This window comes from Lonchura striata, chromosome 17 (assembly GCF_046129695.1).
Source record: "Lonchura striata isolate bLonStr1 chromosome 17, bLonStr1.mat, whole genome shotgun sequence".
Lineage (NCBI taxonomy): Eukaryota > Metazoa > Chordata > Aves > Passeriformes > Estrildidae > Lonchura > Lonchura striata.
The window spans coordinates 14,338,598-14,475,298 of record NC_134619.1 but is presented as its reverse complement, the minus strand read 5'-3'; the positions used below and the strand labels follow the sequence as shown (position 1 = coordinate 14,475,298).

At 50.4% G+C, this 136,701-nt stretch overlaps 2 protein-coding genes across 13 annotated transcripts in view; both read left to right on the top strand.

Moving 5' to 3' along the window:
- The first annotated feature begins 17,609 nt into the window (after window positions 1-17,609).
- On the top strand, window positions 17,610-118,488 carry CHD6 (chromodomain helicase DNA binding protein 6). Of its 10 annotated transcripts, none has more exons than XM_077787051.1 (38): window positions 17,610-17,886; window positions 60,446-60,501; window positions 73,965-74,458; window positions 77,990-78,128; window positions 78,652-78,801; window positions 81,461-81,526; window positions 81,982-82,040; window positions 82,864-82,981; window positions 84,093-84,179; window positions 84,400-84,549; window positions 84,829-84,950; window positions 85,547-85,790; window positions 86,215-86,391; window positions 87,925-88,068; window positions 88,824-89,079; window positions 89,534-89,744; window positions 90,262-90,457; window positions 90,969-91,133; window positions 91,520-91,699; window positions 92,431-92,541; window positions 93,861-94,063; window positions 94,465-94,664; window positions 97,970-98,129; window positions 98,721-98,810; window positions 99,761-99,864; window positions 100,479-100,608; window positions 100,843-100,903; window positions 101,065-101,122; window positions 101,776-101,995; window positions 103,936-104,144; window positions 105,304-106,857; window positions 107,442-107,590; window positions 107,873-108,079; window positions 108,715-109,161; window positions 109,809-109,997; window positions 111,725-111,844; window positions 112,895-112,999; window positions 114,983-118,488. In XM_077787051.1, the coding sequence occupies exons 2-38, from the start codon at window positions 60,469-60,471 to the stop codon at window positions 115,871-115,873; spliced, it is 8,199 nt and encodes a 2,732-aa protein (XP_077643177.1). In that variant the 5' UTR covers window positions 17,610-17,886; window positions 60,446-60,468; the 3' UTR covers window positions 115,874-118,488. The 10 variants fall into 10 exon arrangements, with proteins under 10 accessions (XP_077643177.1, XP_077643182.1, XP_077643183.1 ...); XM_021536633.3 differs by lacking the exon at window positions 17,610-17,886 and adding an exon at window positions 57,188-57,241 and having other exon boundaries at window positions 84,400-84,534; XM_021536631.3 differs by lacking the exon at window positions 17,610-17,886 and adding an exon at window positions 57,188-57,241.
- A 3,732-nt stretch (window positions 118,489-122,220) lies between these two features.
- Window positions 122,221-136,701, top strand: part of RBL1 (RB transcriptional corepressor like 1) — a 25,695-nt gene continuing 11,214 nt past the window's right edge. For 2 of the 3 annotated variants that reach the window (XM_021536628.2, XM_021536627.2), the window contains exons 1-14: window positions 122,221-122,373; window positions 122,497-122,630; window positions 123,572-123,772; window positions 125,084-125,148; window positions 125,240-125,368; window positions 125,474-125,634; window positions 126,294-126,343; window positions 127,909-128,092; window positions 129,545-129,711; window positions 131,592-131,704; window positions 132,228-132,331; window positions 132,876-133,013; window positions 134,583-134,747; window positions 134,916-135,051. In XM_021536628.2, the coding sequence (XP_021392303.2) occupies window positions 122,242-122,373; window positions 122,497-122,630; window positions 123,572-123,772; window positions 125,084-125,148; window positions 125,240-125,368; window positions 125,474-125,634; window positions 126,294-126,343; window positions 127,909-128,092; window positions 129,545-129,711; window positions 131,592-131,704; window positions 132,228-132,331; window positions 132,876-133,013; window positions 134,583-134,747; window positions 134,916-135,051 (1,879 nt within the window). In that variant the 5' untranslated portion in view covers window positions 122,221-122,241. The other variant, XM_077787050.1, reaches the window with a different exon arrangement.

Sequence of the window (136,701 nt, the reverse complement as noted above, 5' to 3'; positions counted from 1 at the left end):
CAATGATCAGCACTCGATGATCAATACCTGGAGTCCCGATGGTCAGTACCTGGAGTCCAGACATGGCCCATCTCCTGGCTGAGCCACATCCTTTTACTTGTAAATCAGTTTCCAATATACACCCAGTCTCACCTGCAAAGGGGGGGGGGGGGGAACTAATACAAATGGGCATAATCTAACAAGTATCCAATATTACATATTTCATACAAGGAATGGCACTAATTATATTTACTACACATAACAAGGTCCATGATGACCACACAACACAGCACAAGTGCAGAAGTGGAGTCAAGGAGTGGCCAAGATGAATATGTTATGAACAAAACAGCCTGGCTGGGACACTTGGCTTGAACTAAGTACTGACATTGAAATGTTAATTACCTAATTTCTCCTGGGAATCACCTACTGCCCCACCCTCACTACCATTCTAGGACTGGGATGCAAAATAGGGAGACCAGTGGAATCATGGGAAGGGGTTTTGGGGATGAAAACACCCCTAAATGGAAGGCTGGGCACAGTGGAGGGGGCTGGATGGGTGTGCTGGTTGGGGAAAAGGGAACCCCATCCCTAGTCTGTGTTTGACCTGTCACCATGACCTGCAGAGGACCAGATTGGACTGGGCTGTGGGAAGCAGGCACAAGGAAAACAGACACTCTTCCTGGTGTTACCAGGAGGGAAGGAGAGGGATAGCTGCTGCTGGACCTTGGCAGCAGGCTCTGCACATCCCCCCACCCTTTGGATACCAGGACTGCAGATACAGACTGCACACCTCTTCACCTCTGGCTACCACTGTGCCACGGAGACTCCAGGGACAGACTCTGCCACCTTCTCACCCTTCGGCTACTGGGAAAAAGCTACAACAGCGGGGGCAAGTTCCATGTCGAGCCCCCTGCCCAGCTGATCTTTTTAATAAAGAGCTGAACATTAATAAAGGCATAGACCCTGCTCATTTCAAATAGAGAGGGAGCAATACCACCAAGGATCCCCAAGTAGCCCTGGACTCTTTTCAGGAACTCTCCAGGAGAAAGCTCTGTGTGCCCCATACTATTATATTAGACAAAAAAATCCCCTCCTTGGAGAAGGATATAGGCATTCCCATGCCTTGGATGTATATAACCTGACTTTTTGTTTCACAGCCCCCACTCCCAATGGATCTGTGACCATTACTGTGACCACAGACATCAGAATTACAATGATCAAGTCTCCTCACTGGATCCACATGTGGTGATATTTGTCCTCTCCACCATCTACTCTTGTCCTTTCCTTCTCTTTCTTTTGCTCATATATTTTCTTCAGTTTATTTTTATAGTTTTATAGGAATAAAAAACAACAACCCAGCCATCTACCACCTTTCTGCTACAATTAATTTTTTTAAAAACAAATCTACCTCATATACACACTGGTCATTCAGTGTTATTTCACTCCAATTCACTCCAAGGGATTTATTAACAAGGATTTACCCTGCCTTAGAGATGGGTCATAACAAACTCCTGGCCTGCCCTAGAACCCGAGTTTCCTCACTAGGGCTGAGCATGTCCAAACAGGGTCAGCCCAGTCCTACAGGCCCTCACATGCCCCTCCAGCTTAACCAGGACCCCCTGATGACTGTGTTGCCCTTATGGAGATGGACCCTGCATGGTTCCCTGCAAGGGGAACCTTCCTGGGTCAAAGAGAAAAAGGAATAACCTGGAATGATGACAAAGGAGGTTTAAAAAAAATATGCAAAAAAACACAGGGGAAAGCTAAGTGTCATGCTGGGAAGGGAAAAATCAAGGATGTGGAGCAGTTTTCTTTTCAAATCACAGTTTGAAAGTGGCTGTCAGGAACACAGGGCTGCAGGTCCCAGGCAGGAGAAGATGGGTTTCAGCCTTTGGCTTCATGCTTCAAAAGGCACAGAGAGGACATAGCCCAGCCCTGCACAGCCCTGTTCAGCCCTATCCATGGACAGTGTTTATGGAAACAGAATCGCAGACTGGTTTTGTTAGGAAGGGACATTTCAAGGTTATTTAGTACAGACTCTGTGCCCTGGGCAGGGACACCTCACACTGTCCTAGGCTGCTTCAAGCTCCATCCAGCCTTGTCTTGGACAAGGGATCCAGGGATTGAGGGACAGCCACAGCTTCTCTGGGCAACCTGTGCCAGGGCCTCACCACTCTCACAAGGAAATTAATCTCAGTATCCCATCTAACTCTGCCCTCTGGCAGTGGAAAACCATTCCTCCTTATCCTGGTATTCCAGGCCCTTGTCCCAAGTTCCTCTCCAGCTCTTTTGGAGCCAATTTAGGCACTGGAAGGAGCTCTAAGGTCTAACCGGAGCCTTCTCTTCTCCAGATGGACATCCCCAGCTCTCCCAGTCTAGCTCCAGAGCAGAGGGACTCCAGCCCTTGGAGCATCTCTGTGTTATCTGGACTGTCCTGGTTTGAAGGACAGGCGTCTGCCAAGGAAGGCGGGAACCTCCCTTGGAATGGAGAACATGACCCCCTTCCCTCCTAATTATTGTCACTTTGAAATCACAGGGCTTTCAGGCAAAGGTACGGGCAAAGGAATAGCAGTTCGTTCCTAGCGTGTGTGTGCATAGCCAGGCAAACAAACACCAAGCCCGGCAGCGACAGCGAGCAGAGGCAGAGACCCGGCGCCAGCCTTCTCCCGGCTCAGCCCCTTCCCCTGCGGCGCAGTTCCGGGCACAGCCAGCAGGGGCGCCGCTGGCTGCCGGCCGGGCAGGGCGGGGCGATGATTCCCCCGCGGCTGCAGGGGGCGCTGTGGCGCAGCTCGGCCGCCTCTCTGTGCACGGCAATGGCGGCGGGCTGGCGGAAGGGATGGAGAAGGGGCTTCCTTTGGAGCCCTCAGGGACAGCCGCTCCCGCTGCTCCTCCGGCTGCAGCGGGAACCTCGGAAGCAGCTGGAACAGCCGAGGCGAGCAGCCCCAGGGTGACAAATAAAATGTAAGAGAATATTCTGCAGCCTTGGCAGGGGCCGCTGGGGTTGGGTGGACACAGGGTTAGATGCAGTGGCAGGAGGCAGCAGCAAAAAGCAGTGGGGCTCGGCAGTGGCAGCCAAGTTTCTGCAAGCAGTTGCCGCATGCAGCCATGGAGATGCTCCTTCCTGGAAGGGAGAAGGATTTGGACCCCCAGATTTTTCCCCTGAGGCACCAGAGTAGATGGTGAAGGTTCTTTCCAGTCAGATTGGGAGTTCATAAGGTCCCAGTTCACCATCTGCTCTTACGAGCAGAGGCTTACCCATCGTAAGGAAGAAGCAATGCCGGGCTGGACTCCACTGTGGCAGTGACTTCTCCCCATGGTAGCAGTGACTCAACTGTTCCCTTCCAATCCCAAGAGCGAGAGAGAGCAAGTGAGGAGCTGAGCCCAGCCCCTCATTCCCCAGCCAAAAATGTTGTGGTATCTCTGCCCTTCCCAATAGAAAAGCCCCTGGCTAAGAGGCTGCAACCAGCTGCACCCCTTCCCCCCATCTTGGTCACTTTTTTAGTCACTCTTAAGTCCTGGTTATTATCATCTCTTAGGCAACATATGGGAGAGAATTCCCTGAGAGAAAGGAAAAATCCTAACTTCCAGCAGGACTCACTCCAGCAGCTCCATGTGCTCCCTGTGTAGGGGACTCCAAAGCTGGAGGCAGCTCTGCAGGTGGGGTCTCACCTGAGTGTGGCAGAGAGGGAGAATTAATTCCCCACACACACACACACACCTGCTGCCTGTGCTGCTGAGAAAGAAGCCCAGAACATGGTTAGCTTTTTTGGGAGGTCAGCACATTCTGCCAGCAGCTGTTCTCCATTAAAAATACCAGAGTTCTTCTGCCTTAAATCTCACATCCACCACAAGTGTGGCTGGTGCTGCTGTTCTTGATAATTCCAGAATAATTCCAGTATGGGTTACCCTGGGGATGAGATTAGTTATTTGGTCCAGAGCCATCATGCACATCCATCTTATGCAGGTTTCTCACAAGGCTGGGGACAATGGGGACATGGGGACCACCCAGAGTGGCTGTTTGCAATCCACAGGCCTGTCTTCATTCTGCAGAAACTTGTTGCAGCAAAACTCTGCTGAGCTGTGTTCTGGTGCCAGCATAAAGCCAGCACTGAAGTAGCTCCCTTTTCCAGGGAGAATAATACCCCAGTGAGGAGGAATTCACATCAGGCCGCACATGCTATCACTCTGAAAATAAATTTCTTTGTAATTTTATGTAATTAACTATTAATTCCCTCCCTAAGCAGTTGTTGTTTTGGGATACAAAGCAACATTTATACATTTATGGCTGATGACTGCCATGAAAGGGGAACAAGAGCAGAGCCAATGTGGTGGGGATGGGGAGGGGACAACGGGGGGTGGCTGATGCCAGGCTGCCCTGGGCACTGTGGATGTCCCAAGGGGCTGCTCCTTGTTTGCTGAGGTGCCCCAGCACACCACATCCCATGGCTACCAGAACCCCAGCGTACAACCAGGCAGTGGCTGTAAAAGCCACCAGTGTTTGGGGGCAGGGGAGCAGCAGCTGACAAGCTAGTGATTCAGAGGGTGCCACATGCCACTCCCTCCTGCACAGCCACAGGAGCCAGGGCCACCTGGGATTAGGGTGACAAGGAAGATGGGGGCACTTTTGGCAAGTGGTTAGGTGGGGTGACAGCTGGGGACAATTCCAAGAGTCACCTCCCTCACAGTGTTGCATGGTGTTCTCCTGTTCTCCTGCATGTGCTACAACCCTGGGCTGAGGCTGAGGTCATCCTTCAGGGTGTCTCAGCTTGAAAGGGTACTGGAGGCTCCCCAAAGCACACTCACACTCCAAGACCCTCCTTCCCACTCCTCTGAAGTTTGTTCTTGCTGAAACTTGCTGGAAATGGCTGCTTCTCATGCCCTTATTCCTTCCCACCAGCCTGATCGGTCCTGCGGGAAATACACATTTTTGCCCAAAAAATATGTGCCTGAAGTTTTTCTTGCTGCCTTCTGTCTTGCCCTGTCCCTTTTTTTTTCCTCCTCCACAACTTACCTGCTTTGGGCCTGAATAAGTCTTGTCATCTCCTGGCACAGCCAGGGACAAATCAGGATGAGCAGGGCCCTTCCTCAATGCCAGCACCAGCTCAGTGATGAACTGACACCCTGGTGGTTCTTGGGTTTGGGCTGTTTTATTGTCAGTGTTTCAGGAACAGCAGCACCAGCCCTTGACATGGTAGATACAAAATTTAGTGACACCTGGCTTCTGCCTGACTCAGTTTCCCCATCAGTGACACAGCTGATGCCCCAGGGCCATATCACACACTTGCAAGTGCCAGGGAGCCTTGGGGTGCTGTTCCAGGGACTGTCTGTTGTGGGACCCACCCCTCTGCCCACACAGGGAACTAGAAAGAGTCAGTAACATTAGCTCTCACTAAATAACTGTGCTGGTTCAGCAGGGTTTGTAACAAAATAGTAAGGAATGGATATTTTTAGTTCCTCAATTATTGCTGTAATATATCCAAAGGTAAGAAATTATTTTGTTGTATCAAGGTGTCATGGTTTGACACTGGCACAATGCCAGCGCCCCCATGAAAATGAAATCTCTCAATTGAATGCTGTGAAATGCAATCAGGAACAGAGCAAAGCAGGCCCAAGCTTAATAACAAGGGAAAAAGATTTTATTAAGCTACTACTACTATGCTACTATAAAAGGGAAAAAAAAGGAAAACACACACATAAATCCAAAATGAAAACCTTCCAAAACATTCCTCCCCCCACCACCCAACTCCAACAAACCACAGTGAGACACGACTTGGACTTTTAATCAAGTATTCACACTTCAATATAATCAATACTCAGTCCATCAGGGGGAGAGGAGTCTCTCTTGCACCATAGACTGCCAGGAAGCACAGCTGCCACCTCTTGTGTTTCCATGTTACACGTGGCACCGCCCAGAGAAAATCTGCCAATGTGACCCTCTCCTTTCCATGCACAGTGCTCTCACTGCCAGTGCGTGGATGGACAGACTGCTTTTAGGATTTTTCTTTTCCAGGATGCTCTGCCAAGAGGGGAAAAAACCGACAGTTCAGTTTTTAATTTTTGGGACTGCAGTCCCCCCCATTTTCTTCCTCCCCTGGGGCCGAGGGTCCAAGAACAGAGACCTTCTTCTCTTCTAATTCTCTGAAGACGGGGGCACCACCACAAACCTCCCCAACTTTTCTCTGTTTGCTCCATTCCTGTCTTTTCTCAGCTGCTGAAGCAGGTCTCTTGGCTCACCAGCATCCTCCTAAAATACAGTCTCCCTTGGAGGAGAAAATTGGTTCAGTCTATGGCTAACAAGAAAAAGTCCAGCCAAAAGCCACTCCATCATCTTCCCCCCCCAGTCTTCTTTCCCTAACATCCCAGGTCCCAGGCTGTCTCTCTTCCTCTCTTTCAAGCCGAGGAGGAGTAAAATTTCACAAAGCTTTCCTTTCTCAAGGAAGGGTTAAAAGTCCTGACTCCCTGGCTGGCTCTCTGCCTGGATTTCTCCAGCTCCCATGGCTGGCCACCTTGCTCTCCTCCTTCCCCGTGGTGTACTGCTGCCAAACCGTCGCTGTCTCTTTCTGTCTTGAGACTCTGGGGGGGAACGCAGACATCCCAGATTTCTCCACCCTTCCATCTGCAGGGGCCAGCCCTGTTCAGTCCCTTCAGCCTACCTCAAGCTGGGCCGCATGGCTCCCCTCCCCAACCCAGCCACGGCCGGGCAGGGGAGAGTCTGCACTGCACCCTGACCAGAACCAGAGAGAGAAAGTTCTCCTGGGAATTCTGCTTTTAACCCCTCTGTGTTCTCAGAGGCATGTCCAGTCTTCAATTGGTCACCCCAAGTGTCAATATCCAAATTGACCTCTTCCTTCTGAGAAGATTCTTCTTCTGTGTCAAACTATGACACAAGAAAAACGAAACTGAGCCTTGCTTTCAAAATGGAAACTTCCCTATCCCACAGTATTCAGCTCCAGTACAGACATTAAAAAATTCCTTTGTTTCCTTCTCTGTTCATCTTCAGTAGAGATGCTAGCTCAGAGCATGGCAGGATGACTTCTGGGACACTGGAATCTGCCAGCCCCCACCTGAACTTTGCTGTCCCAGTATCTGCCCCTTGTCCCTTATCCCCTCACTGCAGAGCAAAGAACCTTGTTTTGCTTCTGCTCCTGCAGCCCTGGGTGCTCCTGGTTCTCTGTGGCCAAGCCACCCACTCGTCCCAGCTCCCTCCTCCCACCCCTATTAGCTCACATCTTCTGGGGAAAAAAACAACTTCCTGGAAAGCTGTGGAAACAGCCTGGCTGGGGTGATGCTCAGGGAAACTGTGTTCCTCTCCTAGAGGGCCAGTGTTTCCCAAAAGCTTTGTGCTTCTCCTCGAGGTGCTGGTCAAAGAGGGGGCATTGGCAGGCAGGGGGCCTATGGTGGGAAGATGCTGCTTGTGCCTGGGGGTCTGGCAGGGGAAGTGGCAAATCTTCTGCTTGGTGTCCGGCCCTGACCCTTGCCCTGGACTGCTCCAGATGAACAGCTCCCAAAAGCTGCCCCACTCAGCCCCTGCCAGGCCAGGGAAGCCCAGTGCCCACATGAGAGTTGGGAATATTGGGTAGCCCAGCAAGCACATCTCTTCCTGATGCCAGCCTGGCAGCTGGGCTTGGCTCTGGCCAAATCCAGGCAACAGCTCTATGGATGCAGTGAGAAGACAGGAGGATCCTCGCATTGAGCTGATGGCTGTTTAATGAGCTCATTTTCCTTAGCACTATTGATTTCCCTGGGCTCTGCTGTGAGCTGGTTTGCCTTCAGGAAACAAGGACTTGGCACCTCTGAGCAAGGCTGTGCCTTAAATCCACAGGATGCACCGGAGTGGTGTGGGCAGGGAGCATCCTGCTGGTTGAGGCTGTTCCAGGCAGTGCTGAGTGGGCTTGTTTTTCCATCCAGTGTTGATGACAAAGCATAAAGCTCCAGGATAGGGTACGCACCCTTGGAACTTGGATTTACACCAGATACTGACTATGTCCAAGCATAGCCGTGCAGCTGGAATAACTCAAACATGGCTTTTCCTGCCTCTGGTGCTCTGCTGCTGGCTGAACTCACAAGCACATGGACACATGGACCCCTTTCTTGCACCATCATGGACTCTGCAGCCAGCACAGAGGAGCCTGGGAGTCCCATGCCTCCCACTAGCCCCTTGCCTGGAGACAGATGCTGTTCAGAGCCCAGCTTGGGTACTCACTGCTCCCCCATGCCCTGTTTCCTCCATGGCCACCTTCATTCACCTCCTGGCACCTGGGTGGAAGGGGCAGGAGTGCCAGCCTGGCCAGCCCTGGCACCACTGGCTGCCCTAGCACATGGATAAGTGTGAAGCCGCACACCTGCAGCATGTAGAAGCCACAGGAGACCTGGGAGGGATGTGTCATGTCCAGCACAGCCCTTGGGCACAGAGGAGAACAGGGGTCAGTCTACTGCATGCCCACCCTGTTGGGGCACTCCAGAGGGGTAAACAAAAGGAGCTGTAGGTCTAAATGTGCAATCATGATTATGATTGAATTGGCATAACAAAGGCTTGATGGGCTCAGGCTTATGACTAGAATATTAATATAGAAGGATGAAGCTTGCTCTGGAAAGACAGGCAGCAAATTAAGGGGAAATGTATTGTTTTGTATAGGCTGGATATATTTGGCTTGCAATCCAACGGGAACCTGGATGTAGTCCTGCCAAGCTGAGGGGCTTTCCATGAGCAATTGCCAGGCTCATCCAAAACCTGGGACATCAGGATGATGGAGAATGTCCCTCTGCAAAATTCTGGTGTGACAGCTACACAGGCAGGCCAGGTTGGCAGGCCTATGTGGATAGAGGCACAGCAGTTAGCAGAAAAGCTGGGAGCAGGAGGGCAAAATTGGAGAGCTGGGGCAGCAGAAAGATGTGTGGCTTTTTAAAAAGAGGAGAAACCTGAGTGCTCAGTTCTGCTTTGGACCTCTGAGAAACACAAGGTTAAGCAGCAAAGCAGCCTGGAACTCTGCAGGCTGGCACACTGGGGAGCAATTGCCAACTCCAGCTTCTCAGGGTGAATTGTGGCAAACATGATCTTGTTCTCTCCTCTGACAGAAAACAGGAAACACAGTGTGTATGCTTGATGTTCAAAAGACTTTGACACAGGTCCATAAAAACCTCTCAGCAACAAGCAGCAAATCATATCCAGCCTAATGCTCGTGTGAAATGAGCGCTGGTCCCAGCTCAGGCTCCAGACTGTGGCTGTCAGCAGGTGAGATCATGAGATACACAACTGCAGGCACAGTAGGAAGATAGGAAGTGTGGAGATTATATTGGAAGGCAGATTCCTAACCCCAAATTCTCCCTACACACCACCTCACTGAGAAATTAGATAAACAGGCTTGGGGAGCAGGACATCATGGAGCACAACCCCATACCGACAGCATCCCAGCACAGCCAGCACATGGTATAAACAAAGAAATTACTCACTTGCAAGAAGCAATTTTTGGAGGAGGGATTGACATGCTAATTAATTACTGCAGAGTAGGGGGCTAACAGCAAAACAAAAGGGGCAAGCACAATGCTGGGATGCGTAACCATGAAAGGGCTGCAGAATTGCTGGAAGCAGCTCTGTCCTCCACAGCAGGTAGGAGCAGTGGCTGGAGAAGACAGTTACGTGTGGACATTGCCCTTTGGGCTGGTTGGAGAGGATCCAGATAAGGATGTCAGGGACTGGGAAAACATGACTGCAAGAAAACACAGCAAATGTGGGATTGTTTAATTGGTAGGAGGGAGTGAAGGTTGCAGAAGCAGTCTGCTGGAATGTAAATGATTCCTGCAACAAGGAGTGTGCCCATGCCAGATAACACAAATAGAATCAGGCTTAGATTATGACAAGGAAAATCAAGATAGGCAGTGGGAATAATCTTCCCAGTCATAAGAAGGAGGGGCTGGACTCTCCATTGCTAAGGTTTCTGAGAGAGCTGGGTCCACAACAGCATGGTATTACCTAGCATTAGCATTAGCTGGTGCCAAAGGCTGCCTTGTTTCCAGAATTTAACAATTTCTGGGTACAAGCATATGGAAAATGCTTACAGTGGGGGCCTGGCTGTCATTACAGCCTGTGAAGAAGCAAAGGTAGAACTGGACAAGAGATCAAAATGGTTAAATGGGTCTGCATGGGCCATGGGAGCACCATTGTCACCATTCCACAGAGCCACAGAGGTTGGTGCTGGGATATCAAACCAGCTTCCCCCAGGAACAAACAGATAGAGAAGTCATAGGAATGAAATGTTGGGGTAAAACAAAGCAGATGAAGATCATGTCAGCAGCAGACCCCCTACCATACTGGGTGCTCAATGGGAGCCTGGGGAAAGAGAATCCTGGTAAGGAAACCTGTCTGGAAACAAAATCAGTTGCGGACAGTGAGAGGAAAATGTGCCAGGTGACAAACAGTGTTTATAGACACAAGGGCTGTGTAATTTGAATTTGTGAAATAATTTCTGTTGTCTCAGTACAGGGGCAGTGATGGCTGATGGCTCTGCTTTATTGCACGCACTGGATGAGCAGAGCACACACTGAGATGGGTGATGGATGCTCAGGCACCTGGCTAATGAAAAGCAGCATGTTAAGCACCCTTCACTCTCACTAATTGGAGGAATGCTCAGAAGCACCTCCAAGCTGGCAGCTCCAAAGTAATAACGGCCACAAAACTCAAACATAAAGTTAAGTCCAGGGGATGTCACTGGGAAACTGCTGGCGGTGGATCTTTCTCCACCCAGGTAAAGCTGCTGTGCACAAGGTGCCCCTGGACTAGGTCTGACCAGATGAAGGTGATACACAGCTTACCCTGGTAGCACCACGTGGGGTCCACAGGGCTGGTACAGCACAGGGCAGGAGGAGGAAGAGCACCACAGCTGCCTGCTCAGCCCTCTTCCTCAGTCCAGGACTGCAGCTGCAGAGGAGCAACAGTAAAAGAAGATTATGTATCAATTCTTCATAGATTTAAAGTTTTATGTGTAATTTTTGCTCCATACTTGCCTGCAGGATAAGGTAGGCTGTGATACTGTGTTCTGGGGACAGCCCCGTGGCACAGCCTCCCATGGTGGGGGCCCTGTGGGAAAGGAGGCTCCCAAGTCCTCTCTGTGTGAGCCATCACCATCTTACACCCATGCTGTGAGAAGGATGCAGTGTTGGACACGCCCCAGGTTTACAGCACTGACAAAGCACAGAGCTCACGTAGGGACAGGGTGAGCAACACCCTGTGCACAACACCCCACCATCCCTGACATCAATTATCTGTAGCAGCAAAGCCCAGGAGCCCACTTAATAATCCCAAATAATCCCACGGGAGAATTTGCAACAACAATCAGATAATTTATCTGATAGAAGCTCTTGAGGACAAGGGAATTTCCTCAAATAATAACATCCGCAGAAACCTCTGCTGTTGAACAAGGAGTTTCCAGCTGCAGCCTACCTTGCCAATTCCCTAGACCAAGGCCAAGGGCTGTCCTGCATAGGATGGAGGTTGACGGCTTCTGCCGCAAAACCAGGGCCAAGAGTCATCTGGGCTGGAGCACCTCCAATCCTATGCACAATTTGTTCACCCCTTCAGCTGCCCATGGAGGAGCCTCCCAGTTCCTCGCTGTTGGCTCCACTGAAGGGCACCTGATACACAGAACTTTTCACAGGGATGAGGATTCATGACAACCCCTGGAGCTGGGGAGCACTGTGGTGCCCCAAATGTGTCCCAGGCATTTCACCTGGGTTTGGAGTGCTCTTCAGATCTCACACTGGACCTCACTCTGCCCTAATTCACTCTGCCACACCAGTCTGCAACATGTTGAATTCTGTCTTGATGACATGGTTAATTACTGCTGGCTGCTCACAGGCTTCACAGTGGCTTTAAAATCTGACCCCTACCCTCCAGCTTCCTACAGGCTCTATGTTTCACAGGGGCAGAGGTGTGCTCCAATAGCAGAAAAGGGAAGGAGAAGTACTGCAGCATCAGAGGAACTCCCTCTCCTTTCTGCTGTGCTGGATCTGGCTGGAACTGTGGCTGAAGCTGGTGGAAAAAGACTGCAAGGGCAGCTCCATCCTATAGTTTGCATCACCACAAGCATCTGGCTGTTGAGCTCTGCTTCTTACCTGCTTTACAGTGTGGCAGGGGCTGGGCTGGCACCCAGCCAGACCTGGTGGCTGGACCTACCTGTCCCCCTTGACCAAGCAACTTGAGGGTCACTGCCACTGCCCACTATCAAGTGCTCCCAAGCAAATCCTCCCAAAAGCCCTTTGCAAATACAGCTGATGCTTTCACTGCTGGTGTGACTACAGCATCCATCTCCATTTCCTGGCTCCTGTCTCGGAATTGGCCCTGACTCCTCCACTGCTGATGTGGACCTATGACAACAGCCAAGGGCCTTGTGCACAGGGAGAGCCAGCCACCAGTACAAGCAGCAGGGGTGCATCTGCTCTTGGGATGCAACAGCATGAGCAACAAGGGCTGGTAAATCTTCATGAAGCCTGTTTGCAGAGCCATGGCCAAGCCTTGCTGGGTGCTGGGTCACAAGTTCTCCCTTTGTCTGGCACTGGGCCATGGGCCCATAGATGCCTAGCTTTAGAAAATATCCCCTTCAAGGGTATGAGATGGTTTATGCAGGCAGGGGTGGGTTTGGCCAAGGCATTTTCCAAAGGAATTGACCTTCACTTCAATCAGAGCAAATCTTTCCCAAATCAAATGACTTTTGTGGTATTCCTGAACCACTTTAACAGGGTTTGTTTGAGCAGAGTCAGATACATTAGGCTTTGCTCTAAAGGACAAGATTTTATGTGACCACTGGTAATTACTCCTCATCCCCCACTTTGAACCCCAGGCCAGAGACCATGTGCATCTCCAGACCCTGAAATGGTTCTGCACTATGCTTGGTTCCCAGACACAGAACTCCTGTACTGGGGTATGTGCACAAACCCTCTGACCCACATGGAGGTAGATGAGCAGAGGCTGAGCGGCCCAACAGCCCTGTCACACACAAAATCCAGTCTGAAGTGATAGACTGGAACTTTCTGACTGTGCCTGTACTGCGTATGGAGAGAGTATGCTCAAGGATGCTCAAGCTGAGCTGACTGCCAGGTGCAGCTGGCTGTGACCCTGTGCTATGGCCAGGACATGGTCTGTTCATGCTGATGACTCCAGCACAGTCAATCCAGTGGTTTTGCCCATTTTTTTATCAGCATAAGCAATCTCTATTGAAATCTGCATCTAGAGAAGAAGCATGCAGTAAAACCAGCACTGTGTGCTGGTGTACATCTTAACATATTTAGTTTGTGGTCCATTCAGAAACTATTTTGTGTGTCCATTGTAAAGTCTGCAGGACAGCTTCTGGACAAACGTACCCTTCTGCCTTGCTTTACAAACGGATCATCAAAGACACATGGGAGAACTGGAGCTCCTGGTCCTTAGTTCCTTCTCACTTTCACTTGGAAAATGAGGATGGATGTCAGAGCACCTAGATGGCAATGAGAGCCAAGATTCCCCTCCAGCCTGGACCTGGTGCTGTGTGGCCATTCATTGGCATGGGAAGATGCCCAATAGAAAGGAGCTGAGAGATCCTTATGCTGGGACAAACAGCACAGCCTGGCAAGACTACTCTGTGTAAAAGCTCCAGAGCTCCTACAAAGCCACCAGCTTGTGAGGAGACACATCATCCTCTGCAGAACAGGGTAAGTGAAGGATGCTCTGAAATGTGCAAACATATGGAAGGTTCCAACAAGCCAGGGGTTGCTACATCAGCAGCTGAGACTAATTTACTGAGTTGGAAAAAACCCTGCATCCTCCTACCACAAGGCGCCTATGGCTAACAGCAGTTAGCTGCTTCTTTAATGGTGTCTTCGGCCAGCTTCCAAAACCTGTCCTGATCTCAGGTGAGAGCTAGGATCACAGACAACAGAGCACAGAGAAACCGTTATCTCCCTGAGTTTGTCACAGGGAGATCAGTCAGAAGGGACACCACTCATTCTGCCTGCCCTTGCAGAAACCCAGCCTGCCTTGCAGGCATCTCTGGAGCATCCCTCTCTGTAAGGGAATGAGACTAGTCTGAAAACACTTGGCATTTCTTCAGCCTCGAGGGACTCTGTCCTTTCTGCTGCCAAAGCTGTCCCTGCAGCTGCCAGGGCCTGTCCCTGTGGTGGCAGCATACTCAGCACTGTGCTTGTGGATGCCTGAGGGTTGCCCAGACCTGCGTGTGCCAGCTGGGCACATGCACCCGCCTGGCCAGAGTGCTGCAGCCCCAGGGTTTGCCCGGGCAATCCATACTGCCACTGCATCTTAAGCAGGGATTGGAAGTCTCTGGGGCTCCTGGCCAGGACATGCAGCGCCTTTGGCACTGTCCACAGGCATGGCACAGAGCTGCAGTGCCTCTCAACCTAGCACTCCTGGGGGAAGGCTGCACCTTCTGCTGAAAAATATGAGCTTGAAAAAATCAGCGACATTTGTGAGTGGCATGTAGTATTTGAGGTCCCCTGCCCCTGGTGGCAGCTCATCTCTTGCTGCTCCTCACAGAGCTGCATGCAGGGACTACCAGAGCAGAGTCACTGCACCAGTGAAACAAGGAACATGATACAGGTCACAACCACCCACCTGGAAATGGCTGATGATGGCTGTGAGTAACCACCTTTGTTTGCATTTTGCTTTTCCTGATTCCAGGTAACATTGGTTTCAAGGGAAGTACATAACAGTAATGAGTTTCTCTTTCAGGGTGTGGGACACCTGTAAATCAGGGCCACAGTGGATGCTTTGTGTATGTGGTGGGCAGTAGTGTCCACCAGCACATTCCAGGTAAGGATGCAGGAAAGGTTGCAGGTAAGGATGCATGCTGGTGCAGGGCTGGCTGAGTTCCCTGGAAGGCGGCAGGTTCCATCTGGGCAGTGAGGTATGGAAGTATCCTGAGCCCAGAGGAGTTTTCCCAGGGAAGACTGCCACAATTCCTATTTGTAAATGGTAAAATGTCAGATTATTATTATTATTACTACTATTATTTTTATTTCTTCAAATAAGAAGATAGTTATCCCAAAGACTCTCTACAGTGATGGGTGCTGGCAGCAATGCTGTGTTCCAGGTAATGCCTGACCCCACCTCTGCTCAGCTGCACTACAACCTGATGAGCCCAGGGGGATTTGGAAACAGTAGAACTCAGGATTTAATCTTGTTCTCCAGAGAGGCTGAGGGAGGGTCTAGTGCTGGCATGAAAGGATACTGAAGTCATTCAAAAACAAAGCTCATGCTGGCTTTGTGAGGGGATCAGGTGGGAAAAGCCACAGACTGGGCACGCTCCTTAGTCCTGTGTGGGGGTTGCAAGCACAATGAATTACTGACTCTGGAAGAGTTTTCTAAATCACCGTGTCCAAAACACAGCAATCTCACTCTGTAAATAATAAACAGATGAGGCCTGGATTAAGACTGGGCTGGCAGATGAATTTCTGTTATAAAATCATACATTCTTTTTTTTTTTTTTTTTTCCAGTATTGGAACCCACATAATTGAGAAGCCAAGAGAGACATCAGTGATGGACACCAACAAGGTGGGGAATTTGTTTGTGTCTTACTTTATTGGTCCCTAACCTCCAGTCAGCCGATTTGACTTGTACAGCAATGAGCCACTCCTTTTGAGACCAGCTGAGCAAAAAGTGGTTGATCAGTGAATAAGGTGTTTTGGTTCCCTGGTCATAAAGTACCAATTAATTCCACATTAACAGGCATTCCTTCACTCTGAGGCTGAAGTGCTGCTCTGGAGATAGAGTGATACAGCACAAGATGATGTTGATTTGCCAAAGGTTGCCTGGTGCAGGATGAACGTATCAGGTATAGGCAAGACTGATGGCTAGAGAAGGAGCAGGCAGGACTAGGGAAAAGGGAAGGCACTGGAAAGGAATATTTCACATGTGCTGGCCCTCTATAAGCAGAAAGAATTTGAATATGTGAGATCTCAGGAGTGTCCACCAGTACCATCCATGGGCAAGGAGGCAGACTGAGGGAGGAGAAAAGATGGAGGGTGGAGATGTGGGTTGAAGCAAGAAACGACAGAGGAATGCCGTGGAGAAGGAAGACCTGCTTCACTGGGAAGAACACAGTATACTGGTCTGTGCAGGGGACTTGGAGGAACCCAGGAATGGGGTGGGTGTAGCTTTGTGATGGAGCCACGTCCCTTGTCTGTGTTTAATCTACAAGCGTGCAGTGACAGGTGCATGCAGAGGATGCCAGTACTGCCCAGTGGTGTTGCCCAGCAGATCTCCATGACCAGTGGAAGAGCTTTACAGCTCCAGGGAGAGCATCCGGGGAAAGCCAGGAAGCATAAAGGGAACATGCTAGCCAGATGGCGCAGGACATCGGTGCAAGCTGGTGTTGAACATGCTGTCCAGGACTCCAGCATAGGGCTGCGCCAGCTTCCCAAGGGGCCTGGCAAGCAGTATGACTGCATGAGAACTCCTCTGTACTCAGTTCATCAGTCTGAGTCTCAGCAGAGCTAATTATTTTCAGTAGTGTTTCTCTTGGTGCCATAGCACCTCCGCATCAGCAGGGAGGATGGAGGCAGCCCTGCTCCTCTTCCCCAGCTTTCCCACTTTCCCAGACAGAACAGCAGGCATGGCACTGTGGGCCACCAAAGTAAGAGTGCTGCTGGTCCAGCTGCAGGGTGCTGAGGTGGAAGAGGGACTGTGGCTACTGCACAAAGCCCTCAACACTGTGTGACCAGGAGCAGGCATCCCAAGGAAGCCTGGTTGTGAGGAATTCCAGTAGAAAACCCACCTCAGCGGGCTTGGCTCACCATTAACTGTTGCTGGACCCAAACCTTGCCAGTTGCTCCATGCCAAGTTTCTCCCTGGAGAGGTGCGTCACCCAGCCCAAGCCCTGAGCCTGCTCCCAGCCCATTTCTTGGAGCACCCCTCTGGGGAGCTACATTCCCTCCTTCTGGGCCTGCGGCCTCCGAGGCCGCTCCCGCGCTGTCTTTCATGCAGGGCCGCCCGCGGGCGCCTTCGCCCCTCGAGGATTTCGGCGGGCTTGGGCGGCAGCGCCTGCAGGAAGCGCGGAGCGGGGACGGGGCCGACGCGGCTCCACAGCGGGGCCGGGCGAGCCGGGCCGGGCGGGTCGCGGTGTGGCACGGGCGGGTCACGGCACGGGCGGGTCACGGCACGGGCGGGTCACGGCACGGGCGGGTCCCGGGGCGGCACGGGCGGGTCGCGGTGTGGCACGGGCGGGTCGCGGTGAGGCACGGGCGGGTCGCGGTGTGGCACGGGCGGGTCGCGGTGTGGCACGGGCGGGTCCCGGGGCGGCACGGGCGGGTCACGGCACGGGCGGGTCGCGGTGTGGCGCGGGCGGGTCCCGGGGCGGCACGGGCGGGTCGCGGTGTGGCACGGGCGGGTCGCGGTGTGGCACGGGCGGGTCACGGCACGGGCGGGTCACGGCACGGGCGGGTCGCGGTGTGGCACGGGCGGGTCGCGGTGTGGCACGGGCGGGTCACGGCACGGGCGGGTCGCGGTGTGGCACGGGCGGGTCCCGGGGCGGCGCGGGCCGGTCCCGGGGCGGCGCGGGCGGGCCCCGGGGCGGGGCTCGGCTCCCGTTCACATCCGGGCAACGCTCAGCGGGCGCGGACGTGGAGCGCGCGGGCGGGGCGACGGCGCGTGGGGGCGGCGGTGCGGCCAATCAGCGCCGCGCTCTCTTCGGTGCAAACAGGAGCACAATGGAGCGAGCGGCGGGCGCGCTGCAGCCAAGCTTGGCGCGAGCGGCGCGCGGCTGACGGGCCGGCCCGCCAATGGGCGACGGCGCGCGGCTCTGGGCAGCCAATGGGCGCGCTGCGGGGGCGGGCCCGAGCGAGGTTAGGGTGTCCTTGCTGGGTGCTGGGCTAAACTTCACCAAATAAAAGCTGTTTGTGTTGGGGCGGCTGCGGAGCCATTTTGGGTAAGTTCTGCCCCGAACTTTGGGTTTGCCCGCCTGGCGGGGCCGGGTCGGCGGTGGGGCTGCGCCAAGGCGGTGCTATGAATGAACGCGGTGGCGGTGGCCCGGGCCGCGGGGCGGGCGGGGGCCGGGGCGGCCGCCGGCCCTGTCATGGCTCCGGCCGCGGGGAGGGGCGGCGGTGCCCCCGGGTCCCTCCGCGCCACCTTCCCCGCCACCCGGGCCGTGGCATCGCGGGGGGCCCGCGACCCGCCTCGCCGGCCTTGCCGTTCGCCCCCGACCGGGCCTCGCCGGCTCTGGGCCGGCAGCGTGGGGCCGAGCGCCCCCGGCAGCGGCGGCGGGTCCCGGGGAGTGCGGGGCCGGGGGCGGAGGCGGGGCAGGCTCCCCCCGGTGCTGCGCCGAGGCTCCTCCCGGCCGGGGAGGGGGAAGCGCCCCCCAGCCCCCCCTGTGCGGGGTGCCGGAGCCCGCCCGCGGGGCGCAGTTCCCCTCTGGCATCTCCGCTGCGGTGCCCAAGGATATCAATAATTCAGTCTTTAAACTTGGCGGTCGGGGGGAAGCGGGTCCCTTTGCGCGTTGGAGGCCCCAGGCTGCGGGTCGCCCCCTGCCTGGCCCCGCCGAGCCAGGGCGCGGGGGGAATGCGGTGGAAGGGCCTCTCCCACCGCGCCGGGCCACGGGCTCGTCTCTGTCAGCGCGGTTCCGTCCGCTGCGCGCGGAGCAGACGCGGATCAGTTGTGACATCGCAGCCATGTCACAACAGAAGCATCGCAGTCACAGCGGAGCCGCGGCTCGCTGCAGTCATCGCGTCCGCTGCGTGTCGGTGCCGCGCCGTGGGGTTCCCCTGTTCTCATCAGTGGCGTTCACTGGTGATAGAGGTGGATTTTAGCTTTGATCAATGAGATTTGTAGGATGACGGCTGTGAGAGACACGCACGCAAATACAGGAGGAGGAAGCAAAACTGTCAACTCAGGTTGGTGCTGCGGGCATGCACCCGCCTGAGTGGGTCTCCCTCTGGTTATCAATTTGCTTGCTGACAGCTACACTGAACTCGCAGTGAAGTCGGAGACCGTGGGTCCAGGCAGGCTGGTTCTGCCTGGTCTGCTGCTGACCTTTGATATGGTAGAGTATTTTGGTAATTTTACTATGAAACATGCTTCCTTTGTTTCTTCAGGGAGTCAGGATGCTTCTAGCCAAAAGCCCAGTCTTTTTTCTTGTTTACGTCCTGCTTAGGAAATGCAGCAAATTTTATTGGTGTTGGAGAACGAGGGGAGATGGATGGAGATGGTTGGCTGTGCTTCTGCCCGATGGGACTGGGCAGAAGCTTCTAGTACCTCTCAGCTGGCACTGGCCTCCCTAGCATGGGGCTCCTGGGGAGCAGAAAGATGCTGTTGTCTTGTTAGATGTTTGTCCCTGACCCTTTCATTTGCAGAGTATCTGTTTGAGTTCTGTGGAGTTGGTTGGATTGGAATGTTGCCGGAGGAGAAGAAACAGAGTTCTCAGAGAGGGTTTTCTCCGCTGTGAAGTGTTGCTGTTGCTTTGGGCCCTACCCAGGGGATGGTATGGGAAGAGGTGCTGTCTTGCCTCTCTTTGTTTCTTGTTTACCTCCTTCATGCAGGAATTCTGCTCTGCTCCTTTACAGAGAAATTGCAGTTTTGGTCAAACTGTTGAAGTATGAAGCAGTAACAGCAATCTTCTTGAAGTAAATAGGTTGCTTCTCTCCCAAGGCTTTTGGCCTTGAGCTGGGTTGGTTTTGGTTTAGGCCTGCTCCTGGATTTCTCTCCTGAAAATTGCTTTCTCTTCCATTACAAAGTCGAAATTTGTTTTTGAGAATGCTAGTTCAGCCCGTGCCTCTGAATTGATACAGCTACCTGCTATTGCTGGTCCTTCGGGTGTGCTGGACTTACTGCTGCACTGCCTTCACTGCAGAGATGGGCAGCATGACAGCAGTGGGGTGAAGCTCATTGAATGTTGCCCCTCAAGTGCTTCAAGCTGAAAAACACAGTAACTAGGAGAGCTGGATCAAAATGTCAAAATGTATGCGAGCAGCAGAGTTAAAAGTACATGTTTTTTTTGTTCTTCAAACAAAAACTGAAGTTAAGGAGAAGACTTTGAGAATAAGTGATTTGGTTTGGTTGCACTTTGATGAAGTTTGAAGCCCACCCTGCAGCCATGGCTGTTTATTCCTGCCTATTCCTTTATTCTCATTCTTCCCAGCAGAAACACAGGCTGCCCTGTCCCTGAGAAGGCAGTTGCAGCCCCTTGCTGCAGGCCAATATGTGTGTCCTGTGTGAATCTGACACTAAGGCGGCTCTTGCAGTCTTTATCCATGCTGCAGCTGTGAATAATGCACATCTCTAATGGAAGGTGGTGTCAGAGGCCTTTGTACTGTGTTCTGAGTGCTGCTGTCTAGTTTAGTAGTATATGCCTCTTTAATGGCCTGAGTTTACCTCTTCCTCCATTGTCCTGCATGATGGCATTAGGGGACTGTGCTGCTTGTCTTTGAGCAGATGGCCCTGGGTGTTCCAATGTTAGATCCAGGGTTCAGTGCTGTGGGTCTTCTTGGGGTCTGTTGATTTCTTGTGGCTTGCTGGATGAGGCTCTCAGAGGAGTGATGGGTGACAGAGGAGTGTCTAGTTTTCCAGACTGCTTTTTATTGCATTTATTCAGTTGGAAGTAAATCTCTACCCCAAAAATAGTTGTGTAATCACAATAATTTTTAAGATCTAGTCTTCCTTGAGTTATCTTTAATATTTTATCAAGAGTTTCTTCAAACTCATAAACTTCTACAGGTGGTTAATATAAAGAGTTTCACTGCAGTGGTTTGTGTTATTTCAGGAGGGCTTTGTACAAGCACTTGAACTTGTTTTTGTGAGCTGAGTGACTTTGTGAGACTTGTTTTTTGAGAGCCTGCCGGAGTGGGCCTTTGTGTTTTGCTGTGGTGTCCTGCCCTGTCTGGGCTTTGTGCAGATAAGAGCTGATATCATGCTCATTAGTGTGCAGGAGAAGCGTACCCTCACTAAGGGGGAAGAGCTGATCAGCCTTGTGCTGACAGTAGTGCTTGTTGTGGGAATGCAGACTCCCGTGTTTGGTCTGGAAAGCAGGCATGCGTGGGGAGGCTGCACTGAGGGTGTCTTAAAGAGACATTGTCAAGCTCAGTGGTTGGATGTCTCACTGGGCCTTGGGACACTTGAGAGGGCTTTTTTCATTGCTCCTCCAAGTAGCAGTGAATGCATTTCTCCTTGCTCATCCTCACTTTGTTTGGGACAGTGGAGTCAGCCTCTGGTGTTGGTAGTCCTCCCTGGTCTGTGAAAGCAGAGGCAGAGGGGTTGTTGGAGGCCAACAGGTGCTGCCAAGAGGAGAGAAGATGGTCAGGATGAAGGGCCCTGTATGCAGTGGGGCAGCAGTGTTTGCTGTGGCAGAGTGTTAGTGACATGCAGAGTTTGTGTGGTGGGTTCTCAGCACCCTAAAAACCCATGGAAACAGAATTACCCTTGACTGTGGGAGAGTGTCAATGCCTGTGTTTTCAAGTGTGGTGGTGGTGGGACCAAAATCCTCTAAGGAAGTCCCATGCCCTGTGCAGCACCTACTGTGAATACCACACTGGGCAATGCCTGTCCCATCCTCCATGATCATCTGGCACCAGCCCCTGGTGAAATAACAGAGCTGGGATATCTGACCAATCTGGCAGCAAAAAGGGAAAAATGTGCTTCTCTGCGTGTCAGCTTGTGACATGAGGAGACTCTGATTTTGTTCGTAATATCTCAGGCTGGTGTAATATGTTTTCCGTGTGATAGGACAATGCCTTCAACTTTCCCTTATATGGGAAAATCTGGGATGCAGCCTAGCAATCCACCAATATGTGGCTAATAATTTTTAGCATTGTTATGTTGGATGTGTTCAGCCTAAGAATTAGAGTGTACCTAAGACCCTGTAGCTGGGCTTTAATATTTAAGAGCAGTCCCTGGCAGATATCTGGGGAAAGGTTATGACTGTGCTCTAGGGATCGCCTGAGCACAACTGGCTGTTTTGGAAGTCAGCTAAAAGCTGAGAGAGTTTGTGCCTGAGTGTAGAGCTCCTGCTCTGTGCTGCCCTTAGGCCCAGTGCTTAGAGAAGTGCTGGGTTGTGTTAGCACCAGGTGGAGGTCACCGGAGCTTTTGACACATCCTTTGTGTGAGGACCTTGTCTCTATGGAGGGAATACTGCCTTGATGTGAAGGGGTGCATGCTGTTTCAGTACTGCAGCCCGTTGTCTCCAAGGCATTCTCAGCCTGTAGCAGGTATAAATCTTGCTCTAACAGGGGCAAAACACTATTTCAGTCCAGAAAAGAAAATGAGAAACATGGGAACCAAGTCCTAGTCCCCCTTAGCTTTTTGTGTGGGTGCTGGAAGTGTGCAGAGGCATGCTGGGTATGGTTCAGGGGGTGTGGGTATTACTGTGAGGGTAAGATGTTGGTTTGGCTGTGGGGTGCCCATCATATTTTCCAGCCCTGGTTTCCCCTTGAGGGATGCTGTTTCATGTTACTATGAATGTCTGCCCCTCTGAGATACAGTGTGCCTTCTACGAGCTCACCTTTTCCAAACTTTTTGGTTTGTTTTGGGGTGGTTTGTTTAACTGTGGTGTTTGGGGATTTTTGGTGTGTGTTTCTCCTGGTAAGAATTAGTTTAGATCTCTTCTGCTGAAGCTTTTGGGCACTTCTCTAGTTCTCTCTGCCATTTGGTTCAGTTGTGAAGGGAAGTCTGGGTTGAAATGTAGGTAATTCATTGTTTCCTTTTGGGGTGACTGTGCTGAAGACAGGGAAAAGTTACGCTTGGCAGTGTCAATTTTCAGACCATTTTCTAAATGTTTCGATAGAAGTGTGGGATCTATGGAGCCCTGCTTTGCATTAGAGTAGGAGACTGTATCAGGGGTCAGGCTAGTGTTACTCTAGGCCCCTGAGCTGGCTGCATGTCCTGTTAACATGCCTCTTGCAAGGGAGGGATGGGTAGGCATAGGATGGGCAAGGTTGTTTCATTCATTGTCTGATGTGGTCCTAAATTACTTGTTTGAATTACAGTCTGGGAGCTCTGGCACAGGAAAATAGATGGGAAGGGCAGTGGACATGTGTGGAGGCCCCCAGCCAAAAGCCTGGTGAGGAAGGCTGGGGGAAGCTGTGTCCCTGTAGCTGTCAGCAGACCTGTGCTAATTGAGGAACTTTAGCTACCAGGCCCTCCCTGTTAGCAACCACTGCTGGGAGCTATGCTCCCTCTCTAATGCAGTGGAAATAGGTATTTGTTTTGTGGACATATTTTCATTTTGCACCTCAACTTACACTGTATAGCTGCCTTGGAAGGTGAATTCCAGCACTAACAATTAGCTATATGCAGGAATAAGGATGCTGCAAAGTTGCAGGGGAGTTCTACTTCTTTAATGTATAGGCAAGTGAAATATTGGTTCTTTACACAATATTAATGCCTTGTTACATATGTACATTGAGGCAGAATTAAAATTAGTCCTAGATACAAGAATAAACATTAATGCTTTGCTATAGATATACTGTGAAAGCTGCTATTTTTATGTGAGCCACTGCCCTGAGTTCTGTAGGTCTTAGTGCACAGAGCACTTTTAACCCTCAGTCTTTCATATGCTTTGGTTGAACTTAGAATATACTTTAGATAAAATGAAATTTAAGTGTTCGATGTCTGTTAATTGAGGATCTGAAAAGAGCCATTTTTGATTACTTAATTAAATGCCTGGTGCTCCTTGCTGTATACTGTGCTTGCTTAGCCATGGAAGGAGTGCAGTGGGGTGTGTGAATGCACAGCCTATTGCTCCTATTTGTATGCTTCTCTGTTTGTTGCTTTAGGGCAAGCAAAGCCCTGTTTCTCAGTGATCTTTCTCAGTCCCTGCAGGGTGCCCCTCACCAGAATATCTGAGCCTTTCCCAGCATGCACTTTGGTGCATACATAAAAGCAGGTTTCTCTCCTCCACCGCAGACAGCAGAGACTGTGTTCTGTTTGCAGTGCAGTGATGTTGCGGGGAGGCTGCTGAAGCAAGGCTTGTGCTTTCTGTGAAGGTGCTGAGGTTTGCGATTGCAGATTTGTGGGCCAGTCACAGTGACTTCTCCACCTCCTTCCTCAGGGGGCTGGGAATTTCTATCAGGGAATAAAATTGCTGGTTTGGAGTTAGGCCAGTCTCACACTGTTTTGGGTGCAAGGACCAGGGTCCTAAATCCCAAAGGCAAAGAAAGGAGTGTGTCACTGTGGGCAGAGGCTCTTTGAGACTTTGGTAGTTGTAATTTCAATTCAGGTGTATTGAAGTGTGACTGCAGGTTGTAGGACTTGTGTTTGAATAGGTGCAGCTGTGCCCGCATCTGACAGGGCATGCTGTGTGTGGAAATGTGGTTTATCTGCAGATACTGCTCTCTGGTTTCTACACAGGCTCTCCATTGGCTGCTCTGCTGAGTTGAGCATGGCATTAGGGTTGAGGACAATATTCTTAAACCTGTTCCTAGATCCAGCTCTATTTCCTGCTCTTTCTGTCCCCCTTAGCTGGAAGAGGGAGACGGACAGAAAGCAGAAATGGGTTTCTGGACCTTGTTGCATGATTGTTCCTCCAGAGATGCTGGCTGAAGGAAGAGTTCAGAATATGAGTGACTTATCCAAGTACAGAGGGAGAGAAGATATGGAAACCGTCTTAGTTTGGACTTTGGACAGGTACATGCAGTAAGACTGGGCTAGGACATGGGTCTGTGGGAACTGTGTTCTGCTCTGTCCAGGGTTTGCTTACCCGTGTTCCACATTGCTACACGTCAGAGGAGACTGATGTCTACAGACCTGCCAGACAAACAAGGAAAAGAGTTTCTTGGTAGCTTGATGCAGCTGATGCCATGTGCTTGCCCGCTGGCTGGCTGGACCCCATGATGATGGTGCTGGTTGGTCAGGAGTGTCCAGGGCATCTTACGTATCTGTGCCCTGAATTAATGCAGCTTGAGTCCAGGAGAGATCCACAGCAGCTCTGCCTATGTGCTATTGGAAGAAGCTTGCTGTGCCCTGGGGTTCCAGTTCTGTTTGGAAATAGGGGCTCTGCAAAGATGGGACTTTGCAGCCAGTGTTAGTGACAGTGGCTTGGCATCCTCTGGCAGGAACCCCCTCCTGCCCATGTGTTCCCCACTCATGCAGCTGTGGCTCTCCAGCCTGGCAAGGCTGATGCTCTCTTCCCTGAGCTGGTCTCTGACTAATGGGCTATATGAGCTGAGGCAAGAAGGGGCTACCTCTCCATATGCACTTTTGGTAGTGTTTTACTTGTGCTGTGTCTGGGCAGGTCTTTGTGAGCTTACCTTTTAAAAGGGCCAGCCAAGTGCGTTAAAGCATTGTCTATAGCTGAGGAGCTGACATCACTGAACCCCAAGCATTTGCACGAGAAAAACTGAAGAATTTCTCTTTGCCACTGCTCTCAGCTTCCCATACTTTAGTCTTTCTTGGGATGGTGTAAAAGACAAATGCAAGGAAACAGAGATGATTGAGATTAATGTCTCATTACAGATGGCCTCTGAACTCTGGAGACTGTTCTCTCAAAGTACCTTCTCAGGCCTGGACAACAGCAGATTTTGTCTTGCTATTTTGGAATGAGTTTTGCTAGATTTTGTTCGTATGCTATACAGGCAGAACAGATGCCATGAGCTGTGGGACCTCCTTACAGCATACAAAAACTCTCAGACCATGGTTATTTAGGATGTTATCTTTTTGGGTGCTGAGGAACAGCTTAGCTCCCCCAGTACATGGCCTTGCTTCAGGCAGGGGTCTGTCAGCCAACCTTTCTTCCCTGCCCTGGAGTGGGTGGCCTGGGTTTGCAGTGCTAGTGGGACAGGTACAACCTGTGTGGGTGCAGGAGCTCTTCTCCAACAGGGCAGCATCAGTCAGGTGGCCTCTGTAAGCTGGTGTTGGAGCTGTCCTGTGCTTGGAGAGTGAGCAGTGTAACAAAATGTCCTTCTGCTCCTGGAGATCCCTTCTATGCCCCCCCCAGCCTTCACTGTATGTGAGAGTACAGACCAAGCTGAGCTTCCTTTATCACCTGTTTTTTGACATCCCTAGGACCAGGATACAATGCTGCTTGGCCCAAAGCAGAGCTGCTCACTTTTCACACACTAAGATGTACCTTGAGATCAACCTTCAAGGCCTGTGCTCATAAGCTGTGGTCTGAGATGTGGCCATGGTAGGCAAAGCAAGGCTGGCCCTGAGGTCCCTTCAGACACTGTACACCCCTTGCCACTCTGCCACCCGTGCACAGACAAGGCATTAAGCAAAGCAGAGATGTCCATCCTGTTGTGAGTGCCTGGAAATGTTTAAAATGCTAACTCTGTTCCTGTGGCCCAGCTGCTGGTGACTTGTCCATGTTTCATTCAGTTGCTTGGATGTGTTTCCTCGGGCACATTGCTGTGGGCTACTCATTGGATGAAGCAGGAGGCTGGCAGGAGGCACCAACTTTTTCTTTCAGCTTTTTTCACTACTGTGGTTATAGCAGGAGAACAATGGGGAATACCTTAGTCAGCAGATAACAGGAGCAAACAGGGATGTGGGGATATCAGGTGAATGAATGACTGGCAGGGTTAAAACTTATCCACTGTGGAGGTCTGTGACAGGGAGCTTCAATTGGAGCAGACTGATAGAAATTCCTGAATAAATTATTTTCAGCATGATTGGATTCTGCAGTGGTGACTCCATCACTATGTGGAGCTGTGACCAGTGTTGCTGTGCCTTCTTAGCACAAAATCTGCTCAGGGTGTCAGATGTGTCCTTCATATGTGTCTACAGCCAAGTCTTGAGGTGCATTTTGTTTGTTTACCTTCTCAGTAGCCCTGATGTCAATGTTGATTTTTTCTGTCTCTATTCTGGCATTAAAAAATAGAGGCACAAAGGTTTATGATTGCCTCTGAGGAGCTGTTTGCAGTGTGGCAAAGCTGTTTTCTGACAGCTGGAGTTTGCTGTGCAGGATGTTAACAACAGCAAGAAGAGAAGATCTATACTTTCAAGAATGCCATCTCATTTTTTGGCCATCTGCCTTGGGATAGTATGAGTTGGTGTAAAGCTCTCAAACCTTATAAAATGTTATTTGAATTGGCTAGCTGTCAAGGCCTACTGGTTGGGCTGGCTTTTGTACACCTTTCTTACTAATAAATGTTAAATTATGTGCCTGGTGGCTTCTTTGTAGGGACAGTGACTTTGGAGATGGACTTGGATGGCTAAGTGAAGCTTTGAGCACTTGTGTGTGAGACATGAAAGGCAGCAGGAAAATGTGCAGAGTGCACAGGTCACTTTTTTTGCTGAAACCTCTATATCCCTCCTGATAGCTGGAGAGCAGCTGGATATTTTGCCCTAATGCAAGAAGCCTCTGAAGGAGCTGACAGTAAACCCCTGTGCTCCCTTGAGCCGAGTAATTCATCAGAGACTTTCTTACATCACTGGGAAGTCTGGCTCCTCATGACTGCTGGTCCAGGAAGTCAGAAGGAGCTAAGACTACAATTATCTCTACCCAGGGGTAACAGCCAGGCACTTCAGGGAAGAGACTCTGCTTCCAGCACTGAGTGTGTCCTCAGAGCTTCTTTGCCTATTTCCATCTAAAATGTAGCTAGGGTTGTGTTGTCACTCTGACCAGAGGCCTTCCACAGCCTCCTTGGCAGCTGAAGCACACCTGCCTTGGCATGCAAGGTTCTCTGCCTTGGGTGGACTGTCCCAGGCTAAGAGGAGTTACCCACCAGGCTTCTTTCTGGTTGCCAGCGAGCTGGTTATGCCACTGCGTTGAGCTGCTGTGAGCAGCAAGCTTCTGACTCCCACAGGCCAGGAGAGGGGCTGTGAGCTGGCTGCTCTGGCCTGCAGCAGGGTGTCAGAGAGGTGGGAGAGTTGTGCAGGATGCTGTGAAAGTGACATTTGGCAATAGGCTTTATTGGCTTCTGGAGCTCAGGACTCCAGAAGCCTCTGCATGTGGATACAGATATTACATTTTTCTTATTTTAAAGTAGGAAATTAGGTGATGGGATTGTGATGGAAGAAGTGGGAAGGCTTTATGGCCACTGACACTGTCTGTTCTCTGGACATTCCATTCACGTCCTTTTGTGTTGGCTTGCTTGTCGACATGCTGGGACTGGTGAATAAACTAGAAGGAAGATTTGGCACTGGTGATGGAGGAATGGCTTGTTAAGATTTGGCAGACAGGGCAGTTAAATTGAGCTGATGGTGGCCTGGATTGAATGACACACTGGAGCATGTTTGTGTTTAATGGGTAGCAGAGGTCTGGAAAGTGCTACATCAGTGACATGCAGTAGGCTTTGCTGATGTATCTGGAGCTTGAGCTGGGGATGCTCTTTACAAGGCACGTGAATTGTGCTGGTTGGATACTGCTCTGCAGGGAGCCACTGTGGACCCTTGTGTGTGCAGGAGTGCTGCACATGTTCTTGTACACCAGTGCACCCTTGGCCATAAAATCGTGCTTCTTGGCACTGAGGGTGGTCAAGTGCCTGTCCCTATGGGAGTCCAGCCTGCTGGGTGCCAGCTACGAGTCTGGACAAGCTTGGCCTGTCTCGTTTCTCTCTTGACTGCGTAGGTACTGCATTGAAGCAATTTGGTTTGGTTTTCCTCTGTTTTTTTTGCTTTGCTTGATGTTGAGGATTAAAATACGCTGCCTGAGGCTTATGAGAAACTGTTTGGAGTCAGACTCTTGGCCAGCAGACCAGAAGGTAACAGACATATTAAGTTTGAGAAACCATCTCACTCCTGCATACCAGGGAAGCAGGATGATGACGTGAGAAAGAGGACACAGCTGATGCTGGGTGCATCCCCATGAAGGGGAAGGGGGTACAGCTGATACTGGGTGCATCCCAACTCTGCAGACAGCCACTTTGCAAGGTCTGTGCCACTTGGGAGTAGCGTATCCCCTAATTTTGGGTTGTTCATGAAGGTGATGCAGGAAATATGTTTTATGGCGAGCTCAAATGTGGTTTCCCTCTCTCTAGCAGCAAGCTGGAGTGCTTCTCTTTGTGTGCATGTTGAATGGCCAGGCATGGCTTTGTGTTCATGATGTTCCTTCACTGAAAAAAATGAAGGGGTTTTAGCTGTTCTGCTGCTTTCTCTTCCCTTGTGCTGTTTGTCCCTACTCACTACTGTGTTCACTGGACTCTGAGTGGGCCCTCAGTGCTCAGCCCTCTGGCACTATGTCGCTGCTGAAGGTCACCGTGGTTATGGTTAGAAGCTGCATTTGAAAACTCTCCAAAAAGGAGTTATTGCTGGTTCTGCCACATGAGCTTGTCATGGGAGTCACGAAATACAGCTGACTGAAGCTGCATTACCGGGGGCTGTATCCAGCCTGCGTGCGCACTCTTGCTTGTTGGCTGCCAACAGAGCATCCTCTGTGGACAGGCAATGGCACGAGCCCAGATGTCTCCCCGGGTCTCTGACGTGGCTGTCACTGTAGGGCTGAGAGCTTGGGAGCAGAGTGTTGGTGTTGAACAGGCTTTTGGAGTGGAATGCTGTGCAGCATCACCATATTCTTTTTCCAAGGGAGCAAATGGCAAGGAGGTTGTGGTGATTTATTGCCTGCCTGTCAAAGTCTTCTTGCCTGTTCAGCTGTGGGGTGGCAGAGTTGTGTCTTGGGAAGGTGCTGCAGGTTTGCCTTGTGCTTTTGGTGTCCTTATCAACAGATCTCTGGTCCCCCCTGGCTCTACAGAGAACACAGTTTATTGTCCTCAGCCTTCCTTTTTAAAAATTAGAATATATTGAGAACAGAAAATTGCTTGCAGCATGGCTGTGTCCTTTGGGGCTGGCTGTTGGTGTGATGCTCTGCCTGTTCTTGACATGTGTACCTGCCTGATGTGTGTTTGCTCCCTTACTTTGTGTTATTTGGACCTCTATGTTCTCTCCTTTTTCCCCTTTTTTCCTTCATCCTGCTGTGTGTCCTGCTCAGGAGTGTGGGGCCTGTGCCCTCTTCCCCCATGGTGCCATGGAGTGTTACAGCAGCTCTGAAATGAAGACCACTTGGCTGCTTGGCGAAGCCTCTCCTGATGGGTTGCTGAGGTTTTCTGTAGCTGTATGAGCAGAGCTGGGAAGCTGCTTCCCCACAGCCTCTGTTTCAGAAGGAGAATGTATACCATGCTGCCTCGCAGTGAGCTTGCAGACTCCACAGCTCCCTGCATCGCTGCTGCTGCTTCTTTCTTGCTAAACTACTGGGTTATTTTTAACTTGGAAAAATTACAACTCGAGATTGGCATTCTCTACCCCCAGTGGAGGGCTGGAGGCAGGATGTGGGGGAGGCACTGTGGAGGCTGGGAATGCGGCTTGCTGCTCCAGCGGGCCCGTTTCCAGGGGCTTGTGCCCCCCACAGCCCTGTGCCTGCTGGGCTGTGCAGCGAGGCTGCTTCTTGCTCGGCACGGATGGAGCTTCAGCCTGGATTCCCATGGCGAAGGCACAGAGCAGCTGCAGACACATAAACAAATCCTGCTGCCAGCAGGGTGTAGGGAGAGAGCTGTGCTGCCTGCCAGGCTGCTTGTGTGACAGCCTGCAGCAGGTAACTGCTGATGGGGACTGGGTACCTCCTTCAGAGAGTATCCTGCAGAGATGCTCTCAGTTGATGGAGTGTGCTGTGGAGGAGCAGCCAGCCAGGCTCTTGTTTTGCCTCCTGGAGGAGGCTTTGCAGGACCATGTGGCCCTCCCTAATTCAACTTGCGGAGAGCTGTTGGGGAGGAGCCAGGGAGAGAAGTGTCACTCTTGTGCCCCTCCCCTACCTCTGCCTCTAGTATTTTGCAGGCAGTTGCATTGTTAGTGCATGTCTCCCCTGCCTGGAAACTCCCCGAGTGATGGGAACACCTCTCTAAAGCCACTGGCAGGGAGATGTTTCTGCAGAGTCTCTTTTCCATGCAGCCCTCAAGAATGTAGTTCCCTGTGTCCCTCTGGATTGCAGCAGACACTCAAGTTTCAAGCTCCGGCAGTTCTGCTGGCTGAGAATGTGCCTGTGCAACCCTGCTTAGGAACAGGGATTGATAAGGTAGTAAGGCTCAAACAGCATCAGAGGACTGCAGATGTGTCTCTTTGCTGTTTGGTCTCAGGGAACACTGTTGGTCAAGACAAGCAGAAGAACAACAGTGCAGATTCCAGGTTCTCCTCTTGGTCTGTCCCAGCCAGACCTGTGAGTCTTTTACTGCTGCTCACCTGCAATGTGGATGCATCAGGTGAGGAAGGTGGCTGGTGCTTGGGCCCTGCTTGGCTGTCCTTGGGCTTTCCATCTGCCTTACCAACTGCAAAGCTATTGAGGAGGTTCCTCTGATGGGGAGGTGCTGCCAGGGCCTGGGGCTTTCTGTTCCATCTTGCCTGGGAAAGCCTGCCAGTTCCTGTCAGTTCTGATCTGTTGTCTGCTACTCCATAGCTCCTAGTGATTGGCTAGGAGTAGCAGGAGAACATAGCAAACCTCTTGGAAAGCAATGGCCAGTCCTTATGTCCCTTTGCTGACTTCAGGCAGATGCAGGCACCCTTCCTGACTCCTTTGGGAGTGCTTCTCATTTGCTTGTTAGGGCTGCTCCCATACACCCAGCACTCTGATCTCATTTGGCATGACATGCTTTGGGCAGTAAGCTGGTGTGAGGCTCTCCAGGTTGTGGAATGGGATACACCATGAGGTACTGAGGCTGGTCCTCTGCCTCTGACCTCAAGTCACCACTCTGAGAGTTTCTGCCAGCAGTACTGGTGTCTTAGCTCTACCAAGGCCCAGTGTGATGCCTGACCCTGATAGAGAAATGACACAGCTCATGTCATCCCTGTATGGTAGGAAATGGGTACTGGCTACTTCCTTTCCTCAGGGCTGTAGGGTTTGTTATCGGGCATGAGACACTGCTCTGTGTTTGAGCCAAGGGCTGTTCCCGTGATGACAGCAGGTGGTGGAGAGCAGAACAACTCCAGGCAGCCAGGCCTGGAGTAGCATCTCTTTCCCGAGAGAGCTACTCTGCAGCTTATGTGAGGCATTGGGGTGTCCCCACCACTTCAGAGTGATGTGAACATACAAGGACAGCTGCTGATGCTGGCACAGGGATTGATGTGTGAAGCAAAAGACAGACCAGGACTCCTTACTTGGAAGACAAGCTTCTGAAAGCTCTCAGTTGCCCTGTTGCCTGGTGCCCTTTGTTGCTGCCTTATGTCTGGCAGGGCTGAGCAGGACTCTTGTGCTGTGTCTGTGGGAGCTGCCTGCAATTCTTATTTCTAAGACTTCTCATCAGTCTGTACTGTGACCTCTGCCAGTGTTTGTCAGGGCAGGTTAGTACATACTCAGGTAACAGCAGCAAGGCAGTGCTGAGCCACTTAACTTCCCCTGGACTAGCTGCCATTCATAAGCCTGGCTTGCTACTGGCCTGCAGGCCTGGGCAGCAGGTTTGGACCTAGCACCCCTGACTCTTTTCCTTCAAGCTGTGCCTGGCCACTGGGGAGATGGAGCACTTCTTGAGGTGCATCAACAGACCAGACCTGCTTGTCTGAAAATCAGTAATTTCATAGCATGGCTATGCAATTCTTTATCTTCCTGCTTGTCCTTCAGGGTTACATACAAAGTTCGGTGCCTGTTTGGGATCTGTATTTTCAAGGGATCCTTATTGTCATCAGAACTACAGGAGGAAGGAGGGAGAAGGGCTACATGATGTTGAGGAGGTGAGCGAAACTTGCATCCCTCACCTTGAAGGAAGTGTCTCCAGAAGTCTGCTGATAGATGGAGGTTGGACACTTTTTGATGCATCTGTCTCAAAGGAGCTGCTTGCAGTGAGACCTTGTCCTTGGCACCTCACCTCCCTGAGCCTGCTTTGTTTGTGCCAGGTGCTGCTCCTGCATCTGGGAAGGAGAACGCTCTGGCTGCAGGGAGCTGGAGGACAAGGTCCTTCTGGAAAGTGTTTATCTATAGTGGGCTAGTGCTAGGTAGTTTGGAGGATGAGTGAGGATGTGTGGAGCTAGGTGTACTGTATTAGAGCACTTCTCTGGTTTGTAATAAGCACAGGGATCTCCAGCCTGAAGTGTGGGGTTCCTGTTCCTCTTCAATGTCACTGATGAGCCACCAAGGGGTGCTTCCGTTCTGTCACATAGGAAAAGGAGTGAGAAAAGCTGCTGATGTCTAAATCAAAGAATCATAGAATATAATAGGTTGGAAGTAATCTTAGCTTATCTAGTTCCAACCCCTCTGCCGGGAAGGTGGCAGGGATACCTTCCACTAAATGCACTTTTAGTTCAGGGTGGACAGCTGAGGCATGGACCCCAATTTGTGTTTGCGGAATGTTGTGTGTCTGTAGTGTCATTATGTGGTCCTGGTTTGCAGTGTGCCCTTACTTTCCGGGAAAGGTATCTGCTGCAGGACCTTGTCACTTCAGCAGAGGTGCAAGGCAGACTGTCATCCCACTGGACCCAGCATGTGCTTCAGGGGACCAGAGTCTCTCACTTCTGGCCTGGGACCTGAGTATTCAGGACACCTGCTGAGAAGCAAATGTGATCCCTTTGCTGGTTTTTCATCACTTCGTTGAGATGTGGTGTGTGTATGTGCAGGGTGCTGAGTGGCTTGGTTGTGTCATTGAATGTCTGCCACAGGTATGGGCTGAAAATCAGAATTTAAGTATATTGAGTCGAGTCTCCTCTGGAGATACCACCTCCCTGGATACAATCCTGTGAGACCTGCCCAGGGTGAAACCTGCTTTATCAGGGAACTTGGACAAGATGATCTCAAGAGATCCCTTTGAATTCCAACCATTCTGGGATTCTGTGTAGTGGTGTGTGTCTGCTTACCAGATGAGTGTCCAAGGCTGTTTCCTGGTTCTGCTCTTTGCTGCAGCAGCTTTGTAGTGGCTTGAATGCAAAGTTGCTATTTAGCAAGGGCAAAGAAAGAGTGCAGGTTTTCCAAATGGGTTATCACCAGTGTTTTTGGCATATAGGTGGACATGCCCACACAGGCCTGTGAGTGCCCCTTATCCTTCCAGAGGTGGCTTGTGAGCTTTGCTTCTTTTAGAGTCCCAGGTCCTGTTTTGGGTCCCAGGTCCTGGAGAAAGCCACATGCCCCTTTTTATTTGTCCTTCTGAAGGGGATCATTAAAGGTGTTGATTTTTGTTTTACCTCCACTTGTTTCCTAGCTGCAGCCTATTTCCACAGATAAAATCAGTGCCTTTTCCCCCTTTTAAGAAGGCTGTCACCTGTCTTTTGCAGGCAACTTAACATGACACTGTACTGCAGGAATGTGCTCTAATAAAATAAAAAGAAAATACTGCTGTTCTGAATAAGGTGTGTTCTCAGGTAAATGCCATTAGTTTCTGCAGATGCTGAGGCCTCTGATTTGTTTGGGTTTGTGGCCCTTTTGCCTGTTGGTGACAAGCCTGTGGACATGACCTGGGGGGACACAGGGCTGTGCTAATGTTGCCTCAGGGCACCTCTGGGGCTGAGCTGGCTTGGGGGAGCTTCTGAGCTGCAGCCAAGGCATGTGGACAAGTACACCTGTGGTGTGGGTTGGGGGACCTGGGGCACCTGAACTGTCAGAGAAGAGAAGGGAGGACAGGCCTTGAAGATAATACAGACCCTGGAAGTAAAGGCAAAACAAAATTAGGACTGCATTCAGAGATGCTGACCCCCACCTTTGTCACCATGCTGCAGATGAGATGTCCCTGCAGGAAATGAGAGTTGCTCTTCAGATAAAAGCTACGAATAAAACCTCCTTTTTGAAGTGCCTTGATATGTCTGTGACTGAGGGGCTGTTAGGACATCTTGAGACAAAGAATGCTTGAAGGGATGTTGGTGGGAGAATGCCAGAGATTGCTCTCAGAGATTGAACTCTGTGTGTCTGTGGGTCCAGTCCTTGGCAGTGGTTGTGTAGGGATCTTGGGAGCACACATAGGTTTTGGAGAGAGGAAAAGGCTGAGGCAAGTCTGGATGTGTCCCCAGGGGAACGGTGGTGTAGCCTCTGACTGTGCCATGTGCCTTACAGGTTTTGGGGGCTGTTTGACAGTTTCCTGTGAACCATAGAATCAAAGCAGTTTGGAAAAGGCCCTTAAGATCATTGAGCCCAACTGTAAACATAACATTGCCAAAGCCACCACTCAACCATGTCCCCAGGTGCTAAAGCCACATGTTTTTTAAATCCCGCCAGGGACGGTGATTCCAGCACTGTCCTGGGCAGCCTGTGCTAGTGCTTGGCAACCCTTTTGGTGAAGAAATTTTCCTTAATCTCTAACCTAAACTTCCCCTGGTGCAATATGGAGCCATTTGTTCATATTCTACTACTTGGTAGAGGAGTCCTCCTCAATCCACACTCATGTCAGGGAGCTGTGGAGAGTGAGGTTCTCCCTGAGCCTCCATTTCTCCAGGCTGATCTCTCCCACAGCTTCCTCATTCACTCCTCATCAGACTTCTGCTCCAGATCCTTTCCCAGCTCTGGTGCCCTTCTCTGGATTTGTTCCCTGAAGATCTCTCTTGTTACAAGGGGCCCAACCACGGAATCCAAGCTCCATCCCCCTGCATAATTTCCCCCAAAGTTGTCATCCTGTTGGGACCCTGAGAACTGGTCCTGTTTGACTGACTCTCACCTGTGTTATATTACAAGGAAGAACACCTTTTTGTCGGGTATTTTGGTGATCAGTGGAATTATGCTGGGGATATGTAGCCTTTTTTGGGATGCACTGCAAAAACCAGAGGGAGTTTGAGATGTGAGAGTCCACCAGCAGAGCCTCCTAAAAGGCAAGTAGGATGTGAACTGAGAGTAGCTTGAATGGTGCAGATGCATCCCCTTTCCTGCTCTTGGAATATATAACCTGTGGGCACAATCCTCTCCACTTGTTAACACATGCTATGTTTTCAGCTTGTTGGCTGTGGAGACTGTTGGATTTGTGGGCCAGTCTAATTTACAGTTCCTTTCCTTTCTGCAAGATATGTTTTAAATGTAATTCAATCTTAGGGAGTGTTGGTGCTCTTTGTGATGAAGCTCCTCTGTGCAGCTGGAATAATGCTTGTCTAGCTCTCACTGTTTTGCAGTGCAAATCTGTGCAGTGCCTCAGGCAGGCTCTTTTTAAGGTTTCAACAAGAATGGTGTTGTTTTTGAGAAAGAGATTTTTGATCTTTTACCCGTCCTTGTAAAAATTCAGCCAGCCTCAGCACACCATCAGCCTCTGAAAACAAACATTTGATTTTTAAAAGTTCGGTTTGTTGCTCTACTCTATTCCCTTTGCACCTGAATGAAGAAGGGCAGGAGCCTGACACCATACTGGAGGTTAGGATTTTTCCGTTGTTTTTTTTTCTCTTAGGGAATTTTCTCCCATTTGTTGCCTAAGAGATGAAAATGAGGATACTTATGAGAGACAAAAGAAGTGGTCAAGATGGGGGGGAGGGGAGCGGTGCAGCTGGCTGTAGGGCGTTCTGTTGGGAAGGGCAGAGATACCGGTGAGGGGCTGGGCTCAGCTCCCTCGCTCACTCTCGCCCTTGGCATCAGGGGCGGGACGGGCAGGCTGCTGCTCTTGGGAGAATTTGCTGCCCACCACGTTTTGTCCTGCGCTGCTTTCTGCTTTCGGCGGCTGAGCTTCTGCTCGTGAGAGCAGCTGCTGAGCTGGGACCATTCCAACACCCGACCTCGCTGGGAACGGGATCCCGGCCCCTCCCTGTTCCCGGAGGGAGCGTCTGTGGCTGCGTGCTGCGGCTGCCGTGGGAGCCCGCCTGCCTCCGCCCCGCCGCTCTGGGCTTTTGTGCTACGCCTCAGCCTGACGCCCCGAGCCCGCCGCTTGGGGCTTACTACTACCCTTCGACTTGACACCTCCATGGGGCTGCTCGCCTCGGCTGTTCCAGCTGCTTCCGAGGTTCCCGCTGCAGCCGGAGGAGCAGCGAGAGCGGCTGTCCCTGAGGGCTCCAAAGGAAGCCCCTTCTCCATCCCTTCCGCCAGCCCGCCGCCATTGCCGTGCGCAGAGAGGCGGCCGAGCTGCGCCACAGCGCCCCCTGCAGCCGCGGGGGAATCATCGCCCCGCCCTGCCCGGCCGGCAGCCAGCGGCGCCCCTGCTGGCTGTGCCCGGAACTGCGCCGCAGGGGAAGGGGCTGAGCCGGGAGAAGGCTGGCGCCGGGTCTCTGCCTCTGCTCGCTGTCGCTGCCGGGCTTGGTGTTTGTTTGCCTGGCTATGCACACACACGCTAGGAACGAACTGCTATTCCTTTGCCCGTATCTTTGCCTGAAAGCCCTGTGATTTCAAAGTGACAATAATTAGGAGGGAAGGGGGTCATGTTCTCCATTCCAAGGGAGGTTCCTGCCTTCCTTGGCAGATGCCTGTCCTTCAAACCAGGACACACCACCTCAGGCTTTGTGTTGCCTTACATGGAGAAATGCCTTTCTCTGAAACCTCATCCTCATTCTCCTCCTGAGCCTGAGACATGGACTCCCATGCATTGCACAGACATTGCACAGATAAAAATTTCTCCCATCCCAAGTGTTTGGCAGCCACCTTCTAGCTCTACTCCAATGGCAACTCTCATCCTTCAGTTCTGTTTCTAGTCTTCCTTTTCTTGGGAATGGGTAGACATGGCCCTGAAGCCATGTAGGCAGACCTGAGACTTTCTAGCATGGGACTCCTACCATTTCCTCTGGTAGCCCCTTCCTGACTCTGCTTGCAGCTCCAGGCTTTCTCTCAAACCTAGCTCTTTTTTTCTGGGGAAGCTCTAGAGAAGGCTGCTGAGCCATTTTTCAGACCAAAGGTTTTTTTAAGCCCCAGTCTTTTTGCAGGCCCCCACTTTGCTTTGGCAGCTTATTGCCATCTCTGTTTCAGTTGTATGTCAAGGCTTCTTCTGTCCATCAGTGTTACTCCAAACCTAATTTTATACCTGAACCTTTTGATGAGAACTGTTGTACTAAAGGTGATTCCCAGACAAGGGCTTTTAACAAACTAAAATAATCTTTGGCGTACCATTTCTAACCCTGTTCCAAATGCAGCCCTAAGCTTTCACTGTTTGTCAGCCTCAGCTGCAGTTCTTGCTTTTCATGTGAGCCTTAGGACTGGAAATCCAGATAGAGTTTTTCCAGCCCATGGATCTTGGTAGCCCCCACTTGGTTTCAGCAGCCCTTTTCCCACCGCAGTCCAAGTGCAGCTTTAGGCTTTGTCCCTCTCACAGCCCTAACCCTGATCCTGGCACTGGCTCTCATATTTCTACAGAGCAATTGAAAAGGCCCCACATCCTGGATGAAAACTGACCCAGCCCAGCTGTCCTGCCAGCTCCTGCTTGGCTTTTGAAGCCCTGGCTCAGCTGTAAGCTTTCACTTTCACTCAGACCTCTTATTTTTTGTGAAGAACTACAGGGAATACCCCTAACCCATGGCTCACACCAAGGTTTTCACTCATCCTGGGACTCTGGGCTGCTCTCATTTGCCTTTGGCAGCCCCTTTCCAGCTTTGCTCCAGCAGTAGCAGTAGACATGCTGCTTCTGAGCCTAACCCTGTGTTTGCCAGTGGACTGTGAAAATGGGATATAAGGAAGGGTTTACAGCCATTTCCTGGCAAAAGGTGATCCACATGGGTCTCTTGGCAGTCCCTCTCCCATGGTGCTGTGTTACCATTCCTTTCAGTCCAAACCTCGACCTGAGCTGTCTTCCAGCTGAACTGTACAGAGCCTTCTAAAGCATTTTACAGGCAAGCCTCTTTACATTTTGCCATCCCTTTCCAGCCTCACATGAGTGCTAGACTCTGGACCCTTATGCTGATTTTCCAGCAGAGCCTTAGCTAAGCTCCCCAGCCTTTTTCCAAATGAAGGCTTTTTCCTAGGTGAGGCCTTATGCAAGTCCTTCTTTGCTCAGGTGAGCTCTGCTGCCTCTGCACTTCTGGGTTTTCTTTTTATTAGCCATAACCCTGATTTTCCTGAGAAGCTGTAGAGAAGTCTTCTACCAATTGCCTCAACCAGTGTTTTCTCCCAGCCCAGCATTCTTGGAAGCTGCCATGTACTTTTGCAGCCCCATTCCAGCTCCAACTCTGGACTTTGTCTTAGCATTATCCCAACCCTAATCTTATTGCCAAGGTCATTCTTCAGGAAGGTGTCTGCAAACTCAGGTCTTTAGCAACCTCTACTTTCTTCTAGTGGGCCCTTTCTGGCCCTTCTCAAGCTATGAATTTTGGCTTTTCCTTCAACCCTAATCTTAAATTCACATCTGAAGCCCAGCCAAGGGCTGCCAGGGGGGGTTTCTTCCAGGCCAGGTGTTCTGTGCCATCACAGTGCTGTTACAGCCCCACTCCTACAGCTGTCCTGTGCACATGGAGGACCTGTTTCCCAGGCTTGCCAGATTTTGCAGAACAGGGTTGAGTTGGGGTTCCTTAAAATTTTATGTGCATATTTCTGGATTTTTTTTTAATGTCAGAAAACTGCTGTTTCAAAGTCAGTCAGACAGGGCTTGAGCAACATTAACTCTCTTTTCCCCTTCCTTCTTGTTTGCTCCATGGGGATGCCAGGCAGCTGTTCCTTTTGTCAGCCGTGCTGTTGAAGGATGTTAGCACACACTGGCTGCTCCTTCCCAGTTTTGCATCCAAGCTTCAGATTTGGATTCCGGCATTGCCAATAGCATGCAGCACTGGTGGGCAGGATTATTGCTGTGGAACAGCCACCTACAGAATTTCAATTAATAGTGCTTGTTAGACCATCACTGGGGTATTTTCATTTTGAGTGTTTTCATCAGTGCCCTTTAAGTATTCTCCTGAGATGTGAGAGGGTGTGGTTGAAACACTGCAAAATCCATGGACACCCCAGACATCAGGCTTCTGGAGAGAGGGAGAGGTGCTGCTTTGAGAGGTGGGCAGCAGATGCTTCTGCTGCTTCCCTGGCGTGGAGGCAGTAGAGTTTGGAGGTGACCTCTCATGCTGCCATAAGGAACTTCTTTATGGACACAAATAGTTTTTCAGCCTGTAAAACAGTTTTAGAGATCTCATGTGGCTTTTAAAGGTACCCTGTGAAGATTTGATGGAAAAGGAGCCAAGAGCACATTGCTGAGTGCATGTGATGAGGGGTATGAGCTCTGACCCAGGCTCTTCCTCAGACCCTCAGCCAGAAGTGCTGCATGCCCCCTGCACAGGGTCTGCACCTGCCCCCTGCTGCTCTGCAAGGAGAGGTGGGACAAGTCAGGATTGAGCCTTCAGTGGAAAATTGGTGTATTTTATATTTTCCTATAAAAACTGCAGTCTGGAAAATGGTTTCAAAAAAGCAAGTCTGAAGTTTAACCTTCTTGGAAACCTTTTCCTTTCCTTGGGATAAGCAACAATGAGAGTGTATAACAAGCTGTCAGGCCGTCCTCCTCCCAGGCTAGGTGGCCAGCACCCTGCCTCCCCTGGCCCAACAGTCCTCTCAGAAAACTGAAAATAGTTGGTATTTCCTATCCCCAGAGCAATTATTTGATCCTCTGCAGCTGATCTCAGAGCTAACAGCTGGCCTGGGCAGGGTCCTGGGCTGGGGGACCCAGGCTGGGTTCTGGAAGGAGCTCCGTTAGCAGCCCTCAGTGCAGGGCTGGCTGTGGTGGATACTCTCCTGCAGTTCACGTCCCAACCTGTGCAGGCTCACTTGTGTTGCCATTCCTCAAATGATCTGGATCTGGGCAACCTTCACTGTTGTCATACAAGGTGATAAATATTAGAAATTATTTATTCTTCTGCGGTAATTTAAATACTGACAGTTTTGGACACAAGGTTGTTAGGCTGACACGTTAGTATTTGTTTAGGAGCTTTGAGCAGCTGGAGCTGATCCATCTGCTGATCCAGCTGATTTCCTTCTAGTTGCTCTCAGCCTGCAGGCTGTTGTGTGTTGCAGTACCTTCCCAGCCAGATTGAAGTAGCAAAACAATGAACGCTATTTGCTGTTCTTACAGACTGCTAACTATGTTGTATGTAAATTTAATCAATATTAGCTGAGTATTGTTTGAGATTCTTTTGTCTTTTAAAGTTTCAAAACCTGGCCACAAATATGCGTATCACATTAAATTAGTGGATTTCTTTGGATTGTGGATTTGAGGTTGCTGTGGGATGTGTCTGAGGTTCTCTGAGATCTATTTGTGGGCCGGGGGGGACCCTGAAGAGCTGTTGTTTCCATGCTGTGACAAGTTGCAGGCACCCTGGCATTGTAACTATTTTTGCAAATTACATACTAGGAATTCCTTAGTGTCCTGTGGCAGTTTGTCTTAGATTTCCTGCTTCCAGCACTGTGACTTTAAAATGCTTTTTACAGGTTCATGGTCACAGCAGCATTGGGGGTTTCTCTGTGGACCTCATGTACCATGGCAGTGACTGTGTGGGGCACGCTGGAGTGGATGCATATGGGGACACTGGGACCTGCTCAGAGGATGCTGCCACAGATGCCTCTCACCAAGCCTACTGTGGCCCAAGGACTTCTCAGATCAGATGGTAACAGTGCTATTTTGGACATGTTCAGCTCTTGAGGCAAATGTGGGTCTGAGAATAAAGTGTGCTGTGTTAGCCTGGTGCTGTGGTAACTCTGCTGGGTAGTCAGACTCACAGAGGGATGGTGAAATGTTCTCCTGGGCTGGTCCTTACTCTGGCCAGGCAGTGTGGTCAGGGATGTGCTTCCAGAAGCTTGTTAAAAGGCCAGGGATACTTTCTCATTGGGAGAGCACAGTTGGAGCTCAGCATAATTGGAGGAAAGAGGCTGGAAGCTGTTCTTGGTAGGGCTGGGTACCTCCTCTTGGCAATGTGCTCTGAAGTGAGGTGTTTGTCCAACATCCCTCATGCTGGACAAACTGATCTGGCGAGGAGATCTTCCTTACGGTACTGATTACTCTGAGCCTTCCCCAGCTAGCCCTTGCCAGCACTTGGATGTGGGGTTGCTGGTCACTCCAAGCAGTTCTGTTTTGGATTTTCCTGAGAATTGAATGTGGAAAGGGTGAGTACTGTGTTTTTTTCCTCCTTCAGCACTCTCTGACCTCAGGCTGGCCTTCCTGAAAGCACAGCCCTCAGTATGCAGAGCAGCAGGAGAGCTGGGGTCCATCACATGCAGCATTCCTCTTGCTTTTGCTCCGTGGGGCTGCCTGTCTCCTTGTTTTAGTCCCCTAAACAGGATAGAAATAAACATACAATATAAAATAATAAAGACAGAAGCAAGGAAGATGCAGAAAGGCAGGCTTCCTGTTCCAGCACTGTCCCTCACAGGAGCTTGGGACAGAGCTGAGAGAGGAAGCTCTCTGATGCACAGAGGAGCAGGACCATGCTGTCTGACGTATGGACAGCCCCAGTAAGAGCTTTGGTGATGAACGGTGCCATAGCTTGGCTGTTGGAAGATGCCTGAGTAGAAGAATCATGAACTGTGGCTGGGGTGTCACCTGGGCAGAGAATTTCAACAGAACATAGAGTTTTAGAACAATAGAGGATGGTGTGAGGAGAACTGCAGCTCATGCGAGCTGGCCTCTTTGAGGAGGTTTGATGCTGTCAAGGTATTGTCTAAGAACCTCTTGCTTCATTTCTATGCTTCAGAGCTTTATAGGAGCCAGGAAGGATGTGCTGCCTGTGTAGCTGTCAAATCCTTGCCTAGCATGTGTGAGGCTGTGTTTGCAGAAGTGTACACTGCTGTGGGTTGCTAAAGGAATCTGTGGGACACCCAGAACAGTGATAGCAAGGGGCAGGTATCAGGGCAGAGCAAGACTGTAGGAGCAAGTGAGTCCTACCAGTCATTAGTCCTGCTTGCCGGGATCCTGCACTTGGGCTGGGCATTAGTACCTGTTCATTGTGCTCTGAACTGAATCCAGCTACTTCTTGGGTGCCATACACTTGATACCTGCTCCCACCATATGTAGAAGGGTGCTCAGAATATCTTCTGGCTTAGTTTCATCTGAGTGCTCTCATTCTGCTGGGTGACTGTTGGAGCCCAAGTTTCCTGGTCTAGTAGCGGTGTAGCAGCTGCATGTACAAGTTGAGTCCTTGGTGCTATGCTTATGTTGCCCAGCATGTGCTGGGCAGTCAGGTTGTCCTTGAGAGTAAGTGCACAAGTTTTGCTTGCTCAGAGCTAGATTTTCAGCCGGTGGTGTTGAGCAAGCAGGAAATTGGATACCTTGGTGTAGAGACATGTTGTATGGTGGAAAGTCTGAAACGGCACTTTGGCTTTCATGCCAGCATCCACCTCTCCTTCTGGCATGCAACAGGATGTAGGCAATGGCAGTCTGTTTTTCCATCAGGTGTGATCTTGAAAAGCATTCTCAGCATTGGCCCATCTGTGATGGCTTTGTCCTGGACAGTCCTTGGGGCTGGTCACAGCTGTCTGTGACAGTTCCAGAAGGCAGTGCTACCCCCCAAGTGCTGTGTCTTCCAAATGTTGTGTTCCTTCATGTCTGCTTTATGTGGATGAGTTAATACCATGAGTTAATACCATGCCCCAAGTGCTGTGTCTTCCAAATGTTGTGTTCCTTCATGTCTGCTTTATGTGGATGAGTTAATACCATGCAGGGGTGCTGGGCAGCACACTCTGACCGAGGCTCTGCACTCCCAAAGCTCCAGCTTGGATGTCCTGCAAGCACTGTGGCTAAGCCAGGCTGAGAGGAGTAGTTCGCACATGCCTTTGGGTACATATCTCTGTTACCCTGTTATCCCTGTTACCACTCTAGAGCTTTATTCCTTTTTCTTCATATGTTGACCTCTTCTCCCTGACTTGGTAAGCGTGTTTCTGCAATGCCTGTTAAAAGTTCTTCCCAAGCCCTGGAGATCTTGTCCCTTTACAGGCTGACCAGTCAGAGCCACTATGGCTTCTCTGTGCCTTTGCTCTCAGCTCATTTTCAGTGCCCGTTTTTCTCTGAAGATCATATTGAGAAGATCTCCCATTTCTGAGGGAAAACAGAGGTGAACCACTCTGCAGGACATGTGCTGGATGGAACTGTGTGTACAAATGAGATAGAAGATCACTCCTCCCAGGGAGCTGTGATTGCTTTCACAGTGTGCTCGTGGTACTGGTGTTGGGGCTGCATGGCTGGAGTACTGTGCATGTCCAGAGAATACTGGTAGCCTTTGTTAGTGAGCCTCAGCCTTTGAACTGGGAAAATCAGTCCTCCAGCTGCAGAGGAGACTTTGGCCACTCATATGAGAAGGCTGGTAGAAGAGGGAGAACACATGGTTAGTGCTTAGTCTTAGATTGGTGTTGGCTGAGTTGTGAAATTTCTGATTATGTTCTTGGCTTCTGCACAGATGTTGTGACTCCTGGAGTAGCCCAAGCAAGAGCAAAATAGTGACATGATGTGGACTCAGTCTGTGTGAGGATGGCTTGTGCTTTCAGAACAATAAAAATAACTCCAAAGGCGGAGGATACTAACCTAAAGTGCCTCAAATTGTGTAACTGAAAACGTCACTGCTAGCAGCAGATGCTCTGCAGAGGCTGTGCTACAGCAACTTGGGTTGCTTACGGAGAGGGACAAAGCACAGCTTTCAGCACTGCTCTGCTCGTCTCTTGAAATGCAGCAAGACAGTTCCTAGTGTGTGGTCAGCCTGCCAGCATGTGAAGTGTTGGTGTGCTCACCACGTGTGCATGGTGCCTGGCACTAGGAGCTTGCTGAGAAGGTTGTGCCATGACCTCATGGAGGACTTGTCCTTGGCTGCTGAAAGTGTTTGATGCCTGTGTGGTGCAGGAGTGTTGCAGGCTGGCAGCATGGGGGTGGGGCACACATCAATTAAAAGGTGTAAAAAAGCATAAATGGAGAATGAAAACTCCCCACTTGTGACCATGGCGGTAAGCCTGCAGTGCTTGAATTATGTGCTGGTGAGAACATGTTGATCTCTGTATGAAAACCATAAGCTTATTTAGAAAATTGGGCTGTCTCATTTGAGATTAGAGTTCCTCTTTAATCTGCAAATTCTTAATTAGTATGGAAATAGATTGTTAAGTGGGTTCTCTGTGCATATATATCCGCGTAGCAGTGCAGTGGTGCTCCTGCTCCTGAGCAGGTGGTGTGCATCCCTTTAGGATGATGGACAAGTTCCTGGCTCTGAGGCCAGGCAGGATGCTCTGGATACAGCAGGCAAAAGCACACCAGCACCAGGCTGACATGATTGTGTCCCTTTCCTCCTGTCCAGCTTGTCCCCTAGGAGATGCTGGGAAGAGATACTTGCTCCACAGTATTATCACAGAATCACAGAATATTCTGAGTTGGAAGGAACCTACAAGGATCATTGAGTCCAGTCCTTAAATGAATGGCCCATATGGGGGATTGGACCCACAACCTTGGTGTTATTGACACCGTGCTTCAACCAACCGAGCATTATGAATAGTGCAGTATGTTAAATGCCGCAGGTTCCCTGGTGTCTGGGGTCACGGCTGCCTGCAGTGGCTCTGGCCCCTGCCAGCACAGCTCAAAGGAACCTTCCACACACTGGAATGGCATGTCATCCTGGGAGCTGGAACCGGGCCCCACAAGGACCTGGGGTGCTGCCATCCTCTCGAGGTGCCCTCTCTGTGACCAGCTCTATATGCAAATAGGAGACAAAGGGCTTTCTCCTGACACCTGTAGAGGCTTTGGAGGTCCTCTTCTTGCATTTGGAAGAGTTTGGACATGGTCAGAGTGGATATCCTGGTCAGAATCATTGAATCATGAAAGTTGAAAGAGATGTTTAAGATCATCAAGTCCAATGGCCCACCCAGCACTACCACTGTAACCCCTAAACAACATCACCCAGTGTCTGATCTAGCCCCTTCCTTCTTACTTCTTGGGATGGTGACTCCAACTCCCTGGCAACTTATTCTGGTTCCTGACCATCCTAACAGTGAAAGATTTTCTTCTAATATCTAACTTGAATCTCCTCTGTCTCAGCTTAAGGCCATTTACTCTTGTTCTCGAACAGCAGGCACAGCAAAAGAGACCAGCCCCCACCTCACTACAGCCTTCTGTCAGGGACTTGGAGGAAACTATGAGTTCTCCCTACGAGCCTTCTCTTTTCAAGATGGAACAAACCCAGCTCCCTCAACCGTTCCTGCTAAAGCATTTTTTAGAGACCCCTCACAAGCCATGTTGCCCTTTGCTGGATATGGTCCAGGACCAAAATGTCCTTTTGTTTCCTTTTGAATTGAGGGGCCCAAAATAGAACATAGTACTCAAGGTGCCTCACCAGTGCCAAGTACAGGGCATTGGTCACTTTCCTAGTCCTGATGGCCACACTATTCTTCCCGTTGGCCTCCTTGGCTACCTGTGCACACTGCTGGGACCTCCAAGTCCTTTTCTGCTTAATGGTTCTCAAGCCACTCCTCTCCCAGCCTGGAGCTGCATGGGGTTGCTGTGACCCGAGTGTAAAACCTGATACTTCACTTTACTGAACCTCACGCAGTTGTCCTCAGCCTGTTGATTGAGTCTGTCCAGATTTCTCTGTAGAGCCTTCCTACCCTTGAGCAGACTAAGCAGATCTTGAGGTTAAACTGTCGCCTCTGGATCTAACTGATATCCCAACCTTATTTTATCTAGAGAGATGGCTCCAGTTCTGTGGGAATACAGGGGTGTACAGTGGGTGTGATACTGGCCCAACACCAGACACCCACAAAAGCTTCTTGCTCACCCTCTCCTGCCACAGCTGGGCAGAAGAGAGAAAAAAAATGACAAGTGGTTCATGAGTTAAGGAGCATGAGAAATACTTCAAGGGCAAAACAGGCTCAACTTAAAGTTGCAAAGTGAATTTATTACTAACAGAGTCAGAGGAGGATAATGAGAAGTAAAATAAGCCCTTAAATTACCAGCAAAATCAGAGGAGGATAATGAGAAATTAAATGAGCCCTTAAAAACACCTTTCTTCCCTCAGTCCCTCCCTTCTTTCCACCGGCTATGCAGGGAAACAGGGTGTGGGGGTTCAGTCAGTTCATCACTCAAGGTTTTCTTCCACTGCTCAGGGAGAGAAGTTGTTTCTGTGTGAGACTGTGGGGTCCCTCCCATGGGAGACAGTTCTCTGTGCATTTCTCCAGTGTGATTTACCAATCTCACGAGCAGCAGTCTGCCCAAAACTGCTGCAAGGTGAGCCCCTCCCACGGGCACACAGTCCTCCCAAAACTGCTGCAGCGTGGGTCACTCGTCCACTGGGTGCAGTCCTCCAAGGACAGGCTGTTCCAGCCTGGAAGCAGGGGCCTTCTCTCTCTCCACCACTGGATCACAGCCTCCTCCAGGCATCCACCCACTCCAGTGTGAGCATCTCCACCGTGGGCAGTGGGTGGAGCTCTGGATCCTCTGTGAATCCCCATGGACTGCAGAGGTCCTCACCACAGCCTGCAGAGGAACCTTGACTGGCACCTGGAGCATCTGCTCCCCCTCCTTCTCCACTGACCTTGGTGTCACCATGTTGTTTCCCTCACATGTTCTCACCTCTTTCTCTTCTCAGACTAAAAGAAAAAACTGTGCAACTTGTTTTGATTTTCTTCTTAAATCTGTTATCACAGAGGCGTTACCAACCTCTCAAATTAGGCCAGCTTTGGCCAGCAGCATGTTCATCTTCAGAGCCATCAGGAACTGGCTCTGCAAGGCATGTTAGAAGCTTCCAAGCAGCTTCTGTGGTGCCCCTGCTACCTAAAACCAAGCCATGCAAAACCAATACACCTGGGAAGAAGAATTTCAGGCCACAGGCAGAGGGCTGCTTTGGCAGCAGGGGGCTGGCTTTCCTTTCTGCTGGAGAGCCCAGGAACATCCCTGTCCCTCACAGCTACTCTTAGGAGCACTGGACATGTGGCAGAGCCCAGCTGCCTGTTCCCTATCTCCTGGTGAAGAAGCTGTGATCTCCTGCTGCTGAGGTTCGTGAAGCACAGCCAAAGGTTCTTCCTGTGGGCAGCTGGCTCCTGGCACTGGCTGCTCTTCCCTGCCCACAGCCTTTGTCCTGCCAGCGCAGTGCCACCACCTTGGGATCCTGCCCTACCTGAGTGCTGGGTGCCTGGGAAGGAACAGGTGGGGTGGTGCCAGAACACCAGCCCATAGGAGCAGGGGCCAGGGCTGTGTGACAGCACCAGGGCTGGTGGTAGCAGGGCCCTGCAGCCCTTTGCTGGGCTCTGGAGGCAGCGAAGCAGAGCCACTTCCTACAGCACTAAATGTCTGGGCATCCTCCAGCCCTCGTTCAGCTGCTGCAGCTGCCTGAGCTAACACTGTACAAAAGGCAACGAGTATGCTGGGGCCTAGGCCACTCAATGTGTGTTATGCACAATGTATGTTTTTTTTATTTGATTCCTTATTTAAAAAAATATAAGTATCCTGAAAACCTAGAGTTTAGTGATAGGCCACTTGTGGGCCACACAACAAGAGACTTCCAGCCTGGTCTAGCCCCATGACAAGGAACTCATAGCAAGGTATTTATCTTGACCTCATCTTGCCAGAAGTTTTGCTGCTGTACAGACAATGTCTGAGCCTTTCTCCTTCCCTGGTATCTCTTGGGTCTCAGTGAAACCTCCTGTGTGCTCCATGTGGGACCTTGAGTCTGCTGGATAGGAGCAGAGGGCTACAGATGCCACCAAGTCTCTCTGGGCTGGTGGTGGCCCTTCCCCAGGCCTTGAAGGTGGACAGAGCTGAACTGGTGAGATGCAGTGGTTCCCAGAGCAGTGCAGATCAATGCTACTAGTGTCCTGCTTTCCTGCAATGAGAGAATCCTGTGATGCTAGATTCTGTCCTGGTGCTGTCACAACAGCTGTATCAGCTGGAGATATGCACAGGCACCTTAGAGTTGTAATACTAGGTGCCAGGGCTCAGCCAACAGCTTGGAACTTTTTTGGGTGGTGTAAGTTCTGCTCTGGCTCTGGGAGCAGCAGGTTGGTTGGCCTGCAAAAATCCTTGGGGTGTGCCAGGTACTTAAAGCTAAGTGTCACAGAGTGATTCTTTGGGGCAAGGCAGTAGTGGGGAGACCTCATTGAGTATAGAAGGCATCCCAATGCCTTGCCAGGGCTCTGAGGGACTTGGCAGCCTTTTGATGATGTAATGAAAACTGAGAGCAGGAAGAGAGTGCTACTTCTCACAAGAGCTGGGGTGTGCCAGATCCGTCTTCTGGGTTACTCCAGCAGAAAATTGATTGAACACTCAAACAGGCTCTCCAGGGAAATGGTCACAGCACCAAGCCTGTCTGATTTCAAGAAATATTTGAACAACACTTTCCAGTGCATTATGGGCTTCTTGGGGCAACATGTGCAGGGCCAGGAGTTGTACTTGATGATCCTGATGGGTCCAGTCCAACTCAGCATATTCTATGATTTGGTGTTCCTAGAACCTGTGAGGGAAGGGCTAGGAAGTTAGAGTTGGGATAGGAGCAGCTTAACTGAGTGAATGGTGACAGGGCCTGCTGGGGGCCAAGCTGAGGCAGGTGGGGGAAGAGCACTGTGTTCATGTGCTGCTGGCAAGGAGGGGTAAGCTGAGCACCTTGGAGCCTCCTGTAGCACAGGAGTGGTGAAAAATGAACCAAACCTGGTTCTCCTACACATCTGGCTGCTTGGGATGGGACTGCTCCCTCTTGGAGCCCAGCAGGATTGTTCTGAGCTGTTGGACCTACTTGGTCTGAAATCGCTGTGTGGTCCTTCCTGGAGAGCAGCTCTATTGCAGCTGCATGTGTCTTCTAGCTTGACCTAGTGGTGTATTTTCTGGGCCCTTCTGGAACACATTTGCAGCAGTCCAGGAGGGGCTGTACAGGACAGGCTTAATGTCACTGTTTTGAGACAAATTTCAGAAGAAAACATCCTGGAATGAACATTTCCTCTGAAGAGAAAGGGCTTCCGGCTTCCCACAGCAGAGCAGTAGAAGCAGCAAGCCAGCAAGTCCAGTCACAGTGCCAAAGTAAAAAAAAAAAAAAAACAAAAAAAACCCAAAAACCAACAAAACAAAACAAAACAAAAACAAAAACAAAAAAAAAAAAAAAAAAAAAAAAAAACCACAAAAAAAAAAAACCAAAACCAACCCAAACGAAATAGCAGGATTTTTGGTCAGAGACACTAGCTGTGACGTTAGTCAAACAGCCTATGTGGAAAAGGGAAGAAGTGCTCCTCACCTCGCCCCTAGCTCCCTCTGGAAGCCCTGACCTGGCTCCCATTCATGGTGGTAGTCCTGGAGTCAGGGAGAATGGGGGTGGGGTCAGGAAAAAAAAGAGCAAACCAAAAATTATATAGGATAATAAAACATCCCCAAAACACTTTGTAATGAGAAGAAGTTCTGTGTCGTTCTGTTCACAGATGCCATGAAAATCCTCCCTCATGTTGTGGTACTGGTTGCCTTTCCTTGTTCCCACCTAGCTTGACTTAGATGTGGGCCAGGATGGCCTGGCCTGTGCCATGTAGCCAGGATCAGAGTTAGCAGTCTTTGCCTCTTTTCCGTAGGGTGGCATGAGCCGTGGAGCAGCATCAGCATGCAGAATTGGTCACCTCATGCTGCCCTGAGCACTGCCCATCTGTAGTACCTGTTGAGTTTTGGTGTTCCTGCTGGAGAGGGAGAGACAGTGTGGGTACAGGGAGGGTCACTGGGGCTGGCCTGTGGGTGACAGCAGTGCAAACTGTGTCCTTGTGCTAGTGAGTCTGACAGCTCACCCTCATGGAGTGGGGTCTGCATGTGTCATGGTTTGACACTGGCACAATGACAGCATCCCCATGAAAATGTAACCTATCAATTGAATGCTGTGAAATGCAATCGAGAACAGAGCAAAGCAGGCACAAGCTTAATAACAAAAAAAAAATAAAAAAACTTTATTAAGCTACTACTATAAAAGAAAGAAAGGAAGGAAAAAGAAAAAAAAAACACACAAAGATAAAAATGAAAACCTTGCAAAGCATTCCTCCTCCCACCACCCAACTCCAACAAACCACAGTGAGACACAATCTGGACCCCAATCAGGTTTCCACTCTCCAGACAATCGATACTCAGTCCATCGAGGGAGAAAGAGTCTCTCCTGTGCCACAGACCCCCCAAGAAACACAGCTGGAACATCCTGTGTTTCCATGTCACACATGGCACCGCCCCGAGAAAAAACGTTTGCCATGGTGACCCTTCTCCTTTCCATGCACAATGCTCTCATCACCAATGCACGGATGGACAGACTGCTTTTAGGATTTTTCCTTTCAAGGATGTCCTGCCAAGAGGGGAGAAAACAACAGTTCAGTTTTTCATTTTTTCCCTTTGGGAAAAAATTCCCCCTGGGGCCGAGGGTACAAGAACAGAGATTTTCTTCTCTTCTTCTCTGAAGACAAGGGGGCACCACCACAAACCCTCTAACTTTCCTCTAGAGGTTCACTCCACTTCTGTCTTTTCCCAGCTGAAGCAGGTCTCTTGACTCACTGGCATCCTCCCAAAATACAGTCTCTCTTGAAGGAGAAGATTGGTTCAGTTTATGGCCAACACAGAAAAGTCCAGACAAAAGCCATTCCTTGTCCCCCTCCCATCTAGAATTTCTCCTTCTAACATCCCAGGGTCCAAGGTGTCCTTCTTCCTCTCTTTCAAACTGAGGAGGGGAAAAAAAATTCACAAAGCTTTCATTTCTCAAGGAAGGGTTAAAAGTCTGAACTCCCTGGATGGCTCGATGCCCAGACATCCAGCAACTCCCACACACTGGACACCTTGCAGCTCCCCCTGCTCCTCCTTCCCCGCGGTGAACTGCTGACAAAACTGCTGCTGTCTCTTTCTCTCTCCCTCTTGGGAGAGAAACTCTGGGGGGGGATGGAGACATCCCAGATTTCTCCACCCTTCCATCTGCAGGGGCCAGCCCGGTTCCAGTCCCTCCACCCTTGGGCCTGCCTCAGTCAGGCCATGGGCCTTCCCCTCCCCACCCAGCCACAGCCGGGCAGGGGAGAGGCTGCAGTGCATGTTGACTAGAACCAAAGAGAGCGAGTTCCCCTGGGAATTCTGCTTTCAACCCCTCTGTGTTCTCAGAGGCGTTTCCACCTTCAATTGGTCAACATCCAAATTGACCTCTTCCTTACGGAAAATTCTTTTTCCATGTCAAACCACAACAGCATGGTACTGGCAGTAAAGGAGAGGCAGGTGTTTTTGGGATTTCTATCTTAAAACACTTGTCAAATACTTTTGAGGTCTTTGGCACCTGTTGCTGGTACTGTGGAGCGGACAACTGCCAATGGTTGGCTGTCCAAAAACCATCTACTGCTGACAGCTCTGTTGAGTGTGCCGTGGCTAGAGCAGCAGTGGGGAGGGCGCAGACTGAGACCTCATCCTGCCCCCTTGACTGTCACAGCATGTTTATCCTGAGGAGCTACAGCAATGCCCCATCCACCCAAGATTGACACTGTTTCTGATGCTGACCCTGCATGTGGCCGGGCTGCTCCTGGCCTTCCTGCCACCACAACGCTGGTGGGAGGGAAGCAGTGAAGCCAGCTTTCTCCTGCATCTGGCAGTGTCGAGAGAAATCAGGGCTGGGCAGGTGTGTGTCATCTCACCATCTAACCTGGTCCTAAGAGTGCATGAAGCCTGGAAGGGGAGCTGGGCACTGTTTCTCTGTGTTTGGGTTTAGCTGCTCTGGTGGTGCCTGGGAGCTGAGGCCATTGCAGACAGTGGATGAAAAGTTCTGCTGGCCGGGCTGGACCACAGCCACTGTTGCAGGGAGCCTGTTTGCCCCAGAGACGTGTCAAGGTGTAGGCAGTTTGGATTCAGGCACACCTTAGAACACACCAAAGTTCACACGACAACAGCCAAAGTTTATTGTTGGGCACCCCCATTTATAGGGGCTTCAGACTTCCTGTGCTTACACACCTGCTTGGTTGGCATCTTAACACCACCCAGCTCACTGGCCAATGATATGTCTGCATTCATAATTAAATGGGATTAGCTGGGGTCTCTGTTTGAGTTTGAATATGACCTGTCGTTACCATTCCCGAGGACTTGTTTGCTTCCATTCTCTAATGAGCTTAGTCTGATTGAGTTGGTGTCTGTTATGGCCAATTTATCTGTGCAACTTCAGACCAGCTGTAGCTGTCACAGTTCCCCCTTTCTGTTTAAAAATGCAAAGTATTCTTTGTCATCCTTCTGCAAGGTCCTTCTGCAGACAGGGTGGCAAGACAGCATGATGACGCAGATGGTTCTACCCAACTGGACAAGCCCAGCCCCTCCCAGCAGCGATATATCCTAAGTATCATTGGAGATGTCCAGGAGCTGTCAAACAGGATTACCGGCAATACAAGTTTTCAAAATAACATGCTGCAGGCTTGTTACTTAGAAGTTACAATTTTACAACTTAATCCTGCAAAAAGGAACATTTCAACTTTAGAACTGTGAGAAAACAAACTAACAGGAGAAACAATTTTTCTTAGTTGGATTTGCAATTCATGTCCTTAAATAATTAATATCCTTCAGTCCTCACATCTTTAAATATATTTACAAATTGCAACTTTACACTATAAACAAGAAACTATTCAATTCAAAACCATCTCAATTAAAAACACACATCCTTCTGCCACTGATGTCTCCCAAGTGCGTGAGTCTTGGGGTTCAAGTAAGGTGATGGGTAGGTTGTTTTACCATTGTTGATAATCTTCTGCCTCTGACAAACTGTTGGCTTGCTAGGTCATATTATGACTTGATTGAAAAACATGAGAATACCCAAGACTTTTAAGGGGGGGGGGGGGTGTACATCCACCCCAAATCCCCCTTTATTTGTTTTTACAATTTAACAGGAATATAATTCAACCTAACAAAACATGCATTTTTGAATTAAATTAACAAGGTGAAACTCACAAATGCCTATATGCTTTGTCATCATCCAGGGTCTGAGGAGCCCCCTTTTCACAACAGGGACTTGGAGAGCCTTTTCCGGATAAGGCTTCCATGTCTACCTCAAAGGAAGGGTGTTCAGCTTCTGCAAAGCCAAAGCAGCTAGTCAAAGTGACCTGCTTTCACTTTTAGCACAAAAACACCTGGGTTTGTTGGCATACTTTCCTTGCCAGCCAAGGCCAAGGTTTTAATCATAAACCACGATGCGATGTGTTGCTGTTGCGGCAGGACAGGAATGAGGAGACTCTGACTCAGAAGGCTGCTGAGAGTAGAGCTTCTATTTATTCAAAATGCATCACTCTTTTGTACAGAGCTTCATGAGGACCAATTCCATTGGTCCTGAAGTGAAAACAACCCACCACCACTGGTGCAGAGTGCTTGACGCACAGTGATAGAACTTAACTATAAACAATGTGAACAACAAGAGAGATAAAGAATTATTTACATTCTTCTCCAACTTTTTCCCAGGCTTCTGCCTGGCTGAAAACTCTCCATTTCTCTCTTTGACTGAATCTGAGACCAACAGTGATGTGATAAACCTAACCGAGACACAGGATGGTTCCTTTGATGGTTTTGAGTTGGTGTGTTCCTGCCAAAAAAGTAAATGGCACTTTCAGAAGAGGATGTGTATATATATATATATATGTGTGTGTGTGTGTGTGTGTGTGTGTGTGTGTATATTGTTATAGTTATTTACAGGCTATTTATAAGGGTTAAAAGTGACACATCCTTGTGTTAATAATGTCCTTAAAATATTTGATTCTCAAGGTCCTTGAGTAAAGTCACAAGTGAATTGTCACTACAGGCTCCCACAGATGGTCCGTGGTGTATATGTGGAGCCCTCAGACTTCCCATGCAAAGGCCTTTTTGCTTGGGTGTGATCTTAGCTTATTATTTGATGGGTGTGTACAATGTTAACAACATTATTTAGCTGTATTTTTAGAATCCCTTTGCATAGTCACAATACCAAAAACATAGTGCAGAATCAGTTGGGTTATCTGTCTCTATAAATACATGTAGTTTGCAGCATTACAGAACAGAGAGGACACCTAGGAAGTTGTTTCTTGATATCTGAGGGAATTAAGTTAATCTCTTACACAGCTATTGTACTGAGTCATTCAGTGTAAGAGATGACACACTGCAGGTTCCCCAGAAGTCAGAGGAATTGGCATTAATTTTAACATAATCCTTGTTATTTGCAGAGGTGGTGAACACAATGCTGGCTTAATTAAATATGGACAATAATATCTGGTAGAAAAGGTTTCGGGTCTCAGCTTCAGTCTACCCAAAGTAATGAGACCTCATTAGATAAGTGAATATAAAGCATCTGTTTTGATTTGGGTCTCTGTTTACTTTTAAATGCTGCAGTACCTAAAATTGTCAAATCAGCACTTCCATGAGCATTCATTTTGCAAAACTAAATATTGGGTAATATTGGGTTGTAGACTAAAACAATAACATTCCTCTGTATAATTTAGATCACACTTTGAAGAAATTAGTAGCCTAGGAGTTATGTACAAAGAAAACCTGCATCATTGTTGAAATGAAATGCAGAATGTTACTGCTACTCCTGCTGTCTCACATACCTTTGAAATAAATTTAACAAGACCCTTAGAACGTATTTACAGGTTTACAAGTCAAGTTTCAGAGAAACTAAATAATGTCAAAGAAGATTATATAAAGCAATGAAAAGCATATGTACATTTTCTTTATGACCTTGGGATTTTACTCCTTAAAGTTAAGTTTCCGTATCAGTCTATTTTCAAGGTAACTGTTTATCCTAATAAATTCAGATACATTTCCCCTTTGATTACAAAGCATTGCACCTTCAAGGCATATAATCTTAAACTATGGTGCCAGGTATGCACAAGTCACATTGTCTCAAACAAGGTGAGCTCAAACATAATAAATCCACTCAGACATGTAAACATTCAACTTGTTATGCAACTGCACAAACATCTTCCTCCTAAACCAAATTAGTACCTCTATGTTTGCTTTCATGAACTTAGAGTGTTCTTTTGGGGACATTTAAAGCAAACAGTGTCTTTGAATTCTAAAGTGTCATAAATATTAAGAAAGTCTATGTCTCACTGAAGTTGCCTTCTGTCTGATGCAGGAAGGTAGCAGGAGGCTGTCACAAAGGGACTGGCAATACTATGTATGCCACCTCTTTTCACTGGGCAATTGGTTGGGTCACTGACAGGGTAGATTGAATTTATAACACAGGGTAACTGTTTATAGAAGGTCCATCATTGGGAAATATTAGAGATATGATTGAAATTAAAGTATTAAAATATTAGCAATGTGGTTGGAATAAAGGCATCACCTTTATTCTTAGCAAGAAAACCTCCTTTAAAGCAACATGCTAATGTCTTCCCCCCTAAATCTTCAAACACTGCAATCCAGAGATGGCAAGACTGCGATAAATTCTGTTTGATCTAATTTTAAACCCATAATGAATTTTAGTCCTCTATACCAAATATTTGTGTTGTGCAGATTGAAATAAAAATTCAGCAGTTTTTGTCTCCTGTGTAATCATCTTATGTTCTGATTCACGACTTTGGAATACTAAGAATTTTACAATACCTTTAAGGATAATAAGTATAGGAATTGCATAAACATAATAGAAAAGGTCAAATTCAAGAACAAAACAGTCTTTTCTATTCTGGACTTTCATTCTGGGTTTTTATACTTCCACAATTTATAGTTTTGGGACTCCATACATGACATTAATTGCAGGGGACATATGGCACAGTACAGGGATTTAGAAATCTGTGCCTTGGGATTTACTTTGCATGGTATTATTTTTTTTCTTGGAGAATTATTTATCAAATTGAAGGTGGCAAAACTAAGTGTTATGTTGCCATTATCCAGAGTTATTACAAAGTATGTCCAGTCAGACATTGGGTTTTATCATCTGTATCTGCATTTGTAAACATCAGTACTGTAAGGTGATGAAGTCCAGGTAAATATTACCCTGAATATTGTATGAATAGAGTGTATGTATCAGTATGACTCCTTTTCAGAAACAGCTTACTATGAAGAGTCAGGGAAATACATTCCAAACTTCTAAGCTTTATAATAAAGTTTTTCACTTACAAGCATATTAATAGTTTCCTTTTGGTGTTGTCTTAATAGCCTTCTAAGCTTTAGAGCTTTATATTGTCAGTCTGGCTGGTTTACTATAGATTTGATAATTGCCATATAAAATGAAAGTAGTCAACAGGTCCCATCCTTGAATAAAATATTTGCACAATTTTAAATGACTGAGAACAAAACTTAATTTAGATTTGGAAATCCCATAACTGAAACGGTAAGATTTTTAGAAGGGAAAAATAAATACCATAATGCTTCTTTTTCTTTGGAGAGTAAAAACAACCTGGAAAATTACTCGTGAGTTCTATACGGAAGAGAATTATTAAATTTAACTACAATCCTTAAATATTACACATTTTTCTGCTGAAATTCTAATACACATTTGAAAAGAAAAGGATCCAGTGCTGCCAATCATAACATGAGGACTAAAGCTGTCATAGGTATATACAGAAACTAATATTAGAATGGGCGCTTGTCTCCGTGGCAACCATTTGTCCTGTCCAATTCCTGAAAACCTTACCAAAGAGGCTTTTTAATGTGTCTCAATTCCATGGGTAGACATTCTGTGTTTGCCCTGCATGCTGGGCATGCGTCTGCAGGGCCATGGTGAGCGGCTGCGGTGGGCTGCGGTGGCTGGATGGCCGTGCCTGCCACCCCCCTCAATCTCAGTGTTTCCCCAGCATAGCTGTAAGCACTCGGCTGTGCTGCTGCCTCTTCTTGCTGCTGCGGGAAGCAGGAGGGGGATTGCGGCTGCGGCTGGAGAGCTCCCCCGCTCTGGGGGCCGCGGCCTCGGTGCTGGCTGGGATGGAGGCTGCAGCTGCAGCACCGGCTTGTCAGCAGCGGCCGGCCGGGGCGGCTGGAGCGGCCGGGGCGGCTGGAGCGGCCGGGGCGGCTGGAGCGGCCGGAGCGGCCGGGGCGGCTGGAGCGGCTGGAGCGGCTGGGGCGGCCGGGGCGGCTGGAGCGGCCGGGGCGGCTGGAGCGGCTGGGGCGGCTGGAGCGGCCGGGGCGGCTGGAGCGGCTGGAGAGGCTGGGGCGGCTGGGGCGGCTGGGGCGGCTGGAGCGGCTGGGGCGGCTGGAGCGGCCGGGGCGGCTGGAGCGGCCGGGGCGGCTGGAGCGGCCGGGGCGGCTGGAGCGGCCGGGGCGGCTGGAGCGGCCGGGGCGGCTGGAGCGGCCGGGGCGGCTGGGGCGGCCGGGGCGGCTGGAGCGGCCGGGGCGGCTGGAGCGGCCGGCTGGGGCGGCTGGGGCGGCCGGCCGGGGCGGCGCACACTGGGGCTGTGCCACCCCACAAGCGGCGGCGGTGGCGCAGCCTCATGACCGTGAAGGGGCGTTCCACAGAGGGCAGGAGAAGGTCGCTGTCCTCCGCTGACTGGGCTCCCCTTACCCCAGTGCAGCAGCGGCTGTTCAGGGCTCCCCAAGATTGCATCACTTGGTGCAGCTGGACCCACCGGGGTCAAATGGAAAACTGCAGCACAGCGCTGACTCGGTAGCGGCAAAGGTGTCATGTCTTGTGTCTATGTCGAATCCCTTACCAGTGTGTGTACAAGGGGCGGTTCCAACTCTGGTAGTGGCGACAGCAACACTCGCGGCAGTGGGACTTTGGGATCCTCCATCCTGCCGCTACTTCTGGGCAGGACGTTGATATGTTGTCTGGGTATCCTGGTGATGTATGTCCACGGTCTGCCCATGAGTTGCGGTGGCTAGTGGGTGTGCCCAGTGGAAGCTGGGTTGTAGGCGCAGTTTCGGACCCAAGCCAATCAGCCCTGGGAGGAGGCGGTCCAGGCATGTCTGTGGTGGTGAAGGATGCTTTGGTGTGCACGCTTGGGGTGGCTGCAGGGCGCTTCGCTTCTGCGAGGGCCGCATGCCACTGTGGTGCGGCTGTAGAGCCAGCGCGGTCAGGCATGACTGCAGAGCACTCGCCTGACACAGTGGCCCAGCACGGCTCAGTGGCAGATGTGGCTCCATGACTTGACACGGCTTCGCAGCGGCTTGGCTCTGCTGTGGCACTCTCCACTGGTGAGGCATCCCAGCATGGGGTGGCTTCGTGCTGTGGCATATTTTGGCGGCGCAATGCAGCTGTCTTGCCCATCCTCCTGTCCGACGCAGCCGGTGCAGCACCCTTGCCTCTTGCTGCCTCGCCCAGTGCCCTGTCCTTACTACATGCCTCAGTGGGCAGAGCCCGCAGCTTCCCCACCACTGTCCTTGCATCCCAGTCGACTTTTAACTGTCCCAGCAAGTCCAGTAAAAGTCTCCAGGGCTTTATAATGTCCATAGTTTCTGTAGCAGTTTCCAGAGCCTCTTCCACAAGTCTCCCAGGGTTTTATAACATCCATAACGGCTTCCAGAGCCTGTTCCACAAAACTTACCACTCATTCAGATAAAAAGAGGGTCCATACCTTTACCACAGGGTCTTCTTCCACCCAAGCCCATACTCCCATATTTCCTGGCAGCTTCTTCTATTCACAGAGGGTTCAGACCAATGTGGCTTTCTCCATTGCTCTTCACAGCTTTCCACACTGCTCAAAGCTATACCTGCTGTTCCGCTGGGACTACCACACCCACTCTTCCACCACTCTCTGCAGCTCTACAGGCTGCAGGCAGCTTTCCCCGCTGCCCTCTGTCTCCTCGCTCTACCCGTGGCAGCTGTTGTATCCACTTTCGGAGACAGGCACACCTCAGAACACACCAAAGTTCACACGACAACAGCCAAAGTTTATTGTTGGGCACCCCCGTTTATAGGGGCTTCAGACTTCCTGTGCTTACACACCTGCTTGGTTGGCATCTTAACACCACCCAGCTCACTGGTCAACGATATGTCTGCATTCATAATTAAATGGGATTAGCTGGGGTCTCTGTTTGAATTTGAATCTGACCTATCATTATCATTCCCGAGGACTTGTTTGCTTCTATTCTCTAACGAGCTTAGTCTGATTGAGTTGGTGTCTGTTATGGCAAATTTATCTGTGCAACTTCAGACCAGCTGTAGCTGTCACATCATGATGCTGCATTGCCACAGACCCCTCATTGATCTACTGGGGAGAAAAGTGTGGGGACCTGGTCACCCCTGGCACTAAGGTGCTGCAAAGAGCTGGACTAGAAACTGCAGGCTCTCTGATCAGGCCTGCTGTGGAGGGGTTGCTTGGAAATGACCCCTCCCTCAGCCCATCCTCTGTGTGGGCTGCAAGGTGGGTGCCCACTCATGCAGGATCCTCCCCGCTGTGGGGGCGCAGGCCTGGGGACACAGCCAGCCCAACCCCAGCACTGCATCTGGGGCTGCTTGTGGGGAGACATGGCTCTTCTTCTCATTACTTGCCTCATCTTTGTCCCTATAGCAACTCTTCTGTGGTCACAGAAGCCCACATCAAGTTCCCGCATTCTCTCCCATCTATTTCTGCTGTCATTGCTGCTTGGCAGAAGCTGGTTTGTTTACTTCCCTCTGCTGCTGCAGGGCTGGCAGCATCCAACAAATCTCTCAGCAGGGCCTGAGCTATACCTGGGGCTCTGAGGAGCTGAAGTGTGTTCTGTGCAAGCCCCAGACGTGCCACTTCTTGCCGAGACTGTAGCTGCCATGTTGGTCTTGGCCAATGGGTTTCAGGCAGTGCTGATCTGTGACCATAACTGTGACTGGGCTCTTGCCATGGCTCGGCAGAGCAGATGTCCCCAAGCTTGTCCCTGAGAGTTTCATTCTGACAGCTTTGTTGCTCTGAGCAGCCCCAGGGTTGGCTCAGCCTCCTGGAGGGGTGAATGGAAGAACGGAGTGCCTCAGATTCAGCAGTCTCGTCATTACGATTTTTTTTGTGTTGTGTCTTGCAGAAATAACATTCATCCCAGATTTGATGATAATGAAAATACAGAAAAAAGAAAAGCAGGTTTGTGACCCTCTTTCCTTCTCCCGGTTCAGCTGTCAAGGCCTGAGGACCATGTTCCATGTGGAAATTGTTGCAACTGATGTTGGTGGGAAGGAGGCTGGGCAAGTGTTGTCTTGAATTTCCTGACAGGGGTGCAGCTCCGCTCCTTTAAATTTGACCTGAGCTGCACCCCAGAGTGGGTGAGCCTGATGGGACCATTGAACAAAGTCAGGTTTATCTTCAGCAGTGGACATGCTCTTGACTTGGTGCTGCCCCAGTGGAGGAACAGCCCTTCTTTTTGTCTCAAAGTCCACAGTATTGGTTCTTGCTGTAATCTCATTACAAAACCACATGTTTGCTGTGATTGCTGTTACTAACATGATACATTAGGACTAATACCAGCTGTGAGGTTTAGGAAGATCATGTCTGGGAGCTGTGAGAGCTTGGACAGAGGGGAATTTTCTTCCCTTACTCAGAAAAAGCCCCATCTCACAAAACTGTAATTTCTGGATTGCTGCATTGGATCATAAGAGTCTGCTGCTCCCAGAGGAGGTTTATGAGCCAGTGGTCTCTATATTAATTGTGTGCAGGGGAAGAGCCTGACTGTTGGCACTCTGCTGAGGCGAAAGGACCTGTTACATACATGGAGAGCCACTCTGCCTATGGAGGTGTAAAACAAGCTGGTCTACCTGGAGCTAATTTGTGTCTGTGCTGCTTTTAATGGGAAACCATTAAAGTTAGTACTGAGCTAAGGGATAAATCTGCTTGAGAGCACAAGCCTGTGCCATTTCTAACCAGGTCTGAAGCAACATTTGCTACTCAGGGCACCCCAGATCACAGTGCCATGGCACGTTCATGGGAGGAGGGAGGGAGGGAGGGAGGGAGGGAGGGAAGTGTTTTGAAGAGGTCAGTGTGCTGTTCTAGGCTTGCAGCCTGCAGATCCTGAAAGGTGTGTGTTCAGAGCACCAGTACTGTAGGAAGTAATGAGTTTAGCAGTGTGTCCTAAAGATACTGTGAAGAAGCAGAGGCAGCCTCAAGGTGAGGAAGAGGAGGAAGAGATCATGGAAGGTTTTGTGTACCAGCATGGCTGGATTGCTCCTGGTGGGGCAGAGCAAAGGCCTGGAGGAGAGCAGGATGCTTTGGGGTGTGGGTCAGTGGTCTCCTTCCTCTGATAACAAAGCCCAAGTAAGAAATTCATGCCACTCATTGGGCTAATATAGCAGGTTTAGGTGCTCTGGAAATTGGATTACTGAAATTACATGGGGTTTAAGCACAGCAAAACCATCCTCCCCCACCATTTGGAGATTTTAGAGGGCTCAGCTGAAAATTGTTTTCTATAGGTGTTGCTGCAGATAAAATCTGGGATGAAGATAAAGGCATGTGGTGTGAGCAAAGAGGGGTAGAGTTGCAGCTGCTCATCTCCTGAGCTCTCCAAGCCAGCAGCAGTGTAGGACAAACCATGCAGCATCTCATGGGGTGGAGTGCAGCATTCCCAAATTGAGTGTTTGGAAGAAAGCCTGACCAAGCAGAGTTCCTGCAGGCATTCTGGGTGCCTGGTTGAGGTGAAGGGGTAGCTGGCTCCCTGTAATGCTCAGGTGAGCAGCACTGGGTACAACACTTACAAGGGATGGCATTCCACATCACTCTGGACACCTGAGCCCAGGACTGCCCACACCTTGTAAACAGACTTCTCATGGCACCAAGAGGGGCTGTTGTCTTCCATTGAACAGTCTCTCTGGAGAAGATAAGATGCTTTTGTGATTCCAAGGCTCTCAAAAGTCATGCATTTCCCTGCCAGCCTCTCACCTGCAGAAGCTCTGTGTTGGTTATCATATGGATGTAGGATCAAGCCCAAGGATGAAAAGGTTGGCAGAATGCTGGTACTCTTCATATTGGTGAGGGATGGCAGGGGAACTGTCAACTGCCTTTGGGGAAAAAATATTAGATGTGCTTTCTCCCTTCCCTAGCCCTTCACTGTCCTAGGCCAGTGCTTTGTCTTCCTTATGTCCACTACTAGTGGATTAGGAAACCTAGGCTGGAGAAATGGAGTCTCAGAGTGGGCTATCTAGGGAGGAGCTCCTCTGTGTGCTCCCTTGGTGCCCCTTGTAGCCATGGTTCTCCTCCTGTGCAAATTATGGTGGGTTGGGTTACAGGGCATTGCCAGGGGCTGTTGTTAGCAAAAGCAGGGGCTGTGTTTCCACAATTCTTTTTCCTTAGTAGTGCACAAAAATCTGGTACATTTGTCACCAAGCTGTGACTAACTCGTGAAACCCGTCACTTGCCTCATGACTTGCGAGTTTTCATGCCAGGGTGCCTTTTCTGCTGGTGGAGGTGGGACAGGAGTGCCTGGTTACCCCCAAAATCAATGACAAGTGAAGGATTTCATTTGAGGGCTCAGCACCATCATTCCCTGGGCTGTCTCTCCTGTCTGTGTACTGCTTGTCCCTGGGCATTGAAGGGTCTTCTACTCTTTATTTCTGCCAAATTCTGACTTGTTAAATAACCAGAGAAGTAATGAACTAAAATAAATGCAGTTATCCCACAGTGCTTCTAAATCTCTTTATTCTACAGCTATGGAAATGCTCCCATCCTGCATGGACTGTGAGAGCAGAGCAGAATTGCATTGGAGACAGAGATGGAAAGTCCTGTGACCCCTTTGCCTTCTCCTGGATGGGTCTTCTGGCTTTCCTGCCTGGGCTTGGAAGTGGCAGGACTGGCCAGATCCCCCGCAGTGTGCGGACAGCAGTAAGAGGCAATGGGGAGCAGTCCAGGGCTGCAGGTATCATGTGGCTACTGAGTAGCCCCTTGCAAGAGGGAGACCCCGGGGAGTGTCAGGGGGAGCTCTGCTTGCTTTTGTTTCAAGCACTCACTGCATAAAATGAAGGTTTTTCCTAAATTTTGTGGGTCTATTTATGTGAAAATGAGCTTTGCTGTCTCATGTACTGCAAATGCAGTTGGGGGTTTTTACCAGAGTTCCTCAAGTCTGGAGGGAGCTCCCAAGCAGTAGGAACAGCACAGGGGGCAGGGCTGTCCAAGTCCAAGGGCACTTGTAGCTTTGTCCCAGGCTGTCTGTGGGCTTTTTTTTTGTCATGGTGAGACTGCTAGATCTGGTGAACCCCTGATGTTGGATGGGTGGAGTAGTTTTGGGCACTCTCGCTGTAAGGGTGAAGGGCAGGGGGAGCAGTGAGCTGCCAGGGTGCCTTTCTCCTGCACACACAACCACAAGTGCTGGGTTTCCCCCAAGCTCCAAGGGCTGCACAGGTTTTCATCCTGAGTAGAGAGGACAGCCTGGGCAGCCCAGGGCAGCAGCACTGCCCTCTGCTGCAGCCATTCCCTCTGCTAGGGTGGTGGGAACATGTGTGCCTGCTGCCAGGCTGGCCTTGTCACCAGATGGAGCTTCCTAGCTGTAGCTGTTGAGAGCTGCATTGTGGTGGAGCATTTTGGGAACAGAGCCAGGCCCCACCTCCATCACGCATGCACCTCCATCATCCCATGGTGACTGCAGAGCCTGCTCAGAGACATGATGGGAGGTGGCACTTGTATATTTTTAGCTTCTTGTTGCATTGGATTAAGAGCTGAAAACAAGGAGTGCAGACACTGGGCAACCAGAGCACAACAACCCATGCTGTAGACACCGCTGCTGGGGATGGGGCTGCTGGAATGTTTGGCTCACCAGCCTGCCAAAACCCTCTGTGTGAAAGGAACTGCCTGTTCTGCTCCTTTTGGGCTCTGCAACCAACTGTGTGGATCGGCTGGGCTAGTGGCAGCAGCCTGACCATCTCAGGGAGACAGAGCTGTGTCATGGTGCCCATCTTGCGTTGCTGTTGGAGTGGCAGACTGGCTGGTGGCTTTGGTTAGTTCTGAGGGGGGAAATGGGCAGTGGGGGGGCTGGGCAGCCCCCAGGCATCAGTCTCTGCCTAAAGAGCATGAAACCTTTGATGACCACTGCAGTCAGGGTCCCTGTGGACACTCCACATACAGAACAGATCTTTGGGGGGTTTGATACATGCCCTAGACCCAAATGCAGGCTTTTGCAGAGCTCTCCTGGCACGCTGCAGGAAAGCTTGGCCAAGCATGCAGCAAACGGGGCTTGAATGGTCCTAGCAGCTGGGTGCAAGGTGGCATGTGCTCCTGGCTGCAGTCACACTGCCTGATGAGGCTGTAGTGTGTGGATGTTGTCTGAGCCTGGTTACCAGGGGAGGTGGATCTGCTCTTGGTGTTGTGACCATTGGAAGAGCTCATCTGTGGCCTTCTTACTAGACAGAGCTGCCATTCAGATCCTAAGGCTGTGGCAGAGCTTTGCCCTGCTGGGAACACTGCTCTTGGAGAGGAAAGCCTGTAGGATTGATTATGGGATGGGCATGAAGCCATGAAGCTTTTTGTCTTCTCTCCTTCCCGCATCCAAAGTCATGGAATAGAGCAGGGTTTGCATATGGATCAGGCTCCAAGACCCAGCAGTGTGGATGCAACATCTCCTTCATCCCCATCACATCTCCTGGCAGTGCTGGCATGTGACTTCTACCATGTGGGTCCAGAGGAGCTTCTCTTCTCCTGCCTCTCAGAGAGCATTATTACTATTATGATTATGATTATTATTATTATTGCTGCTGCTGCTGCTAAAAGTGCATAAGCTGTGTAAATCAGTGCTTTCTTTATGGGGCAGCAGATGTTGCTTCTTCCCCTCCCTGCCTTCTCTTTGCAGTTCCCTCTTTTCTGCTGTTGTTCCCTTTGCAGGTACCTGTTGCAGGCAGGTGAGGCTGCAGGTTTTGTCCCTGGCTCACCGTGCAGTCCCACTGACCTTGCCCTAAGCAAGGTGTAGGGAAAATACTGCTGAATTTCACTGCTTCTCATCTCCCATACATGTGCCAAGGGGAGTTTGTAAACTGTCCCTTCACGTGCCTGTGCACCTAGCTTTGCTGGGGGGCTTGCAGAGGATCTGGGGTGCTGTGTGAGCCTTGTGGGCTGGAGCAGCCAGTGTATCCCACAGGCTCAGCAGTTTGGGAGAGGGGAGAGAACCCTTGGAGTAACAGGGGCAGGAGCTGCTTTGCCTCTTACCTCCTGGTGGTATTTTCCCCCCTAATCCTGAATAAAAACTTGGCATTCAAGTTGCAACTATAAATGAAACAAAGCAATTTTAAGTTAAGGAAACACATTGCACCATTAAGGTCCACCTGACCTTGGCTTTGCCCTAGAATGGGGTCGTACAATTCTAAGTGTACTCTGTTAGCCTCCACAGCTCTCTGGGGAGGTTTTATACTTTTTTTTTCTCCTGACCTTTTATTTGATAATAGTTTGTCTTGGTTTGAAAAGACAGGAGTTTGTGAAGGAAGGCAAAAGCCTCGTGTGAAATGGAAAAGGTAAACTCTCTCCGAATTACCACAATTTCAAAATTAAAAGGCTCTCAGGCAAAGATATGGGAATGGGAATAAGTTTTTTACTAGGAAAAACTAAATTAAAAAAATAATATTAAAAATGTAATTAGCACAAACAAAACTAGTGATAGAGTCAGAAACCTGACACCCTGAGGAGTCAGGGTGTTGGTAATAGTCCAGTTAAATGGTGGCTGCTCCTCCTGGAGGGCAGATGAAATGCTGCTGAATCGGTGGTCTGTAGAATGGTGGAGTTTTCTCTGAAGGTCTGGTGATGGAGTATTAGGCCTGGTCTTCCTCTGGGAATCCAGCAGAGAAGAAGCTGCTCCTCTGGGAATCCAGTGAAGGGGCTGCTCTGGTGTCCCAAAAAAATGCTGATTTTATGCAGGTAGGGGTGCTTGGCTCCTCCCTCTGGGTGGAGCATCTCACCATGGGCTGATGGAACTTTACCAGTCATGCAGTGAGTCATTCAATGGCCATTAACAGAAGATATCTCCCCGGAGGGAGACATCGTTCTTGGAAGAGATAAGAAAACTGCCCAACCTCCAACAGATGGCAAATAGAATACATGCTTATCTTAGAAGCCAGGACATAGTTAGACACATGGAACAAGACTTTCTGCTCCAGCTGATGCTGAAGGACTGTATGAAATGTAATTTATAGAAGATTCCTCTGTGAATTAAAAAAAAAAATTACATAAAAGTGTGAAATGAGCAGGGTCTATGTCTTTATTAGCGTTCAGCTCTTTATTAAAAGGTCAGCTCAGAAGGGGGCTCTTGTAGCTTCTTTTGTAGCTTCTTCTGGTAGCCAAAGGGTGAGAAGGTGGCAGAGTCTGTCCCTGGAGTCTCTGTGTCACAGTGGTAGCCAGAGGTGAAGAGGTGTGCAGTCTGTATCTGCAGTCCTGGTATCCAAAGGGTGGGGGGATGTGCAGAGCCTGCTGCCGAGGTCCAGCAGCAGCTCTCCCTCTCCTTCCCTCCTGGTAACACCAGGAAGAGTGTCTGTTTTCCTTGTGCCTGCTTCCCACAGCCCCGTCCAGTCTGGTCCTCTGCAGGTCATGGTGACAGGTCAAACACAGACCAGGGATGGGGTTCCCTTTTCCCCAACCAGCACACCCATCCAGCCCCCTCCACTGTGCCCAGCCTTCCACTTAGGGGTGTTTTCATCCCCAAAACCCCCTCCCATGATTCCACTGGATTATTTTGCATCCTGGTCCTAGTGTAGGTGGGGGTGTAGGTGATTCCCAGGAGCAATTGGCTAATTACCATTTCAATGTCAGTACTTAGTTCAAGCCGAAGTGTCCCAGCCAGGCTGTTTTGTTCATAACAAAGTGTATTCTGGAAATATTAAATCATTACAATCATCACCAAAAAAAAGCCAGTTCAGACACAGTGCAAAAGCATAGTTCTAGGGATAAAAAGTGTTCTGAAGAATCAGAGGCTGCTTGGATTGGTTTACCAGAGGTTCTGAGATGGGCATCATCTACCAAAATCTGGAAGTCATCTTTATTTCTTCCCCACTCCAAAATACCCAGAAGCAACAAAGCTGTTTGCTTAGGTGGACATGTCAAATGATATGTAGAATAGGCAGTTGGATGAAAAATTATGTTTCTATTTAGTGTAAAAGAGTGATAGTAAGAAAAAAGGCACATACTCTGTGAATTTAAAAGTAACCCTGTAGCAAGGCAGGGCATCACATTAGGAACCATTGAAGACATGGAGTCTAATAACAAATTTTTTTCCAACTCTCTTAGGATTTAAAAAGTCTTTAAGAGGAGTTACAGAAGAAATATGGTGAGGTCAAGTGAGGGCTCATGGAAACTGCATGTTGGCAGAACAGCTCAGTCAAATAGGCTCTTTACCCAGAGCCATCTCTGATGCCAGAGGCATCAGAGGGTTGCCCTTAAAGGGTGTGACAAAAACATTTTTGAGCAAAGTAACATAAGCCACTGTCTTAACTCTGGAATTTTAAAGAAACACCATGATTTTTGGGAATTGCTAATAAATAGTGTTGGGGCCATCACCCATTAGGGCCATGGAAGGGGAGAGGGGAGTAAATGCGAAACTAAAGGTCAATAGATTCACTTAGATATTGAGTAAATAGTTAGGACTATAATAATTCAACGCTTTGTTTCTGAAAATACCACACTGATAAATAGTCAACATGACTTTTGCAAAGCAGAGTTAGTCCTTGCAATCTCTTGGGGATATTAAAGATAAGTGGTCACAGGGCTGAAGTTGGGCTGGGCTGGTGCAAGGCTCATAGGCTCCCAACCAGCAGCTGAGGAAGTTTCTCACCAAATGCTTGTAAACATATGAAGCGTGTGGGAACCCCAGCCTTGTTTTGGGGCCACATGTGGTGGTGAAATTCCTCCTCCAACCCGTGCTTCCAAAGAAAAACTCCGCAGGCTTAGCTGTTCGGTCTCAAGGCAGTTTATTGCTAGTTATCTAACAGATTATGTTCTTGGACTGCAGCTATTTGATCAGTGGCCTGGGTAGAGGCACACACACACCCTGACATCCTCTCTATGTGCTGTCTTCTTCGTCTCTCTCTCCGCCCAGGGTTGCTGCTATCTTTTATAAGATATATTACGTATAACATGTTTACAATTATTCCCCAATACCTACTACCTACGTTGCCAAGTGTTTTTCTACTCTAAACCAATCTGTGAGTGCCAACATCACCAAGAACATGGAGGTAAGGAAGAAGAAGGAAGAAGGATGGGTTCAGCCCACTTTCCTCCATCTTAGAACTTCTGACCCCCATGTACAAAGTGAAAACCCCCCTGTACATGTGCTAAAACCCCCCTGTACAATACTAAAAAAATTTCCCCTCTACTTTGTAACTACTTTTACTATACTATCTAACCTTTTGTGACTGCTTGTTCCACCTCCAAAGTTGGTAATTCATTCCATGGCTCAAACTCAAAATCACAGTTGTTTTTCAGCTGTCTGCCAGGGTCTAGAATGCTTCTGACCAAGGCCTGGAACCTCTAAAAATGTCTGAGAGACATTTTGAGTTCCCACAAAGCGTTGGCCTGATGAAAGGTCTTTCTGTAAATTAGTGACTGGTTAAAGGCAAGGAAGCCAAATACAGGGAAGATACTGCTTCTTTCACAGCAGAGATTGGGGAAGAAACAATGCTGGTTGATTCCCACAGTCATCTGAGATGCTGAAATAGAAATGGAGGCTGAAAGGTTGAGGCAAGTCTCAAAATGCTCCTGGTAAAGTGTGGGAGAACTGTCTGTCCCTGCTCCTGGAGGAGACTGTAAAGCACTGGCAGAGTTTGGCATCTGCCTACTGGTTGTCCCAGGGTGCATTTTGTGGCTTGTAAAGGGAAAAGGAACAGGGCAGAAACCCTCATACTGCTCTGTGGTACCTCTGAAGCTATGTGCTTCCTACTGCCACTCCATAGACAGTGGGGTCGGAAGAAGTGCTGAGCAGGACAAAGCAGGTGGCCTGAGAGCTGGCACAGCCTACCTGCGAGGAGAGGGCGACTTGTACCTGTGCCTTAGCTGGGCCAAGAGAGCTCTGCAGGGAGAGGATGGCAAAACTGAATTGTACAGAGCGTGTGACAAGGAGACCCCCTCGCACCTTGAGAAGTAGAAGCCACTTAGGAGGACAGCAGGATTTAACCAAAATTAGTGGTTTCCCCAATACCTTATGAGTTTGTAGTACTGAACGGACCCAGGTGCACTGGTACCCAGGGTTACAGGTGGGTTGATCGTGGTGTGGGTGCAGCCTGTTGCTGGACCAGCCTGGGCAGATGGTGTACAGCCTGCCCTGCCCCACTCCTGCCCCCTCAGGGTCAGCATTGCCCAGAGCAGCTCCTGGCTGGTCTGGAGCAACCCAGAGCAGCCTGCCTTGCTGTGCTGCAGCATGTCCCAGGGCTATAATTTGCCAGGTTTAGGCTCCTGCAGCTACATGTGTTCCTCTCCTGTGAAAGGCATCTGAGTATGGTGGTATGTCAGTGCTGGCCGTGGCTGCACACAGTGACCAGGAGCCCAGCCAAGCAGTGGGCAGTCTGTTTGCTGTATCTCAGGCCACTCAGGCCGAGGTTGCTGCTGCAGCAGAGTTCCTTGCAGTGAATGCTGTGTCCCCATCAGTGTTGCACCGGCCCTTCAGGCTCTCACACTTTGGAAGCAGAGGTGATTTCCCTTGTGGCACAGGGATAGCAGCCAATGTTCGACAACAGCTGCATGGGGACAGTGAGCTCCTGCCTGCCACGAGGAACCAGCCGGGCTCCTGAGGCAAAGCAATGAGAGTGCTTTGGAGCCATGCAGGAGCACAAGCTGGCTCTGCTTTCTTAGGCTTTTCCTGTTGATAAGAAGCCAGGATAAACTGAACCTCATCAAGGGATAGTAGAAAAAACACATTTCCTGGCTCATGGCAGTGTGCCAGTCTCTCGCTGCAGCCTGTACTTGGCAGCACAGTCCTACATGCATGGCCAGAGCTTGCTGTGGGCTTCAGGAGCATAACATGAAGCATTCTCCCCTCAAAACAGACCAAGCAGCTTTCTGAGTATGGTTTCTGGGCTGGCAGCAGTTGGTGGGAGCAGCCTGGTCTCCCTGCTTTCTGTGCATGTGTTCCTTCTGCGAGCCCTGGCTGTGCTCCTGGGTCCCACAGGATGGCATTTAATAGCCCGTTCATGGCAGGGCCTGCACCAGAGGCTTCTGGTTGCTCCAGATGAGACAGTCACTGCTGACTGGGACCAGCACTGCTGGGACACAGCAGGCTGTGACACCTGACTCCCATAGACATCCCAGGCCAAGGTGCTGGCTGAGTGTTAGGGAAACAGACTTCCAGCTCTTCAGGGAGATAGTCGGTGGGATTCCCTGGGAGACTGCCCTCTGGGACAAAGGAGTGGAACAGAGCTGGCAGATCTTTAAGGAAGTGTAGATTGGGTATCAGTCCCAGTACTGATCCAGACTAGGGCAGGAACAGATCGAGGGCAGCCCTGATGAGAACGATTTGGGGGTGCTGGTGGATGAGAGGCTGCACACGTCCAGCCGTGTGTGCTGGCACCCAGAAACCAACCAGGTCCTGGGTTGCATCAAAGGAAGTGTGGGCAGCAGGTCAAGGGAGGGGATTCTGCCCCTCTAGTCCCCTCAGGTGGGGGTCCCACCTGCATCCAGTGCTGCATCCAGCTCTGGAGTCCTCAGTGCCAGACAGACATGAACCTGGTGGAGCCAGTCCAGAGGAGCCCACCAGGTAGTTCAGGGGGATGGAGCAACTCTCTTAGGAGGAAAGGCTGAGAGAATTGGGCTTGTTCAGCCTGGAAAATAGGAGGCTTAGGGGTGGCATAATTGCAGCCTTCCAGTTCCTAAGGGGTGCTTACCTAAAAGAATGATACTCAAATTGTCTGGATAGAAACTTTGTAACACAATTTTGAGTATTAGAAGAAGGCATTCCTTATTGCAGCGTGCTGGTCACTCAGGGTGATCCTTCCTCCATTTCAGTGGGATGAGTGTTGGGTGAAGAGGGTTTTTATCATGCACACTAATTACATATTCATTAGCTATCCCCACACTTCCTTGGCTTTATTTTACGTAGTTGCACCCCTTATCAGAAGTCCTTACAATGGTTCTTTGGGGTCTATCTTCAACTTCTGGTTTCCATTTTAGGTAGCTGTTTCTCAACCCCTGCTTTTGAGTAAGCACAATATTGTTGTTTTGCCTAACTTCTACTATGCCAGGCTTGTAGAGCTGAGCTGGCGTCCTGTTTGCATTTTGCATGACTTCTGTTTGCTTAAGTTACATCCTTTATCTATTTCTACAAGGCTGTGCTGTTGTGTTCTACTGTCCTTGACAAAAGTAAATGTTGTTCTGTTCTACTGCTCTTATCAAGTGAGTAAAATGCTATTCTGTTCTACTGTCCTTATCAGGGGTACTACCTAAAGGGGGCTTACAAGAAAGATGGAGAGGGACTTGTCACTTTTTACATGTAGTGACAGGACAAGGAGGAATTGATTCAAACTGAAAGAGAGTAGGTTTAGATTAGATATTAGGAGGAAATACACATATATAGATACTTATATAATATTAGGTATTAGGAAGAAATTCTTTGCTGTGAGGGTGGTGAGGCACTGGAAGGGGTTGCCCAGACAAGCTGTGAGTACCCCATCCCTGGGGATGTTCAAGTCAAGGTTGGATGGAGTTCTGAGCAACCTGGTCCAGTGAAAGTTGTCCCTGTACATGGCAGGGAAGTAGATCATCTGTAAGGTCCCTTCCAACCCAGGCCATTCTGTGATTCTAAATTGTTGCAGCTGGTCCCCATTTTGCAAGAGCTGAAGCATGCAAAGGCTGGGACTGATCCCGTTGTATAGCCAGTGGTCCCAGAGGCAGCATCAATAGTGCTGATTTTCTCCTGGTCCTGAATAGGACCTTTAATTCCTTAAGTGCCCTGTGATGGCTGGTCCTTGTGGTGGGATGTGCTGTGATAGCTACTCCAGCAGCAGGGGCCAGGGCTGGAGGTGGCAGCACATAGGGAGGGATGCTGGTGCAGCCTGCTTGACTGACACCACTTGTGGGGGGCTGCAGGGGTGTCAGGGTCCTTTCCACTTACAGTCTATTTCAGTCAATGCTTCCATCTGATCCAAATCAGAAGTCCGAGTGTTACAGAGCACACTGTGCCTAGATAGCCCTGGATGGGCTGCAGTTCTCAGCCTGTAAGATGTAAAGATTTGCATTTCTCCCACAGCTCTGAGGTGTCTTGAGGAACTGGATGGTGCTGGGGTTCTGCAGAGCCAGGGCATTGCTGCCAGAGGCACTGGCATCTCTCCATTTCAGCACCAGGGAAGGGGCTTGTGAAGGAAGCAGTACCCCTGGCCTAGGACAGCCATGTGTGTGAGGTGGCAGGGCAAATACTGCCCCTGTCCCCACAGGCACAGGAAATGCTGCCCAGCACTTCCTGGGCCACTCACCAGCTGCCCTACAGGGTCCCTACGAGGAGGTGGCATCTCCAGGCTGGTGGAAAGGGCCCGTGTCTTGTCTCATGGCACTGCCATCAGCCCCCAGTTGCAGGACCAGCTTTCCAGCCCCAGTCGTGCTGCTGGGCTTGGTCTGGTGCTGTCCTATGAGCCCCCTAGCCGTGAGCAAGCCCAGCAATGGCCACTGCTTCCCTCTGGTCGTGGCTGAGCCATGTGTTAGGAGGAGCTGGGGCACTGGGGGTGAGAACTGACCGGTAGAGCAGCTGAACATGTTCCTCTCCCCATCCGTGCAGCACACAACTGTATTTCTACCTGCTCCTTTGTGCATCCCTTGCTCTCTCTTGCTCTGGCAGCTGCTGCAAGGGATGTTTCCGGTTCCCATTGAGAATTGTCACCCACAGCTCCCTTCCTTGGGCTGTCCCCTGCCAGCCCTGCCAGCCTGGGCTGCTCTCCTGGAGTGAAGGCTGCTACACATTGAGCCTGAGCCCTCACAGCAGGTACTCCTACTGCTGCTTGAGGAGTGTGGGGCCCTTCAGTGCTGCTGTCTGGTCATGCCTGCTGGGGGCAATTCCTTTCAGTATTCAGTGCTGGAAAGTTCACAGGAAATTAAGGAAGTGCTGAAGGAGGAAGAGCAGCTGTTCTTTCCTGGCCTGGAGGGAGCCCCGGCACACAGAAGCTCCTGTGAACAGTGCTGGTCTAAACGTTCTCTTCTTCCTCAAGCTCTGCCCCAGATGGACCTGGGAACCCTATTTTTGTTTCTGTAGGCTGCTAGGCATCCCTAATTCCCTCTCCTTGCCCTGCTGGGACAATCTCTGGCTCGGGGCAACAGGCAGGAAGTGCTGTGGATGCACAGGTTGCTCTTGCCTGAGCAAGTGGAGTCTGGAGTGTTTGATCGAAGGCAGAGCAATGTTTGGGGCACACACTGGGGCTAGCCACCTCTGCTGGGACCTGCATGGGCTAGTGGGGAGACAAAAGGCCTCTGTCAGCCTCTGTTGGGCAGAGATGGGGTGGGGTCCTCCTGTTGAGCTGTGTCTGCTCATGGTGGCTGTTAGCCATAGTCCCCGAATGCTGAGGGATGCTGCCATGCTGCACTGGGTGGTTGGAGGCTTGTGGAGCTGTGGTTCCCCTGGAACACCTGCTGTTTACAGCTGTGGTATTTGCTTCACCTGTCGCCTTGTGTTCTCTCTGCAGCCGCCAAGCTTAAAAACACTGAGCCTCTCCCCAATGTCGTCTGCCTGGGAGTGCAAGACGCAGGATACCTTTGCCAGCAGTGAGGAACAGGACAAGGTGCCCCACCAGGTGACAGTGACAGCCACAAACACAGGTGGCCAGTGCCAGTGCCCAAAGGAGGAGCCCAATGGGGCTGCCCAGAAGCGGACAAGTGCCCAGAACGGGATGCAGGACAGTGGGGGCACAGGGGTGAAGAAGAAACGGAAGAAAAAGGATCTGGGAGAGCAGGAAGGGGGAGATAAAGCAGCTGTGGAGGTGAAACCAAAGAGGAGGAGAGAGCCTAAAGAACCAAAAGAGCCTAAAAAGGTGAAGGAGTCCAAGAAGCCGAAGGAGCCTAAGCAGAGGGAGGTGGCTAAGAAGCCCCGGAAACCTCGGGAACCCAAAGCTCCAAAGGAGTCTAAAGACAAGAAGAGTGGCTCTGAGCCAGCCCCTAGATCAAGATCCAAGAAGAGCAGGTAGGTGGTAGTGTGGCCCTTTCCCTATGCCTGCTGTGGACAGGGCTGTGGGCTTGCATGAGCTGCATCTGGGAGAGAGCAGCACTGGGTGTGCAGGATACTTGGTGTGAAAGCTGGATTTTCTGGTTCGGATGCCAGGATGAGCTCTCTGGCCATGCAGAGATGGGACAGGCAGGTGCTCTTTTGGGGATATGGCTCCATAAGACTTGAGATCCCTAAGAGGACCGGAGAGTCTTGGCGTCTCCTTGGTCTGGCCTTTGTGCTGAGCATCCCAGAGCAAAAGGGACTTTAGGGAGATGTCCCACCAGGACAGTGAGGTGGTGTGTGGTGGAGGGCCTGTCTTATATGATTTGGGGCCTGGGCAGAGGGTATGTGAGTGAGAAAAACCTGGCCCTGGACTGTGGGCAAATGAGGGTCTTGCACACCCTTGGCTCAGGTTTGGGAGGATGGTGGAGCAGATCCCATCCCCTCTTCCTCTCCTGGAAGACTTGTTCCTTTTGGCAGCTGTGGGGCTGGTGCTGACAGTCAAAGCAAGCAGTGGAGGGAAGCCTGAGGACTCCCTTGTACTGCACAGGCCAGTGCCACTGCCTCTAGTAATTCCTCAGCCTTTTAATTAACAGGCTGGTTGGCCAGAAGTTCTGGTCTCTTTTTAATGGAGAGTGTGTGCAGGGAGCAGAGTAAGTCTCAAGAGCACCGATTTAGTTTGGTCTTCCACGGCCTTCCTCCTTCAGAGCTCACTGACAGCCAGATCCTGGAGAGGCCATGGCTGTGGAGTTGCCATTGGGGTGGCCTTTCGTGCCATTGGTATGGGCTAGTTGTGGACAAGAGGAGGTGTGAGTTGCTCAGCAGGACGAGAGCTGGGTGCCATGTCCCCAGCAGATCCCTGAGCCATGCAGTGCTGTCACTTGTGTTCTTCTTTGAGCCCAGAGCTCTGCAGATGTTGGTAATGAGTTGGTGAGGCAGAGCAGATGGAGATGGGCGGATCAAGCGGATAGTGCTGCAAGGGTGAGGGATGGGCTCCTCCAGGCCCCAGGGAAGGCTGCAGCAAAGGGATAGAGATGGAGAGGGAAGGAGAGGGGCTGCAGGCAAGGAAGGGAAGGATGAAGCCCATGTGAATGCAGCATTGCACCCCAGGATGGGTCCTGGGATGAGGGATGCAGCTATCAGATTTTCCTAATGACACTTCTGCTCCACCAGTAAGGACCTACTATACAGGCAGTTCACAGAGATCTGCCCCTGCAGTAGGACCTGTGGGACCAGACCAAAGCAGGGGAAGCCAGGGGAAGAACAGACCTTGGAGATTTGTGAAGGCATTCATGGCTCTTGTAGGTCCAGCAGTGCCTTTGCAGGGTGTTGACGATTGCATACAGGGCAGCCCATGTATGTGCAACCTGTTGTGAGTAGCTGGTAGACAAATCACCCTGCCAGAGATGGGGGTCATGGCAGGGTAACCCCAGCTGCAGATTTGGAAACCCTGGCTCTCCTACTTGGGCACAGCAGGTTCTGGGGGCATCATGGTGGGCTGAAAGGCAGCCAACTTGCTGTGCTGGGTACAGCAGAGCCCTGGTGGAGAGGCCACTTCATGCAAACCACACAATGTAATATAACTCTGTAGCACATCATGCAGCCAGAAGAAACAGTGTTTGGTAGTCTGGGAGTTCCACAAAGCTCTGTGCATTCCTGATGCTCTATCCCAGTATAGCCTGAGCCTGTGGTGCTTCCTCCCACTCATCTAGGCCTTCCAGAAGGACCTAGTTCCAGCTCTGCTGCTGGGAAAGCCCAGCCTGTGGGTCCTCCTTAGAACTTCTCTGCCTCTGTAGCCCCCCTTTGAGCCATGTTTCAGACTTGCTTTAGGCTCTGGGTCAGCCACCAGCAAACCCCCCTGTGTGAGGGATGGCCATGGGTGTCAGGGTGGAAGCTCAGCAGGGAGCAGGGCTGTGTATCCCCCTGTGCTCCCTGGCCACATGGAGCTGGGGAGGTGCCTGAGGGGCTCTGACGGTACAGGGAGGGGAGAGGTGAGCAGTAGGCTTTGGTTAGTTTGTACTCTGTGTGGATGGAATGATTGCTGTGAGTTCTCTAAGTGGCAGATAATTGTGGCATAATTTCTTCTAAATTATTTCTAATCATAGTCAATGACTGACTCATGAATGAAGCAGTTATTAATTGTGACTTACAATTCAATATCTTGGGAGTTATTGTTTGGTGGAAGCACTGCTCACAGAGCATTTTCAGGGCCTCTAATTTAAGCGTATATGTATGGCCAGGGCATTTTTGGCCTGAACAACAGATTTTTGCCTTTATTTTTTGCTAGTCACAGGCAAGAAGAGACTTTTCTTATTAAATGGAGCTAAAATCTTGACATCACTTTGAAACTAATGGTTCCTCTGCCACTGTGCAGATCTGGTATGTGGAGGGGACAAGTGGTGAGGCTAGAAGTGAGGAAGGAGGCATTGCTCAGCCCTGGGACAAGCACCAGCTCTTTGGAGCCATTCTCTTAACAGTGTTCCTTGCAGAGGCAAAAGATGGACTGGCATGCTGTGAGCAGTTGTTTTGTTACCACGGTGCTCCTTGGTCCTGTTTCCTTGTGCAGGCAGGGGTGCAGGTGGCCCTTACTGTGAGAACATGCCATGGGACTGGGCTTGTCTTTCCATGTTTTTCAGGAAGGTGGTGAGATTCATGGGTGCAGAGCCCAAATCCCCTCCATGACCTGAGCATGGAGAATAGTTGCCTGGTGGGACAGAGCTTCCCAGCGGGCCCTTGGAGTGAGCAGTGACTGCTGTGATGGGCCATTGTGCCTGTGGGAGTTGGATCTGCATCCTCCTGTGTCTGTGGCAGTCACAGGGCTTAACTCCCTCCAGCTGGAGGCTCATGCTAGTCTGCTCAGCTGCCTCGGGAGGGGGCTCAGTGCTGTGACTCAGGAACACAAACCGTGAACTGGAGCAGCTTGGGCTTGGTGTAAAGGTTTGCTGGGGTCTGGCAGGGCTCTGTGGCACAGGCAGGAGGTGGCCAGCAGTGTAGCAAGTGCTCCTAAGACTGGGCTTGAAGGTTTGTTTCCAGTGCCAGGACATGGGTTGCCTCCGAAGCTGCTGAACTTTATTTCTGACTTTGGTCAGCCTTTGGTCAGCACAGGATGTGTTTGGGAGTTCTGTGATGAGAGCAGGCACCTTTCTGCCCTGGCGTACTGAGTTTGGTGGTGGAGAGATCCTCTTTGTGCCTGTGCTAGACCCATGAGTTGATCCCCTGGAGCTCCTACAACCCCTGTCAGGTTGTTCCCTTGGCTGGTGAGAGCACCCAGCCTTCACACCAGGCAGGGCAGGGGGACCCTTTCATCCCAGTGTTCTGGAGCTGGATGGAGAAACACTTGGTGTCCTTAATGAGCATCAGCAACTGGGGATCCCCAGTGCTGGGGGAAGCCCCAGAAGCCTTGAGCAGCCTCTGGGTGATCTGGTGGGAGCAGTGCTCTGTGTGGTGCCTGCTGCCTCTCCCCTGGGATCCCCAGGACATGATCTAACTGTCAGTCTGCCTTGGCAGCAAAGACACCCCTGTGGAGAAGAAGAAGAAAGGGAAGAGGAAAAATGAGATACCAGTGAACAGTTTGGATTTGGATCAGGATCTCCTGAGCCCATCCGTACAGAGCCCAGAGGAGTCTGCAGAGTCAGCTGACAGCCAGGTATGTCCAAAGCCCTCAGCTGGCTGCTGGTGGGGGAAATCCTGGCTGCCTCTCAGTGGGACCACAACAAGGGCCTCTGGGCACAGGAATCAGAGAGCATGTTCAGCACTGTGGTCAGCTTCTATCAGCCTGAAGTCAGCTGTTGGCCCAGGGTTGTGTGCACACTGCTGCCCTGAGCCCTGCATGTGTCAGCCTTGAGTGTCCCTCTCCACCACAGCTCTGGGCAGCTCCCTTTCCTGGCACAACACAGGGAGACACGTTGGCCCTGCAGCCTGGGGGGCTGCATGCCCTGCATCTCTACAGGGCTCCTCTGCCTCACGTCTTGGGTACTGGTGGGGCTCTGTGGTCCAGGGTGGAGATCTCAGCACCACAAGGAGTGCCTGTTCTTCCTACCACCCCCATCCTGCTGGGGCCTGGAAGGAATTCTGGCAGCCCTGGGGCTTTCTCTGTGCCACTCAAGCAAGGAGGAGGTACTTGGTCTATCCGTGCCTCCTGGCACTGCCTTTTTTCATGCTGTATACAGAAACGACGCTCAGGACGGCAGGTGAAGAGGAGGAAGTACAACGAGGACCTGGATTTCAAGGTTGTGGATGATGACGGCGAGACAATTGCCGTGCTGGGAGCTGGGCGAACCTCCGCGCTCTCAGCCTCTACTCTGGCGTGGCAGGCAGAGGTAGTGCTGGGGGTGGGAGTGGGGGTGTGGAGGATCTGCCTCATGCAGGGTATTCCAAAATGTCAGAGGCTTGAGGCAGTGGTGGGTCCCATCTTAAAGATGGGGTGAGAGAGTGCCTGTCTGGGAGGGTTCAGGCTGGCTTTTTAGGAACTGTTATATGGACAAGAGTCATGCTGGTCCAACTGTCCCCTCCTGCTTGGAGACTAAGGCCTCTGAAATGTGTCACACAGCTAGACATGTCCTACCCACTGCCCATGCCTACCTTTGGCTTTGGTCTCTATAGGTCCACGATTACCCTATTATTTTATTCCTGCCAGCTGAGGGCTTTATAGGTATTGTGTCATTTTCTGCCTGAATTGTTGTTCTCCATCAATGCCTCAGAGCATTGTGATGCCAGACTGACCCTTGCCAGTTGAGCTGATCTGCTGGGCAGCATGGCAGGGGTCTGGGCAGCATGGCAGGACCACCCAGTGCCAACCAAAACTACAGTTTGGGCCTTGCTGTCCACTGTGGCCTCTGCCCACTGCTTCAGTGCTGGCTGCTCCTTCCTGCCTGTCCATGACTGTGTGTTGGATCCTGCAACTCTTTCCATCTCTCTTGTCACTGACAAAGCTGTCAGATATTAATAATGGTCACTGGTTGTTTTCATGGTGTTTCTGTTACCCTCTCTAGTCCCCTCTTCCCAAGGTTTTGGTGGGTATTAGCTCTGTTGATAAGCCCTGACCTGATGATCCGTGCCTGGCCTGAGGCTGCCACACCCCCGCAGGACATGCTGCCAGTGCTGCTTCGGTTCTGCCTGTGGCTGTGTCCCAGCTGGGCTCCTGGCAGTCATCTCTCCAAGTGAGATTTTCAAAGCAGCAGGTGTGACCTGCCTTTGACATGTGTCCATGCTTCCACCTGGTTCTCCTCTCAGTCCTAAACTTCCACTTCAGTTTGTCCTGTTCCAGATGGGTCATTAAGGCTGATGTCCAAAGCAGCTAGGCTGGGTGGTTGCTCTGAGGCCTGGCCAGCCTTCCCAGCTGAGCCTGCCTGTGGTTGCTCCCAGGATCAGTACTGACAGGCAGGGCAGGATGCGAGTGCTGCAACCTCAGGGCTGTTCTCTCTGTAGCCTGGACTTGCATCTTTCCCCCTGCATCATGGACACGGTCCTAAACAACTCTTTGGGCAGTGCAAGGCTCCTCCAGCAGCCTTCAGACAGCCAACAGTGAGCCACAGACCAGTGGAAGCCTATGTAAGGGCTGTGGAGCTCCCAGTGCCGGGGCACTGCACTGCTGTGATGGCCATGTTCACACAAACCCTCTGTGGGAGAGTCAAGCAGAGCCCAGCAGTGCCAGGGTAGATGCCTGGGAATAGGGGAACAGGCGCTGCATGGTGACTGTGGCAGGAGTGCTTCTGCATGCTCTCTTGAGCTGTCTTAACCCAGTTTAGGGCAGAGTTCCCCAAAAAGGGCAGAAATCTTGCTCTGGGCCTCTGGGCAGCCAAGGAGCCCAAGCAGACCTGTTGTTCCCAGCTCATTTTGTTGTGGTGCTGGGTCCAACGTCCTGCCCTGCAGTCAAGGACAGTGCCAAGGCAGCAATCACCTCTGAGCTGGGGTTGGAAGGGTTGCTGTGGCCCTGGGCATGGTCTTGGCTTTCCCAGACACTTTGAGATCAGTCATGTGGGGTGCCCTGTCTTCCCCAGCCTGCCCCATGCCATTCTTTTAGAGACTTTCTAGTCTGCAAACTGACACCTCAGGGCTGCTTTGCCTTGGTCCATACTCTGCCTCTGTCAGAAGGGAATGAACAGGGTCCTTCTGCTTTCTGCTCTGCACTTTGCTCCTCCTGCTGTACTATTTTCCAGCCAAAGCAGAACTGATATTTCTAATGCTCAAGCAGGCTCCATGTTTTTGGTGTTCATCATCTCCCCTCCATCTTCCTCTGTGAGTCTTCTCTGTAGCATAGACAGGCAGAAGCATGGCTCTCTTGTCCCTTGGCATTTGGTGGGGCTGATCCTGGCACAGCTGCAGCCAGGAGAGCCTCCACCTCCCCAGAGCTGGCAGCAGGACAGCATTAGGGCCACCTACAGCAAAGCCTGTGCACAGCAAGAGGAGCTGTGCTGGGAACTCCTGGGTGCCAGCAGAGAGTCCTGTGGCCATGAGCAGATGACAGTGTGTGGGTGACATGTGGCAGGGCCTGACAGACATGCTGCCTGCTCTTCTGAGGCCCTTGGGGCCATACCGCATTATGGGGCTGTATAGCTGCCAAGGCATAACCAGAACATGGCATGGAGAGTGCTTGGAGCAGGAATGTGCACATTTTGGCGTAATTCCTTCCTTGAATCCATGGGCAGAAGTGCCCAAGCTCCCTCCTCTTTTCTGGGAGGCTTTCCACCCTCTCTGGCTGCACTGGTGTAGCTGGAAGGACCCGCAGAGCAAACCTGACAATGCTGTGGCCTGGCTAGCCTGAAGAGGACAGGCAGAGGGTGAGTGTAGCTGGGCTGGCAGCGTCTACACCCTCACACGCAGCAGGGGCTCCCCAAGCACAGCTCTCCCAGCTCCCAGTGCTGACTCTGTCTGCCCAGCTGGAGGACTGGGAGAGGAGCAAGCAGCCATTCAGTGCTGGGAGAGTGCCAGGGGCGTGTGATGAAGCAGAAAAACAGAGCTCTCTTCTCCTGTCCACAGGAGCCTCCTGAGGATGATGCCAATATAATTGAGAAGATCCTTGCCTCCAGGATGGTGCAGAAGGAGGTGAGTGGCAAAGATGTCAGTGGGGCTTGAAGTCCCTGATCAGAGGACGGATGGGACCTGGCTGCCCTGTGCAGCAGGGACATGAGACGTAGTAGCAGTTGGTGCTCTTGCTTCTGTGGTGGAGTGCTGGGGTGTGACCAGATTGTCACCTTTCTGAGCTGTGGATCAATGTGGTGCCTCTCCTGTCCTGGGCACCAGAAAGCCTCTGGAAAGGAGTCAGGCCTGGGCTGATGCCCAGAAGGTGTTAGAGTCCCCCATGCTCACGGATGGTCTCATGTCATGTTCCCCAGGGCTACTGCATCTTTGGAGCAGCAGCACAATGAGTGCCTGGCTGTCCTCACCATCCCTGGGGCTCAGTCCATGGAGCCTGTGGCCAGGCAGGGGATGGCTGAGCATGCCCCTCCAGCTTCTGCACAGTCTCTGACTGTCACTGACTCTCCTTCCCTTGGTTTCAGGCTCATCCTGGAGGCCTGGCATTTGAGACAGAGGAGTTCTACGTCAAGTACAGGAACTTGTACGTGCAGTGTTGTACTTGTGGTGCTTTTTCTGTGGGCCCTGTGCATGGAGGAGCAAGGACTGTGCACTCCCACCTCCATCCCACCCCTAGCTGCAGCCCCAGCATCCCTGTTTTCCTGCCCCTGTTGATGCCTTGAGAGGCTACCTAGAACAGAGGCTGGACAGTATTAAAGGAATAAAGTAGGGATTTATTAAAAGGCCTTCAAAGGATACATCTTGGGCAGTACAAGACCCCGGCTGAAGGTACACCCAGGATGGACAACGGGTCATGAGTTTTCACACTTTTATAAGTTTTGGTCCATTTATATATTTAGGTTAATTGTCCAGTTACAGCTTCAGGTTATGAAGTCCCATCCTCCCAGCTTGCTCTCCTCAATTCGCTGTTCATACTTTTTGGGCCTGAAGCTGCAATGGTGTCATTGTTTCTCAGGCTGGAAAAGGATTGTTTTGTCGATTTAAACTGTGAAAAGAACTTACTAACATTTTATATGAAGTTCAGAGTTATATACTAATGCAGTACAGAATTTGCAATTAAAAAAAATTAAATAAAATATTGGAAAATATTAAAGCTAAAATTTAAGGCATCACTGTCCTCCTGAGCCAGCTGTGGTAGGAAGCAAGGAAGTTGCTGCAGCTTCAGTGCTTGGTCTTGGCTTGGTCCTGGGGCATGGCTTTCCCCAGTTTGGGGTGGCATAAGCATAGGCGTAGGCATGGGCTGGGCATTCTCTGGATTGCTGGGAGATCCATGCTGCTCTGTGTGGTGGATGGTTTGGGACCAAAGGCCTCTTTGTCACATGTTGTTGATTTTTTTCCCCCTGCAGCTCTTACCTCCACTGTAAATGGGCAACGCTGGAGGAGCTGGAGAAGGACCCCAGGATCTCACAGAAGATAAAGCGCTTCCGGAACAAGCAGGCTCAGATGAAACATATTTTTACAGAGGTGAGAGTGTAGCACAGTAGCAGTGCTGCCTGACTCTGAGCAGGCCCTGCTGCCCAGACCAGTCCATCTCCAGGCCAAAGGCACCAGGGCTGGAGCTGAGGGTCTGTGATTGTGCCCTGAACACCTCTAGTGTCACTGGTGGAATTATGAGCAGTAATGGAAGAATGGAATTATTGCCGGGCACTGCCAACTCTGGAGGAGTTGCTTGGTGTGAGGAGGGCAGTATATAGGGCTGGAGGTGCTTCTGTGGTGGAGCAGAGATGCTGTGGGAGAGAGGGAGCTATAAGTATCTGGGCTTAGGGCAGCTCCTGCCTGCTCTTCTCTATAAGAAGATTAATCTTGCTTAGTATGAAAGGTGTTTTATAATTTATCCTGCTGCTCCAGAGATAGTTGTTAGATCGCTTCAAACTGCCCCTTTCAAGTGTAAATCAGGCCAGTAGGCTATGAAAATTTCTTCTTTGTAGCTGGAAAGCTGGGGGTGTGTGTCAAATTTCTCACTCACGAGTCTGTTTGGGGTCTTTCTCAGGATGCAAAAAAAAACCATGTGTTGGAACACTCTGTACCACCAACAGTTCAGCAAGTAGCACATGCTCTTTTCCTATAACTAACTGGGGCTTGGGAAGTTGTGAGTGTAGAAATCTGATTTTTCTCCTTCCCAAGCCCTAGGTCATGTCTCTCCAAGGACTAGGCCAAGTGGGGCAAGAGGGAGGCAGAGACAAAGACGAAGGTGTCACCCCTTGCAGCCATGTGGTTCACTGGGTGCTGTGCACTGTGGCTGTCACAGCTCTGGATGCTGCAGAGATCAGCTGGAGTAGACAGTTTAGGACTTGTACCTTGGGGCCTGATAGGCTGGAGAGGACATTCCTGCCTTCCAGCAAGGGCAGCATGGAGCATGTGACTGCTCTAAAGAAAGAGCTTTGCCTTCTGCCAGGTTCCTGCATCCTCCCTGCTGAGAGACAGACGTCTGTACCTGTGTCCAGGGCACTTGGTGTGTTGCACACAGCTAGCAGTATCCTGGGGAGAGATGCCCCGCAGCTGTTTACTTGTGCCCATCTGTTTAACCCTGGAATCACATTGAACTTACCTCCTGTTTTACTGTTTGCCATCACAGCCTGATGAAGATTTGTTCAACCCTGACTACGTGGAGGTAGATAGAATTCTGGAGGTGGCTCACACAAAGGACCCTGACACTGGGGAGGTGAGAGACTGCATCTCTTACTTGCCCCATGGAGGGAAGGAGGGAGACTTGACAGGAGGCCTGGCCTCATGGTGTACATTGTGGGTCATCTCTGAGCACCCTGAGCCTTCCCAGCCTTCCCTTGCACAGGCTTCCCCTGTCTCCAAGGGCCTTTGGCACAGGCTGAGTGGAGGGCTGCTGACCCTCCCTGCCTCTGAGCCTGTTTATTTCTGTGCTGCAGGAGGTGACTCACTACTTGGTGAAGTGGTGCTCACTGCCCTATGAGGAGAGCACTTGGGAGCTGGAGGAGGATGTTGACCCAGGGAAGATTAAAGAGTTTGAAGCTCTCCAAATTCCTCCAGAAAGCAAGCACATGGTAACGTACCCTGAGGTAACGTACCCGGCTGGCAGCTCTCTGCCCTGGGCGCAGGGACTGGCTGTGTCTTGCCACAGTCCAGCAGTGTTGACCTTGTCCCTGTGCTGCAGTGCAAGCCCTGTATCCTCCCCTCTGGAGGTCGGAGGGTGGGTTCCATAGACCAAACCCTTGCTATGACTCAGCTGTCAGTGACTGCTTTGAAATGTTGTCCCTGATGTGCAGCCCCAGCAGTGTGATTTGGCCTCACTGGGCAGTAGCATCTCCCATGGACCTGCTCCCTCTGTCCCCTCCTAGGAGCGCCCAGCGTCTGAGTCCTGGCAGAAGCTGGAGAAGTCCCGGGAGTACAAGAACAGCAACCAGCTGCGGGAGTATCAGCTGGAGGGAATGAACTGGCTGCTCTTTAACTGGTATAACAGGTGAGGAGGGGCTGGAGCCCAGTGCTGCCATGAGCAGTCCTGTTGGCAGCAGGCCATGTGTGTGCTGTGATGGGAACAGCGAAGCTGGGGAGCAGAGCGGACAAACAGGGGTCTGACAGAGCAGCCACTGAGTCCTTCAAGCGCTGGAGCTGGCAGGCAGCTGCCAGAAACAGTGTATTTGCTTTAGCTTTGCAACTGAATCTTTAGGAATGTTTCTCCCTGGTATATGCTGATGAGTCTTGGAGATAATAGGGCTTAGCTATGGTTCTAACATACACCTGGTTTTTTGGTATTGGCCAGGCTATTGGTGACTCACTGTGTGGCAGGGAGGTGGGAATATGCATGTCCTTGCCTGCAGCAGGCCATCAGAAAACCAGTATCTTTCATACTGATTTTGAATCCATGACCTTACAAGAAGTTGGCTGGCTTACCCAGACATATTTGGGCTGCTATACCAAAGTCCCTGCATACTGCATGCTGGAGGGTCAGAGAAGTGTGGCCAGAGGTGGTCTGCCTGACATCCCATCAAAGAGTTGGTGACAGAGTGGTTTCTGCCCCCAAGAGCCACATTGACCTGACCCTGTCCATCTCTGCAGGAAGAACTGCATCCTGGCTGACGAGATGGGGTTGGGGAAGACAATCCAGTCAATCACTTTCCTCTCAGAGATATTCCTGATGGGCATCCATGGCCCCTTCCTCATCATCGCACCTCTCTCCACCATCACAAACTGGGAGAGGGAGTTCCGCACCTGGACAGAGATGAACGCCATCGTGTACCACGGCAGCCAGATCAGCCGGCAGATGATCCAGCAGTACGAGATGGTGTACAGGGACACACAGGTGACTGACTGATGCACACAGCCCTCCCAGCATGTGGCCCTGGCTTCCTTTACTTGGGAAGCACTGAGCTGCCTGTGGAGCTTGTTCATTTAGGGAAGGAAAGGTGATCTTTGCAGCCCCATTTGCTGGCATGGGCTCAGGTTGCACTGTGTGTGAGTGAACAGGCACGGCACATGCACAACGGGGAGGGTGCAGCATAGCCCTGGTTCTTGTCCAGGCCTATGTGTCTGCCCTGGGGCAGTGTCTGGATTGGAGATATACAGCCTGTAGCCATCAAGGAGGCTTGCAGAACCCTGCCCAATGCTTGAGAGAGATTATTCTGGGGAAATTCCAGCTCAGAGTCAGATGCTTACACTGTGAGACAGGAGGTCTGACAGTGTGCTGCCACCTCGCAGACCTCAAACTCTGGTTTCTGTTTCCCTAGGGTAACCCTCTCCCTGGGATCTTCAAGTTCCAGGTGGTTATCACCACCTTTGAGATGATCCTTGCTGACTGTCCAGAGCTGAAAAAGATCCAGTGGCGCTGTGTGGTCATTGATGAGGCACATCGTCTAAAGAACAGGAACTGCAAACTCCTGGAGGGGCTGAAGCTCATGGCCCTGGTGAGCATGTCTTGCCTGGGTTCACAGGGTGTGCTGGAGATGGCCACGCTGAGCAGTCAGATGCCACTGTCAGCAGATTAGGCCCTGTGCCAGGCTGGAGGAAAACCATCCAGGGGGCCCCTTGGTGGACAAGGCACTGCTGCCCTGCAGCCCTCACACACTTCTTTTTGCCAAAGTGGGATATTACCTCCCCCTGTGCCTTACCACCTGGGGGTGCTCACTGCCAGAGCCCTGCCCAGCCTTGCAGCACAGTGTAAGCTGCTGCAGTACATGGGGACAGTTGCTGACCAGTCCTGCACAATACCTTGTGCCCTACACTGGGCAGGGCTGTGGTGTTCGAACTGGTTTCTTACTGCTGTGCAAACATATTACTCCATGCCAGGGGTGGGTTAACAAAGGGATCAGTGAGCTGCTCTGGGAAATTATTTGGATGTCCAGCTCTTTTCCAGCCAGGATAAACAGCACTGCTGTTACCTGGACCAAGGGCCAGCAGGCCTTTTGGATCTTCCAGCTGTACTCAGCTTCCACCACACTCGTAGCTGGGCCAGGGCTCTGAAAATAATTTGTCTTGTGATTCCCAGGAGTTCCAAAAAACCCTGCTGTTTCCCCTGACTTTGTATCTTGTGTAGGGCTCTACTGCATTGTGAACTTGGGTCAAAGCAGGATTGCTACTGGTCCCTCTTCTAAACCATCACCTTCCTTTGTACAACTCCTATGGGAGTCTCCTATCTTAAAATTGCCCTTCTTTCCTAGCAGGCCACTCCTGAGGACATTTCCTGCACTAGACTGTGCAGGAGGATTAGCCTGAGTAGTGAGCCGAAGGCTCTGACAGTGTTGAGACAGAAGAGCTGGTGCACCCAGGACCAGCACCTGGTGGTGCCCATGTGTCAGGCATGGGAGGGAGAGCATTCTCGTTGAGGAATCATCTGATCCTCACAGACCCAGGTCTTGCGGGTTGTTTGGACTTCATCTCTTTTTACTACACATGTACCTACATGGTGAACCCCTTAAGAAAAGCTCCCCCTTGTTCCAAGTGCACAGACATACCCTAATTTGGAGCACCCTGCTGAGACTGTCCCTAGCAGCAGGCCAGTGCTGCCCCTTGGTGTCCCATGGCTCTAGGTGGTGTTCCCAGTTGTTCTGAGCCCTGAAGACAAGCATCCTGCCCCTTGCTGCATAGAAGCTTGGGCTCTGTCAGCACCCCTGTCCAGCACCAGCACAGCCCTACCTGACGCTCTTGTGCCAGGGCAGGGCTGAAGCCTGGGAGCAGTGTGAGATCCTGAGTTTGGCTGTTGCTGCACAGAGGTGGACTGGAACATGTGCATGGGAGTGTCCTGGAGCCACAAGACAGTGTTGTGTGGCAGTGACTCGGTCAGGGCTGTCACCATGGCCAGGGAAGCCTCTCGGTGTGTATGTGGTCCTAGGCCACCCAGAGTGCTTCTTAGGCTGGAAGACAAGAAGCATTGTGCTCTTGGGACACCTGCAACCCCAGCTAATGGGGTTGAGCCCTCAACCTGTTTTCTGTGTTCCCAGGAGCATAAGGTGCTGCTAACAGGTACCCCCCTGCAGAACTCGGTAGAGGAGCTCTTCAGCCTCCTAAATTTTCTGGAGCCACAGCAGTTCCCCTCAGAGACAGCCTTTCTGGAAGAGTTCGGAGACCTGAAGACAGAGGAGCAGGTACTTGGAGCAATGATACCAGTGACTTAGCACAGGCCACTGGGACACCTGGTGACCAAACCAGACATGCATTCAGACATGTGCTTCGTGGAAGTGGATAGGACTCCTCAAAAGAAGCAAAATTTTGACAGAGCCCCAACACTGCTCTGGGGAGAGGAGACCTGCCCCTACCAAGGCAGTGCTCTAGTCCCAACTCACTCCCTGCTGCCCTTGCATGCCTGAGTAGAACAGCTTATCTGCCTCTCCCTCCTGGTCTGTCTCTGAGACCAAAAAGAGTGCAAGGGGAATGGGGAGGTCAGTAAGTCCATGTGTCAATCAGCCTTGTCGGGTTCCCCTGAAGAGCCTTCCTTAAAAACTCTCCTTGAGTATGGGTCATGGGAAGCTGCTTAGTTGCCCGGGCTGCCCCACTGCCTTTTGAATGTGGAAATTGTACAAAGATTGTCATTCTGTGGAAGTAGGCACAGGCACATGAAGCAACCACCATCTCAGCTACCATCCAAACTCTCAGCTCTCCTCCTGTATCAGACACCTAAGGCTGCTGGCAGCAGAGGCATGTGGAGTTCATAGCCTGGGACTGGTTCATGACTGCCCCAAGGACGCCAGCCCCTGAAGTTGTCCTGGCTGGCTGCTGAGCAGCTGCTCTAGTCACCTGTAGTGGGTTTGCAGCGTGGGGAGGCTCCAGTCTGGCAGACCCCTCTGCTGGTTCATGTGCTGCTGTGCAGGGAGGGCAATGAGTGTCTGTGCTTGCTCTGCAGGTGAAGAAGCTGCAGTCCATCCTGAAGCCCATGATGCTGCGACGGCTGAAGGATGATGTAGAGAAGAATCTGGCACCCAAGCAGGAGACCATCATTGAGGTGGAGCTGACCAATATCCAGAAGAAATACTACCGGGCCATCCTGGAGAAGAATTTCTCCTTCCTCTCCAAGGGTGCCAACCAGCACAATATGCCCAACCTTATCAATACCATGATGGAGCTGCGCAAGTGCTGCAATCACCCATACCTCATCAATGGTGAGGACTGTGCACAGGGGTTTGTTGGGGGACACACAGGTATCGCTGCAACATTTACTGTTCACTCCCAGCAGAACCTGCCCAGCTAGGGAGCCAGTTCAGGCCTTGTACTATCTGCTGATGGCGTGGCAGTGCTCTGTCCTGTTGCGTTCCCAGGCAGACCAGCTCCCTCCAAGGGCTGCTTGCTGATGGGCTCCTTAGGGTCTCCTGAGGCTCACTGTGTTTGGGGGTGTTCCAACATAGGACCAATGTCCCAGCCTAACTTGTTCTGCCAAGAGCTGATGTGAGCCCTACAGAAGTTTAGTCCCAGGAGCGGAAGGTTTGCAGGAGGTCTCTAGTCAGCCTCCCTAGCTCTGACTGCCTGAGTTCTGTTGCTCATGTGGTCCTTTGCTGCTGCCCTGGGCAGCTGCACTGCCAGTCTTGCCAAGAACTCACATCTCTTTTCACCTGGCAGGGGCAGAGGAGAAGATCCTGGAAGACTTCCGTAAAACACACTGCCCAGAGGCACCAGATTTCCAGCTGCAGGCAATGATCCAGGCAGCTGGGAAGCTGGTGCTTATTGACAAGCTGCTTCCTAAGCTGATTGCTGGTGGGCACAAGGTGCTCATCTTCTCACAGATGGTGCGCTGCCTTGACATCCTGGAGGACTATCTCATCCAGAGACGGTTAGTACAAGCTCCAGCATTCACCACGGCTCCTCCACAGTACCTCCATGCTCTGCACATAGAGTGGCAACAGGCAACAGTGGCAACAGGGTGGGGATTTCACCATTCCGTGCCCACATACTGATGGATCTGAGTTGCCCTGTACTACTGATGGGTGCAGAGACCCCAGAGCTAAGCACCTCAGACCTTTCATTCTGTGTGGTCTAGGACTAGTCCTCAGAGTGAACAGGTAGAAGTAAATCCTTCCCTTGGTCCTGGTTCCCATGAACCCCATATTCATGCAGCATGCATGGGGTTTGTGATGATTTTGTTTAAGGGGCACAACTTTTGGGAGCAGCCACAGTGCACGCAGGCTGATGGGGCCTGGGCCTCTACATGGGCACACAAAAGGTCATGCCAGAAAGTCCTGGCTGGTGTGCCCACACAGCCTGAGGGAAGGAACAAAAAGGGATGTGAAGGCCACAGTCTCTTCAGGCACTGCTGTGATTCTGCTCTAACCTCTCCCCGTCTTGAGCAGGTACACCTATGAGCGCATCGACGGGCGGGTGCGCGGCAACCTGCGCCAGGCTGCCATCGACCGCTTCTGCAAACCCGACTCGGATCGCTTTGTCTTTCTCCTGTGCACGCGGGCAGGCGGGCTGGGCATCAACCTGACCGCTGCTGACACCTGTATCATCTTCGACTCTGACTGGAACCCACAGAATGACCTTCAGGTGATGGGCTGGGCACGGCCAGGCTGTCAGGAGGTCCTGAGGCACAGCTTCTATCACTTGTGCCGGGCAGGGAGAACAGGGCAGCAGCACCAGCTGTACTGGGCACGAGGTGTCAGAACAACTGGCAGGAATGTCGGCAGCGGGGGAAAGGACATGGAGGGGATCATAGTTTGGCTCTGAAAACACTGATGTGCCACAGAGCAGGCAGCACTGTGTCCATACCTGTTTTTGGAGTGGGTGCAGTGTTGTGTGCAACATCTGCAGAGAGCCAAGGCTCCAGCCTGAGCCCTGTGTCCTTACCTGAGGGTGCTGGGATCTCTCATTCCTGCTCCACAGCTGTGCAGGCTGTGCCAGAGCCCTGCCAGGTCAGCCACAGGCAGGAAATGAGGGTGCTGTGGTGGATGGGAGGTGACTGTGGTTGAGTGTAGATGCTGATGCAGAGTACCGCAAGTCACACAGTCCTCTTACAGCTCAGCTCCCTGCACTGACACTGTGCCCTCTGCACTGACAGGCTCAAGCTCGCTGCCACCGTATTGGGCAAAGCAAGGCCGTGAAGGTCTATCGCCTCATCACCAGGAACTCCTATGAGCGGGAGATGTTTGACAAGGCCAGCCTGAAGCTGGGCCTGGATAAAGCTGTGCTGCAGGACATCAACCGCAAGGGCAGCACCAATGGGGTAGGTTGGCTGCTGGAGCAGGGCCGGGTGGGAGCCTCTGCAGGAGATCTCTCTTCCTCCCCCTGCAAGTCACTGCCAGGTCAGAGCAGGGACTGGGCAGGCTTTGAGGAAGGAGAGCCCAGTCCCACACACTTGCGCTGCTGCTCTTTGGGCTGCCAGGCTGTTCCTGCACTGCCATGGGGATAGGGGATATGTGATGCTGTGTCTGGAGTGGCATTTCTTGACAGTCCCTCAGAAAGAGTTTTGAAGTGACCTCTTTGCTTTGGCAGCAGCAAGTCTGGGTTGGCTTAGAGCCCTTTCTCCTGAAGCAGAGGGAGGAGCCTTCTCCTGTTGTGCAGTGGTCATGGTTGCTGGCCAGGTTGGTGATGCCCCTGTGCTTTGAGCAGGTTCAGCAGCTCTCCAAGATGGAGGTGGAGGACCTGCTGCGGAAGGGTGCCTATGGCGCACTCATGGATGAGGAGGATGAGGGGTCAAAGTTCTGTGAGGAAGACATTGATCAGATCCTCCAGCGCAGGACACAGACCATCACAATCCAGTCTGAAGGAAAGGGCTCCACATTTGCAAAGGTATGCTGTGCTCCAGTGGGAGGGAAGGGGGATTTTCTTTGGGGGTGGAGGAAGGAGAACATGCAGGGCAGTAGTGGTCAGCCAGCCTCCTACCTGTGTGTGGACACCTGTCCAACCTCTTACTTGTGTATGGAGACATGTCCACGTGGAGGCCAAGCTCTGCTGTCTCAGTGTGCCAAGTGAGACCTTGGCTATGCTGGGGCTGGTGTGGTCTCCTGTCTCTCTGGTGGTCAGCAGAGCATTGAGGAGTAGCCACCAGCCTGGCAGGTGATAGAAGGCTGCCTAGGAAGGTTCAGCCATGAGGTCTGGCTCTCCATAGGGACCCCAGGATAATGGCAGGACCCAGCTGCTGGGCTGCAGGGTGCCTGAAGCCAGGTGCTGCTGTGCCATGTGGAAGCTGAGTGCTGTGGGGCCTGACAAAACCCCCAGACAGAGCCTGAGGAGCCAGCTCTGTGGTATGCTCTGGCTGGTGCCTGCTGGGGCCACTAAGGGCTCTCCTCCTCTTGCACAACCCAGCCTTCATTTACAGTGGGTCAGGCATGACTGCAGAACAGAGGGTTTCAGCTCCGTTAGGCAAACAGAGAGCCCTCTGGCACATAGCAGCTTAGGGTGTAACATCCCACAACAGCAAGATTGTGCATTCAGACTGGCATGTGGGGGATCTCTGTATGGAAGAAAGCACACCTGGATGGTGGGTTGCACCCTGTTCACTCCTCTTCTTTCTCTCCTAGGCCAGCTTTGTAGCATCAGGAAACAGAACAGACATTTCCTTAGATGACCCCAACTTCTGGCAAAAGTGGGCCAAGATAGCAGAGCTCGATACAGATGCCAAGAATGAAAAGGTAGGATGCAGTTTGTGCCCAACAGCTGATCTGGCACCATGGGGCCTGGTGTCCAAGTGGGAGCTGCATGCTTCCTCTAGCTTCCTGAAGAGGTTTCTGTTTGGCATCAAGAATTACTGCAAGGGAAGACTGACCCACAAATGCTGGCTAAAGCCCTGATTTATTTAGCCACATATTGGTCTGTCTCCCTGATCTTTTGGGGTACTCAGTCTGTACTCCTAGCTACTCCCAACAATCTCACGCTCTGCTTGAGAGCATTGTCCAAATGCTTCTTGAGCTCTGGCAGTCTTGGAGCTGAGCCCATTCCCTGGGGAGCCTGTTGAATGCCTGACCACCTTCTGGGAGAAGAACCTTTTCCTGATGCAGCTCCAGTCATTCCCATGAGTTCTGTCCCTGGTCCCAGAGCACAGCGATTCGAGCTGCCCCTCTGCTCTCTTTCCTGAGGGCTGACTGGTACCTCTGTCTGTCAGGAGGTAGGATGGGACAGATGGAGTCCCAATACTCTGCTGGCCCTGCTGAGGTGATGGGCTTGGCTGCAGCTCAGGTCTCTCTTCCCAGCTCCTTCACCAGGCACAGGGTGCTGCCAGTGGCTCCAGTGCAGCCCCATGCTGTACGAGATGGTTTTAGACAGCAGCAGGAGAAAGGTCCTGCAACTCTGCAGAGCTCACTGTTCAAGCTGGAGCAATGGGGGAGAAAGAGAGAGAGAGAGAGAGAGAGAGAGAGAGAGAGAGAGAGAGAGAGAGAGAGAGAGAGAGAGAGAGAGAGAGAGGGAGAGAGAGTGTGTGCATGCGTGCGCACGCGCGTGTGTGTGTGTGTGTGTGTGTGTCCCGTGTACCTGAAATCCAGGCAGATTTACATTACATTAGTTCATTCAGCAGGAAAGTGTAAGGATAGGGGAGCAGGTCCATGCTATTTAATTTAATATTGCTCCCTCTTGCACCTTCTTGGAAGCCACTTTTCCTTTTCCAGCCCACCTGTCCCCCTGACACAGAGATTACACTGCCTTCAGTGCAGCACTTGGCACAGGCAATGCAGAGAGGGCCATGAGTGGCTCAGAGCTGAGTCAGCTTCTGGCAGTCAGCAGTTTGGACACAGAGAGGCAGGCTGAATTTTGTGCTGGTCAGGAGTTGTCACTTGTGTAGGCAGAACTGCACACAGGTAATTTGAAGCAGGTATCCTAGTGGGAAGGTGATAGTCAGCCACTGGACTGGCAAGCCAGGAGCCAGAGGCTGAACAGAGCCCAGGAGACAGGGGCCAGAAGAGCACATATAGGTGTTTCTGCCTGTACCTGAGAGTGCTGTCTGCTCTGTCCATCATAGGAGAGCCTGGTCATTGACAGACCCCGGGTGCGGAAGCAAACCAAACATTACAACTCCTTCGAAGAGGACGAGCTGATGGAGTTCTCTGAGCTGGACAGTGACTCGGATGAGCGACCCACACGCTCGCGGCGCTTGAACGAGAAGACGCGGCGATACCTGCGGGCTGAGTGCTTCCGTGTGGAGAAGAACCTGCTCATATTTGGGTGAGTCTCACCCGTGTGAGAGCACAGCCACAGCCTCCAGCTGCCCCAGTGCCCACATGCACTCACTGGCTGCACCAGCCACTTACTGTCGGTCCTGCTTGCTGTGTTGTCTCCTTCCAGCAGTGACCTCGCTGGTGGGACCTGGGCTCTAAGTGAATGTTTGGGATGGAAGAAGAATTAGCAGGACAAAGCTGGCAGTTGGCACTTCCAGAGTCTGCTCCTGCCTCTTCCCTGTTCAGTCCTGCAAACCTCTCTCCCTCTCTCCTCCTGTAATGTGTGGGCAAAACATCCCTGTCTGGGGGATCTGGCAGGGCTGTGCCCTCGCAGGAGCTCCTGGAAAGAGGTTCCAGCAAGGTCTCTAACTGCACAGGAGTGTTTACTCTGTGTTCCTGCTGTTTCAGCTGGGGACGCTGGAAAGATATCCTGACCCATGGGCGGTTCAAGTGGCACCTGAATGAGAAGGACATGGAGATGATTTGTCGGGCCTTGCTGGTGTATTGCGTCAAACACTACAAAGGGGATGACAAGATCAAGAGTTTTATCTGGGATCTCATCACGCCGACAAAGGATGGCCAGAATCAGGCTCTGCAGAATCACTCAGGTATTGCGTGTTCTCTCTGCCATTGTATCTGTACCTGTTGCTCTGTGCCAGCCTGCAGGACTGTGGCTGCAGAATTCAAAGCAGAACTGATGGAAGCAGTCTGCAAGTGTTTGTGCTTCAGTACTGCAATTTCAGTACTGAAAAAGGGGCTTCCGTGGAGCTGACCTCCATACTGACTCTCAGAGCCAGCAGCAGGGGCTGGCTGAGTGAGCAAGGCTGTTCTCTGGCTTTCAATGCAGAAGAGCCTTGTGGTGGGAGCAGAAGTGCTGCTAAGTCTTTTCTGGCCTGTGAATACTGTCATGGTTCTCCTGTACAGGGAGATGCTGGGCAGTGAGCTCATGAACACCAGTGACTGTATGAACATGTTGAGTTTGATAGGGATGAGAGTGCTGATTCCTCTCAGGGCATGGGCATGCCTCAGGCTGCTCCTCAGGGCCTCAGAAGGTGCAGCATGGACATGGTACAGGACCCTGCCTCTGCCTCTGGGCAACATGGACAGCTGTGGGGTGCAGCTGAGCATCCATCTCACAGCAAGGCTGTGGGTTTGATCCCCATATGAGCCATTCTCTTAAGAGTTGGACTCAATGATCCATATGGATCCCTTTCAACTCAGAATATTCTGTGATTTTGTGATTTCCCTTTTTTTTTCTCCTTTTGTTTCCCCTCACCATGGTGTTTGTCCCAGACATACGGGTCTGCAGTCCCTGCCCTGATGGGTGGAGGTGCAGTGTTGGTTTGTCCTGAGACTTACACAATGCATAAGTGCTCCCCAGTTGATGTTGCCTTCTCTTACTCTGTGTAGCAGCACCCTTGTCCTAGGCCTGGTTGTGCTCTCTACTGAGAGGCAGTATGTCTGAGGTTCACATGTCAGATCACAGATCTGTTGGCTAGAGGTGTCTGTATTCTGTAGTGTAGGAGCTCCCAGCATATCCTTAGCTTCAGACAGGTCACCCAGAGGCTTCCCAGCCCTGCTCTCTCTCTGGCTCTAGCTCTGCCCCAGTGATGGACACTGCAGATTGGCCTCCCCACCTGCAAGCACAGTGGCCGCTCTCTGTAGGCTTCCCTGGGCCTGGGGCAGCCACAGAGCCCACCCTGTGAATGAGGCAGCCACAGGGCCTTTGTCTTCATCTGTGAACACAGAGTGGCTGCTGGCTCCTTGCATCTGGGCTTGTGGCCTGGGACATGTGGTCACTGCCTGCTGTGCCAGAGGGCTCTGGCTGACCTTGCAGCACAATGCCTGCATCCTGTGGCTCTCAGGACAGGAGAATGGGGCTCAGAGTCTGAGCCCAGCAGCCATGTGCTGCTTGTACTTGTTCTGTACTTGTGATCTGTGGCACAAGGTGAGTAATGAGGGGGCTGGAACTCTCCAGACTTCCTTTGACATAATGGAGCTGGGCTGAAACCTGGGACTTCTGTTCCCAGATGGTGGAGCACAGGGAAGGCTGTTCTGAAGTGGTGATGCTGCTGAGCGCCAAGTGCATCATAACTGGTGCTTAAAATCCAACATCATAATTTACTTCTGCTTGGAAGTGTCCAACTAGCTTTTGCAGTGTGTCCAAGGATGGTCCAAGTCCAAAGATGTGGCTTTTGTTGTCTGCCATAAGTTATTCCAGTCACCTCCTGCAATGGGAGTCATTTTGGCATTGCTGCTTCCTGCTCTTGCCACACAGTCCTGCCCTGAGAGCAGTTGGGAGTGGGCTTGAGAGTCCTGTGGGAAGTAGAACAAGAGTCAGAAGCAAATAAACTGCTATGAGTCAACTTGATTTAGATAATGCCAAGTAACAAACAAGCCACGGTTTCAGCAGATGGTCAGGATTGCCTTAGTGCAAGAGCATTGACTGTTGACCAGCAAAGTGACCAGGAGCTTCTCCATCAACTCTTTGGGATGGCCTTTCCCACCTGTTTAACCTCCGTGTTGTCTGGGCCAGAGGAGCAACGACATCTCAGCCTGACGTTGGAAGATGGAGAAGAGCAGAAGCAGAGCAGCGAGAACAGAGCAGTGCTCCTTCCTCAGTCAGGAAAGCCTTCAGCAGTAACTGCTGTGGCTCCCCAGGCAGCCTCAGGTGCCACTTGTGTCTGCAGAGAGCTGACCGGGCAAGTCGTGCCCCATCCGTGATGTGCAGAAAGGAACAACAACCTTAAGGCCTTGCTAGGGCATCCTGGAGCTCTCCTCAATCCGACATCCATGTGATCACAGGGGGGAGCACAGCACCCAAACAGCCCAACTCAGAGCTCTGCTCTGATCTAGCACCATCCTACCTTTCATCCTGGAACAAGCTAATCTGCTGAGGAAGCAGCATTTGCTCAGAGTTCATCAGGCCAGTTTGGTGCTGGGGACAAGAGGCCTGGTGCCTATGCAGGCCTCCAGCAGCCAGCTGGGCCACAGGCCTTGTCCTGTCTTGAAGCTGCAAGTCTTTATGCAGGAATTGAGGACATAGTGACGCTTTCTTTTTTTCACTGGTGCCACAAGACCAGACAGATGGAATAAGACTGCCCAGGCATCCTTTCCCCTTCATGTTTGCAGCTCCTACCTCAAGAGCAGCTGCCCAGGGAGGCAGCTTATCCCTCTTTGGAGATTCCAAAGAACAGTGACCCCACCAGGAGTTGTTTCCATGTTCTGCTGTGAACTCACACCTTATTTCAAGGTTGTATTGTGTTTAATTTTCATCTCCAGCCACTGGATCTCATTTTATCTTTGTCAAACATATGGGACTGTGTTCTGTTTCCAATGAGTACCTTAGCACCCTTGCAGTGATCCAATTCCCCCCAGCCCTGCTCCAGACACACGGTACAAGAAACAGCCCTTACAGATCAGATCAGCAGGTCTGCTGCTCTTTGATCATTTGGGAGCTTCTTGTTTGAACTCTTATCCAAATAACTGTCTTACTCTTGACCCAAATAACTGTCCCCATAGAGTGACCTTTAGAGGTATCTGTAGTGTCTAAGATAAGTGTTCAAGGGCTATGCCCAGGACCAAGGTCCCTTCCAGGCTTCATCCCTTCTGTGTGATATTTTTACACATCGAGGGACCATATTATCATTTGGTCTCAGCATTGCACTGAGAACACACAGCAGTTCAATTTTTGTGGTGATTCCCAAATTTTTCACAGAGATGGACTCTCCCATACTCTGCATTTGCCCCATGCACTTCCTGTCCTTGGCTCTCCAGGCTGCAGCTGGGAGCTCTGCCTGGGCTCTTCCAGCTCCTGGCTCTGCTGCCCCACCTGGCCTCCAGCACCAGAGGTGCCTGGGGGCAGTGCCTGGCCATGCCTGTGGTGCTCACTGGCTGCCACTCACTGTTACAGGCTTGTCAGCACCGGTGCCCAGAGGCAGGAAGGGGAAGAAGACAAAGAACCAGATGCTGCTTCCTGAGATAAAGAACGCAGACTGGCTTGCCACCTGCAACCCCGAGGTGGTGCTCCATGATGACAGCTACAAGAAGCACCTCAAACAACACTGCAATAAGTGAGTCATAGAATCATGGAGTGGTTTGGGTTGGAAAGAGCCTTAAGGAACATCTTATATATTACTCTGGCCAAGGGCAGAAATACCTGAACTGATTCCAGGTTGCTCCAAGCACTGTTCAGTCTGTCCTTGAACAGGGATGGGGCAGCCACGGCTTCTCTGGCAACCTGTGCCAGGGCCTCACCACCTTCGGAGTGAAGAATTTCTTCCTAACATCTAATCTAAGTCTCTCCTCTTCTAGTTTAAAACCCCTTTTAGTTTAATTCCCCCTTGCAGGAGCCCACATTGGCTCATGGAAACAGTGGGCTGAGGGCCTTTAGTGTTGGGAAGGTGGGAGTGAGCTGTGAAGGGCTCACAGCCCACAAGGATCACCATACTCCCACTGCTGGACCACCCTTATTCCTCTCCAGCTCATGGAAGCCATGTCCTGAACAGCAGCCCTCTGGCCAGCGGGTCACAGGGCTGAGCAGCGTGGCATGACACTGCATAGTCACTGCCCACCCTGCTTTATGGAAGTGGCTCCTTTCATGCGGGAAAACACGGTGTCGAGCAGGTTTCGCTGGCTTTTCTGACCTCTCTGCCCTGGGACAGGGTTCTGCTGCGGGTGCGAATGCTCTACTACCTGAAGGCTGAAGTACTGGGAGAGGCTGCGGATAAAGCCTTTGAGGGCACCCCTGCCAGGTAGGGACCTAATGGTGAACCCCTGCAAGGCTTCTTGGCCTTGAGAGCTGCCACAGGTATCTGATCCAGCCACATCTGGGCTCTCTGCAGCTCCAGATGAATCAGACCCCAGGTCTTCCTCAGGCAAAGCTTCACCCTCAGGCAGCCACCCTGCCCGTGCAGAGACTGCAGCCAGGGCAGCCCTACTGAGGCAACTCTGAGTCTGTAGCACCAGCCTGGGGGCGGTGGGGACTTACAGGGACACCCTGAAGGAAAATGATTCTGTATGCTGCTTGACAAATGGGCCTTTATCCAAAGTGGGAGTCCACAGAGACTGCTCCCAGTCTCAGGGCCAGGCCTCAGAGCAGAGCATGCCCCATCGCTGTGGCCTGCAGTCCCTCCCAGCAATGGGAACAGTGGGACCCACAGGCTCTATAATGGCACTGAGCCTGCAGTCTGCCAGCTCTTGGCCTTTCTGCAAAGACTCAGCTCTCAGTGCTTCTCAGAGAAGCATGATATGCTGATCTTAAAAGCTTAATTTCCCCAAGGAAGGCTGCTGCCTTCCTCAGCACAATTCCATTCAGCAGCAATGTATGTGGGGAGATGGTGTTCTTTTGTGGTTGGTAGGTGTGAAGTGTTTTACCCCTAGAGATTCTGTTCGGGTCAGACGGGATCTTCAATCCTCTGAAGAGGACCTGGGTGGGGAGGGTGGAGAGAGGCTGGAGGCACCCACTGCCCTGTAGAAAGAGGAGCAGGAGGGCAGCAGGTTGTGATGGAACCAAAGATCCAGCTCTTTGACCCCAGGAAGAGGTGTACCCTGTCATGATGGGGCCCCATGCCAGTGTTCATTAGCTGTCCCCAAACCAGCAAGCGATGGCTCCTGCCTCCCCCTGTCCCTTCTGAGCAGTGCTCAGTGTCCCTCAGTGTCTGCTGAGGGTGGGAGAGGGGTGTTCATACCGTGTCTGCCACAGGGAGCTGGATGTGCTGCTGCCAGACATTGATTATGTGGAGATCCCAGTGGACTGGTGGAATGCCGAAGCCGATAAATCCCTGCTCATCGGCGTCTTCAAGCACGGTGTGTACCCAGCTGTCTGGTGGGTGCTGGTGTGTGGGGGAATGAGGACCTCTGGTGCTGGATGGGATGTCATGTCAGTGCAAGAGGCAGAGCCATGGCCACACTCCACAGCCACACAGGGCCAGGACAGCTCTCCCCATGTGCCAGCAGCATGTTTGGGTGGGGAACAGGCACCCCATGGTGCCCAGGGTGGCCGTGCCAGATCTCGTGGTAGACTCTGGTTTGCCAGGAGCAGTGTGCAGCTGCTGTGTGAGGGCAAGGAGAAAGGCACAGGTCTTTTCTTGGCCTTGTCATGGAATCCCGGTGCAGCTTCCAGGAGCGCAAGGCTGTTTGCCCCAGCTGCACCCTGTGTGGTGTCCTTGCTGCTGCTGGGTGTGATGGGAAGGCTGACCTTTCGCTTTGCCTGCTGCCCAGGGGCTGCAGAGCAATTAGCAGCTTTGGGAAAGTGTTGTGAATTTCTGGAAGTGAGAATTACTCTCTTGGTAGCACAGAGGGAGTGAGAGTCAGATGGGGAGTCAGGTGGGGAGCTCAGTCAGGAGTGCCAGGAGTAGGAGGCTTTTGTGAACCAGGCTCAAGCCTTGCTCTGTGCTGTCTGTCTGTCCTGGGTGTGGCAGGTTATGAGCGGTACAACGCCATGCGGGCAGACCCAGCGCTGTGTTTCCTGGAGAAGGTGGGCATGCCAGATGAGAAGCTGCTCTCTGCCGAGCAGGGCGTCAGCGATGGGGCACAGGATGCTGCTGAAAGGTGAGCAGGGGATGGAGCCGAGCTCTCAGAGCAACCTGGCTCTCTCCTGGGGCAGTGCGGTGGAGGGAGGGAGCAGGCTGTGCTTCGGAGTGCAGAGCTGGGGGCAGAAGGGAGCTGGTCCCCAGTATGAGGTGGAGAGATGGCATGAGCACCAATTCTTTGCTTCTTGGTCCTGAGAACTGGCACAGCCACAGGGGACTGCCACTACCAGGGACTGTTAATTCTCTCACCTAGGGGCATCATGGAGAAAGAAGAGAACAGTGGAGAAAAGCTGGAGGGGCTGTCAAAACGGGAGGTGAGTGGGATTCATATTGTTAGATACATATCTGATGCTGCCCAGCCTGCCCTGCAATGTAGGCTTGACTCCATAAGCTCTGCTGCGTGGCAGTAGAGTAGTCTGTGGGTGCAGGGGGTTCTGTGTGGGGTTGAGCCCTCTCTAATAGTTTCCTTTTGCAGGACATCGTGGCTGCTGGGGTGGGTGAAACCAGTGAGAAGCGGGACGAGCCAGCGGCAGGTGAGGCCATGTCTCCTGCAGTGTGGTCCATGGCTTCCCAGGATCTGATGTGGCACAGCTGAGCCTGAGTGCTACTCCAGGCATTGTCTGGTGGGAGGAACACATTGCTGGGCTGGAGGGACATGCTGCTCTGTGTTAGTGGGTGAGACAGCTCAACCTGGGCAGGGACCCTCATGCACAGACTCACAGGTGACCTATGGATAGGCCCTGTGGCAGGGCAGACAGGGTTCCGAGTGATCCCAGCCAAAGCTACCCAGGATAACTGGAAGCCATTAGTCTGATCTTCTCCATACAGTTGCCTGCATGAGATGAGCACGTGAGGTCTCTGCAGTGGGCAGTGTTGGCACATGCCATGGGGTGGCTGGCCCCACTGCTGAGCAGGGAGCTGCAGTTTTCTCCCATGTATGGCCTGGCCTGGAGCCATCATCCCTACCCTGATCTCAGCCTCTGGACTCTCTCTCTCTGAAGGAAGCTAAGACATGGTGAGGCTGTGAACCAGCAGGGTCACATGGCCCCCTACTGATGACTGTGATCACTCATGCTCCCCATGGAAGGCAGAAGGTGGGAGGAAGCTCTTTGAGCTTGCCAGAGGATGTGGGAACCTGTGGTTTTGTGTGTGTGCTAAATACTAATGTCCTTGCTGATGTTTGAAGCCCAGGATGGCTCTGACTCAGACAGATCCTGCTGGCCTGTCTCCTCTGCTCTCACGGCCAGACTGCGGCGCCTTGTCACTGTCTACCAGCGCTGCAACCGCAAGGAGCTGCCTCCCCGCGCCGAGATGCTGGTGCCCGGTAACCATGGCTACTGGCTGCAGGATGAGATGTTCAGGAGAGCCTCTGAGATGGACTTGATGAACAAAGAAATGCAGAAAAGGTAATGCAGCAGCAAAGGAGCCTTTACAAAGCTGATTTAGCCCACTTGAATTGCTTGACCCCCAGAACTGACCCGGGTAAATGTCACCAGAGCTGTCTGTGCTGCCAGCTGTAGGGCATTGAGTCACTTGGGTCCTTGCTGGGCAGGGAACATGCTCTGAGCCATGGGAGCCTTGCTGCTCCAGCAGCCAGCCCAGCTGGGAAGCAGCCTCCACTGCAAACTGGAGTGTGTGGGTAGCGGGTGGTGAAACTGAAAGGACACGAGGGGACAGCTTTTCAAGGTCAAGTCAGCCTCAGACGAGGAGAGTTGTGTCCCTGAGACACACTGTGGATGAGGGTGACAGATGAGCACTGTCACAGTCTGTGACAGTGCCCTTCCAACCTTTGTAGCTCTCACATCACTGGCTTTGCCTCCTGCTCATGGCCTCTGGAGCGCAGTGGTGACATACCCTGATTGCATTGTGCTCCTATTTCATTTATGTCCCAGGAAGTGGGAGGGGGTTGGGACTGTCCCAGCACTCTGAGTGGCTCTCTGCAGCCAGTGGGAGGGTGTGCACAGGGTGATGCTGCTGCCGTTGCTGCCAGTATCCCATGCCACCCCAGGATTGGGACTCTCTGTGGTCACCAGCCCTCAATGGCTTTGCTTTCTGTGAACTTGTCCCTGCAGCAGGACCCCACATGACCACATGGCATGTGTGTTGCCTTGTGCTCTGTTCTTGGCCTCCTTGTGTAGAAGCTGCTCCAGCCACCTTCCCTTTCCTCTTTTTCTGGACTTCTTCTAGTTGTACCATCCCCTCTTCGAGGTGGGGGCATCAATAGTTGTGCTTTGGACATCACAGCAGCCTGTTACCTCCTGCTCCTTAATTCTCTGGGCTTTTTGTAGGGGAGATTGCCTTACAGGAGTTTTCCACTAGCCTTTAATCTGAGGCCTTTTGTAAAATTCACCATTGAGCTCCTTGATTTGGATCATTAATATATTTATTAATTAACTTTCTTCTTGTTCTCATTTTTGAAATGAAACATGACTGCAGCCCCTGGGAACAGGGATGGCAATGCTGGCCCAGGTGTATTTGGGCAGTTGGAGAGTGCTGTGGGTGTTGTCACCCTGTCTCCTTTCCTTTGACATGTCTCAGCTACTTGCTGGTGCTGGCTCAGAGCTGCAATTCAGAGGCTGAGATTTGACTGGCAGCTTTCTTCAGGCCTCAGTGCACTACTTTTTCTGCCTTTGCCCTGCTGTGTGCACCCAAGTCTGTTCTCTGTGTCTGTTTCTCTGGGATCTGCCTGGGCCAGTATTTGCCCAGGATACTTCACCATCTGTGTCCTTTGAGTGGTCACCACAAGGTGAAAGCTCAGAGGGTCCAAGCCAGCGTGAAAGTTGTGTTTTAAGAGTGTTGTGACTGAACTCCTCCTTCACCACTGCTGCTCTCCTCTGCTAGGAAGGTGGTGACCCTCAGGAGTCCACAGGAGTCAGTAAGGTGGGTGGTGTTTGTTACTAGGATCCTTACAGCAGCAAGCCCCAGTCTCAATTTCCCTTTGGGAGGGGCTGGATGAGAACTATGTCTGCATATCTTTCTTTTGTAATTCCTGGTACAGAGAATTGACTTTTCTATGGAAGTCAAACAACTTAATATGGCAGGAGGGGACTAGATGGGATAGATTTTTGCCTCCCTGTTGGCAGCACAGCCCAGAGCTGCACTCAGGGATTTATCAAAGCAACCAGAGGGTTTTTTCAGGAATTAGTTGAGTGCTAGAGGACCTGTGGCCTCTGCTCCTCCTCCCTGTGCACCAGAGGGCAGAGCATTTTGTGCTGTGGTGGTCTTCCCAGTGTGCTCCTCCTGACACCTCCCTCAAAACTGTTGGTCAGTAACTAGACAGTGCTCTCTGAGCCTCTCTGCCTGGTGCACGTCTCAGTGGTGCTCCCATCTCCTCTCTGCTCTGCAGGTGGACCAGGAGGGAGCAGGCAGACTTCTACCGCACTGTCTCCTCCTTTGGGATTATCTACGACCAAGAGAAAAAAATCTTTGACTGGGCCCAGTTCCGAGCCATCTCGCGACTGGAGAAGAAGACAGATGAGAGCCTGGAGAAGTATTTCTACAGCTTTGTGGCCATGTGCAAGAATGTCTGTGGTCTCCCTTTATGGAAAGAGGATGGTGAGTGGAAATTGCATGGCCTATGGAGGGGTACTGGTAGGTCATGTAGAAGAGATCCCACTGCTCTCGTGGAGCAGGAGAGCAAGGGAGGAGCTTCAGAGACGGTTGGAAGCAGGGGGACAGTTGGCAGACCATGGGCTTGCAGCAGTCATGCATTTCTGACTGCCTTGTCCCCACCACATAGTGCCTCCCTGGCACAGTGGGAGGCTAGAGCAGACCTGTGGACTCCTGCCCTTGCTCTCACAAACCTCTTGGAATTCTCACAGGAAACCACAACCAGTTTTATCCAAGAGAGCAACCTCTGTATACAAGAGACAAGTTGAGGAGCAGCACACACAAAGCACAGCTGCATGCTGGAGCTGGGGGTTGTTTGGGTGAGCTGTATTGCTGCTCTCCAAGCATCCCTCTGCTGCCATTGGACAAAGTCCTCTCCATCTATGCTTGTGCTGACTGTGGAGCTCTGCTTGCACGATAAATGGAGCCTGGATCCACTGCAGGAGGCTTGGGAAGCCTGGTCAATACACAGGGCATTTGTTTTCTTTGAGTGCTCTGTAGAGGTCCTACACTGGCACTGGACAGAACATGACAGATGAAAAGCTCCTTGGAAGCTGTTTAGGCACAATGATTTGTTTCCAACAACTGGAGAAAATGTTTTGCCTCAGATCTGTCATGGAGCCTGGTCTTAGGCACAGTTCCTTTTTTGTGTGTGTGTGTGTGTGTGTGTGTGTGTGTGTGTGTTGTGCCTTAGGTAGGTGTTCTTCATCAGAAGAACTGCATGAGCTGCCCTTCCTGGACAATGGGCTGAAGGGCTATTGGAGGCTCAGAGTGCTGGGAGCAGCTCCGCCTGCAGGTCCAGGCAGCTTCAGCACTGCTGGTGATGATGGAGCAGAGCTCAGACAAGACTCTGAAATCCTCTGTAGCTGGTGCCACTCGATCCAGCTGCTCTAGTCAGGAGGTTTTGTCTTGTCCTGTATCCATTTGGTGGGATATGACTGGAAGGTACTGAGATTGGAAAATGGGGCCTCAACAGTGGCTACAAGTACTGGCCCCACTTCACCTGCAGAATGAGCAAGGTTAAAACTCAGCTTGCTCATCACTACCTCTGAGGAACGCCTACCACCCAAATAATGTGTCCTTGGCTTTGCTGTTCCTGCTGCAGGTCCTCCAGACCCTGACATCTATGTGGAGCCCATCACGGAGGAGCGTGCTGCCAGGACCCTGTACCGCATCGAGCTGCTGCGGAAGGTGCGCGAGCAAGTGCTCAAGTGCCCCCAGCTCCACGAGCGCCTCAAGCTGTGCCAGCCCAGCCTCTACCTGCCCGTGTGGTGGGAGTGTGGCAAACACGACCGGGACCTGCTGATCGGCACTGCCAAGCACGGCCTGAACCGCACTGACTACTACATCATGAATGACCCCCAGCTGTCTTTTTTAGACGCATACAGAAACTATGCCCAGCATAAAAGAACAGGGCTCCCAGGCCCAGAAACCCTTTGCTGCCTTTACCAGTCTAACTCCAAACTCTACAGTTCCCCTGTGTACAGCCAGATGGACCAGTCCTGTGAAACCCTGGAGAACGAAGCTGAGAGTCACATCAAGCTAGAAACTGTGGACAGCACCATGTCCCAGGCTGGCGGCAGCCCGCTGGACGCACACTGTGAAACATTCATGTCTGAAGTCCGGGACATCATTTCCAGCAACTACGACGAGAGCTCACTGCCAGACTCGCTGGTGTGCATGATGTACGATGAGAAGGCCTGTCCCAGCGAGCAGAGCTCCCTCACCAGGGACAGCCCAAGCTGCACAGATGTCGGAAGCAGCGTCGCCAAACTCTCTGAGGGCAAGCTGGAGGGGGATGAGGATCCATCCAGCTGCGATGCAGATGCCATGAGAGAGGTTCCCTTCCTAGAAGGTTTGCAGGTGGTCTCTGACCAAATGGACAATCAGAATGAGGAAGCTGAGCCTTCACCTTCTACCCCTGAGAGCAATCCCTCACAGAGTGCCCCATCCAAACTCAGCAAAGGCTTGGAACAGAAAGGAGCACTTGCCAGCCCAGCAACAGGGCTGCCTGAGCATGGCACCATGGAAAGGGTCCTAAGTGTCGGGCTCTACAGTCCCAGTCTCCATAACTATGAACTAAAAGTTCCTCCTGAGCAGAGGTTCATCAGTCTGCTGCAGGAGAAAGGATTAGAGGCAAAGTCGGGGCCAAGTCAGAGCCACAGTGAGGAAGATGAGGAGGAAGAAGAGGATGATGATAACTCTGAGGCAGCAGCAGATGCCGAGGAAGGCTTGAATGGTTCCGGGACCAGGGCTGATTTTGACCCCGAGGCTCATGAACTGGGGGGTGAGGAGCAGAGCTCTGGTCTCCCCACACCTGAGGACACTTGCCCAGAAGATGTGAATGGCGAGAGAGAGTCCCTGGGTCTGGGGGAGCCCGGGGCAGAGGTCAGGGAGGACTGTGGCTTGAATGAGGAGAGCACCCAGCAGCATTCACCGGGCCAGGCTCAGAGCCAGCCCTTCAGCCTGCCTGCACCTCTGCCTCAGGGGGGGCCTCGTGGGGCAGAGACTCCCTGTGTCAGGGGGGAGCCCTTGGGGCAAGGTGCTGAGGGGCAGACAGGCTGCATGGAGACCCTGCACCCTGAGCCTCAGGGCATAAAGCAAGAAGAGTGTGAGAACAGAGATGATGGGGAGAAAGCCAGCAGCAACCAGAGCCAAGGTAATGTCCTGAGAGTTCCCTCAGGTTCACAGTCACCTCTGGCTATCGTGGGAAGGACCTGCTCTCCTCCCTGCAGAGCAAAACCTTGGGGCTGCCTAGCCTCCCATCTGTAGGATCTGAGGTCGCTTTAGCTGTTGCACCTGGGAGCAAAAGGTGTTGGGGGCTGCATTTGCCAGTAGAGCCGACCAGAACCCTCCACCCTGAGCCCCAGCAGCTGTTCTGCTAAGAGCATGCCATGGAATGCAGGATGCTTTTCCCTTTCTGGCACAGGGCACTGCCTGTTGAGCAGCTCCCTTTGGAAAAGCATATGCCCTCCTTCTCGCCCACCTGGGAATGGCCATGCGTGGGGGTACTGCAATTCAAGCCTCCCAAACTCATCTCAGGGGAATTATGTTCCTTCCTGAGCAGCTTGGGCTGCCTGCCCTGGTCCAAGTCTGCTGCTTCTCTTGGAGACTTGGGGACTGTTTGGGACCTTTGTGGAGCTAGCTGGGCATTGGGGTGGGAATGTGTGAGGAGATACTCCCAACTCTAGACAAGAAGAAGGGCAGGGTGGTGGTGGGTTCTATTCTCCCTTGCTTTTTTAGATGGTCCAGAGAAGTACTTGGAGGAAGAGAACAAGAATTCTGCTTCTGTCCTGCCTGGGGAGATTGATGATCTTCAGGATGCCCGGGCACCAACCATTGCCCAGCTGCTGCAGGAGAAGACACTTTATTCCTTCTCTGAGTGGCCTAAGGTGAGGTTACAATGAACACAGTTTGTATCAAAGTGTTCCTGGGTAGCCCTGGCCAGCAGTGGCTCACACAGCTCCAGCTCTGCCTCTTGCTCTTCTGCGCACCCCATTGGATGCTCTGGCCAAGGTGTTCTTCCCAAGCACCTGTGCCATGGAGATGTTTGCCTTCAAAGCAGTTCCTTGCTGAGCTGAGATCACCTGGGCTGGGCTTGACTTTAATCTTGAGATGTCATACACAGGTCACTCATTCCAGTTTAGCTTACCACCATCCAATTCTGTTTGCAGGACCGTGTGATCATCAACCGCATTGACAATATCTGCCATGCCATCCTGAAGGGCAAGTGGCCTTCCTCCAGCCAGCAGTTTGAGGCACAGAGCCTGCTAACAGCCCCAGCCATGGCCAGCAACATCGGCAGCAGGAGCAGCTTTACCGAATCAGAAGCCCCTGATCCCACCTTCAATAATGGGGTCTTAATGTCACGGGTACAAAAGGTGAGGGAGGCCCTCAGGCGGTGGAAGGCTCAGGACTCTGGGATGAGACATTGCCCAGAAGTACTCAGGAGTTTCCCAAGTGGGCCCCCCTGGTGTCAGTTGGGGTATATAACACAAGGTTTAAGCCACTTGACCCCTGGTGATAGCTCCTATCACCAGGGGATAGTGCCCCGTGCTCTCAGCCCTGCTGCCCTCTTTGGAAGGCAGCTGCTGTTCTGTGGCTCTAGCGGTGCTTCCAGAGTCAGCACTGGGGCGCCTGACATGGTCAAAGGGGACATCCCACCCATATCCCAAAGGAAGGGGTGCAAGGAACACTGCCCTGTCAAGTCCCCAGCTCCCAAGTCCCAGTGCTCCAGTCCCCAACAGTCACATTGGACAGACAGGAGCTGATGGTCTGGGGCCCCAGCAGCTGACAGAGCAGCCATGTTTATAACACCTTGTGATATCTGAGTGTGTGCGAGGGTGCTCCTGCACCACCCCCACACAGGGAAAGAGATGTGATATGCCCAGGGAAAGGACAGGGCTCCTTGGAGAGGCAGTGATGACCATTAGCTCAGTGCTGGGGTGAGGAGCTGTGGTCCCTGGGCAGGGCAGGAGCAGCTGTAACCAACCCTCTGTGGCTTTTGTACACACAGGAAGGTTTCCTGAGCCCTACCTTTGCAAAAGATGAGCGGAAGCACAGGAGACCCTATGAATTTGAGATGGAGAGAGATGCCAAACAGAGGAGCCTGGAGCAGCTGGCAGCAGCCCGTGTCCATCCGCCCATTGTGCTGAACGGCTGGCGCGAGGCAGCGGTGGACTTGTCCAGAGGCTCTGATGGGTCCCCAGGGAACTCCTCTCCTTTCCCCCTGAACACAAACATGCCCAAACTGGGGACCGTGAATGCCCTCCAGAGCTCCCTGGGCATGGACTTGTCTGGCATCCTACAGGCAGGATTAATCCATCCTGTCACTGGACAGATTGTAAATGGCAGCCTCCGAAGAGATGATGCTGCCATGAGGAGGAGACGGGGCAGGAGGAAAAATGTTGAAGGGATGGACCTCATCTTCTTGAAGGAGAGGCCTCTTCCAAACAGGCTGCAGGTGGGTTGATGCTCCCTCCTTTCACATGAACCCAGTGGAGTCAGTGCAGTATGTTTCATGGCCCAGCTCACCCCTCCAAGCTCTGCTGCCCATGACACTGTGCAGCTTCCTCCAGGACAACTTGGTTTGTGGAGGACTAGGCAGCAGTAGATGCTACAGGGAGGAAGGGAAGTTATCCCTCTAGTTTAAAGCACTGGGGAGTGTTTGAATCCTTTTAAACATTATCAGAAGCTGCTGTCCCACCTCAGGAAATGTTTAGGTTTAGGGAATATGAGGAAGACAAGATCCTGCTACCCCTTTTTGCCTTCTGTACTGGGATCCACTTAAAGAATGGAGCAAGACCATTGCCCCTAGACCACTTTTAGGAGTGATCTGAGGGAAAGTTGGTCTTCCTGGTGATTGGAGTGTTTCCTTGTAAGTTCAGAAGCATCTCTAAGCTCTCTCTTCCCTCCCTACCACTAGTGCTGGGGATGGAGTGGAAATGTAATGTGGTGGTGGGTGGTGATTTAAGGAAAAGGCACTGGGAGTATCTGGATTAGTCTGTGCAATGGGAGCAAATGACCTGCTTTGGGAGCTGTGCTTCTTGGGGTGCACATACATCACTGCACACTGCTGATGGGCTGTCCCTGCTCCTCCTTCCATGGCAGGATGTTCAGGAAGACCAGCCACAGCCCCCTCAGAGCAGTCCCCTCCCTGATGGGCCGGTTGCAGCTACCTCAACTCCACAGCCAGTCCCAGCTGCAGGCAGCCAAGAGAAGGCTGTCCCGAATAAGAGTCTCCTTGACTGGCTCCGGCAGCAGTCTGACTACACACTCGATGTCTCCAGCTTTGGCACAGTAAGGGTGGCCTTAAGTGACACGTGTGTGTGTGTGTGTGTGTGTGTGTGTGTGTGTGTGTGTGCGTGCGCCTGCCTTGTGTGTTGCCCTTTGTGTTATGTTTTCTCTTGTAACATGATTTGGGGTGTTCACTGGGGCTGTTCAGGGATTCATGACATGTTTAAGAGGTGAGCGCTGTTCCCCTGTACAGCAACAAAAAGCACTTGCTGCTGGAGAACTCCTCTCCTTTCCCTCAGGACACAAACATGCCCAGACAGGGGACTGTCAGTACCCTCAGGGCTCCCTGGGCATGGACCTGCTTGGCATCCTCCAGGAGCTGAGGTTGGTTTTTCAGCTGCAGTGCATCTATCTGCCCAATGCACAATGTGTTCCAGAAGTGCCAGGGATGGATGGGGACAAAAATGAGAAAATGGATTTGAGGTGCTCAAGGTCTGTCTATGTTGTTCTTTTTCACCTGGGGTCATTATAGGCAGTGCTGTTGTACTAAATAAGGTTCCAGGCAAGAAAAAACCTGCTCTCTTTAAGAGCCAGACCAAAGAGGCTGTGTTGGAGGCTGTGGCCATGTGGCCATGAATGCTCTCAGAAAGTAGTGGCTCAGAGTGAGGTGCACTGTCTGATTCTTCCTCTCTCTCATAAACCTCCCCCTCTGGGTTTCACAGGTTGGTTTGCTACGGGTTTCAGCTTATTTAGCCTGTTAGACCATGTGGTAGGCAGAGCACAGGCCATGAAACAGAGCAGGAAGAAATATGGTAAAACAGAAAAGACTCTGCATCTTGGTCCTGGAGGATCACGTGCCTGAGGCAGGGGTGTATTTCCTGGAGCTTGGAAGTATAGGCAAGACATTTGCTTTTTAAAGCTTGTTAGAGATGAGAGGTGAGGAGCCCAACATCTGCCCAGCAGGGTGGTGTTTGCTTTTCAAAGTCCAGAGACACATCCAGCTGTGTGCCCAGGGCCAGACTCACAACACCCTTGCCTTCCAGGGAGGTACTGGAGCCTGCCCAGTCTGACCCTGCCTCTGGTGAAGCTCTTGCTCCTAGAAAGTCCCAGGCCAGCCCTGCAGGATCTCTTCTCTCCATGCAGGATGGATTGAGAGGGGCTTTGGGGTACTGCAGTAGCTCAGTTCAAAGGATGAACTGCACTCAGGGTCTTTTTCTGACTCTCAGGAATCCGTGCTGTCTGAGTTGTTTGTTATAGTGCTCCATCCCTGCAGGCACATTGACAGTGGGTGTGCAATGACTTGGCTGTAACTCGGTATGTTGCAGTTCCAGAGGGCTCTGATCCCAAAGAAACCTGGTGCAGCATCTCTGTGGTGAAAACAGCTAAAAGAGGAAGGAAACGGCACAGCTGAGCTGGTGAGAAGCAGGTGGCTGTATGAGACTGACACAAGTGGCACACGCAGACCTGTTCTCTCTTTACTGGCTGTATGCAGTGTCCTGTTTAACAGATGCCTGTATAAGAACCTGCAGTGTCAGGAGTCGAGGGGAGTTAGAAAGGGCTAAAGCACTCTAAGTGGGGTACACTGGAGACCCCTTTATATCAGATCTGTTCATTTGAGAGCTGTTCCTGTGGCAGGGACCAGTTTGTGCTGCTGGTGCTGCTCCTGCCCCAGCCTGCAGGGATTCCCTGTCCCTTGAGAGCCCATTCATGCTGCTCTCCTGCAGGGCTTGTAGCTAGCCAGGCTCATTAAGCCATCTAGTCTCATTAACACTGTCTTGTTTGCACTCCAGAATTTTTCAGACAAGCCCAAGCAGAGGAGGCAGCGCTGCAAGGACCCCAGCAAACTGGACATTAGCTCTCTGACGGGAGAGGAGCGAGTGCCGGTGGTACATAAGGGTACCGGACGGCGGGTAAGCAAAGGCCTGTTCTGTGCTCTGCCCTCAGTGTCCCAAAATGCTTAGCAGACTTTGAGCTCGCCTGTGGGGGAGATTTAATCCAGAGAAGCCTATGGATGAGACAAAAGTCTGAAAGAGGTCTCTAATCTACATCATCCTATAACACATGCGTGCCCGGGGACATGCAGACCTGTGAAGTAAGTGACTGTGTGAAGTAAGGGATGTGGAAGTGTAGTCCCTTGCCAGGGGGCACAGACCCCTCAGTGGCAATGGAGTACAGCCTTTGGCTTTAAAGCCACCCTCAGCACAGTCCTGTCTTGTGCTTCCCATCCTGGATTTGATTGTTCCCCTTGAGTTCATTGTAATATGCCACAAATTGTAACATTGCCATGCAAATACCTTTGGTTTGTTCCTCCTTATGGGGCACAGACCAGAGCACACCAATACTCATCCCACTGCTGGGCTTGTAGAAAGTCCAGAGGGTTCAAGGGCTTTTTCTTGCTTTCTAAGCAAGGAGCTTGGATTTACTCGTCTGCAGTTTAATCTCCAGGGCACTGAGGTTCACCTCTCTGAACAAGACGGGGTGTTCCAGAGTACTTTGCACCAAAATTAGTTCTTAAACACACCCAGGACTGTACAAGGTCAGAAGGTGATGTGACATTAATCACTTCTAAAAGCAAAACTAAAGAGTGAGGCAGAAAGGTTGTTTCAGCCACATCTGTGTTCCCCTTTGTTACCCTGATGCTGGCCTTTCCTAGGTGAGTTGGGGACTTTGCCAGTTCTAAATATGGCTTTTACCAAAGCTCTTCCCCATTGCTGGTACCTGGGAGGGCAGTGGACTGGGCCACAGAGGCTGAACCTGCCTTTTCTCCCTGAGCTGTGTGTCTGGAAGCAGCAGGCACACACCAAATCCTGAAGAAAGGCAAGTGTAGCAAGGCAAGAGTCTCCATCCCAGCCAAATTGCAGCCCAAAGCAAGAAACTAGGGGAAGTGTAATCATATTTTTTTGTATTATTTTACATAACTGTCTCTGCAATAGAGGTCATCCTTCTGCTGTGTTTTATAGTTAGGGGGAGCCACGGCACCAGCATTGAAGGAATTGCCAAGGTGGCTTGATGCAAACTTGGAGTATGCTGTTGCAGCTGACTGGGCTGACATTGTTAAGCTTTCAGTAAGTTAGAGCTTTTGGAGAAATCTGTATCATGTCATCCTTTTTTTCCCCTCCCCATCCCCACAACCTTTCTCCAGTGAGGATCTGGGAGCTGTGAGGCAGGCCCTGGGCTGGGCGTGTGGGAGGGGATGGCTGCAGCACCGGGGCAGAGTGGGAGGTTGGGCCGTGCCACCACCAGCCCCGTGGCCAGGCCACAGAGAGGGGGCCAGTGCCCCGGGAGCGGGGTTCAGCGTGCCTGGCTGCAGAGCCTTGGGGTGCTTAGGGTAGCAGGGGCAAGAGGAATGCCCTAGGAGCTGGACAGAAGGGTATGGACAAAACATTCTCATGGGTCAAATTTTCCAAAACACCTCTAGCTGACGCTTTTCATCAGTTCCTGTGAGCTCTGCCTGCACAGCCGCAGGCCCACTGAAGGCCCCACAGATCACCAGGCCTGAAGGGTCAGACACAGGCAGGGAGAGGGGCAGGATGGAGTCTCCTGTGCCACATTCATCCGCCCTGTCCATCCACCAATCCCTGCCCTGGTGTGTGGCAGAGCCTGGGGAGGAGCACTCTCCCCTCCAGCATGCATGACACTGCCAGATTGTCCTGCCCTGCCCCACAGGCTGGCCTTATCCAGACTTCTCCCTGTAGACCCTCTCACCTGCTGCCTGGTTTGGGGCTGCAGTGGTTAGTGTGACAACCTTGCAGAGGGCTGGAGGGTGAATCTGTTGGTGAATCTTAGAGGTTTGTACTCCTCTCAAATTGGTTTATCCTTAGCACTGGAGATTTGACATGGTCTGTCCCACTACCCAGGGAAAGGCTCCATGGCCAGGCTGTCATCAGGGCCCCATCTGGGCAGCCAGCCCTGGGTGAGCTGACAGCTCTTCCTTCCCCTGACTTGAGGGGACAGTCTCTTTGCCACTGTGTGCCTGGCGCTGCCTGGGCACCTCTCTTGTGCCCTGCTCCAGTGGCTGCATTCCCATGATCATTCCCACCCCATGGACACTGAGCTTTTGGAGAATGCATACCCATCCTGGTAGGGGAGGGATGCAGAAGGATGGCTGGCAGCTCTGGGCGCTCAGGCCAGCAGGAGCTGGGGCTGGCTGCCCCACAGAGCCTGGGGGCACTCATGGCCCTGTGTAGCTTCTCCCACGTGCCAGTAGGAGATGCTCCCAGAAGGTTCTCCCTCCTTTGGCAGGTGCTGTGCTGAGCAGACTGCCAAGCACATCTAATTCATGCTTCTGCACTACAGATATCAACAGGAAATACTTTTCCTATCTAAATTTATTATTCAAAATGGTTCAAAGAGTGGTGATATTGATACCCAAGGGAACCACAAAGGGAAATATTTAAATGTCTTTGTTGAGGATGCTGAAAACGGGAGTGTTAAGCTGTGCTGTGGATCCTCCCGCACTGCTCTGTGTAACCAGATGGTCTCACCCACTTCTGGCTGCTGTGTTTTGGTCCCATGTCTCTTCTGTCAGAAGAGCTTTCTGAATGCTCCCTGGCATCTCCATGAAGTTCTGACGAGGAGCTCCTCTCTGCATGCCCACTCTCTGTGTCATCCCATTAGCTTTGCTGTCCTGCAGAGCATTGAAAATTTGGCCCTTCCTATCTCAAGAGGATTTTTTCAGCTGTTCCTGAAGGCACAATTAGAGCTGGGCAGGGAGCCAATTGGGCAGCTGACCTCATGCTGCCCCGGTGCTTCTCGCACTGTGAGCAGCTGGTGCTGAGGGCTGGGGTGAAAAACAGGGTAAAAACATGCTTCCTTCTCCCTTCCCTGAGCATTTGAGAGTGCAGGATCCTGCCAGGGTGGAGCAAGGGTGTTCTGCATTTGGCAGCCTCTCTTGGGGAAAAGTTGTGTGTACCTGTCAAATTCCATATCATGTAGGCAAATATTTCTGTGCTAACACCATCTGGGACACAGATGTGGGCATGGACAAGCCAGATTCCCTTCGCTGCAGTAGTAACTGTCGGGTGTTCTCTGTTATGTCTCATTTTCAGGGCTACTTACCTGAAAACAAATTCAATCGCATCCTCACCGAGCCTGTGCTCCGGGACACTGGGCCGCGCCGGAGAGGGAGGAGGCCCCGGAATGAACTCCTTAAAGGCCCTGGTGTTGTAGCAGATTCTTCTTCTGGAATGGGACCACTGTTCATGAATGGACTAATTGCTGGGATGGATCTAGTGGGACTTCAGAACATGAGAAATATGCAAGGGATCCCTCTGACTGGGCTGGTTGGGTTTCCTGCTGGCTTTGCAGCAGTGCCCTCTGGTGAGGATGTGAAGAGCACCCTGAGCATGTTGCCCATGATGCTCCCGGGCATGGCGACTGTACCCCAGATGTTCGGTGTGGGAGGACTCCTCAACTCCCCGATGACCACAACTTGCACTGCGACTGCTCCGACTTCGTTAACAAGCACAACGAAAGGTGGCACAGCCAGCACCGAAAAAGCCAATGAGGAGAAACAGGGCAGCCAGGATGGGAAAAGGGAGCCTCTCACTGAAGACAAGCCTGGTCCTAGTTCATTTTCTAATCAGACAGAATCTGCAATAACTACCAGTAGTCCTGTAGCTTTTAACCCATTTCTTATCCCAGGGATGTCTCCTGGACTGATCTATCCCTCCATGTTCCTTTCCCCTGGCATTGGCATGGCGCTGCCTGGCATCCAGCAAACCAGGCACTCGGAGGCGGCGAACCTGGAGAGCCAGAAGCGGAAGAGGAAGAAAGCGAAAGGGGAATTGGCAAATCCAGAGCCAGAAACTGTCTCACTGCCAGAAAAAGAAGCTGCAAACAGTCAAAACTGTGTGCAGCAGAGCCTGCCAGTGGTGGCAGAGAAGGAGCAGGACGGACCAGCAGAGGAGGAGCGCCAAGTAGCTCATGATACCGATTAGACCTTTTGTTTCATTGAAAGAAAAACACAAAAAGATGGTGGCTTGTGAGTTTCTTATCCCATAAACTCTTTGTTACTTCCCCTCCCACCCTACTCCACCTTCATAAACCTGTGTTTCCATGAGTAATATTATCTACCTAATTCCCTGTCAGAAAAAACTGGTGACATACTACATGTTAATAGTTGCAGGGTCTTGCCACTTTATTAGATAAACAGTGTTGTCTAGCTAGTATGGGAGGCACTGAATTCTCATTCTGTTTTTCCAGTCGATCATCCCAGCTGACAATAGCAAATCCAGTACTTGGTCACCCCCCGCAAATTGCTCACTCCTTTGAGAAGAAAAAGCAGCAAAAAAAAAAAAAAAACCAAAAGCAAAAGAAAAGTGTTTATCTCTTGACATACACAGACAAGGGTAATTCTGTCTACAGCAACACTGAATGAAAAAGCCTATATTTGGGCTAAAAGCACAGCTATAGTAAGTGCTAATGTGTATTTTTGATTTAAAGTATTTCCCTATTTTATCATGGTTACTAGAATAGTAGTATAGACAGAAGTATATAACTAATAATTGAAAATGCATATATTCATTTCTTTGAAAGGAAAAGCATAACTGGTAGTGATATAATTTCTTGATCACCCCCACCTCAAAGGTTTGGAGACAAACTGCAGAGAGTGAAAAAACGATGTAGACATTCTTTTGTGTTTTCTAAAACCAACGTTTGGTTTTATGTTATGTGGAATTTAGTTGCCCTTTCCTTGGTAGTTACAGGAACTTTCCAGCTTGGGCTGGAAAGGTTTTGCACACTTGCATGACTTTTCTGGGGTTACTGTATCTGTAGCAGCCAGTTCCTTCATCATTCTGCTTGTCTTCAGTTCTCTCTGGCATTAGTTCTCAGCTATAGCATTACAGGTGCTCTAAAGGTATTTTTTTCTAGCCATGAACAGACCACACTGATTTTAATGATCTTATGTGAACACTTAGGCTTTCTGAGTTTTTATATCTTCCACTCCTTACCCCAGAAGTGGTGTTCTTTCAACAAAAATGGAGAAGGCTGTAGGCCAGCTTCCCTCCTTGGGCAGTCCTCTGAGAAGGACCCTTGAGACTTTCAGAGCCTGAGTTTCTTACTTTCTAGCGGTGGACTGTGAAGAGATGATTTTGTCTTCTTCCCATTCCGTTTGCTGTTGAACAGTATTTCCAGTCCTCCAAATGATTTCAGCATCTGCATTTCAAATGGATGGGTTTTAATGCTGCCAGCCCCCCACTCCAGCGCTGGGTACTGAGACTCCTCCACAGGCAACTCTTCCGATTTCTCCTTTCCTTCACTCCTTTAATTCTTCTTTCTCTTGGGGTTGTTCTTGCTTGCAGCTCATGGTTTGAGAATTGAGTAAAGCCACAGTGGTGCAGCAGTGAGTGAAGGGCAGGCGGGGAGGGAGTTGGAGTGTGCTACTCATCAGTTTCACACTTGGTTGTCACAATTTACTGTATTTTTTACTTTTTTTTTCTGTTGCAGTTTTGCTAATTTATCGGATGGTCCAAATGTTTTGACATAACTATTTCAGTTTGCATTATTTATTTATGATGCTTTTTGTCATTGTCTTTTATACATTTGGGATTATAAATTATGTACATGTTAAAATTAGCATCTCAAAGAAGTCTGTTACCCGTGGTCATAAAACCAGTTGGTTTTTATTTTCACTGAATTTATTCCCAGTTTACTGGATTGGATGATTTTTTTAAAGGATTTAGCTAATCATAATGCAGTTCTCCTCCCCCCCCCCCAATAATTGTGGTCTATTTAATAACATTCGTGTAGCATAGATACTGTATCACTGTCGACAGATTTCTTAGAAATGCTGCTATCTCTATTTAACTAACATTTTGTTCAGTTTTTGCCTCCAGTGGAAGCAGAAAGGGTTTTTTCAGCTGTTAAATCCAAAATCAATATAATTTATTTATGTAAAGAAAAGTCACAATTGATATATTTTTGAACCTTTTAAGTACTAACTTTGTTTTTATTCAGTGGAAGAACATGTACTTGCCCTAAATCCTTAAAATACAAATGCTATAAAACTTCATATATCTTCAAAGCCTTACTGTGAATGGATACAGAAATCTCTTCCGAGTCCACTTCTTGTTATGGGATGATTTTTCCAGGGTTACATGGATAAGGAACAGGGTCTAAAGTGGAATTTATTTAATTAGTCAGCATGCTCTATACCTTGTTCTTCCTTAGCAGACATGTATGCTACGTCTCTGGGTGTTTAGGCTTCTCTTTGCTACTTTGTGACCCTTTTGCAACCCGATATACTCTGTGGATTATTTAGACTGTAAGGCGTTAAGTGGCTGCTTCTTCTTTTCCATCATATCCCAAACAAATGCCAAATTTTGACTGGTTTTCATGGCTATTCACACACATACATCCTTCACAAAATGTGCTAACAAAATAAACTGTCTGTGCTCTTGAACATGGATAAAAAGAAAAATATTTAAAAGTCAGATTTTTATTTTTTTAATTCAGTGACTAGAGGATGCTTATCTTTCAGACTTGGGAGAGCCTTGCTACAGATGTATATAATTTTTTTCAGCAAATATATGTGAATGTTTAATTCACCTGACTCAGTGATAAACGTGACTTGCCTTTTTCTCAGCATGATCCCATTGAGAAGCTGTTGAAAGCAGCTGCCTGGTCACTGCTCTAGGCTGCTCCTGGTGCCCTGTGTGTTACTCTGCTGCTGGCTGCGAGGGGGCGAAGCTGCAGCTCCCACTGCGCCCTGGGTGAACTCGCCAGCCTGAGGGAACTCATGTTCCACGTGGGTTGCAAGATGCCAGGAGCAGCCCAAGCTCCAGGGACAGTTTAAGCACAGAGGATGTACCAGGGCTCTCTGCTGACATGCTTTTTCCGCAAGGGTGGGCAAAAGTCCAGAGGCCTCCACAGTTGTCTCACACACCCCCACCCTCCAAGCAGTTACACCCCTTGGCATGTGCACAGCCCCTCACAGCAGGTGGGGTACTGGGGGTGCTGGGCTCCTCTCCCTGTGCTTCCTGTACCTCCAAGTTCTGTGAAATGCTTGTCCTAAATCTCTGTGTAAGGATCTCAGGCTTTAGCAAAGCAGACATTCGTCAGTGTTTCGTCAGAATGATATGTAGGACCAGCTCTATTCTTCCAAGATCCAGGAAAAAAGACACAGAGTAAAAGCAGTGCTTTTACTGCTCCACCTGCTCTGTGTAAGCACCTTGTCCTGGTATTTTGTTGCTCCTTTGGGGAGGAAGAATAGAAAAGTACCCCACAGAAAAGACTGGCAAAATGGTATCATGAGCTATGAATTTCCAGTTCCAGAATCTCTCTTTAAAATCTGGCTCCACACACTGCATCCTTGTGCTCGGCATCCATAATGCAGGATATTTGCTGGCAGAGGCTACAGCAGGAGGGCCCTGGAGGAGCATGTGCTGGCTTTGAGCTGTCACATCAGTGGTGGCTGGTCTCTGTCTCTTCAGACAAGGTGTGCTTCCTGCTTGCAGCACTGAGTGGATGTGGTGGAGGATGGGCACTGTGGGCACAGCTTGCTCCCTATTGTGTTTTACAGGATACAAGTGCCGCTTCCTGGAGAGAGTAAAACAGGCACAGCTGCACATCCCTGCTGTCCTTGCCTGGTTTTTATCTGACAGAAGTCTCATCACACATTTAGACAGGATCTCTAATTCCCTTTATAGTCACAAAAAAGGGGGGAAGAATTTTCCTCAGTACTGAGCCATGGTTGGAGGAACTTTACCTACCCTGGGTGCAGATGTACCCACTCTGGGCTCTTGACAGTTACAAGAAAGGATTTGGGGTTGGAAATCTTGGTCAGCAGTGAGCAGAAGGCAATTTCTCTAATGACATCTGGTTTGCATTTAAATTTGAGCTTTTCAGTGCAGTTTTGTTCCTCACCTCTTCAAGGAGCTACTTCAGCCCCAGAGCTCTGGAGCACAGGCTGAGTCACGAGATCAAATGTGAGGAATCTCCTCACATTTTACAACCTCAAAGAAGTTTCCAGGGACTAGGCTACAGGTGAAGCCCCCAGATGCTTCACGCCCCGTGTGGCAGTGCCCAGCTGCCCATAGCACCCATGCTCGGCCATGGGCACCAGACAGCAGGCAGTGCTGCCAGGAAAGAGTGCTGCCAGTGCTGCAGAGCAGCATCTCTGGGAAAGCAGAGGGAGGAGAAATCCAGCTTCTCTCTCAATCCCCTTCCCGTCAATCTGCACAGTGTGCCTTGTACGTTTGGACAGCAGGCCTAGGAACATCATCCTCACTCTCCCACATGGCTTTTGGGGATGCTCGTTGTTTCATGGTGCTCCCAGGGGTGCCTGGAGGCCTTTGGTGCAGTGCCATAGGTGGCACTAATTTCTGAAGAATCAAGATTTCACCTCAAGAGGTATAAAACAATGCAAGATCTTCAGCCCAAGCAGAAGATGTCTCATTCCCCAAGTGGCCTTGTTCTCCCTCCAGTGGGATTTTTATTAATGAACAACTCCATACAGCACGACTACCTGGCTCCATTTGCCAGTGGTCTGGATGAGATGTGACATTACTGGTTTAACTTGGAACTCAGTCCCAGCCTGCCTGAATACATCGGTTCAGGCAAGCCCAGCATTAGCCTTCAGGTTTCAAGAAATACTGTCCTGAACCTGTTGCAGGAGCAACTGGGAGGAGTGAGAGCCATGGCAGATGCTCCAGCCTCTCCTCTCTTTGGGCTCCTGCCAAGCCTTGGTTGTCAAGTTTCTCAGCTGGCTGTGCTATAGCACAGGGAGACATTGTACAGGAATTGCCTGTATTCTTTGGAAAAACAAAACTTTAAGAGAAAACCTCACAGTGTCTTTTTTCCCCTTCAGAAAAGGACAGAGATTTCTGATAGAGGAAAAGATGCACAAAAACCAGAGCTTGGCTCACCTAGAGGAAGACACATCTCTGGTCCAGAAGGAATAAACAAACCTGTGGGACCCAAAGTCTCAATACCACAAATGAAACAGATTTCCTGTCTGCTTATGACAAGCAGTTTTCCATGCTCTTATGGCCAGTATTTTCCAGATAGATTTGTATGTTGGATTAAGGCTGGGTTTTATGGAATGTTGGATTAAGGCTGGTTTTTATGTTTTGGAAAGCACAAAACTGATTAGATTCTCTGTGAGGAACCAGCCTCACCAGCCCGCGGATCCCACGAACTGATCCCTGCACTTTGCAGAAGAGCATTTTCAAGAACCAACCCCAGGATCTCTGAGTGGGGTCGGAGGTCGGGGCAGGGCAGGGGCTGCCGAGTGAGCGGGTGCGGCGGGGCCGGATCCTGAACATCCTCTGAGCATCCTCGCATCGCCGCAGGTACCGGGGCGGGGGATCCGCCGCACCCGCTCCGGGCGTGCTCCGCGTGTTCTCCGTCCCACGCCTTCCCAGCAGAAGGGAGGTGGTTCAGGTATCCTCCAGTGACAGGCGGGTTCAGAGCCCTGTTCCCTATCGAACCAGCGCTGCGGACGCTGCGTGACTCTTCCAGAGCCCCTTCCAGAGGTGCGGGAGCCGCTTTCCTGCCCACGAGGGCGGGCGGTGTCTCCATGGCCACGGCTTCCGATAGACACGAGCGCTCCCAAGGGGGCTCCGTCCGTCGGCGCCGGTTCCAGTGGAACAGGGACCTGGAAACGCTCTGAGCGCCCGCTGCGACCGGGATCGGGCCGGGGCCGCGCCACGGGTGCCGGGGAGCGCGGCCGCGGCACACGCGTGGAGCGGCTCCCCGGCGCTGCGGGGCGCGGAGGCCGCCGAGAAGATGCCGCAGCCACGCGTGTGCCAGGGCGCTGGGGCCCGAGGAAAAGCCGCTCCTGCCGCGGCCTCCCGGAGCCCTGCGCGGGAACGGGCCGCGAGCACCCGCCAGCACCGAGCGTCCGCCTGCAGACGGTGACACCGGGTGACCCCGGGTGACAGACACCGGGTGACACCGGGTGACACCGGGCGACAGACACCGGGCGACAGACACCGGGTGACAGACACCGGGTGACCCCGGGCGACAGACACCGGGTGACAGACACCGGGTGACAGACACCGGGCGACAGACACCGGGTAACACCGGGTGACACCGGGCGACAGACACCGGGCGACAGACACCGGGTAACAGACACCGGGTGACACCGGGTAACAGACACCGGGTGACAGACACCGGGTGACACCGGGCGACAGACACCGGGTGACAGACACCGGGCGACAGACACCGGGTGACAGACACCGGGTGACAGACACCGGGTGACCCCGGCCGGCCGCGACCGCCGCCCCCGCCGGTGCCCGCGGCCCCGCCCCCGCGGCGGAAGCGGCCCCGCCCTTCCGGCGGTTTTGGCGCGCGCTCCGCCGCCATGTCCCGCCCGGCGGCCGCCGATCCCGGCGCTGCCGTGGAGCGGCTCTGCCGGGAGCTCAACCTGGACGCGGCGAGCGCGGCCGAGGCGCTGCGCGACTTCACGGCGCTGCGGGGCACCTACAGCCTGGAGGTGAGCGGGGCCGGGTGGGGCCGGCCGGGCGGACGCGGTCCCGCTCCGGCCGAGCCTGAGGGGCGCGGCGCTGCCCCGGTGACCGCGGCGCTGCCCCGGTGACCGCGGCGCCCGTGCCCGCAGGGCGAAGCGCTGCACTGGTTGGCCTGCGCGCTGTACGTCGCCTGCCGGCGGAGCCGCGTGCCCACGGTGGGGAGCAGCCCGATGGAGGGGAACGGCGTCTCCCTGACCCGCATCCTGCGCTCCGCACGCCTCAGGTGAGCGCCCCGCCTGCCGGGCCGGGCCCGGCTGGGGCCGAGCACTCGGCGCCGGGAGTGCCCTGCCCTGCCCTGCCCTGCCCTGCCAGAGCCGCTAGTCCGGGAGCCTCGCCTGCGCTCCCAGCGCTGCCAGCCACGGCGAGGTTAAAGCAGTAAGTCCGCTTTTGTTACAGATGGAAATTAGATTGAAATGCGTAATTTCCAACTTCAAGCCTTTAGGAAACCACCTATGTCGAACCAGCAGCCGTTCTACACACGCCAGTTGTTTCTCTCCGTAGTTAATTTTACCACAAACATTTAGGCGCGTGCCATCCCGGTACAACGTGTGCCTGACTCAGGATTCAGGCCAAATCTCGATGGAGTGCTGGCAGACGCTGGTTTTTCTGGGAACACAGCACAGGTGATCACAGAACTCACCTTCCGCACGGCCCCAGCAGCAGCTGCCCTGTCACTGGCGTTCTGAACTGGGCACATGGAGCCCGGAATGTTGCTCATTCCATTTAAAGACCCCACTCTCTGCTGAGCTGCTGGAGGAGTTGTCAGTTATTTACATCCCCAGCTGTCAGGTTTTTGTGCAGGTAACTTTGACGGGCATTGACTCTTGGCTTGTTCTGTTCCCTCTCCTACCTCTGCCTCAACACTCACAGAGCTGTGCCTGCATTTTGCTGTTCACCACTGCCCTGCTCCACACAGCCACGCTGACAGCCTCCACATCGAGTTAACGTTCCCGTGCGTTAAAGAAGGTCAAGGAGAAACCCCAGAGTGATAAAAGGCAAAAAGCTGATAACACGCAGTTTGGAAGTCTTATCAAAATAAATTGTAAACCTACATAGTAATTATGTCAGTTTTTAAAGGAGCAAATATGTTGCACTTTGATTTTTTAAAATTTTAGAATGGAAGTTAGTTAAAGCTGAAAACAGACTTTTCTTCTTTCTTTTAAGTTTAATTCAGTTTTTTAGCAAAATGAAGAAGTGGATGGACATGTCAAACCTGCCCCAGGAATTCCGAGAGCGAGTTGAGAGGCTGGAGAGAAATTTTGAAGTGTCAACTGTGATTTTCAAAAAGTTTGAACCAATATTTTTTGATATATTTCAAAACCCTTATGAAGAAAGTTCCAAACCACATCGAAGCAGGAAGCAGAGGTATTTTTTAGATTTGATGTGATTTTTCCCTGGAAAGAGTTATACCCAATATAAGTTTACGAAAATTAATTTCCAGAGTGATGGGGTCTCTTTGACTTTGAAATGCAGCCAGCGCAGAACCACCCCTGAGCCCGGTGGGTGCAGCTCAGGTCAGCTGCATATGCAGCTGCTGTAACACAGGAGCTGTCCCACAGTGAGAGTGTCAGGGTGTGGTGGGGAGAGGTACCCTGAGGTAGGTTAGCTCCAAGGTGCAGTGAGATCAACACTTCAAACATTTAGCAGCAATAGCTGAAGTAGCACAGCAGTGTTCTGTCTTGGCACAGTGCTGGCAGGAGGTTGGTGTGACACCATGATCCGTCTGCTCGAGGGCTGTCACATTCTGTGACCTCCATGCTGCCAGGTGTTTGCCGTGGTTGCCAGATGAGTGGAAACACCAAATGGGGGGAAGTTACAGCTGATGTGCTCATTTCTTTGAGAAATTTGGGAACATGTGGTGTCATCTTCAATGCACACATGGAATGTCTGCCTTACGGAAAGGAGCTTGTCCATACTCCCTGCAAGAATATCTGGCTGGGACAGCTTTGTAGTGAGATTATAACCTTCGTGATGAGGGAGCCAAGCTGTGGATCTGCAAGGTGTTTTTATCAGTTCATGTGGGTTCTCTGGATGTGAGGGGGGATCATTGTTCTGGTGCAGTGCTCCAGTGTAGCTCCACATCCACAGGCAGAGTGCAGGGGGAGGTGCTCTGATGGCTGCTTTGTTGGTGTTCCTTTCTCAGAGCAGTGTTGGTTGGTGCCACCACAGCTTTGGCTGCTCTGTGGGTTGAGTCATGTCTTCCTTGGTCTTCCAGCTCCATGGGCTTGGATAGTTCTGCTCCAAACAGGAGTCAGCAGCTGAGTTGTAGTACAAGCTACAATTGCCTGTTCCAAAGGAATGGCTAATGGAAAAGCCATCACTGGAAAATACATATAGCCTTTGTCACCTCCCCACCCATAGGAGGGTTCTGTGGGAGGTACAACACCAGCAGAATAGTGTGGCAGGGTCAGAAGCCAGAAGCAGCCTTTGGCTTGGGAACAGGGTTAAGAAGTTGTGGGTGTGTGCAGGACACTCTGTGGAGCAAGGTCAGGCATTGTCAGGCAGTGAGAACTGAACTTGGGACATGTAGCTTAGACTATGCCTTAGTGTGGAATTGTGACAGCAGCTCCAGCTGTTGTTTTAAGCAGGGAAATGGAATGAAATTTGAACTGTAGAACAAGGTTTGGCTTCCTGGAACTGAAGAGTAACTTCTCCCCCTATTTCTCTTGTTGACAGACGGGTGCCGTGCAGCGTCAAAGATCTCTTCAACTTCTGCTGGACTCTCTTTGTGTACACTAAGGGTAAGCTGCTTGCTTTGCCTGCATGGTTTGTACACGTTCCCAGCTGTGACCTTCTGTTGTGTTGCTTGACATGATGTACTGTCTCTTAAAGGTAATTTCCGTATGATTGGAGATGATTTAGTAAATTCGTATCATTTACTTCTGTGCTGCTTGGACCTGATTTTTGCCAATGCCCTTCTGTGTCCAAACAGAAGAGATTTGCTAAATCCGTCATTTAAAGGTAGGGTGGGGATAGATTATTTACAATCAACTGTGCTTTGTTCTCTTGGCTCATTTGAAATGAAGTTGAAGGTTGGTTGTCTTCCCCCTTCCTCCTGGTTCCCAGGCTTACCAGTGGAATTCCACACTCTGGAGATCAAAGCCTCCGAGGATCCTCCCTGCATCATTGCCATGCTCTGCGAGCTGCATGACGGGCTCCTTGTGGAAGCGAAAGGCATAAAGGAGCACTACTTCAAACCATACATTGCAAAGCTGTTTGATAGGAAGGTACATCTTGCGAGTTTTATGAGCACTTGGTGATGCTCCGTGGTGGTCTCAAGATCATTTAAGCCATGCAGGTTCCACAGGGGAGAGCAAAGGAACTTGGGCTGGCTCAGGTTTTCTTTGCATTTTAGCAGGAGCAGAATTGCCTCATACTTTTAATGCTGTGTGCTGTAATGTCTCATCTGTTTCAGCTTTTTATGTCACTGAAGAATCTTTCCTTTCTTGGCAGTGTGAAACTGAATCATAAAGGATGGTGTTTTCTTCAGGCAAAAAAAGCTGAAACAGAAGTTGAGCAAAATGCTTTAGAAGGAGGGGTTGAGGTTGCACACGTATAAATTGTCCTGTCTAGTTCTGATCCTGGAAATGTTTTCCAAGCTCTGTGGAAGCTTCTTTGTAGTTGCTCATCAAGTCAGTCCCTAAGCCAGCAGTGAGCAGATGTCGCATTGCAGGGCTGGCTCTGAGCAGTGAATTTGTCTGGAGCTTGGATCCAGTTGGGCTCTGTCTTGGTAATGGCACTGTAGCCCTTTGGTCTAGGTAAAAAAAAAAAAAGAGTCCAGTTATACACCTAAATCTCATTTTCCTTTTGACTAAAACCATCATGTTCTCACACTTGAAACTGTTTTGATTTTATTATCTAAGATACTTCTGCTTTTTATTCTTAGATCTTAAAAGGAGATTGTCTCTTGGATCTTTGCAACTTTACAGAGAATAGGTAAGTTACAGCTTTTGTTCTTGTTGATAGGGCTTGGTTCATGTCTAAAGCACCTGCCTTTGTGTACTGAATCTCTGCTTTCCTATTCCTTTGTCTTGCCATGTGTAATGGGATTTGATTATTTGACCACCAAAGCTGCTCTCTGGCTGAAACACTGTCTGGATCAGAGGTGTAGCCAATGTCAGGGGTTCAAGCTGCAGAGATTTTTTTCTTGATATCTGTTTTTTTGGTGCTTGCACTGATTCTCTGGCAACTGTAATCTTTGAATAATATAATGCAAACTAAAACTTTGGCTCTGAAGGTTACAGATACGTTTCTACACACATATTATTCCCAAGTAGGGAAATCTCTAAATTTATTTCTCTATTTCTAATTGAGTGTATAAATCAGTGCATACAGCAGATGGATTCAAAAGGAAACAAAGCAACAATTGCAAAACCACAAAAAGGACGTGAACAATTTCTGTGGGACGGAAGTGTAGTTGTTTCAGAAACTATGAATTCACTCCTGAAAGCTACTTAATGCAAACTATAAAAAATCCTTGTCATTTTTTTTTGCCTTTTGTAAAAATACCTATTAATTTGTTTCTGCCTTTTGTTTGTGAGCTTTTGACTTGTTGGTTTGCTTTGGGAATTTTGAGCACAGACTCAATTGTTCTAACAACGTAGAAAACATCTCAATTTAGATATAAACTTATTTCTTTGAACATTGAATTTCTCCTAGTATTTATACTTTAAGAATTACTAGTATTCCTTTAGTAACATTGTTATATGGAATGATACAGTAGTCCCTGTTCTTTTGCAAGTAGTCTGACATCTCAAAGACTCTTGTAAGCATCTCTGGGGTTTTTTTTCTCCAACTTTACATAGACCTTTACATTTTCCTAAAAGACATGGGGCAGCTGAACCTGTGATACAGTCAGGTTTCCTGTGGGATCACAGAGTTTATTGTGTTGTGAATACATTGTTGTATTGCATTATTATACATGCTGGAACTGCATTCCTGACCCAACTGCAGGCAGGATTATTGATTCAAGCCATTTCTGATTTTCATTGCGAAGTTTCTTTCTACTTCCCAAGTATATGTTTGCAAGCCTTGCAACCTTGGTGGGATTTCCATCTGGGTTTGCTGAAGGATTTGTTTGATATCACAAGTCAGTGGTGGTTTTACAAAAAAAACCCTGGTAGACAACTCCACACTTTCCCCTCCTCTGCACCATTGGGAAAATTATGGGCTACAGAGTGGCAAACCCAGAAATGCAGCAGAGTGAGTTTGGTGCAGTTCTCCCTGGTGCACAGATTTAACCTCTGACCAGTTGAGCACTTCCAGATTGGTTTATGCTGGTAGAAGACTGATTCCTGCAGTGATCCTGGAGAGGTTTTGGGTCCAAGGGCAGGCAGGGATGACGGGGTCAGGTTGCTCAGGGAGGTTGGGAGCAGCACTGCTGTCCAGAGCATGAAACTCTGGCCCTGTGTTGGTTTGGGGCTGTACCTGCACTCCTGGGGCACCTTCTTTGTTTCTTCAACAGTTAAACCTTTGGTATCAAACCTGGGCTTCTCTTTCAGCAAAGCACTGAATAAAGAGTATGAAGAGTATGTTCTGACTGTGGGTGACTTTGATGAGAGAGTTTTCCTGGGAGCTGATGCTGAAGAAGAAATTGGCACTCGAAAATTCCCTGCAGATGTGCCAGGAGAGAAAACAGCAGCAAGAACTCACATGGAGTGTCATCTGCAGCAGCATTTTGAAAAGGTGATTCATTTAGCATGGCAAACTCACTTGAAGATCTCCTTCAAGTTTTCTTGCCCTTATTCACTCTTTGAATCATTGAGGTGACTTGAAATTTCTTCTTCCTGAGAGGAAGATGGTGAACACAAGCTTCAGTGCTGTCTTGCTATAAGGAGAAAAAATGGTATCTTTTTTCCTGTGGAATTTTTAAAAGAACTATTCCTTAAACAGAATGTGTACACTTTCATGTGTATAGTTTGGTTTTGTGCCAGAAAAATCAATAAGTAATTGATTCCCTAAGTAATTAATTCCTACACATGTAGGTCTTAGTTTTGATCAAGCTTCATTTATACCCCATAATCATACCACAAAATCTTGACACTGAATTAATTTTCCCACTGTTTCCTGTCTTAGGAAAGGAAAAGTCAACTTTCCTGCTCTTCTATGGAATGTAAGATTCATGCATACGCCTCAGCAAAGTCTCTCTTCATTACAAAATGTAGCTTATAAACAGAGTTAATGTTTCACTGTGGTTAAAAATGTAAAATGTATTTAATGAAGTTGACATGCAGGAAAACAGTTGCTTGATTACTTTTTAATCTTGGATAAGGGGGAAAATAGTATTGGCTGCGTGTAAGAACCATATGCTATTTGATTTTCATTTCAATTAGAAAAATAAAAAATTCTTATTCTAAGATGCTGGTGCAAGTGTAAATGAATCATATGTCTTAGCTTTTTCTCCCAAATATAAGTGTATTCCATATTCAGGCAAATTAAAGACGGGAGTTTGGAATGGGTTTTATTAATTCTGAGCTTCTGTTTCTGTTGTATAATAATGTTTATGCACAATGACTGCAGGCTTCACTTTTTCTCACTATTTGCCTTGTACCTTCAGAATGTTGTCAGTTCAGATAATTAAATCCAAAAATATGACTGTATTACTTCCAGAGAGCAGGATACAAATAGGTAAGTGCAGTCCACACAGCTCCATCTACTCAGTGCCACTTCATCCTTTAGATGGAGGGTGAAGGGAGGCCCATTTCCCAAGGAATGTTCTCCTGTGAGCCTCTCCTGGGCAGCTCTGCCACCCACTCCTTGTGTCACCTGGCTAATGCAGTCAGGGACTGAGAATGGAAGCATGTGCTTCTCTTCCTTGCCCTGTATTTCCAATGTTCAAATGAGCCTAAAAATTTACAGCTTTTAAGATTTCAGGTCTTGTTTTACTGTGTTTTAGTTGTAAGATCCCTTTGAGTTAATTTTTGGCTGCTTGAAGATTTGTTATATTTTATATTTATAGAATCCTGGGGAAACTTTGGCTCATTTTTAGTCACTTCTGAGCTCACAAGTGAAGCCTTCACGTGGTTGTACTAGGGGTGTAATTTTAATCTTTGAAGGAATTTTGCAGGATATGCTCATTTGGAAGGTAATTAAAACAGTTTTGTTGGCTGATTTCTATTTATTATTTTTCTTTGACAGAAAAGGTCGTTTGCACCTTCAACTCCACTGACTGGGAGAAGATACCTGCGAGAAAAGGAAACTGCTATCACTCCTGTGGCTTCAGCCACACAGAGCGTGAGCCGTTTGCAGAGCATCGTGGCTGGGTTGAAAAATGCACCAAGTGAACAACTTACAGCTATTTTTGAGTGAGTATGTCCACTTCAGCTGCTTTCATTGACACAGAAACTCATCTTTCGGCTTTTGGGGCAGAATATTTTGGTCTGTGTTTCTGTATTATGTCTTGTTGAAGGATCTTCTTTGCATGATGATTTTATCTGGAGAAGGATGGCTGAACACACACACACCACCCCCCCACCCCCCCATCTGACTTGTCACCACCATTGTGTTAATGGAGCTTCAGCTTTTGCTGGTGCTGATTTGTCTGTCTGATTGAAAGCCAAATGCATTTTTTGTTTGTTTTAAACAAGTACTTATCAATGTGGTAACCATGTTGGCAGAGGTTTTGGAGAAGGGCTTGTTCAGGTGAACAAGCTACAGTCTTCACCCTCAGGCTGGGAAGATAAAACTAAGAGCAGCCTACAGGTTGTTCATTTTTCCTTCACTCTACTGTAGGGTGTGTTGGTCTTGCCCCATGGCACGAGGATGAGCCTTGCAGTGACCGTGGTCACTGTCAGTGCTGACCTGGAATAGCAGCAGCACCCACTCAGGATGTTCTGGTGGTTGTTCTCTGAGCACACTTCAGATTACTGCCTTCTTCCCTGAGCATAGCTCATAAAAAGCAGTAATTGAATAGTAAATACCTGTAAAGATGCTGGATATTTGCCTAATATCTTTCCAAGTTAAGGTCCTGCTGTGTTATGGTGTCTCCAGATGTATTTTTTGAATCAAAATAGACATTTAGTATTAGTACTTAATATTTGAAGTCCAGAAGCAATGTTTCTTTTAAAGTAACCATCATAAACAGGTAAAAATATTACTTACTGTTCTTATCTGTGGAGTTATGTATATTTGAAAGTTTTGCTAGCGCTAGTTCCTAAAGGTTTACAACTGTGCTATGTGGGATGTATTTGTTTTGAATGTTTCTATGATTGTCTTTATATAAGGACTGATACTATTTATACTGTACAATTAAGACATTAATGTGTCTGTAATCTCTGATAAGACATGTGTTTGTTCCAAATATTAAACCAGACTGTCAAGTGAGAGGTAAATATTAAAATGGGAACAAGAATTAACGTAAGCCTGTGGCGAGAGCTGTGGTGAGTACTTTGCTGATCCTGGATGTGAGTTCAGCAAGCACTTGGGTATATATACAGTGTCTGTGGAAGAAATGGAGAAACTATAGTTGGGACTGTGTAATATTCTACACAGTAGAATATTACACAGCTTTTCAGTATTTTCTTTTTCAAATTAAAATTACATGGAAAAGCTTTGAAGTTAATTAGAAGGCTTTGTTCAAAGAAAAACCATAGCTGATTTTAGTTCTGGCTTTTCAGAGTAATTTAGTGTCTTAATTTGACACCAGCCACGGGCCACTGTCCTCTAAAACAGAGTTGCTGGAAAATTCAGAAGCATTCAGAAAGAGCACCTCCAGCCAGAGATACTATGGCTATTTTTTATGGCAGTGACAATGTGGAGTTCATCAGTTCTCCCAGTCTTGGTAGGAAATGGGAAGATGCTGCTGCCTCTTCCCTCTAAGCTTTTCTGTGCTGCCTCAAACTGAGCCTGGCCTGTGTAGTGTCGTGGGTGCCTTTGGTTGGTTGGTTGCTTGTTGTAGTATCCTTACTCCTGGCAGGTTCATCTTTCTCCTCACTGTGCTGCTGTGGTTCTTGCTTTCTCCTGCATTTGTTCCAAGATCTGCATATCAGCCCTGGCCCTGTTAGGAAGAGAGGACCCAATATGTTTTCCTCTCTCTGTGTAATAAAGGTTTGTGCTGATGAGGAATGCTTGGTGTAATTGGCTTATCCTTTTATTTTGGTTGTATGGTTGTTGTTGTTTCTTGATGTTTATTTTTAAACTGGATATTAATTTATATAAACAAGGCTTTCTTTGCTTTTGGCTTCAGGTCTTGTGCCCGCAGCCCCTTGGAAAGCATCATGAGCAGAGTAAAGGAAATTGGTGAGACCTTCTGTTGCAGCTACACTCAGTCAACAGATGAGCAGCCAGGATCTCACATAGGTATGGGGTGTTTCAAAATGCTAAACCAGGGCAAACAGAATGCATACCTATACTGTTTTCTGTATTTCATATAGTGGAGTTTGTTTTATCCCAGGATACACCCAAGCAGAAAACTGCTGCTGTTAAGCAGTACACTGTAAAAAATAAGTTTATGGCAAAGTAAACCCAAGGCTTTAGTTCAAACTGGGATAACCAAGAAATCATGGAAAAGCAACTCTTAATAAGTAGAAACTTGCATTCTTTTTAGCTTTATAATTTAAAGGAAATTGAAAGCAAATAGGAAAATTATTATTGCAAAATTACATCACAAGAAATATTATAATAAATAATCCTTTCAAATACTTAGGGATTTTCATGCTGTACCTGAGACTAGTGGGTTTCTGAACGTTTTTTTCTGTTTGCAAAATATGTATGTACTCACATGAACTATTGTTTTGGATGAGAACAGGTGCTGCTTAGTTTAGTTTTAACCCTGTTTGTGCCAGTGGCATTGGACTTAATCTCTGTTGATTTTAAATTTCAGATTTTGCTGTAAACAGATTAAAACTGGCAGAGATTTTGTACTATAAAATCTTGGAGACTATAATGGTGCAAGAAACACGGAGACTGCAAGGGAAGGATTTGACTGTAAGTAAAGAACCAGTGAAAGATTAGAACACTTTTTGAAACTGTTTCTTGGAGCTTATCTTCAGGCGCTTCCAGAACAAAGCACTGTAAAGCACTCTATGTATGTTGTTAATACTAAAAGGGGGAAATGTATGGGAGCTGCCAAAATGTATATTTCTTCTACTATTTAAACCAGTATAACTATCATAACTAAACATTTGAATTTGTGTTGCCTTCAAGAATTACAACTTTATGGACAGATAACTTTTATTATCTTTTTTACCCAATGAACAGTACTAATACTTCATGTTAGACAGCACTACGTTTGCTCTGCTTTATGTTGCACAGCAAGGAGGCCAGTTCATTTGTCCATAGCATGCAAAATGTGATAGTTTTGGTGTTGTTACTCTACTTCTGTTCTCCCCAGCTTCCCTGCACAATGGAGGTTGTGGATGGGAGAAGAAGCCAGCTTCTTTCCAACAATAAGCTGTGTAGTGTTAGTGCCACAAAATTCCAACTTCTGTTTCCCAAGTCTGAGGCTAGTGCCATTGTGTGCTCTCTCCAGGCTCTCCTGGAACAGGATCTCTTTCACCGCTCCCTCCTCGCCTGCTGTTTGGAGATTGTGCTCTTCGCTTACAGCTCCCCTCGCACCTTCCCCTGGATCATTGAAGTTCTTGACCTCAGGCCATTCTATTTCTATAAGGTAAATAAACACTGGCTTAGGACAGCATCTGTATTAAAAATGTTATGTTACTGGATTGAGAGTCATAGAGGATGATGCTCTTCCTCCCTAGGGAGTCAGGTAAGACAAGGACTGATATTAACTGTGCATTAGGCCTGTTCTAAATTCTGACTGTCCTGAAGTGTATTATTTGGAAGGTGTAATGCCAGAGCTGAAGCTGAAATATAAAGTAAAAACCCCATTTTGTAAAGTGCACTGATCTGTAACATACTGCAGATCAACTTTTACTGGGCTAAAGCCTTCAAGCATATTTTTTGTTGATATTTATATGTATTGACTACAATGTAGTTCTAAAATAGCTTCAGATCTGAAATGTAGCTTTTGGCTGCTACTACTTATCACAGGCTTGCTTTGCTAAGTTTGGGGGCTTTTCCTTTATGTAACAAAACATAGAATATCTTTTCCAGGGTTTTCTCTGGTTTTGCTCTTCATTTAACCACATTTTCCCCACTTCCAGTGTAACTTGATTTTTGTTTATTTCCATCCTTTTATCACCTATCCATACCCCTGCAGTTTTTGCTGGATACCTACCAGATAACCTAACTGGGGTTAGTTCTGAATAAATCAAGTAGTTCTGTTTAGATGACAGCAACCAAAATATGGAAGCCTTTGAGGAAGTTGGTTCATTATCTGTCCTTCCTTTTTCCTTTACTCCTCAGCTGTAGGGCAGTACTGGAGCTGTAACAAATCTGTCAATATTGCTGTGGCTGATGGTAGGCTCCATCCAAACTGGTGCTCATCCAGCTTTGTGGAACAGATTTATGATTTGAATTTTCTCAGCTATTCAGTGTATATTCTTGCAGCACTCTTGTTTGGACAAAAATTGCCATTGCAAAGGTCTCACACAAGAGAGATTTGTGACATTTGTAACTTTGTTCTCTGGGTGTAGCTTCTGTAGCAGGAATAACCAAACATATCAATAGGTCTTCCAGGGAACTTTTATGGCATTTCCATCTCTAGAGCTTTAGCAAAACAGGCTGAATGCTCCTCTGACAGGAGTAACACAGGGTGGATCTTGTGCTGGAATATGATACTGCAGTCAGCTCTGTTCAACCCCCGTTCATCCATGTTAAGGGTTCTGAGTGCTTCTTAAATGAAACTTTAAAGCAGTGGTTTTCAGCTCCTTGTGTTACGGGCTGCTTGTTTACAAGAGCCAAAATGCTGGGGCTGTCACATCCCCTGCTGAGCAGCTATACCTGATCACATGTCCCAGGTCAGTGCTGCGTGTGCCCAGTGCTTTCACTTGTGCACAATTAGCAGGGGTGAGAGAGGGCCCTAAAAACCCATGGAGTGGATTGTTCTGCACTGATGGCATATCTGCTGTCATCTTCCAGCCCCCAGGTTGCTTTGGGAAAGGGGGTTAAACAAAAAGGGATCATAAGAGGGTTGGGGAAGATGAAGATGTGAGGAGACTGGAGCAATTCTGTGTTGACGTTTTAAACAGGAGCCTGAAATAAACAGCAGTTAGATGGTGTTAAACATGAGCAATGTGACATTGCTCTGTGTGTGTGTGTGTGTCACTGCCATCAGGTTATTGAAGTGCTGATTCGGTCTGAGGAAGGACTTTCCAGAGACATGGTGAAGCACCTCAATAGCATTGAGGAACAGATCCTGGAGAATCTGGCCTGGACTCGGCACTCAGCACTCTGGAATGCACTTGAGGCCTCAGAAAACAAAGTCCCAACCTGTGAAGAAGTATGTGATCTCATTCCTGTTACTAGGAAATTCATGTTCTTTTTCTCACTTGTTGTTTTACACAGAAAACTGTTCAAATGATATTATTACTGCAGAAAATCTTCTGTAGATTGTCACAAAGAAGGGAAATTAATTTCTTATCTTATACTGACATTTTTTATTTCTCAGGTAATATTTCCCAGTAATTTTGAGGCCAGCAATGGAGGAAGTGGGTTTGGGCACTTGCCCATGATGCCATTATCTCCCATAATTCATCCTCGAGTGAAAGAGGTTCGAACAGATCTTGGTGGGAGTTTAAGACGAGGTAAGTTCAAGGCTTCTGATATTATTTGAATGTGTGAATTTGGGGAGGGGGTTACACTTTGTAATTGCAAAAAGCAACCTTGAATCTGGATTGAGTTCAGAATTGTGAAGTTTATTTGATCAAGAGAAGGTCTAAATGCGCCCCATCAAACCAGTTCTGTGACTCATTGGCAGCAGACAGTGCTTCCATTCTGGACTGGAGCAGATTTTGCTGCTGGCTTAATGCCAGGGTGACCTTACTCTGAGGTGAGCTGTCATCTAATCACTGTCCATTCATGTTCAAAATTTTCCAGGTTTTTTTTGCTTCCTATTAGTTTATGGTCAGTGAGTTTGACTGGAGTTTAGGTGACACTTTTTTAGATACAGTGACAGAGCTACACTTACTCCCACTTCCTACAGAACTGTTTTTGTGCAGGGCTGGAGGATAATGCTTTGCCTACAGTGTTCTGTTCTCTGAAGCTGCTCTGTGCAGTTTCCTGGATCTCACACAGAACTGTTTCCTGACAGTGAGGGTGCAGAAGCAGTGCCAGCACTGTTGTTTCCTTTGCATGCTTCTCTAGTTAGGAATTCCTGCTTTTGTTGTATTGCAGACAGTGGTCCATAGGTTCTTGCACATGCTCCATGGACTGGTGGGTTGTGTAATGTTGTCTCCTTCGGTGTTTGTCTGGCAACAAACAAGGCTGTTTGGTGTTTTTTTAAATACTCTTCAGGAAGGAGATGTACAAGCAGTTTCTGTGTTAAGGTTCACTGATGGAAGAGGAGCCAGATTGGAGATGGTGTTTTATATATGGGGAGGAAGGTTGTGCAAGACACAGCTTCATATTTGAGAATCTGGTACTGGAGGCTTCTCCTAAATTCAGTTGGGAGGATGGTGGGGATAGGAAATGTTTATTTGTCTTTGGTACCAAGAGAATCATCTTGGCAGAGTTATAAGTAAGGCTTCCTGTGGAAGATCAGACAGCTACAGAAGCTGAGCTGGGTAGCACTTCCAACCTTCTGGCCCTGGTATAGGGGAAGCCATGGGAGAGAGAAGGCAAAATCAAAAGTGAAGATACCATGTCTGGACTCTGACTGCTCTGAGGAGAGAAGATGTAACAAGGGCATTGCTGGTGCAAAGGAATGTAACAGGGACCTGATAAGTGAAAAGACTGTGTTGCTACAGGAACAGGGGCAAAGGGGTCTGAGTGTAAAATTTTGTACAGAACTTAGAGAACTATAAATACTGGTGACTAATGTAGTAAATGGGCTTTGCTTGCATAGCATGGTCCGTGTCTCTCAATCCCCGCAGTCTCCAATCAATCTTGGCCAGTTATCCAGATAATTTGATTCATGGAAAATAGGAAATTCTTGTCACTGTTATTGTCACAGACTGCAGCAGAAGTGCAAAAACCCTGTGAACAGAAGCCTGGTACATTAGTGCTGTGTACTTCAGGCTTATTACTGGAGTAAATGTTTGAAAGCAGCGGAAAAGCCTGAGAGGAACTGGGGCTATGTGGGGGCAGAGTCACCTGACTAGGAGCAGTTTAGAGAGAGTTTGAAAGTGAGAACATAGGGAAGATAGCACGTCCAAGGGGTGTGGTCAGGGTTCCTGTAGAGAAATGTCTTCACAGGAGAAACGCTTGCAAATATTCCTAATTGCTAGGCTGACTGG

Excerpts from the sequence above, each read along its gene's own strand:
- CHD6 (XM_021536631.3), top strand. The coding sequence starts at position 57,214 with ATGCTGGGCATGCGTCTGCAGGGCCATG. Across the intron at positions 85,791-86,214 it reads TGGTGTACAGGGACACACAG|GGTAACCCTCTCCCTGGGAT; the intron begins GTGACTGACTGA and ends CTGTTTCCCTAG. Across the intron at positions 100,609-100,842 it reads GCACAGGATGCTGCTGAAAG|GGGCATCATGGAGAAAGAAG; the intron begins GTGAGCAGGGGA and ends TCTCTCACCTAG.